The 105989-nt window shown below is 45.5% G+C and overlaps 1 protein-coding gene across 3 annotated transcripts; it reads right to left on the bottom strand.

Annotated features, from left to right (window-relative positions):
* Positions 1-9878: 9878 nt before the first annotated feature.
* Positions 9879-67811, bottom strand: map3k1 (mitogen-activated protein kinase kinase kinase 1, E3 ubiquitin protein ligase; the record flags this gene model as incomplete). Of its 3 annotated transcripts, none has more annotated exons than XM_084160526.1 (20): positions 9879-10075; positions 10435-10566; positions 11577-11719; positions 12170-12301; positions 14193-14355; positions 15925-16077; positions 16739-18152; positions 18702-18894; positions 19118-19209; positions 19818-19939; positions 22708-22962; positions 23157-23328; positions 25993-26074; positions 29075-29199; positions 29891-30042; positions 30493-30609; positions 32951-33151; positions 33381-33608; positions 35303-35453; positions 67318-67811. In XM_084160526.1, the coding sequence occupies 20 exons, from the start codon at positions 67809-67811 to the stop codon at positions 9926-9928; spliced, it is 4671 nt and encodes a 1556-aa protein (XP_084016652.1). In that variant the 3' UTR covers positions 9879-9925. The 3 variants fall into 3 exon arrangements, with proteins under 3 accessions (XP_084016652.1, XP_084016653.1, XP_084016651.1); XM_084160527.1 differs by having other exon boundaries at positions 29075-29196; XM_084160525.1 differs by lacking the exon at positions 67318-67811 and adding an exon at positions 40119-40199.
* Positions 67812-105989: the final 38178 nt, after the last annotated feature.

The raw sequence follows: 105989 nt of genomic DNA, 5'->3' as shown, positions 1-105989 counted from the left end.
TTATCAGTGGTCTTGTATGTCTTCCATTTCCTAATAATTGCTCCCACAGTTGATTTCTTCAAACCAAGCTGCTTACCTATTGCAGATTCAGTCTTCCCAGCCTGGTGCAGGTCTACAATTTTGTTTCTGGTGTCCTTTGACAGCTCTTTGGTCTTGGCCATAGTGGAGTTTGGAGTGTGACTGTTTGAGGTTGTGGACAGGTGTCTTTTTTATACTGATAACAAGTTCAAACAGGTGCCATTAATACAGGTAACGAGTGGAGGACAGAGGAGCCTCTTAAAGAAGAAGTTACAGGTCTGTGAGAGCCAGAAATCTTGCTTGTTTGTAGGTGACCAAATACTTATTTTACACCATAATTTGCAAATAAATTCATAAAAAATCCTACAATGTGATTTTCTGGATTTTTTTTTCTCAATTTGTATGTCATAGTTGACGTGTACCTATGATGAAAATTACAGGCCTCTCTCATCTTTTTAAGTGGGAGAACTTGCACAATTGGTGGCTGACTAAATACTTTTTTTCCCCACTGTAGGCCAGAGCTTGAAACACTATGCAACAGAGTGGGACTTGAAAGGGGCGCTGCTTAATATCGAGGTGGGAGAGCGAGAGACCCTGCTACAGCGGTTTAGATAGAACATTATTTTGGAAAAAGTCCTATCACAGCGACCATATTATTTTTGGTAAGCCCAATTTGATTCTGAGTTTGTGCGTATAAAGTTTTATAAGTGAAAACGATTTCTAAGTTTCATACTTAGAAATCCTGCATTCAGACACATGTGCCAGAAATGTTCCAAAAAGCAGGAATCTGCATTGATTACCATGGAGATTACCATGGAGATTGGACGTTCCTATTCCGCTTTGCCCGGCGGAGGGGGCCAGAGGCTCCTTTCAAGTCCTATTTTGAGAGCCGGCTGGGTGGAGGAGGACTATCTGTTGGATTTAGGCCTAAAGAGGTTCCCTCTCCTCTATGTGGTGCCAGTTACACTCTAACTGGAATGTCAGCTGCAGGATATCAAAACTAGGGGCTTGTGGAATGGAATGGAGCTGATCACAGGCTATGGGATCTAATACAAGTCTGCTTGATAGGGTTCTCAGTGCCAATGAGGCCAATACATTTTTTTTTTGCTAGGTTTGATGAGCAGGACTTGTCATCAGAACATGAACATGTGCATACTACTCTCTATATGATGAATGATAATGTTAATCCCAGCCCACCGAGAGCTGTCAGTGTTGAGGAAACTCACCAAGCTAGGTGCTTTAAACCAAATACAGCAGCTGGTCCTGATGGGTTTAAACCACAGCTGCTTTGTGAGGTACTTCATTACGCGTTTTCAATGTCTCTCTTTATGGCAAATATCCCAATGGGTGGAAAACGGCTTGCATAGTCATGTAAAGTGTCCGTCCGTAAAAAAGGCAAATGCAGGGCAGCACTTCATGCCCATAGCACTGACCTCACAGTCACAGATCATGAAGGGCTTTGAGAAGGTTGTTCTGGAGCAAGTCTGTGCTTTTCAGGCCCCTCTACAATATGCCTCGAGGGAAAAGATCGGGGTTGATGACGCTTTACCCTGTTTTTATTTATCTATTTTAAACTGCGTTTTTTTATTTATTTAACAACCATATTTAAGGTGTGGCCTACCTAAGGTGGGCTGGGGACCTCCATGATTGTGTAATGTTTTATATAGTTTCTTGCTCTTTATTATATGTATGCTGTATCATAGTCCCCTTGCTTTATATGCATATTATTCAATTGGTCCTTCTGAAGTTATGTATGGCACTTGCACCTGTACTTGGTACTTAAGATGGAACAGGGGTCCTCCATGATTAGCTGATGTTGTACAATCACTTTGTTTTTATGTATAGCTTTTCTATTGACTTCTATTGGATTTAGTCTATTCCAGTGAATATATTGGCTCTTATAGACTGTATAATACAGAGTATCCTATGAACATCATGAAGTTGTACTTGTTTCATCAGTCACTAGTACTCTGGTTGTTTTCTTTGCTGGTAACAAATCCCATTTCTCTTCTGGGGATTAATTCATCTCTCGTGAACAGACATTCCATTTCTACAATTGTGCAAGATTTTTACTCTGGGTTAGGGATGAATTAATGTAACAGGACTGTGTCCATGTAAATGTATACATCTCAGATGCTATCTGGTGAGTGCAAGTTGATTACCTGTTTGTTGTGAATAAAAATGGCTGACCAAATGGAAGCGTTGAACTATCCAGGGATACTTAAATAGATTAGCAATGGGAACACTTTTTTTCTATTACATGACACTTGATGTGATGTCACAGCGGACAAAACAATCTATAAAAAAACGCACCTGCTGTATGTCTATTGTTAGGTTTGTCTGAAATAAACATAATTAACAATGTAATCAAGTCTCGAGTAGTGATTTTTCTACTGAAAGAAAATGAAGGCCTATAGCTGCGGTCACGAGGTCAATGGAACGCAGACTGTGGGGGATAGAGGACGGATGCCGGATTGGCGCACACTCAACAAATCTGATCTAACAAAGTAGATATTCGTCAAATATGTCATGATTGATGTACGACATCTTTCCTCCACACATTTCCATGGCATTTCCATTGTTTTTGTCAAGTTCCATTGACCTCTTTACGGCATTTATTAAATGTGATAGTTACTTTATTACATCAAATGACTATGATGTAATAAATCATTTAATTTTGATAGATTATTACTTATGTCATAACAAATTAGGAGGTTCCGGGGATTCCACATTTTGAAGTTTTATAAATTTGTCATTTAGCGTACGCTCTTATCCAGAGCGACTTACAGTAGTGAATGCATACATTTTCATACTTTTTTTGTACTGGTCCCCGTGGGAATCGAACCCACAATCCAGGCGTTGCAAGCGCCATGCTCTACCAACCGAGCCACATGGGACATGGCATTCTTTCATTCTGTGCTCCTGAGATAATCTTTCAAGTTTTTTAGTTTTATTTATTACACTCATATCATATAGTAGTCAATACAAATTGAAATCCATGAGCATACAACATATTCATGGATAAACACAAAATAACAAAATAAAAAGAGTAAAAAAATGTAAATCAATAATGTCCTGCGTGAGTTCCTGCCTGTCACTGTGATTCGGTCAAGGGGTTGCCAGTCTCTGAATTGAGATTTTAGGAGGCTGACAAACAAAGTCAGTACAGAGTTGTGTCCGTCTTCCATGAAGCCGGGGTAGGGACAGGGTTTAAAGGGCCTCAGTATAACTGGGGTGCCCTAGGGACAGGGTTTAAAGGGCCTCAGTATAACTGGGGTGCCCTAGGGACAGGGTTTAAAGGGCCTCAGTATAACTGGGGTGCCCTAGGGACAGGGTTTAAAGGGCCTCAGTATAACTGGGGTGCCCTAGGGACAGGGTTTAAAGGGCCTCAGTATAACTGGGGTGCCCTAGGGACAGGGTTTAAAGGGCCTCAGTATAACTGGGGTGCCCTAGGGACAGGGTTTAAAGGGCCTCAGTATAACTGGGGTGCCCTAGGGACAGGGTCTGAAGGGCCTGAGTATAACTGGAGTATCCTCCTAGGATGGTGAGGCATGCGCTCTTCTGAATACGCTCCAGGTCATCAGACTGGCCCTGGGTTAGTGAGCTGTGCCAAGCAGGAGCGGCATACTCCAGGGTGGGGGGTATGTAGCCGGTGTAAATGCTCGCCAGGTCTTCCTGTGCAACATGGAACCTTTAAAGGCAGCGAAGGAGAAAACGTTTTTCTGTTGCTCTTTGTCCTTCTGTACCATTACCCCTAAAATCTTCACCATCTTTGAGATCCTGGCCCTCGATCCAGAGAGGGCATGGGACAGGTGGATTTCTTGTGAAGGTCACTAATAGGACCTTGCAGGGTTCAGTGACATTCCGCTTGCATGAACCCAAGTGTCGAAGTTGTTAATGGACTTGTGTGGTGTGCTGATGTTTCCTGTTGTACACGTGTGGACAAGATTTAGATTGTCAACATATTTCCACCTATTGTCGACATCCCTGGCTGCACTGTCTATGACTGCAAGGAAGATGAGAGGGCACAGAAGAGTTCCTTGAGCCACACCTCCCACCATTCTGAGAGGCTGTCTTGGTAGCGTACCTGTTGTTTGCGGCCGTTCACAAAACTGCAGAGCCATGCTGTGAGGGCAGGTCTGACACCCAGTTGGATAAGGCGTTCAATGGCAATGGTGTGTTCGATTTTGTTAAGACCTTGGAGAAGTCAGTGGTGATGAGGGTGGTTATGGTGGATGGGATGTCTGATTGCTTGTACAAACAGTCCAGGAGGCTAACAATGGGTAGATTATCTTTCTGGTCTGCTTCCAAACTGTCTGGGGTCTATGTTGTGGTGTCAGGGATATTAGCTGTAGCCGGTCGGGTGGCTTCTATCCACTGGGAGGTGAATTCACCTTGCTGGAATGAAGTATTGACGACGTCACAGATGGGTTGACTCAACTCACAGGCAGATTCTCGTAGGATCCGCTGTGACACACCGTCGGGCCGGGGGCTTTGTTGGTTATGATCACACACAGCTTGTCATACACCTCCCAGCGTTTGATTTCCGGGAGAGGCTGTGCACAAGGTAGGAAGGCTGGGAGGGTTGTTGTGTCCAGGGGGGTTAGTGATTGGCTGAGAAAACCGGTTGTTAATTTTATTTGCTATTCCAACTTTGTTGTTTTGATCATAGCCAGGAATATAGATTTTCAGAGGGGGCTTTTTTTATTCCAGCCATGGTTTGCACCTGTCTGTGCCACTGTTTTGGGTTTTATTTTTTAAGATGAGCAATCTTGACACAGTCTCGCTACTCCAATGTCATGAACATTCTCTTGGGGACTGACACCCCAATTTAGAAGTGGTGTCCATTCATTCTAAACAGGGGCTAATGATGATTTTGTCTACACTACGATGACATTGCTAAAGTAAGCAAATGATTAATAGGAAACCACTGTCATTATATTGTAAGATTTAAAACACCCTGTTCACAGCAGCACGACCGGACAGGGGCATCTGGCAAGTCTAAAGGAGGTTTATTTTTTCATAAATAACAGCTGCTTCCAGTGTGAAGGAATTCTCTAGCTTTTGCTCACCTTATATAGAATACCTCATGGTAAGCTGCAGACCCTTTTATCTACCAAGAGTTCTCATCTGTAATGATCACAAATGTCTACACAAGGCAACACCAATCTGGTACTCAACAAACTGGATAGGGCCATAAACAAACAAGAAACTGCTCACCCAGAATCACGCGGAGACTTAAAACCGTCCTACTTCACTTCTACCATCACGTCTCCTGCGCCACTTTTTTTCTACCAACAGAAAAGGCATACGAGGCCCTCCCTTCACTAAATCTGACCACGACTCCATTCTCCTGCTTCCTATTTACTAACAAAAGCACCAACAGGAAATACCAGTGATGCGCTCAATACGGAAGTGGTCGGATGAAGCAGACGCGAGGCTACAAGACTGTTTTGCTAGTACAGACTGGGATATGTTCCGGGATTCATCAGATGGCATTGAGGAGTTTACCACAACAGTCACAGGCTTCATTAACAAGTGCATAGATGATGTCGACTATACAAACGTATCCAAACCAAAAACCATGGATTACAGGCAATATCCGTGCTAGGCAAAAGGCTTGAGCTACCGCTTACAAGGAACGGGACACGGATATGGATGCATACAAGAAATCCCACTACAACCTCCGACAAGACATCAAACATGCAAAAGGACAATATAGAAGGAATCCTATTACACCGATTCCAACGCTCGTCGTATGTGGTATGGCTTACAGACGATAACGGATTACAAAAGGGGAAACCCAGTCTTGAGTTGCCCAGCAATGCAGATCTCCGGAAGGAGCTAAATATATGGCTTTTATGCTCGCTTTGAAGAATATAACACTGTGCCTTGCGTGAAAGCCCTTGTTTTTCCACGACTGTGCGATCTCGCTCTCCGTGGCCAATGTGAGCGAAATATTTAGACGGAATACCAGGGTACATAAAAAAAAAAAAAAAAAACAGAAATACCTTATTTACATAAGTATTCAGACCCTTTGCTATGAGACTCGAAATTGAGCTCAGGTGCATGCTGTTTCCATTGATCATCCTTGAGATGTTTCTACAATTTGATTGGAGTCCAACTGTGGTAAATTCAATTGATTGGACATGATTTGGAAAGGCACACACCTGTCTAGATAAGGTCCCACAGTTGACAGTGCATGTCAGAGCAAAAACCAAGCCGTGAGGTCAAAGGAATTGTCCGTAGAGCTCAGAGACAGGATTGTGTCGAGGCACAGATCTGGGGAAGGGTACCAAAACATTTCTGCAGCATTGAAGGTCCCCAAGAACACAGTGGCCTCCATCATTCTTAAATGGAAGAAGTTTAGAACCACCAAGACTCTTCCTAGAGCTGGCCGCCCGGCCAAACTGAGCAATCGGGGGAGAAGGGCCTTGGTCAGGGAGGTGACCAAGAACCCGATGGTCACTCTGGCAGAGCTCCAGTGTTCCTCTGTGGAGATGGGAGAACCTTCCAGAAGGAAAACCATCTCTGCAGCACTCCACCAATCAGGCTTTTGGTTTCGATAGGCCTTCACCCAAGAGTTTTGTAATGCACAAAGAAAAGGTTTTTACCCGTACTGACCAGTTAAGGAGCCATCTCAGATGACCAGATTTGATGTAACCTTTATTTTAAACAGGGAACACATAGGTTGGACTGAATAGGACCGTCATTCTGAAGTAGAGGTTGCTCTAACTCATAGGATACTCGTCTGTGTGCCCATTGATACATTGAACACAGTATTTATGCTGTTCTGAGGCTTTGACAAAGAATTGACAAAATGATAGGAGGAACAAGAAACCTTTTTCCCAATTTTTGTTTATTTACTATAAAGACAAAACACCAAAATAAGTTCCAATTTATGCTATAAAATGCTTTGAATGGGGTAAAAAATTGTAATAATTAAAATATCTTGATACATTTTAACTTACAGGATACAGCTTAAGCCAATTTTTATTTTTATTAACCCAGAGATTTCATGAGTTTATTTGCACAGTAAAGGTGCTAATATAAGTTAGCCCTTAAGCCCTGGAAATCTTTGAAGAAAAAAAAGAATAGTCCAAAAAAAAAGAATATATATTGATATATTGATATATATATATATTGAGAAAGTGAACTTTGGTAGAAGAGACTCTATAGGACACCTGAGGTAGTGGAGACTGGAATAAAACAGCAATAGACGTTCTTTACAAATAAAAAAAAGTACCACCAAGTGACACAGGAAACAGGAAACAATTTCACACAAAAACTTCAGTCCAGCTTAGATCCAAAAAAAGCACATAAGATTACATCACATCGGCATAAAATAAGACAAAATAGATAAAGACCAGCAAGCTGGCTGAGACACACGTGGATGAGGATTCAGAAGCCATTAAGAGAGATTGGTAAGAATTATCGACATGACAAATTGAAGTAATACTGATTAGCTTTTATGAATTTGACAGAAACAGATTTTTCTTCCAGTATATATTTTTATAAAAGACAAGAGTGCATAACTTTAAAGCTTTTAAAAAAGACATAAGAAAAATTACCCGAAGCAGGAACAAAAATAAAATAATTATGGAAAAGAGTGTGGTATAAAAATACAGTCAAGTACAATCATTTTAGCTACCAAACTTCACATGTATTTACATTTAACTCCTCAAGCTGGATCAGCTTGTACTCCATATAAAGAATAGGATTTGTATTAAATAGATTACATTTTCTGCTTAAAAAATTATTTTTGAAATTGTCTCAAACCCTTGCCATTAAGGGATTCCAAATTAAAGTAGCAATTAAATGCATATTCCCCATTCTAAAAAAAAAGGTTGAATTTGGAAACATTCTACATATTAATGACCATCCTTTTACTTTCTTAACTGATTACAACCAGAACAACAACACTTGGATAGCTATAGCTCATAAAGTAACACCATTTAGGAACATGTTTGAGAATTCTAATCAAAAAGAGATGGTAAAAACATTTGCAAGCAGAAAAGTCTGCCTTGAGTTCAGAAATATCCCTCCACCAAAAATAAAAATAAACATTATATTCATTATATAGGAGTATCCACAATGGAAAATAGAAGAGTCATAGAAAACCTCAGATGTACATGGATTTTATAACACAGTTTTTTTTAAATAGAGCCAAGATTTTAAAAAATAGTTGAATTGTAGTGTGACATTCTACATAGGAACAGCACCAGAAGAATGGTAGATCAATATTGAATATAGCGGTTTGAATGTATGGACACAGCATTGAAAAATCATAAAATGATTAAAAAAGACAAAAATATGTGCGATGCACATGGCTCAATCGTAACAGCGAGAGTTAAGAGACCAACAGGGTGTTTTCATTTTAACAGCGTGGCATGACATCAAAACGTTGTTCTGAAACCTTACGTCCATACCCAACAAACGTCTCAATCTCTTAAGGATAGCTTTGAATATACAACAACACCCCAAAAAAGCTAAGAAACATACATACATACATACATACATACATATATATATATACATATGTGTATACATATACGTGTGTATACATGTACACATATACAGGTATATACACACACACACACACGTGTGTGTGTGTGTGTGTGTGTGTGTGTGTGTGTGTGTGTGTGTGTGTGTGTGTGTGTGTGTGTGTGTGTGTGTGTGTATGTATGTATGTATGTATGTATATAATCATAACTTCATACATGGGATCTTTCCAAAGAACAAAAGAACATGAGACAATACCGGCATCATAAGCGTTCACATTCAGCGTTATGCTAGCCAAACTAGCAAAGTTTCTGTTAGATATATCACCGCTCCCTGAAATACTTAAGTAATCTTCATGATTATTCGACTAAGCTTTATGGCCCAACAGTAAAATGCACATCTTAAAGGCATCTTTGTAGAAATGCAGTTATGCACAAAATCAACCGATTAAACTGCTTCATTACGCCTTTCTTCTACACATAGGATACTCTAAAAACAAAAACCGAGTCTGAAACTTATGACCAGACGTTACAACATAACAGTGATAAAAAACATATTTTACTCCGTCGTCCCCAGTTTGCAGTTCTAAGGACTTATTTGTTGACTCACGGGGGTTAAAATGGAAAGAAGAACTTCTCGAAACCATTGCAAAATGGCTACCAAAGTGCTGAAGGAACCATTTCTTTACCAGAACAGAGGCTTGATAAAACAGAGCAATACAGACTACAGTATACCGACATGGCACTCTTAACTAAGTAAGCACCGTTTTTGTAGTAGAACATTTGCGACTCGCTTTTTGCATTTTGTGCTAAGGTACAGCAGTTTGAGGCCATAGTAGTGGAACGGGAGGGTATTACCCAGGTATCCCATCCATCCCAGGCCCTCCACTCATGCCTGGGGGCAGTCTGGGGTGGATGGAGGGCGGTCTGGGGTTAGGGAGGCTGGTCTGGGGTGGATGGAGGGGTGTCTGGTGTTAGGGAGGCTGGTCTGATTGGCAGCGGTGGGAGAAGGAGAGAAAAGCAGGCTGGCTGGCTGGGCCTTCAGTAGTAGACACTATGGGATAGGGAGGGTAGGGGACTGGGGGAGGGTGTTGGGGACTGGGGGAGGCTGTTGGGGACTGGGGGAGGAGGGTAGGGGACTGGGGGAGGAGGGGAGGGAACTGGGGGAGGATGTAGGGGACTGGGGGGAGGAGGGGAGGGAACTGGGGGAGGATGTAGGGGACTGGGGGAGGAGGGTAGGGAACTGGGGGAGGAGGGGAGGGAACTGGGGGAGGATGTTGGGGACTGGGGGAGGATGTTGGGGACTGGGGGAGGATGTTGGGGACTGGGGGAGGATGTTGGGGACTGGGGGAGGAGGGTTGGGGACTGGGGGAGGTTGTAGGGGACTGGGGGAGGAGGGTAGGGGACTACCAGTTGAGGCGGAAGACAGGGTGCTTGAGGAGTTCCCTGGAGGGGGGCCGGTCGGCAGGCTGCAGCTCCAGGCAGCGCAGGGTGACGTCCCTCAGGCCCGGGGTCAGTTGTGGAGGGATGGAGGGCGCCGTGGTGGCACTCGCAATCTGGGGGAGAGAGGAGGGGAGGGTGAGGTCATGCTACTGTAGAAACCCAATCAACCACAAGGTCTTTGGATGAAACAGGAAGGCCAATAGGGTGCTTTTTCAGGTATATGTATTTTACAGCTATACGTGTGTACATCAAACCTTATACAGTAACGTTGTGCCAGCTCCATTTAGTGGTGTAAAACAATGACTGTGGTTTTTAGTGGGTCACATTTAAATGATAACGCTAAAGAGCAACAATAACAATTTCTAAGTATAGGATATTTCTGGTGGTGAAGACGCATTGATCACATATCTAACTGAATGGACATGGTTTCCTTAAAATCCTAACTTTGAGGCTGTACTTGTATTGACGGTACCTTGAATATGAGAGCGAGGTGGTTGGAGTGTTTCTCAGCGTTCCAGGGGGGCTTGGCACACGACATCTCGATGATGGCACAGCCCACACTCCACACGTCACAGCTCCGGCCGTACTGCTGTCCGCGCAGCACCTACAGAGTCAACCGTACGCAAAAGGTAGCAACATAAATGGACAACTGCAAGACGTTTTATTGAATTTAAGCCTTTACTGCACGCACACACACACACACTTAACTCTACTCCATTCATAGTCTATCATTTGCATGTAGCAGCATAAAAAGGACAGAAATGGCCAGCCATTGTTTTACAGCACTTGACTCTGTGTTGTTGTTGAGGAGTGGCAGATTACTTTTTGGTGGATGGACACATAACGTCAAACCAAAGGATGTGACTCGGCCAAGGAGTGAAATGTATTACGGAGCCTCCCATAGGCGGCCATTATGTTTTGTTGGGTCTATTTAGTTTCCCTGTTTCTACATTCTTTGTCACATGACTATGGCTTCAATTCATTCCCAGGCCAAATCTTGCTTTCATACGTTTGGGGAAGGCCATTTAAAATGTTGTTGGCTTCCGACAAAGCTTTTTTTCAGCGGTGAAACCCAGCCGCCATTATGCGGGCCATTCAGAGTCACGTGTTCGCTGCGGAACTGAACTAAAGTGGATTTAGATTTCTCAGTAACTCCCAAATGAAAGAGCATTTTAATCCCTTTTGAAAGAGAGGGCCCCACAATGGAGGCCGACCCCTTAATGTCTTGTTATTGTTGTGGCTCCCAAAACCTTGTTTAATTAGGAGAGAGTTCAACTGCCCAGGCCTCCCACAGCATGATCAGGGGCCTCTTCAAAACAAACAGCCCCCACAGAAGGCTAATGCTTCGGCCTCTACTTCTTCCTCTTTCAGAGCCACAAAGAGGATACAGAGGATTGGGGGGGGTTTTGATCTTAGGGCAGTGGTTTAAGTGGCGGAATTTACTAGTTTTATGCTCGCAAGCTTTATGCCAGCCATCACTTGTACGCAGTGTGTGTGTCAGGCTGTGTCTGAAATGCACTACGGCTCCAGTCAAAAGGAGTGCACTATAAAGGCCGGAAACAGAATGCTAATTCTAACGCAGATTTACTCTCTCTCCCTTTCATCCGTGCATACCTCCGGGGCCATGAAGGCAATGGTTCCCAGGAGTTGGCCCTGGAACTCCCCTGCTCCGGTGCCCTTGGAGGCCAGTCTTGCTGCAGCCCCAAAGTCAGCTATCCTCAGCCTCTGACCTGTGCTGTCAATCAGCAGGTTGGCACCTGGGGGAGAGAGGGGGGAGAGAGGGGGAGAGAGGGTGAGTTATTGTATGCCATAACAGGAGAGGTAGGGTGAGGTGTGTTCTGACTAGTCATCCAGTAGTTAGTCTCTAGTTACCAGAGTTATTCCTGACCTGTCCAGTACAAATCGCAAGCCTTTATTATAGTTGATCATTTTAACACTACATATGACATTACATTTGACATTATATTTTAGTCATTTAGCAGACGCTCTTCTGCAGAGAGACTTATAATTAGTGCAGTAGCAGTTAGTTACCACTCATAGTCTCCAAAGTTCCGCCCCAAAGCTAAAAGTTGAAACACATGGAATGAGTCTGTGTGTGACCTGAGGGCCCACCATCCCCCATCCTCCATCTTTAGCCCTGTGACAGGCAACACAATAGCAGCAGGGATTTCCTGTGCGCTGGAGGGTGTGAATGTGTGTGCCCTCACCTTTGATGTCTCTGTGGATGATCTGGTTCTCATGGAGGTAGGCCAGGCCTCGGAGCAGCTGCTCCGTGTAGTTGATAATCACAGCCTCCTTGAAGGCCCCATACTTGTTCAGGAGATGGGACACACTGCCACCTGGACACAACAGAGAGGACTGTTCAGGAGATGGGACACACTGCCACCTGGACACAACAGAGAGGACTGTTCAGGAGATGGGACACTGCCACCTGGACACAACAGAGAGAGGACTGTTCAGGAGATGGGACACTGCCACCTGGACACAACAGAGAGGACTGTTCAGGAGATGGGACACACTGCCACCTGGACACAACAGAGAGGACTGTTCAGGAGATGGGACACACTGCCACCTGGACACAACAGAGAGGACTGTTCAGGAGATGGGACACTGCCACCTGGACACAACAGAGAGGACTGTTCAGGAGATGGGACACTGCCACCTGGACACAACAGAGAGGACTGTTCAGGAGATGGGACACACTGCCACCTGGACACAACAGAGAGGACTGTTCAGGAGATGGGACACACTGCCACCTGGACACAACAGAGAGGACTGTTCAGGAGATGGGACACTGCCACCTGGACACAACAGAGAGGACTGTTCAGGAGATGGGACACACTGCCACCTGGACAACAGAGAGAGGACTGTTCAGGAGATGGGACACACTGCCACCTGGACACAACAGAGAGGACTGTTCAGGAGATGGGACACACTGCCACCTGGACACAACAGAGAGGACTGTTCAGGAGATGGGACACACTGCCACCTGGACACAACAGAGAGGACTGTTCAGGAGATGGGACACACTGCCACCTGGACACAACAGAGAGGACTGTTCAGGAGATGGGACACACTGCCACCTGGACACAACAGAGAGGACTGTTCAGGAGATGGGACACTGCCACCTGGACACAACAGAGAGGACTGTTCAGGAGATGGGACACACTGCCACCTGGACACAACAGAGAGGACTGTTCAGGAGATGGGACACTGCCACCTGGACACAACAGAGAGGACTGTTCAGGAGATGGGACACTGCCACCAGGACACAACAGAGAGGACTGTTCAGGAGATGGGACACACTGCCACCTGGACACAACAGAGAGGACTGTTCAGGAGATGGGACACTGCCACCTGGACACAACAGAGAGGACTGTTCAGGAGATGGGACACTGCCACCTGGACACAACAGAGAGAGGACTGTTCAGGAGATGGGACACTGCCACCTGGACACAACAGAGAGGACTGTTTAGGAGATGGGACACACTGCCACCTGGACACAACAGAGAGGACTGTTCAGGAGATGGGACACACTGCCACCTGGACACAACAGAGAGAGGACTGTTCAGGAGATGGGACACACTGCCACCTGGACACAACAGAGAGGACTGTTCAGGAGATGGGACACACTGCCACCTGGACACAACAGAGAGGACTGTTCAGGAGATGGGACACTGCCACCTGGACACAACAGAGAGAGGACTGTTCAGGAGATGGGACACTGCCACCTGGACACAACAGAGAGGACTGTTCAGGAGATGGGACACTGCCACCTGGACACAACAGAGAGGATCAACCCATGAAATATAATTCATTTTTATTCTATTAATGGTAAACCCAATGCTTTATAGTAGGGATGGGGTCAAAATGTACTCTATCTACTATGAAGTTCAACTTCTGGTTAGACAGGACATTTCTTATTTACATACATGAAGTTAATACTGTTGATACATATTCATTCCATATTCATCACTCATTAAAGGTTCAATTAATACTATCTTATGCACCCAATTCTGAAAAGTTGAATAAATACAAAATAAATAATGAATAATCACGTCACGAAGACAAAAAGCAAGAAAACGAAAATGTATCAAATTTCGTTTATATTAATCAACTAAATCAAATTGGATTGATTTGAAATGAACTAATGAGGAAAGCAGGACACAAAAAAAAACTTCAAAAAGTCAATTTCAAGGGGGATGTGTCATCATCATCGGAGGTCCTTACCTGCCATCCACTCCACCATCAAGTTGTAGTTGCTCTTCTCGCAGGTGGCCCCCAGCATACGGATGATGTTGGGGTGGTTGAGATGGGCCATCATCCGGATCTCCTCCCTCAGAGCAGTCACCACCTCCTCTTGCTCCGACGACGTGTTCCTGACGTAGGTCACCTATAAGCGGGGAGGACATGCACACACACCCATGGTTATTAGGGGAAGAGAGAGCTGAACATTCTCTCCTATAAGCGGGGAGGACATGTACACACACCCATGGTTATTAGGGGAAGAGAGAGCTGAACATTCTCTTCTATAAGCGGGGAGGACATGTACACACACCCATGGTTATTAGGGGAAGAGAGAGCTGAACATTCTCTTCTATAAGCGGGGAGGACATGCACACACACCCATGGTTATTAGGGGAAGAGAGAGCTGAACATTCTCTTCTATAAGCGGGGAGGACATGCACACACACCCATGGTTATTAGGGGAAGAGAGAGCTGAACATTCTCTTCTATAAGCGGGGAGAACATGTACACACACCCATGGTTATTAGGGGAAGAGAGAGCTGAACATTCTCTCCTATAAGCGGGGAGAACATGTACACACACCCATGGTTATTAGGGGAAGAGAGAGCTGAACATTCTCTTCTATAAGCGGGGAGGACATGTACACACACCCATGGTTATTAGGGGAAGAGAGAGCTGAACATTCTCTTCTATAAGCGGGGAGGACATGTACACACACCCATGGTTATTAGGGGAAGAGAGAGCTGAACATTCTCTTCTATAAGCGGGGAGGACATGCACACACACCCATGGTTATTAGGGGAAGAGAGAGCTGAACATTCTCTTCTATAAGCGGGGAGGACATGTACACACACCCATGGTTATTAGGGGAAGAGAGAGCTGAACATTCTCTCCTATAAGCGGGGAGGACATGTACACACACCCATGGTTATTAGGGGAAGAGAGAGCTGAACATTCTCTTCTATAAGCGGGGAGGACATGCACACACACCCATGGTTATTAGGGGAAGAGAGAGCTGAACATTCTCTTCTATAAGCGGGGAGGACATGTACACACACCCATGGTTATTAGGGGAAGAGAGAGCTGAACATTCTCTTCTATAAGCGGGGAGGACATGTACACACACCCATGGTTATTAGGGGAAGAGAGAGCTGAACATTCTCTCCTATAAGCGGGGAGGACATGCACACACACCCATGGTTATTAGGGGAAGAGAGAGCTGAACATTCTCTTCTATAAGCGGGGAGGACATGCACACACACCCATGGTTATTAGGGGAAGAGAGAGCTGAACATTCTCTTCTATAAGCGGGGAGGACATGCACACACACCCATGGTTATTAGGGGAAGAGAGAGCTGAACATTCTCTTTAAGGGCAACATCTCAGTTTGATGTCACTAGCAAAAATTAAGTCACAACTCTGACATGGAATCCCCAGAGTTTCTGCACCAGGGGACACAAGCCACTTCCTGGGGGGACACAAGCGACCCATAGGCCCCACCTAGAAACAAAACCTAGCCCTTAATCCCTAGACACTCCTGTAGATCGGATAGAATTGAATAGGTAAGAGCTCCTCCTTGCCCTCTGATGGCTAGGACACATTTTTACACTGCTTATACCCATCTATTTCTCTGACGTCATAATTGTTTGGAATTCAGCATAGGGGAATCAGGGCAGACATCTGTGATTGCCATGAGTCTGTCTCCTCTTCTCACCTGTTTGACGGCCATCAGGGTGCCGGTGCCCACGTCCTGGGCCTGGTAGCAGGAGGAGAAGGCCCCCAGGCCGATCTGCTGGCCCTTCAGCCACTCCTGGCCCTCCCTGTAGGGCTGCTTGGCTTTGGTATGGCCAGGCAGAGTCTCTGGAGTCTGGGGAAGCATGGGATGATGACATCATATATCGAGCACACAGCCATGCAATCTCCACTGACAAACATTGGCAGTAGAATAGCCTTACTGAAGAGCTCAGTGACTTTCAACGTGTCACCGTCATAGGATGCCACCTTTCCAACAAGTCAGTTCGTCAAATTTCTGCCCTGCTAGAGCGGCCCCGATCAACTGTACGTGCTGTTATTGTGAAGTGGAAATGTCTAGGAGCAACAACAAAGTGGTAAGCTTCCCACAGCATGCATGTGTACAGTACCTAGTACCTGTAGTGTGTGTGTGTGTGTGTGTGTGTGTGTGTGTTAGTTATACACACACACACTAGGCCTATACACATGCATGCTGTGGGTTAGATTTAGGGCTTCAGTCAACATTGGCGGGTTGATATGAATGGAATGATTATTTCCATGTATTCTCTGACCTTGGGTGTGACAATGTTCTCTACTTACCTGTTAGTTATTCTGCCAGTTACTGGGGCTGTTTCCTGGGCACATATTAAGCCTAGTCCTGGCCTATAAAGCAAGCTCAATGGAGAATCACAAGGCTTAATCTGTGTCTGGGAAACTGCCCTTTTGTTAAGGGAACACTGAGGTGTAGTCTAAAGCCTTGTAGGGACATATGTTCCAGAAGGTGCACATTGACTCACATCTGCTTGGATGATGATGACGTCCTGGTCTTTATCCACCTGCAGCTGGGGGATGATGGGCAGCGCATCCTGCGACTCTGACATGGCCATGACTACGGCCAGCGCCGCCTCCTCCTCCGCCTCCATCTTCTCCTTGCACTTCTGGTGCTGTGTCACGTCCTCACTGTACATCCTCACCTCTCCCCCTCCTCCCGGCTCGTCCCCAGCCCGCTCCGGCGACAGCACGGCCACCTCCGACTGGAAGGTGACGGTGGTGGTGTCGCCAGATGCCGGCATAGAGGCTTCCAGGAGGTCTTCCATGGAGGAGTTGAGCTCAGCAGAGGCGTCCAGTCCGCGGAACTTCTCTTCCACAGGGGTGAAGCAGCTGTCCTCGCTGCTGATGAGGGTGGTGGCTCCCCCCATGTGGCCCCCTTTGGAGGGGACTTCACCTCCGGAGGCGCTGGTGGAGAGGCTGGTCGATTCCCCCTGGAGGTCCAGCTTCATGCCAGTCTTGGAGGCTCTTGGGGTGGGCGAGGTGCAGACGGCCTTGGCCCCCTCGGAGGGGGTGGGTCGGGAGGGCTTTGGTCTGTGGATCTGACTGGAGGGGAGGGGTCGGGCCTGGGTGAAACAGGGGGAGGGGAGCTGCTTCTCTGGGTCCTTGTTGCTGAAGGGCTTCTGCTGGGGGAACCTGCGCTGGGCGCCTGGAGAGCAGGAGGAAGCAGAGGAGGGGGCGGTTGACGCTAGCTTGCTGGGGACGAAGCTCTGGGGCCGGGGTTTGGGACTGCTGTCAGGGCCCGGGAAGGAGGGGGGAGGGTGGGAGGCAGAGGGTGAGGGGAGGCTGGGGGCTAGGCTGGAAGACGGGGAGTTCAGGCACTGGCTGAGGGGGCGGTTACGCGCCTGAACGGGGGGCTTTGGGTGCTCGGCCGGGGCCCCGCCACATGCGGAAGCGGCCATATTGGGACGCCCAGCGCTAGTGGAGATGGCCGCTAACCTCTCACTTATATCCTCAGGACTCAATCCCACATTACTGGAGCAACCTCTCCCTACCTTCCCGCTGGTCATCTGGACCGTATGCGTCGGGGTGTTGCTCTCGGTCACATTGGGTGAGTTCTGAGGTGCGGAGGGCTCCAGGAAGGCGGCGCTGGCCCGTTGGTGCGCCTCGCTGGCGCTGTGCTCCATGCTCTCCAGGCCCAGGTTGATGGCGTCCAGGATGTCCATCTCCTCGGCGATGGCGAGCAGGCGGCGGCGCATGCGGGCGTAGTGTGTGGAGCTGGTGACGCTCAGCATGTCCAGGAGCTTGACGAAGACGTGCGGCACGCGGGCCACCATGCGCGCGGCACTCAGGAACACGCGACGAGACAGCTTGCCCACCATAGAGTGGGAGTTGTCGATGGACTGCAGCGAGAAGCTCAGCAGGGGGAGCAGCTTCTGATACCTGCAGAGAGGGAAAGAGAAGGACAACTTAAAAGGCTGCGGCTCTCAAATGACTCCCTGTTCCCTATAGTACACCATGTTTTGCAATAAAATAACTGTGTGAGATAGAAATATATGATTCAAGGAAGTGTTATCCAGACCAAAATGTCATCAACATTAAAAACAGAACAAACTACTGATTAACAAGCTACAAATCAGGACACCATTTCTAATAAAGTTTGTAGTGTTTATTAATAGCAATGCCCAAAGAATCCATAATAGCACATTAGGAGCCTTACAATGAACTTAACAAGCATTCAGAGTAATGGGCCAGGCCAAGGCTATGTGTCCAAGGCTACGCACTCAGACTTTGTCTAGGTGATTGAGCCTATACCAGGACAAGGTCACCAACTCAAGGCTACGTGACTACAAGATCCAAATTACGAAGTCAGGAAATATCACTAGGCACAACACTCATCCCTCTGGCACTCCTCCACCTCTCCCAGGGAGTCAGCAGCTAGGTGAATCAGGCTATACAAGAACAACGCTATAAGACTATAAGATTGCGTACCTCTCCCCCAGGGTCTGAGACTGGTGCCAGTCCCCTCCAGAGACGATGTGGGGGTAGAACTCAGCGGGGAACTCCAGCAGGAGCCTGTCAATCAGACACAGACGGCCCAGCAGGGCCTGCCAGTTATTGGCCTCCGTCTGAGGCCCCAGGATGCAGTTCAGGACATAGTCCACCCCGCCAATACCGATGGACCCTGAGAGAGATGATAGGGAGAGACGCTTACAGTGAGTAGTCAGATGGATGTCGAGAACCTAGGCATTAATGGTCAGATGGAAATGGAGTGGCACATTTACTGTTGTTGAGAAGGAAAAAAAACAAGTCGCATACATCAATTCTGGTGAGTGTATGTGACATGGGGAGAGGACTACATTTCAGCTGAAACCCCAGAGGGGCTGCATGGGATTTGTAGTTCTTACCTGCTTTGAGGATCTCTCTGCCTACGGCCAGCTCTCCAAGCTGGCCTTTACACAGCTCCAGCAGTGTGGACACCGACAGCTGGCTGGTACGACTGGACACCACACAGAAACGACAAAAGAAAAACGACACTCAGAATGAATTCATGTCCATGCTAGACTGCTAATGGCAGTCATTCACACTGTCATACTGTTATACAGTGTGTGATCTCGTGGACAGACTACGGAAAGATATCTGACCAAATTAAGCAACATTTTAGTTCTGGGTTAACCAGTGTGCAATGTAAACCTACTAAAATGAGACAGGAGTCATGTAATCTGTTGACTAACAGTAAAGGTGCCCATATTTGAGTCAGTTCTTGGAGATATACAGTATATCAGGGAAATTCATATCTGGACCTCGAAGCCAGTTCCACTGCTGATTTACATTGTTCCCCTCTAATCAAGGACTGATTTAGACCTGAGACACCAGGTGGGTGCAATTACTTATCAGGTAGAACAGCAAACCAGCAGTACTCCGGACCTCCAGGCTCAGATTTGAATATCCCTGACAGAACTCACCACTGATCATACTGGGCGAAACCTAACAAGTGCATGTCATGTTTTGTGTTCTCCACCTGAGGGCACTAGCTACAAGCAGTTGCAGTCAGCCACTGACAGGCTCCCATATCTATCCCACTCTGTAGTTTGAGACTGAGTTTACCTGTTGGCGTCGGCACATTTGACCAGGATGGTCTCCACCACGGGCCGGAGCAGCTGCTGCAGGCGTGAGCGTTCAGACACGGAGTGGCAGGGCGTGTACACCAGCATGGCCCGCAAGGTTTTCTATAACAAGGGACGGCAAGTTGCGTAAAGAAAAATGAATGAGGAACACAAGACCTCTCGGAACCCTAATGTAACACTGGTCAGGCGGTTGGGGAAATTGCACGTTTGACCCAGTTGAGTTACGACCCCGTCTATTCCTGTGAGAATATGGCCACCTGGGTCTGACCACAAGGCCATTAGAGAGGCCTCTTTGGCCTCGGCTGAAGGTGGAGGAGACTTGGTGGTGTTCCCCCCCAGGAGAGGGGTAGAGGTGCTGGGTTACAGGCAGTGCAGCCTGACCCTTACTCCCAGAGAGAGAGAGAAGGGGTGTGGGGAGTGGTGACTGATAGAGTGTTGCATTGGAACGCTGCCCAGAGACGGATAGACTCAGAGTTCTCTCCCTCGCTCTCTCACTCCCTCCCTCTACCAGGCAGACAAGGCTACTCCTTCCTCCAACCACCTCATCCCACTCACTCACAAACACAGCACTACATACACACACACACACACACACACTCTCCCTCTACATTACTACATACTCCACAGTCTATTCTACTCTTAGGAGACAGATCGTATCAATAAACAAGCGTTTCGGCAAAACAAACAACTTCCAATGGGGAAGCCATGTCACATGCTATGAAAAGTTAAGAAAAGAGGAGCCCCAAAAACATCAGAGTTATTGAAACTGGCACTTTCACTCGTTTCAAGGTCCCAGGCACGTAGCTAACGACTTTGCCCGCGATCCGAGCACACTTTCCAAGGCAGCCTCAAACAAAGTAGAGCCTTTTTCACAACAGCGATTTAAGTCAATCTGGCCCACTCTTCCAACTCTGGTGGAGCCCATGGTATTTTTAGTCCACTCCCGCCATCACCACCATCTCCTGCTTTGTCTTGATAGAAGAATACAGCAGACGCCAAAAGTCTGTCTGCTGCTAAACACGCTGGAAAGCCCCCAGAGAGGACAGAAACCTTTTTGTTTTCCATAACCGCAGCTCTGCTGAAGCAAAGTGCCGCGGGGGGAAATGTCGAGCTCCCCAGAGGGTCTGCATTTTTTAAAACAGCCACTAAGAAATATTGTTCTCCAAAGAGACGAAGTAGAAGAAATTAGGCTAGGAGGAGTGAAAAAGAGAGACGCTCAGTCTGTCCCTGGAGAATCCCTGCTGGTTTGACTTTGGTGAGACTTGCTGGATTTAAAGTGGACTTTAGGACTAGCTTGTTGTTGAGGTGGACTTTAGGACTAGCCAGGTTAGCTTGTTGTTGAGGTGGGCTTTAGGACTAGCCAGGCTAGCTTGTTGTTGAGGTGGGCTTTAGGACTAGCCAGGCTAGCTTGTTGTTGAGGTGGGCTTTAGGACTAGCCAGGCTAGCTTGTTGTTGAGGTGGGCTTTAGGACTAGCCAGGCTAGCTTGTTGTTGAGGTGGACTTTAGGACTAGCCAGGTTAGCTTGTTGTTGAGGTGGGCTTTAGGACTAGCCAGGCTAGCTTGTTGTTGAGGTGGGCTTTAGGACTAGCCAGGCTAGCTTGTTGTTGAGGTGGGCTTTAGGACTAGCCAGGCTAGCTTGTTGTTGAGGTGGGCTTTAGGACTAGCCAGGCTAGCTTGTTGTTGAGGTGGGCTTTAGGACTAGCCAGGCTAGCTTGTTGTTGAGGTGGGCTTTAGGACTAGCCAGGCTAGCTTGTTGTTGAGGTGGGCTTTAGGACTAGCCAGACTAGCTTGTTGTTGAGGTGGGCTTTAGGACTAGCCAGGCTAGCTTGTTGTTGAGGTGGGCTTTAGGACTAGCCAGGCTAGCTTGTTGTTGAGGTGGGCTTTAGGACTAGCCAGGCTAGCTTGTTGTTGAGGTGGTCTTTAGGACTAGCCAGGCTAGCTTGTTGTTGAGATGGGCTTTAGGACTAGCCAGGCTAGCTTGTTGTTGAGGTATGCTTTAGGACTAGCCAGGCTAGCTTGTTGTTGAGGTATGCTTTAGGACTAGCCAGGCTAGCTTGTTGTTGAGGTGGGCTTTAGGACTAGCCAGGCTAGCTTGTTGTTGAGGTGGGCTTTAGGACTAGCCAGGCTAGCTTGTTGTTGAGGTGGGCTTTAGGACTAGCCAGGCTAGCTTGTTGTTGAGGTGGGCTTTAGGACTAGCCAGGCTAGCTTGTTGTTGAGGTGGGCTTTAGGACTAGCCAGACTAGCTTGTTGTTGAGATGGGCTTTAGGACAATTCAAGAGATGTGGTGGGTGGGAGAAAGGCCAAAGGGTAAAAGCGGAGATCGGGTAGCGCTAACTAATCAATTCCTGAGTACCAATAACAATACATTTCATGTGTTCAGCACTGGGTTCATGGCAATGAGCTGAAGTTACTTGACCCTCTATTTACATTTTTTAATTTTAGTCATTTAGCAGACGCTCTTATCCAGAGCGACTTACAGTTAGTGAGTGCATACATGTTTTTATTTATTTGTTTTTTATACAGTACAGTGTCTTTGAAGTGATGGTGATTCCTGGAATAGAAGGATAAACGTTTGGGAACCGCTGTGATAGGGGTTGTTTAAGGACTTCAGACTTTATGGGGCCAAAATGCTTTCCCTGACAGATGGAGTATGGTACAGTCCTATTAAAGAAAAGAAGGGAAACATCTAAATCACTCGCACTTCTCTTTTCTACTAGCACTGACTTCGCTGATAACTATTTAATTATCAGCTGTGACTGTGATGTGTGGTTGTCCCACCTAGCTATCTTAAGATGAAAGCACTAACTGTAAGTCGCTCTGGATAAGACCATCTGCTAAATGACTAAAATCTAAATGTCAAAGAGTCTCACCAGCGCAGCCACGTAGACTTTGTAGACGGGGTCGGCACACACCATGGAGAGGACGCTACAGCACGACTCCACCACCACTTCACCCGACACCTCAGCGCAGCCCACCCCGGCCCCTAGCCCCGCCCCCGGGCAGGAGCGCTCGCCATTGGCCAGGAGGAGCGCACCGCTGACGTCGTGCGACAGCCGCCGCAGGGCCATCTCCCTGATGTTCCAGTTCCTGGAGAACAGGCAACCCACCACCTCCATGCCAAACACCTTGGGAGGACACAGACAGTAAATGAGTCTGAACGGATATAGACACGAGTACACATAAACCCCTCTTGGTATGCAAAGGATTTGGAATCGTCCCCACAAAAAATGTAAGCTCAAAAGGTAAACCAAGTATTTGAAAATATTAGACAGATGTATTTGAGCCAGGGTCCACATATATATCTTCCCACCCCTCTCACCTTTATCCAGGGCTCGGCCAGTTCTTTGTAGGTCTGTGGGATCTGCTGGACCCCGTATTGGGGCAGTGTGAAGTCCCCCTCCTGGGACGATGACCCCCCTCTGGAACCCCCTTCGCTGTGGGACGATGACGCCGCCGCCGCATTCTCCATGGAGACAGATGAGGGGTCATGGCTGCCGAGAAAGACGCCAAAGTCAGTCTGAGCTTTTAGCGACTTTTGGGGGACTCAAAATGGTGGTGGTAGGTAGGTAGCTAGACTAAGTTTGAATTGTAGTTCTGAGCAATTGATATTACAATCAATAATGGTCACGAATATGCTGATTCAGGTTTGGTCAGGATACAGGAATATACTTTCGGAATATAATTAAATGGGGGGGAAGTTGTCAATGGGGGGAGGTGGGGGAGAAAAAAAGATTGAAACCGGAAAAATCTAAACTCTTTCCTTCCCGTTGGATTGGCACGAGGTTCACGTGACATGGCGGGTCATCATCATAATTGCGAGAATAAAAAAAATCAAACTGGGTACAATTTCAGAGCGAGGAGGTGGCGGAGGGGGTAACAGATCCTTTCTGACAGTATTCATGTCTTAAGGGGGGGGAAAACAACAACTAGTAGGCAGCTATCATTTCATTCCCAGGCAGACGCACAAAACAAGGGCTGGTGCCTGGCTGTCTAGCTCACATAACCGCACTGTGGAGGGGATCCAGCTCACGACAAACCTACATACACACGTACACACACACACACTAACACAGGTGCGCATACTCGCGCATACGCACACTAACATATGTGTGCATACTCACGCGCACACACACCACCCACACACGGCACTTCAAGTTCAAATTAGTTATTGAGGCTTATGGTAGGGCACGGGCTCATTCAGGGGTATGTAACATTATCCAGCAGTAGAGCATTCAGATAAACATATTGTGTAGAACATTAAAATATCTATAGTTTTTAGTTCTATAATGTTTTACAGTGGCTGGCTACATATCCCAGGAGTAGTTTTTTGTGAGCTGTGTCTTTCATCCGTTGCCTGTAAGGGTTGAGAGCTAAGGGGTCTCAAATGGTGGTGTGTGTGTGTGTGTGTGTGTGTGTGTGTGTGTATGTATGTGTGGGGGTTGCGGCGGGGCTGTTGACACTGGCATTCCCGAACTCCCAACCTGGGCTCAGTTGTTGGCTTCTATAAGGCTTTAAGTGGAATGGCTCTGGCGTTAGCGTAGCCCTGTTTGGCCTAGCATGATATAGCCTAGCGCACCACTAACATGCTAATGTGATGGCTATGGCACACTTTTAGCCATTTGTGGACTACCCTAATATACAGTGCATTCAGAAAGTATTCAGACCGCTTCCCTTTTTCTTAACTCAGCAATCAGGGGAGATGGGCCTTGGTCAGGGAGGTGACCAAGAACCCGATGGTCACTCTGACAGAGCTCCAGAGTTCCTCTGTGGAGATGGGAGAACCTTCCAGAAGGACAACCATCTCTGCAGCACTCCACCAATCAGGCCTTTATGGTAGATTGGCCAGACGGAAGCCACTCCTCAGTAAAAGACACATGACAGCACGCTTGGAGTTTGCCAAAAGGCACCTAAAGGACTCTCAGACCATGAGAAAAAAGATTATCTGGTCTGATGAAACCAAGATTGAACTCTTTGGCCTGAATGCCAAGCGTCACGTCTGGAGGAAACCTGGCACCATCCCTATCGTGAAGCATGGTGGTGGCAGCATCATGATGTGGGGATGTTTTTCAGCGGCAGGGACTGGGATACTAGTCAGGATCGAGGGAAAGATGAATGGAGCAAAGTACAGAGAGATCCTTGATGAATGAAAACCTGCTCCAGAACGCTCAGGACCTCAGACTGGGGCGAAGGTTCACCTTCCAACAGGACAACGACCCTAAGCACACAGCCAAAACAACGCAGGAGTGGCTTCGGAACAAGTCTCTGAATGTCCTTGAGTGGCCCAGCCAGAGCCCGGACATGAACCCGATCGGACATCTCTGGAGAGACCTGAAAATAGCTGTGCAGTGACGCTCCCCATCCAACCTGACAGAGCTTGTGAGGATCTGCAGAGAGGAATGGGAGAAACTCCCCAAATACAGGTGTGCCAAGCTCGTAGCGTCATACCCAAGAAGACTCAAGGATGTAATCGCTGCCAAAGGTGCTTCAATAAAGTACTGAGTAAAGGGTCTGAATACTTAAGTAAATATTATTATTATTTATTTTTTATATAAATTTGCAAACATTTCTCTAAAAACCAGTTTTTGCTTTGTCATTATGGGGTATTGTGTGTAGCTTGATGAAGGGGGAAAAAACAATTTAATCCATTTTAGAATAAGGCTGTAACGTAACAAAATGTGGAAAAAGTCAAGAGGTCTGAATACTTTCCGAATGCACTGTAGCGTAGCTCACCGCAAACACTTAAGGCTCTTTCCTGTCTCTGGGCTACTGTGTGCCACTGACGTCCTACAATGAATCCATCACAGATTCATTGTGCAGTTCCACACGATATGCTCTAGTCTAAATCCATAACACTTTATGAGCTTATAAACAGCTTATAAACCATTCAATAGTTAGCTAACTGTTAGTTAACCATAACTTGCATTCAGCTCGCATGAGATTTGTTAAGCTCCACAGCTGTTCTGTCATCTCAGACGAGGCAGGTGTTTCCTTTCCTCCCAGACACAAATATAGTGAAGCCGCTTCCCCCGTCTTTCACACAACAATACCAGATACCAGCTGGTGCGCTGTCGAATCAATCCCCCTCCCCCCCATCCCAGGAGTCTTTCCAGGAGTTGCTAGTTCCTAGCCCACACACAAACACACGTTATAATTACCTGTAAAAATCATGGGACTTCCACTTGGCTCTACAGAGGGGGCAGATGAGCGTCTCATGGTTCCGCCGGCATTCCTCAGCCCCTGCGAGACAAACAGACAAAAAGAGACAGAGACGGACAGTCCGACCAACAGAATTAGCTCTCCCCCCAGTTTAGAAAGAGGACAATGCACTGACTGGCTGTCAAGGAAGTCAATGCTCCAATAAAATGGAGCAACAATTAGACTGGTTTATAGAGAGAAGAGAAGGACCAGAGCCTCGGCACGAACGTTTCAGACTTCTATCGAGGGGGCTGTGTGTGTGTGTGTGTGTGTGTGTGTGTGTGTGTGTGTGTGTGTAGGGGTGATGGGATGGGAGTAAGCGGAGTGGTGGGTGGTGGTGCGGTCGCCAGTCAGGCTCGCTGGACTATAAAACCTTCATGGATGACTGCATGGAGTCACTAAATGTCAGACGAGTCCATGTCTGAGGCCGGGCCACAGAGACCCAGGTCTCATGCAGTCAGTCGGTCGATGTTAGGGGAGGTCGCTTTGGAAGGCAATATGGAATGCTAAAGGCTATTATCATTCCCGCTTCACAGAGTCAGCCTCTGTTTGATGAGGTGTGGTGTGATTATACATGCATTTTGAGAGTGGCTGATACGGTGAAATGACTCTAAAATACACAGAGTAGAAGCCGTGAGGAGGACCTGAAAGTCTTGTTTTCACTCAGTGCTTTTCTTCACCAGTTGAAGTAGTTTGCGTACAGTGGTAGCGCCATAATGGATATACAGTGAGGGAAAAAAGTATTTGATCCCCTGCTTATTTTGTACGTTTGCCCACTGACAAAGAAACGATCAGTCTATAATTTTAATGGTAGGTTTATTTGAACAGTGAGAGACAGAATAACAACAAAAAAATCCAGAAAAACACATGTAAAAAATTGTATAAATTGATTTGCATTTTAATGAGGGAAATAAGTATTTGACCCCCTCTCAATCAGAAAGATTTCTGGCTCCCAGGTGTCTTTTATACAGGTAACGAGCGGAGATTAGGAGCACTCTTAAAGGGAGTGCTCCTAATCTCAGCTTGTTACCTGTATAAAAGACACCTGTCCACAGAAGCAATCAATCAATCAGATTCCAAACTCTCCACCATGGCCAAGACCAAAGAGCTCTCCAAGGATGTCAGGGACAAGATTGTAGACCTACACAAGGCTGGAATGGGCTACAAGACCATCGCCAAGCAGCTTGGTGAGAAGGCAACAACAGTTGGTGCGATTATTCGCAAATGGAAGAAACACAAAATAACTGTAAATCTCCCTCAGCCTGGGGCTCCATGCAAGATCTCACCTCGTGGAGTTGCAATGATCGTGAGAATGGTGAGGAATCAGCCCAGAACTACACGGGAGGATCTTGTCAATGATCTCAAGGCAGCTGGGACCATAGTCACCAAGAAAACAATTGGTAACACACTACGTCGTGAAGTACTGAAATCCTGCAGCGCCCGCAAGGTCCCCCTGCTCAAGAAAGCACATATACAGGGCCGTCTGAAGATTGCCAATGAACATCTGAATGACTCAGAGGAGAACTGGGTGAAAGTGTTGTGGTCAGATGAGACCAAAATTGAGCTCTTTGGCATCAACTCAACTCGCCGTGTTTGGAGGAGGAGGAATGCTGCCTATGACCCCAAGAACACCATCCCCACCGTCAAACATGGAGGTGGAAACATTATGATTTGGGGGTGTTTTTCTGCTAAGGGGACAGGCCAACTTCACCGCATCAAAGGGACGATGGACGGGGCCATGTACCGTCAAATCTTGGGTGAGAACCTCCTTCCCTCAGCTAGGGCATTGAAAATGGGTCGTGGATGGTTATTCCAGCATGACAATGACCCAAAACACACGGCCAAGGCAACAAAGGAGTGGCTCAAGAAGAAGCACATTAAGGTCCTGGAGTGGCCTAGCCAGTCTCCAGATCTTAATCCCATAGAAAATCTGTGGAGGGAGCTTAAGGTTCGAGTTGCCAAACGTCAGCCTCGAAACCTTAATGACTTGGAGAAGATCTGCAAAGAGGAGTGGGACAAAATCCCTCCTGAGATGTGTGCAAACCTGGTGGCCAACTACAAGAAACGTCTGACCTCTGTGATTGCCAACAAGGGTTTTGCCACCAAGTACTAAGTCATGTTTTGCAGAGGGGTCAAATACTTATTTCCCTCATTAAAATGCAAATCAATTTATAACATTTTTGACATGTGTTTTTCTGGATTTTTTTGTTGTTATTCTGTCTCTCACTGTTCAAATAAACCTACCATTAACATTATAGACTGATCATGTCTTTGTCAGTGGGCAAAAATCAGCAGGGGATCAAATACTTTATTCCCTCACTGTACCTGTGCATAACGTTCCTAAAAGCAACTACAGCAGAATACCATAACATTCCTAAAAGCAACTACAGCAGAATACCATAACGTTCTTAAAAGCAACTACAGCAGAATACCATATGCCTCTCAAATTCAAATCTGGACCTCGATGCCAGTTTAACTGCTTTTTAAAAATGTATTCTTCCTCTCTGATCAGGGACCGATTTAGACCTGGGACACCAGGTGAGTGCAATTCATTATCTGGTAGAACAGAAAACCAGCAGTACTCAGGACCTCGTAGGGTAAGATTTGAATACACCTGCCCTACGAACTAACCCTAAGTGTTACTGGGGTAAAACAATTTTGACAATGTCACAGCTCACCTAGGCTTATATCACACTGTACATGCGTCAAAAGTTGAAATGAGTTGAACTTATGATAGCGTACTGTTGGTTGAAATGAGTTGAACTTATGATAGCGTACTGTTGGTTGAAATGAGTTGAACTTATGATAGCGTACTGTTGGTTGAAATGAGTTGAACTTATGATAGCGTACTGTTGGTTGAAATGAGTTGAACTTATGATAGCGTACTGTTGGTTGAAATGAGTTGAACTTATGATAGCGTACTGTTGGTTGAAATGAGTTGAACTTATGATAGCGTACTGTTGGTTGAAATGAGTTGAACTTATGATAGCGTACTGTTGGTTGAAATGAGTTGAACTTATGATAGCGTACTGTTGTACTCACAGATAGACATGCAGTGGTGGTGCAGCTTGTTCCTGCAGCCCTCCTCACACACAGTCAGACTCTCCTCATCCAGCATGTCCAACAGACAGATGGGACACATCTGCTCCTCTTCATCCTTAAGACTACTGACAGAGAGAGGGAAAGATGGAAAGAGATAGAGGTATGGGGGAGAGAAAGATAGAGAGAGATTGGGAGAGAGAGAGCGAGGGACAGAGAGAGAGAGAGAGAGAGAGAGAGAGAGAGAGAGAGAGAGAGAGAGAGAGAGAGAGAGAGAGCGCGAGGGACAGAGAGAGAGAGAGAGAGAGAGAGAGAGAGAGAGAGAGAGAGAGAGAGAGCGCGAGGGACAGAGAGAGAGAGAGAGAAATAAAGGAAATATATAGATATAAATATATAGATGCATAAAGACAGACAGGGCAGAAAGGGAAAGAGAGAAATGTGTGTTAAACCAAGCTGGACCAATGTGTTAAACCAAGCTGGACCAATGTGTTAAACCAAGCTGGACCAATGTGTTAAACCAAGCTGGACCAATGTGTTAAACCAAGCTGGACCAATGTGTTAAACCAAGCTGGACCAATGTGTTAAACCAAGCTGGACCAATGTGTTAAACCAAACTGGACAAATTTGTTAAACCAATGCTTGACCCTCCTTTACATAAAAATTTGACACCACCATTTTTGTTTATACAATTGGTGGTATTCAAGGGCCTTCTGGCATAATTGGTTTTACAATACAACACCTGTACTCCGTATACCTGTGTGTGTGTGTGTGTGTGTGTGTGTGTGTGTGTGTGTGTGTGTGTGTGTGCGCGCGCTCTACCTGCTGTCGTTGCTGGAGGTGCCAGAGCTGCTGGATGGACAGGACGTGTGGGGGTTGGACATGCGCGACACAAACTTCTGGATGGTATTGCGCGACGGCGCCTTGATGCGCGAGCTGCGGCGATTGTGGTACTTCTGGAACAAACTCTCCACCTGGAGACAATGCCACAGTTAGCCACTGTAGGGAGAAGTTGGCCCTAGACACTGATCTGGGGTCAGATTGGCCTTTTCTCCACTAGTGGTTAAGTATCTACGTATTCAAGTGCATATCTAAGGTGCATTCAAGATGGTGCAAGTCATTGAAAGTTATCCTAAACATAAATTAGAAATATTCTAGCTCTGAAGTTTCTTTGGAAATGGGTCTTTACAAATGGGTTTAACTAATCATGTATGCCCTTTTCAAACTATTATTTCGACCTGAAGCATACTGTGCTGGTACGGATATCCCATTTCCACATTGTCCCGTCCAGAAACGGTTTCAGCAACTATGGTGGATCCGTAAACAGGCCAGCACGGTACAGCTCAGTTTGCTCGGCTCAGTAGTGAGAAAGGGGGAATTATACAGATTGGTTAGGGCACGTCGGTTGGTTGCTGGAAGGTTACCTCAAAGTTTTTGAGGGTTTTCCTCCAGAGCAGGGGGTCTGAGGACTCCAGCTGGAAGACTCGGAGCATGACGAAGAGGACGTGGATACAGAAGGCCCCTCGGCCACAGCTACAGGTCTACAGAGACAGGAGGACAGCAGACCGGGGCTTACTCACCTGTGTGTGCATATACATACGAATATCGCACTCACAAAACACACGCGCAGGCACACACAGACGGCCATGAATGGTCACACAGACGGACACAGATCTGCTGCGACTTTTTTTCGACAAAAGACCAAATTTCATCTATAGAGATTTTGAAATCCTTACTTGCGTCCCAAATAGCACCCTATTCGCCCATATAGTGCACTATACAAGTAATAGGGTGTCATTTGGGACACAGCCCTTCAGTAAGAGGCGATGAAGTTCTACATCATTCCATCTCTACATTAGTAAATGGCTGGGTAATCATTCCATCTCTACATTAGTAAATGGCTGGGTAATCATTCCATCTCTACATTAGTAATCATTCCATCTCTACATTAGTAAATGGCTGGGTAATCATTCCATCTCTACATTAGTAAATGGCTGGGTAATCATTCCATCTCTACATTAGTAAATGGCTGGGTAATCATTCCATCTCTACATTAGTAAATGGCTGGGTAATCATTCCATCTCTACATTAGTAAATGGCTGGGTAATCATTCCATCTCTACATTAGTAAATGGCTGGGTCATCATTCCATCTCTACATTAGTAAATGGCTGGGTCATCATTCCATCTCTACATTAGTAAATGGCTGGGTAATCATTCCATCTCTACAGTAGTAAATGGCTGGGTAATCATTCCATCTCTACATTAGTAAATGGCTGGGTAATCATTCCATCTCTACATTAGTAAATGGCTGGGTAATCATTCCATCTCTACATTAGTAAATGGCTGGGTAATCATTCCATCTCTACATTAGTAAATGGCTGGGTAATCATTCCATCTCTACATTAGTAAATGGCTGGGTCATCATTCCATCTCTACATTAGTAAATGGCTGGGTCATCACTCCATCTCTACATTAGTAAATGGCTGGGTCATCACTCCATCTCTACATTAGTAAATGGCTGGGTAATCATTCCATCTCTACATTAGTAAATGGCTGGGTCATCATTCCATCTCTACATTAGTAAATGGCTGGGTCATCATTCCATCTCTACATTAGTAAATGGCTGGGTAATCATTCCATCTCTACATTAGTAAATGGCTGGGTCATCATTCCATCTCTACATTAGTAAATGGCTGGGTAATCATTCCATCTCTACATTAGTAAATGGCTGGGTCATCACTCCATCTCTACATTAGTAAATGGCTGGGTCATCACTCCATCTCTACATTAGTAAATGGCTGGGTAATCATTCCATCTCTACATTAGTAAATGGCTGGGTCATCATTCCATCTCTACATTAGTAAATGGCTGGGTCATCATTCCATCTCTACATTAGTAAATGGCTGGGTCATCATTCCATCTCTACATTAGTAAATGGCTGGGTAATCATTCCATCTCTACATTAGTAAATGGCTGGGTCATCATTCCATCTCTACACTAGTAAATGGCTGGGAAATCATTCCATCTCTACATTAGTAAATGGCTGGGTAAACAAAAAGAGCCGGCCAATGTACAAGTGAAGCAAATTGTTAAAGTAACTGTCCAGTGTTTCCAGATTACTATGAAATATGACCTATAATTACTTACAATACGAGTGAAATCGTTTTCCTTCCAAAAAATGGTAATTAAGTACTGTATGTTAAAAAGCAACAGAATAGTGTGGGCTTACACTGGTCATAAAATATTTTAATGCGAGTAGACCACTGATTGGTCAGCTCATCCTCCTGAGGAGTATGACATCATACTCTATGAGAAAATAGCAAGCATTGATATACAAGTTTGAGGTGTGGTTTTTGAAGTGTTTTTTCTTAGTACAATTACATATGGGGATATTATTTTTGACGATATATAGTATTGTATCGTTTTGACAATATCACAATTTATATTTTCCCGCTAGTCTCCTCAGAACTGTAGGGGGAGAACATTGAATCGCAATAAAATCACAGTATCGAATCGCAATACATATCGGCACCTAAGTATCATGACAATATCTTATCGTGAGGTCCCTTGCAATTCCCAGCCCTATTTTTTCTCCAATTTATGCTTTGGCCACAAATACGAGTGTAGAACGAGTCTACAACATTATTTGGGTATGAGTTAACAGAATATTAACTTTTAAAAGTGAGATTTTCAATGGACAGTTACTCTTAAGACCATTGCTGTAAACGCAATTCGGTAAAAGCTGGGGTGGAATTTCTGTCATACTGCTAACACCTATCTAACCCTTTTAATAAGTACATAGAGGGAGTCGATGTGAAAATGAGTCTTGATTCTCTTTCATCTTTCTTCATTGGTCCGAGTGGACATCCAGCACTTCCTACCTGTGGACCAATGAACACCCTGTATTTGTTGTCTGGGCTGTCTCCTCCAATCAGGAAGGAGTTGGGGCCTATCTGCTGCAGTAGGTAGAGGCGGGCCCTCATGACCTTGTTGACACGGCGACTGGTCTCTTCAGGACTGTAGGGGGAAAAGCCGTCTGGGGAGGGCGCCCGGCGAGGGGGCGTCACCCTGCCACTCTGAAACTACACAACGACATCATCAGATCAAGACAGCCTCAGACAAATAGTTACATGGGTTCATTATATTGTCACTAAATAGTCACTTAGGACTTTATATTGCTATGATACTTTTTACAGTTCTTTAAACCCCAAGTGAAGAGGTTTGATATCTAATTAATGTTATATTATCATCAAATGTCTTTATGTCGGTGTATTGTGTGTGTGCGCTACGTCTGTGTGTGTGGCTAATCACCGGCACGGGTGAGGCCCTCTTCCTGCGCACCCCGGGGGATTCAGGCTTCCCAACGGCCCTGCCAGAGGAGGAGGAGGAGGAGGAGGAGGAAGAGGGGGGTCCGGGGGAAGGGCTTCGGCGGCCTCTGCTCTGCTGGGGGGATGAGCTGGTGGGCGTGTCGGCTCCGGCCTCCGCCCCTTTGCAGCCAGCCTCGCTCCCATCCGGTCGCAGGGGGACGGGCTTCACCACCTGAGGGGGAGGGAGGGAGAGACAGAGGGGGAGGGAAGGAGGGACAGAGGGGGAGGGAGGGAGGGAGGGAAGGAGAGACAGAGGGGGAGGGAGGGAGGGACAGAGGGGGAGGGAGGGAAGGAGGGACAGGGAGGGAGGGAAGGAGGGACAGAGGGAGAGAGGGAAGGAGGGACAGAGGGGGAAGGAGGGAGAGGGAGGGAAGGAGGGACAGAGGGACAGGGAGGGAGGGAAGGAGGGGGAGGGAGGGAGGGAAGGAGAAACAGAGGGGGAGGGAGGGAGGGAAGGAGGGACAGAGGGGGAGGGAGGGAGGGGAGGAGAGACAGGGGGAGGGAAGGAGGGACAGAGGGGGAGGGAAGGAGGGACAGAGGGGGAGGGAGGGAGGGAGGGAGGGAGGGAAGGAGGGAGGGAAGGAGGGACAGAGGGGGAGGGAGGGAGGGAGGGAGGGAGGGAAGGAGGGACAGGGAGGGAGGGAAGGAGGGACAGGGAGGGAGGGAAGGAGGGACAGGGAGGGAGGGAAGGAGGGGGAGAAGGAGAGACAGAGGGGGAGGGAAGGAGGTACAGAGGGGGAGGGAGGGACAGAGGGGGAGTGAGGGTTAATATGTGGTTGGGGTTAGGCCAAATTACAGTGGAGTCCCTTTACAGTGGCTGAATGTCAAATCCACCACTAGACCCTACTCCCAAGCCACTCCTGGGGCGCGTTCAGCAGGGCACAACGTTTTGGAAAGTTCAGATAGACTTGTGTTATGTAAAACAAACATGCTTCTCCGACATGTAGAACAAGGAATCATGTCGGCTCTATCCATGGCATTTCTATCGGCAACGTTCGTCAACTGAACATGGGCCTGTAGAGCTAAGAGAATTGGAAAGGTGGAAGCATTGACATTTCCATGCAGCCAATCGGAAGGCATGATGTAGCTATATTACCATAATACATATATCTATCCAATCCTCTCAGAAGAGTGCCTAGACTAGAGGTCAGGGGCTAGAGGTCAGGGGCTAGAGGTCATGGGGCTAGAGGTCAGGGGCTAGAGGTCAGGGGCTAGAGGTCAGGGGCTAGAGGTCAGGGGCTAGAGGTCAGGGGCTAGAGGTCAGGGGGCTAGAGGTCAGGGGCTAGAGGTCAGGGGCTAGAGGTCAGGGGCTAGAGGTCATGGGGCTAGAGGTCAGGGGCTAGAGGTCAGGGGCTAGAGGTCAGGGGCTAGAGGTCAGGGGCTAGAGGTCAGGGGCTAGAGGTCAGGGGCTAGAGGTCAGGGGCTAGAGGTCATGGGGCTAGAGGTCAGGGGCTAGAGGTCAGGGGCTAGAGGTCAGGGGCTAGAGGTCCATTTAGAAGTCAGCATCTGTGTCTGCTGTGAAAGACTGGGTGCAACGCAATGGTGCAACGCAATGGTGCAATGCCCAGGGTTGGAAATGTCCAATTCCCTTCATCTGCCAGATTTCAGTCATAAAAACAAACCTTATTTCAAAGCATCAACATAGTGAATATTTAAGAGTTGCTTGGATCTATAATGTTAGGTGTGGCACAGTAAGCGAAGCACATACGTGTGGTGATCTGTGATAGTTGTGTGTGTGTGTGTGTGTGTGTGTGTGTGTGTATTTGTGAACGTACATGTTTATACAGTTCATAGCAGTGTGTGCGTTTGTCTCTCAGTGTGTGTTTGTTTCTGTGTGCATGTGTGTGTCAGGCTGCAGCAGCTCACCACCGGGCCCCTCCTGCTACGTCTCTCCAGCCACTCGTGCTTCCAGGTGGGCATGCAGGTGGCCTTGAGCTTCTCCCGGATCATCCGCTCCTCGGGCCGGTCCTCCATCTTCTGCAGACCACGCAGTGTGTCCTTACTCTCCATGTCGCGACTAAAGAGAAACCGCAGAAGCGGCAGAGTTAGACAATATGGCAACTGCTTGGCATCTGACCGCAAGGCACTACAGTGTAGTGCTTACGGCCCAGCACGTCACTGGGACCGAGCTCCCTGCCATCCAGGACCTCTATACCAGGCAGTGTCAGAGGAAGGTGTGGCACATCAAGAAGCTGATTAAACAGTATGTTCATTACACAGGTGCACCTTGTGCTGGGGACAATAAAATACCACTTTAAAATGTGCAGTTTTGTCACACCACAATGCCACAGATGTCTCAAGTTGAGGGAACTTGCAATTGACATGCTGACTGCAGGAATGTCCACCAGAGCTGTTGCCAGATAATTTAATGTTCAATTCTCTACCATAAGCTGCCTCCAACATCATTTTGGAGAATTTGGCAGTATGTCCAACCGGCCTCACAACCACAGGACCTCCACATCCGGCTTCTTCACCTGTGGGATCGTCTAGGGGGGGTGCTGAGAAGTCAATCTGTCTGTAATAAAGCCCTTTTGTGGGGAAAAACTCATTCTGATTGGCTGGGCCTGGCTCCCCAGTGGGTGGGCCTATGCCCTTCAAGGCCCACCCCTGACTGCACTCCTGCCCACTCGTGAAATCCATAGGTTAGGGCCTAATTTATTTATTTAAATTGACTGATTTCCTTATATGAACTTTAACTCAGTAAAATCTTAGAAATTGTTGCATGTTGCGTTTATATGTTTGTTCAGTATATGTACATATCTACCTCAATTATCTTGTACCCCTGCACCTCGACTTGGTACTGGTACCCCGTGTACAGGGCCTGAAAACCTTTTTGGTCCACCAGCCACTAGGTTTCCAGGTAATGTAATAACAAATGTACCAGTAATGTTTTCCCAGCAATCCCAAATTGGTTCTGTGAAAGTTCCCAGAACCTTTGTTAGGTCGCGGCGAATGTTCTCATAACACATAAACGTTCCATTCCTGGTGATTATAGAACGTTTGTTTAAAACATTTGCCTGATATTGCAAGAATGTTCCTATAATACATTTAAAGGTTCCCAGGATGTTTCATTAGGTTGTGGGAGCAGTCTGGTGAGAACCTTGTGGGGACATGATAAAAGATATGTTCCCAAAAATACAAAAACTGTCCAGTTGTGCGGATGATTCTACAACGTTTCTTTTAGGGTGCAAAAAACATTCACCTGATGTTCTAAGAACATTCCCAGAACACACTTCATCTGTTCTTTAAAAGGCTCCCAGAATGTTTCATTAGGTTATTGTAACATTGTGGGGAAATGACAAGAGATACTGTATGTTCCCAAAACACAGAAAATGTCCAGTTTTGCTGACATTCAGATAATGTTTGTATCAGGGTGCACAAAACATTCCTTTGATGTTGCAAGAATGTTGACAGAACAGCCTTTTTCTGAGTTCTTTAAAGATTCCCGGAATATGTAATTAGGTTGTGGGAACACTGAGTACATTAAGAGAGATAGGTTCCCAAAACACAATATATGCTCAGTTGTGATGACATTCAGGCAATGTCGTAAGAATTAAATACGTTTGTTTTTATGACGTTCATAGCATACAGTGGGGAAAAAAAGAATTTAGTCAGCCACCAATTGTGCAAGTTCTCCCACTTACAAAGATGAGAGAGGCCTGTAATTTTCATCATAGGTACACGTCAACTATGACAGACAAATTGAGAAAAGAATATCCTGAAAATCACATTGTAGGATTTTTAATGAATTTATTTGCAAATTATGGTGGAAAATAAGTATTTGGTCACCTACAAACAAGCAAGATTTCTGGCTCTCACAGACCTGTAACAACTTCTTTAAGAGGCTCCTCTGTCCTCCACTCGTTACCTGTATTAATGGCACCTGTTTGAACTTGTTATCAGTATAAAAGACACCTGTCCACAACCTCAAACAGTCACGCTCCAAACTCCACTATGGCCAAGACCAAAGAGCTGTCAAAGGACACCAGAAACAAAATTGTAGACCTGCACCAGGCTGGGAAGACTGAATCTGGAATAGGTAAGCAGCTTGGTTTAAAGAAATCAACTGTGGGAGCAATTATTAGGAAATGGAAGACATACAAGACCACTGATAATCTCCCTTGATCTGGGGCTCCACGCAAGATCTCACCCCGTGGGGTCAAAATGATCACAAGAACGGTGAGCAAAAATCCCAGAACCACACGGGGGGACCTAGTGAATGACCTGCAGAGAGCTGGGACCAAAGTAACAAAGCCTACCATCAGTAACACTCTACGCCGCCAGGGACTCAAATCCTGCAGTGCCAGACGTGTCCCCCTGCTTAAGCCAGTACATGTCCAGGCCCGTCTGAAGTTTGCTAGAGTGCATTTGGATGATCCAGAAGAGGATTGGGAGAATGTCATATGGTCAGATGAAACCAAAATATAACTTTTTGGTAAAAACTCAACTCGTCGTGTTTGGAGGACAAAGAATGCTGAGTTGCATCCAAAGAACACCATACCTACTGTGAAGCATGGGGGTGGAAACATCATGCTTTGGGGCTGTTTTTCTGCAAAGGGACCAGGACGACTGATCCGTGTAAAGGAAAGAATGAATGGGGCCATGTATCGTGAGATTTTGAGTGAAAACCTCCTTCCATCAGCAAGGGCATTGAAGATGAAACGTGGCTGGGTCTTTCAGCATGACAATGATCCCAAACATACCGCCCGGGCAACGAAGGAGTGGCTTCGTAAGAAGCATTTCAAGGTCCTGGAGTGGCCTAGCCAGTCTCCAGATCTCAACCCCATAGAAAATCTTTGGAGGGAGTTGAAAGTCTGTGTTGCCCAGCGACAGTCCCAAAACATCACTGCTCTAGAGGAGATCTGCATGGAGGAATGGGCCAAAATACCAGCAACAGTGTGTGAAAACCTTGTGAAGACTTACAGAAAACGTTTGACCTGTGTCATTGCCAACAAAGGGTATATAACAAAGTATTGAGAAACTTTTGTTATTGACCAAATACTTATTTTCCACCATAATTTGCAAATAATTTCATAAAAAATCCTACAATGTGATTTTCTGGATTTCTTTTTCTCATTTTGTCTGTCATAGTTGACGTGTACCTATGATGAAAATTACAGGCCTCTCTCATCTTTTTAAGTGGGAAAACTTGCACAATTGGTGGCTGACTAAATACTTTTTTCCCCCACTGTATTTGTTTTAGGTTTAACATAATATTCCATTGATGTTCACGCAATATATATTTTACCTTGTCTTGGAGGTCCTCAGAACATTTCAAGAACATTTAGACAATTTTATATTTAAGTTTGACCTAATGTTACCACATTCTCAGCATGCAAATTAAAGCAGATTGGAATACGTCACCATTATGTTTTTCTCCATATTTAATGGAAATTCACATTTGAGGACTGTATTGTAGGCGATAAAGGCACATGGCATTTTAATTTCATTCATAGGACATTTGAACAGCATTTAAAATCATACAAACACAACCATATTATTTACACTTCATATATTGACAATCTGCACATTATTTCATTCATAGGACATATGAACAGCATTTAAACATGGGTCTTGTGAACTCTGGGGCTCCACTAGTATTATGTTAACTTATGTATACCACCCATACAACCCCAGAGCAAACAAATCCTCCTCCCGCCCCTGGTCCGTCTGTGTTTAAGGCTGTCGGGTCAGAGTGCTTCAGAACAAATATTCCGCCTCACACGAGAGGATGTTATGATAAGGAGACGCAGCACTCTGAGCCTGTTAGATTTACAGTACATCATACGAATTGGAACTGACAGCCTTGTTCACTGCACTCCCAATGCTGCCTCCCCTTTCAGCTCCCAAACACTTTGCCTTTAAAAAAAATATATAATAATAATGTTTGCCTACAAACCCCTCTGGTCAGGTCAGTTCATCGCTTCACAACCTTGGAGTCTTTTTCCATTGGCTGGACTTGGAGGTGTGGGCTGGTCACCAGTCAACCGTGTGTGAAGCTTGCTCTTATCAAAGGATAGAGTTCATGAACCATTTTCACAAATCTTACAATTCAAAAAGGTATATTCTCAGTTTGATATGAGTCATAGAAAACAGGACTATAAAGTCCATAGAACTACAAAGTCCTTGAACAAACAAAAGGACTTCGGTTACCATTCAAGACCTCCAATTTGGGAAGATCTGAAGACTACAATATCAATAATCTTCAGACAAAAAAAAATACCACAACTAGCTTAAACATCAATCGAACACAACCGGGAGCTGAACTGAACTTCAAAGTCTCCCACAAAACATATCTTAAGGATCGCACACATTGCATCAGATGTGGATCTAGCATTCGTCTGCCAATCATTTAGCGCGCTGTGTTTTAGGGACCACCCATTGTAGATGTCTGACTGTCAACATTTTTCACCAGATTCTACAAAAATCGGTGCGCACTCTGTTCACAAATTACGTTCAGTTGGGCTAGGTACTCTCGGCCAGCAAATGCTATTGGGGTGTCTGAGACCTTATGGTCGTCAGTCAGAAGATTAAAGTCGGAGGGTAAAGCTCTCCTTAAAACAATTATATCAGCCTTTGCTCTGAGAGGAAAGATCCCACCACTGGATACAGTTGTTTACCAGACCTCACTGCGTCCGAAATGGCGCCCTATTCCCTATATAAGGGCCTGAAAAGAACTCACCCAGCGGGTCCAGCTTCTCCCCCACATGTCCGTTGGGAGTCACACGCAGGCCAGGACCAGCTGCGGTAACCAGCCATCTTTAATTGTGCTGTGATCAATGCTTATACCCCCCTTCAGGCCTTTTCCGTTGGTCGATCGAATAGGGGACTCGACTTGCTGCAGCTAACGAACGCTGTCGGTTCGACAATAACAAGTGGTTGGTTGGTTCGGGGAACAGGAAGAGAGGAGTCTTCCTGTTCTGAGAACTGAAGAGTCTCTGAAGCGGAAGATGTAGCAACTAGGAAGTGGACTGGGGTTTAAGTCAACATTACAGGGCTAACGTTTATGTGGGGTTGATGCTTTGTAATTGTTGGTGGAATTACTTAATGTGATTGGGAACATCGATTGGGGACATTGCCCTGTATTGTGTGCTGTCTTTCGGATGGGACGTTAAACGGGTGTCCTGACTCTCTGTGGTCACTAAAGATCCCATGGCACTTATTGTAAGAGTAGGTGTGTTAACACTGGTGTCCTGGCTAAATTCCCAATCTGGCCCTCATACCATCATTGCCACCTAATCATCCCCAGCTTACAATTGGCTCATTCATACCCCCTCATCTCCCCTGTAACTATTCCCCAGGTCGTTGCTGTAACTGAGAATGTGTTCTCAGTCAACTTACCTGGTAAAATAAGGGTAAAGTAAAAATGATAAAAAATCCTTAATGTGTCAGCTTAGCTACCATGTGTTTAGTCTTTTCCTCTGTGGATGACATGTTGGGTGCAAACAGAGGGGGGCTCTAGTGTGCTTCCTATGGGCTAGTGGGAGGGCTAGTGTGCTTCCTACGGGCTAGTGGGAGGTCTAGTGTGCTTCCTATGGGCTAGTGGGAGGTCTAGTGTGCTTCCTATGGGCTAGTGGGAGGTCTAGTGTGCTTCCTATGGGCTAGTGGGAGGTCTAGTGTGCTTCCTATGGGCTAGTGGGAGGTCTAGTGTGCTTCCTATGGGCTAGTGGGAGGTCTAGTGTGCTTCCTACGGGCTAGTGGGAGGTCTAGTGTGCTTCCTATGGGCTAGTGGGAGGTCTAGTGTGCTTCCTATGGGCTAGTGGGAGGTCTAGTGTGCTTCCTATGGGCTAGTGGGAGGTCTAGTGTGCTTCCTACGGGCTAGTGGGAGGTCTAGTGTGCTTCCTATGGGCTAGTGGGAGGTCTAGTGTGCTTCCTATGGGCTAGTGGGAGGTCTAGTGTGCTTCCTATGGGCTAGTGGGAGGTCTAGTGTGCTTCCTATGGGCTAGTGGGAGGTCTAGTGTGCTTCCTATGGGCTAGTGGGAGGTCTAGTGTGCTTCCTATGGGCTAGTGGGAGGTCTAGTGTGCTTCCTATGGGCTAGTGGGAGGTCTAGTGTGCTTCCTATGGGCTAGTGGGAGGGCTAGTGTGCTTCCTGTGGGAGGTCTAGTGTGCTTCCTATGGGCTAGTGGGAGGTCTAGTGTGCTTCCTATGGGCTAGTGGGAGGGCTAGTGTGCTTCCTACGGGCTAGTGGGAGGGCTAGTGTGCTTCCTATGGGCTAGTGGGAGGTCTAGTGTGCTTCCTACGGGCTAGTGGGAGGTCTAGTGTGCTTCCTATGGGCTAGTGGGAGGGCTAGTGTGCTTCCTACGGGCTAGTGGGAGGTCTAGTGTGCTTCCTATGGGCTAGTGGGAGGTCTAGTGTGCTTCCTATGGGCTAGTGTGCTTCCTATGGGCTAGTGTGCTTCCTATGGGCTAGTGTTCTTCCTATGGGCTAGTGGGAGGGCTAGTGTGCTTCCTATGGGCTAGTGGGAGGGCTAGTGTGCTTCCTACGGGCTAGTGGGAGGGCTAGTGTGCTTCCTATGGGCTAGTGGGAGGGCTAGTGTGCTTCCTATGGCCTAGTAGGAGGGCTAGTGTGCTTCCTATGGGCTAGTGGGAGGTCTAGTGTGCTTCCTATGGGCTAGTGGGAGGTCTAGTGTGCTTCCTATGGGCTAGTGGGAGGGCTAGTGTGCTTCCTATGGGCTAGTGGGAGGGCTAGTGTGCTTCCTATGGGCTAGTGGGAGGTCTAGTGTGCTTCCTATGGGCTAGTGGGAGGGCTAGTGTGCTTCCTATGGGCTAGTGGGAGGTCTAGTGTGCTTCCTATGGGCTAGTGGGAGGTCTAGTGTGCTTCCTATGGGCTAGTGGGAGGTCTAGTGTGCTTCCTATGGGCTAGTGTGCTTCCTATGGGCTAGTGTGCTTCCTATGGGCTAGCAGGAGGGCTAGTGTGCTTCCTATGGGCTAGTGGGAGGTCTAGTGTGCTTCCTATCGGCTAGTGTGCTTCCTATGGGCTAGCAGGAGGGCTAGTGTGCTTCCTATGGGCTAGTGGGAGGTCTAGTGTTCTTCCTATGGGCTAGTGGGATGTCTAGTGTGCTTCCTACGGGCTAGTGTGCTTCCTACGGGCTAGTGTGCTTCCTACGGGCTAGTGGGAGTGCTAGTGAGCTTCCTACAGGCTAGTGTGCTTCCTATGGGCTAGTGTGCTTCCTACGGGCTAGTGTGCTTCCTACGGGCTAGCGGGAGGTCTAGTGTGCTTCCTATGGGCTAGTGGGAGGTCTAGTGTGCTTCCTATGGGCTAGTGGGAGGTCTAGTGTGCTTCCTACGGGCTAGTGGGAGGTCTAGTGTGCTTCCTACGGGCTAGTGTGCTTCCTATGGGCTAGTGGGAGTGCTAGTGTGCTTCCTATGGGCTAGTGTGCTTCCTATGGGCTAGTGTGCTTCCTACAGGCTAGTGTGCTTCCTACGGGCTAGTGTGCTTCCTATGGGCTAGTGGGAGTGCTAGTGTGCTTCCTATGGGCTAGTGTGCTTCCTACAGGCTAGTGTGCTTCCTACGGGCTAGTGTGCTTCCTACGGGCTAGTGTGCTTCCTATGGGCTAGTGGGAGGTCTAGTGTGCTTCCTACGGGCTAGTGTGCTTCCTATGGGCTAGTGGGAGTGCTAGTGTGCTTCCTATGGGCTAGTGTGCTTCCTATGGGCTAGTGTGCTTCCTATGGGCTAGCAGGAGGGCTAGTGTGCTTCCTATGGGCTAGCAGGAGGGCTAGTGTGCTTCCTATGGGCTAGTGGGAGGTCTAGTGTGCTTCCTATGGGCTAGTGTGCTTCCTACGGGCTAGTGTGCTTCCTACAGGCTAGTGGGAGTGCTAGTGAGCTTCCTATGGGCTAGTGTGCTTCCTACGGGCTAGTGTGCTTCCTACGGGCTAGTGTGCTTCCTATGGGCTAGCGGGAGGTCTAGTGTGCTTCCTATGGGCTAGCGGGAGGGCTAGTGTGCTTCCTATGGGCTAGTGGGAGGGCTAGTGTGCTTCCTATGGGCTAGTGGGAGGGCTAGTGTGCTTCCTATGGGCTAGTGGGAGGTCTAGTGTGCTTCCTATGGGCTAGTGGGAGGGCTAGTGTGCTTCCTATGGGCTAGTGAGAGTGCTAGTGTGCTTCCTATGGGCTAGTGTGCTTCCTACAGGCTAGTGTGCTTCCTACGGGCTAGTGTGCTTCCTATGGGCTAGTGGGAGTGCTAGTGTGCTTCCTATGGGCTAGTGTGCTTCCTACAGGCTAGTGTGCTTCCTACGGGCTAGTGTGCTTCCTACAGGCTAGTGTGCTTCCTACGGGCTAGTGTGCTTCCTACGGGCTAGTGTGCTTCCTACGGGCTAGCGGGAGGTCTAGTGTGCTTCCTATGGGCTAGTGGGAGGTCTAGTGTGCTTCCTATGGGCTAGTGGGAGGTCTAGTGTGCTTCCTATGGGCTAGTGGGAGGGCTAGTGTGCTTCCTATGGGCTAGTGGGAGGGCTAGTGTGCTTCCTATGGGCTAGTGTGCTTCCTATGGGCTAGTGTGCTTCCTATGGGCTAGTGTGCTTCCTACGGGCTAGTGTGCTTCCTACGGGCTAGTGTGCTTCCTACGGGCTAGTGTGCTTCCTATGGGCTAGTGGGAGGGCTAGTGTGCTTCCTATGGGCTAGTGTGCTTCCTATGGGCTAGTGTGCTTCCTATGGGCTAGTGTGCTTCCTATGGGCTAGTGGGAGGGCTAGTGTGCTTCCTATGGGCTAGTGTGCTTCCTATGGGCTAGTGGGAGGTCTAGTGTGCTTCCTACGGGCTAGTGGGAGGTCTAGTGTGCTTCCTATGGGCTAGTGGGAGGGCTAGTGTGCTTCCTATGGGCTAGTGTGCTTCCTATGGGCTAGTGTGCTTCCTATGGGCTAGTGTGCTTTCTACGGGCTAGTTGGAGGGCTAGTTGTTCATTAGGACTACTCTCAAAACAAGTTATCTTCTGAGAATTAACTTTAAAATGTTGTTACATACACCTGCTCAAACCTTTTCAGTAGATTTTCCTTAAAGTTTACACTGTCTGTGAACAACTCTGATAGCAATGCTGTTCTGCGGCATGCTCTTTGAAAATGATCGCAGTGCATGTCTCCAAAATGTCCTTGTACTGTATAAGTGATCGTTAAGCATAGCGTAAGTGCCTTCAGCTTCACTAAGGAGAAGAAACATACGAATTTGGGCACCATAGTTCCTAGATACACGCCATTTTGTGTCAAGCCAGCAAATGAAAAGAGAAGTCAAATTAGCTCAACTCCTTCATTTTCACAGATCTCAAGCCTTCCAAAATAGCCTTGTGTGCAAAAGCGCATAGTGTGGAAATCAGTTAAGAACAACTGGAGGGGCTGTCTATTCAGTCCCCACTAGCAGAGACCGGGGCTGTCTATTCAGTCCCCACTAGCAGAGACCGGGGCTGTCTATTCAGTCCCCACTAGCAGAGACCGGGGCTGTCTATTCAGTCCCCACTAGCAGAGACCGGGGTTGTCTATTCAGTCCCCACTAGCAGAGACCAGGGTTGTCTATTCAGTCCCCACTAGCAGAGACCGGGGCTGTCTATTCAGTCCCCACTAGCAGAGACCGGGGCTGTCTATTCAGTCCCCACTAGCAGAGACCAGGGTTGTCTATTCAGTCCCCACTAGCAGAGACCGGGGTTGTCTAGTCAGTCCCCACTAGCAGAGACCGGGGTTGTCTAGTCAGTCCCCACTAGCAGAGACCGGGGCTGTCTATTCAGTCCCCACTAGCAGAGACCGGGGTTGTCTATTCAGTCCCCACTAGCAGAGACCGGGGTTGTCTAGTCAGTCCCCACTAGCAGAGACCGGGGTTGTCTATTCAGTCCCCACTAGCAGAGACCGGGGTTGTCTAGTCAGTCCCCACTAGCAGAGACCGGGGTTGTCTAGTCAGTCCCCACTAGCAGAGACCGGGGTTGTCTAGTCAGTCCCCACTAGCAGAGACCGGGGCTGTCTATTCAGTCCCCACTAGCAGAGACCGGGGTTGTCTATTCAGTCCCCACTAGCAGAGACCGGGGTTGTCTATTCAGTCCCCACTAGCAGAGACCGGGGCTGTCTATTCAGTCCCCACTAGCAGAGACCGGGGCTGTCTATTCAGTCCCCACTAGCAGAGACCGGGGCTGTCTAGTCAGTCCCCACTAGCAGAGACCGGGGTTGTCTAGTCAGTCCCCACTAGCAGAGACCGGGGCTGTCTAGTCAGTCCCCACTAGCAGAGACCGGGGTTGTCTATTCAGTCCCCACTATCAGAGACCGGGGTTGTCTATTCAGTCCCCACTATCAGAGACCGGGGCTGTCTAGTCAGTCCCCACTAGCAGAGACCGGGGTTGTCTATTCAGTCCCCACTAGCAGAGACCGGGGTTGTCTATTCAGTCCCCACTAGCAGAGACCGGGGCTGTCTATTCAGTCCCCACTAGCAGAGACCGGGGTTGTCTATTCAGTCCCCACTAGCAGAGACCGGGGCTGTCTATTCAGTCCCCACTAGCAGAGACCGGGGTTGTCTATTCAGTCCCAACTAGCAGAGACCGGGGCTGTCTATTCAGTCCCCACTAGCAGAGACCGGGGTTGTCTAGTCAGTCCCCACTAGCAGAGACCGGGGTTGTCTAGTCAGTCCCCACTAGCAGAGACCGGGGTTGTCTATTCAGTCCCCACTAGCAGAGACCGGGGTTGTCTAGTCAGTCCCCACTAGCAGAGACCGGGGTTGTCTATTCAGTCCCCACTAGCAGAGACCGGGGTTGTCTATTCAGTCCCCACTAGCAGAGACCGGGGTTGTCTATTCAGTCCCAACTAGCAGAGACCGGGGTTGTCTATTCAGTCCCCACTAGCAGAGCCCGGGGTTGTCTAGTCAGTCCCCACTAGCAGAGACCGGGGCTGTCTATTCAGTCCCCACTAGCAGAGACCGGGGATGTCTATTCAGTCCCCACTGACAATGAAACCAGATAACAGGAGTTTTACCATCTTTCCTCTGAATAAAAGAGTCGGTGTTGTTGCTGTCCCCTCTTAAATAACAGCTATCCCACAAGGCCGTGGGCAGGGAACAAAAGGGCATTGTGGGGCTGTGCAGGTGGGACTTGGAAGGGCCAGCAGGCTGGGAGTCCATTTCAAACCTCCACGTAAGCAGAGCCTGCGTCAAACACACACAGGGCCAAGCTCGCTGGGCACACACACCCTTTCTCATGGGCCTCAACGCTCCCAAAAACTCAGGTTACCGGTTCACACAATCCCTGCCTCTGCAGAGGAGCCACGGCTGCCCAACAGTGGATAATGACAGATGGAGCCTGGTGTTTCTGGTCAAAACAAGGCTGAGCAGACTCAACAACAACCGTAAACAACTTCAAAACCTTTCAGGCAAAACAAAAAGGCAGCAATTGAATTTCGCCTGACAAAATAAACAGTTACACTTAAAAAAGGGAAAGAAACATATCCACATTGACTAACCAACGCAACAAAAAGGTCAACTGCTCTGACTAACATATGGAAAGGGAGGCCGACAAAGATCAGATTCTGCGTAACCATAAATGAATCAATGACACAATGAGATTCAGCACCTCTAAATATTGAGTGGAATCTAATGCTGACATTAATAACCATAACTAATGCTGTGAGGACCATATCTATGTACTAAGCATGCCTCTGTAACTCTATGGCCCAGCCCCCCAGTGACTTTAGTAGAGGGGAAGAGGGGAGCTTAACTGCAGCCTTATTACAGCTGACTTGCATCATGACCATGAGGTGGGGGATCTAACTCCACAGACCCACTGAGAGACCCCTTGCATCATGACCATGAGGTGGGGGATCTAACTCCACAGACCCACTGAGAGACCCCTTGCATCATGACCATGAGGGGGGGGATCTAACTCCACAGACCCACTGAGAGACCCCTTGCATCATGACCATGAGGTGGGGGATCTAACTCCACAGACCCACTGAGAGACCCCTTGCATCATGACCATGAGGTGGGGGATCTAACTCCACAGACCCACTGAGAGACCCCTTGCATCATGACCATGAGGGGGGGGATCTAACTCCACAGACCCACTGAGAGACCCCTTGCATCATGACCATGAGGGGGGGGATCTAACTCCACAGACCCACTGAGAGACCCCTTGCATCATGACCATGAGGGGGGGGATCTAACTCCACAGACCCACTGAGAGACCCCTTGCATCATGACCATGAGGTGGGGGATCTAACTCCACAGACCCACTGAGAGACCCCTTGCATCATGACCATGAGGTGGGGGATCTAACTCCACAGACCCACTGAGAGACCCCTTGCATCATGACCATGAGGTGGGGGATCTAACTCCACAGACCCACTGAGAGACCCCTTGCATCATGACCATGAGGTGGGGGATCTAACTCCACAGACCCACTGAGAGACCCCTTGCATCATGACCATGAGGTGGGGGATCTAACTCCACAGACCCACTGAGAGACCCCTTGCATCATGACCATGAGGTGGGGGATCTAACTCCACAGACCCACTGAGAGACCCCTTGCATCATGACCATGAGGTGGGGGATCTAACTCCACAGACCCACTGAGAGACCCCTTGCATTATGACCATGAGGTGGGGGATCTAACTCCACAGACCCACTGAGAGACCCCTTGCATCATGACCATGAGGTGGGGGATCTAACTCCACAGACCCACTGAGAGACCCCTTGCATCATGACCATGAGGTGGGGGATCTAACTCCACAGACCCACTGAGAGACCCCTTGCATCATGACCATGAGGTGGGGGATCTAACTCCACAGACCCACTGAGAGACCCCTTGCATCATGACCATGAGGTGGGGGATCTAACTCCACAGACCCACTGAGAGACCCCTTGCATCATGACCATGAGGTGGGGGATCTAACTCCACAGACCCACTGAGAGACCCCTTAGAGAGCAACCAATGGTCAACTGATCCTGGGAGAAATCTCCTGGAGAGACCAATAAATGTTGACAATATTTCTACTATTAGGAACCAACAGAAGTGAACTGGTTAGATGGCAGAAACAGAACTGAAAAGGGCAATCCCCACAACAACTTGCCAAGTCATGAGACTAAGCAACCTGACAGAGGCGTTTTAAGTGGAAATAAAATGGAATTCTGCTGACTGAATTAGTGCTGTGACAATACTAGTATCGCAATATTATTTCCATGGCAAAAATGAAAACATGAAGCAGACTCAACTCTTTGGTCCTTTAAAAACCTGCTGAACGTAAAATATTGCGTGCTATAGATTGGAAAATAAATAATGTGAATCTGGATGCAAACATAATGATGTTCTTTTCCAACATTAGGGATGTTTTTCTAAAAGAAGTTGAATCCCCTTCATGTTTTGTTCCCTTGCCACGATACTAACGAGTATGGCAATACTGGTATCATCCCGGCCCTACACTGAATGTTAGCTTCAGCATCAGGTAGCCTGCCCAGTGCCGACAGATATTCCCCTCCATCTAGAGCTGCCTGGGACTGTGTGGGGGGGAAGGGGGGTATCCATCACAAGCCCCTTTCTCTAGGGAAACAAGAGGGCCAGGGAACAACCTCGTTGACATATTGATTGAAAAGAAAATGGAGGGAAAAATTAAGCCCTATCAATCTTATTCATTCCAACAAGCAAAACGGCCCGTCTGACCTAGACGAACATGAGAAGGGACACTTGGTGAGCTGAAGGGACACTTCAAAAGTTGTGTTGAAGGTCTGCGTCTTCGGCGTTAACTTCCTCTCAGGCAAGCAAACAAACCAGCAGCTTAGGTCAGAGAGGAGAAATGAGAGTCCGAGGAGATATCCTGCCACGTGTGTCGGACAGACCGAAACTGGTCCACCAAGAGAAGTTCCCCACTTCGGTTTCAGATCCTGTGGGCAGGCGAGGGGAAAAAAACAACAGCATGACCTGGGACGTTTCGCAAGATTTAGAAAATATGCATTTCGCAAGTTGACTGTTTGAAACCATCCACCGCCACCGCTGTCAATTCAGATAACGGGTTGGTAAGAAAGGAAGAGGAAATATGATTGAGGGCCTCAATAGGAGCCCAACGCAAAGACAGGAAATCAGGTTTCTCTGCCTGTGAGCTTTTTTTTTTTTTTTTTTCACAGACAGTGGTGGTGTCATTGGGTAGAGATACTATTGTTGATTTTTCTTTTCTAAAGACGTAACAAACAGCCACCACTTATGAAGACCCAAACCATAGAGAGGTTGGAGCAGAGAGTCTGTTGGACATTACAGTTTACATTTGAGTAATTTAGCAGATGCTCTTATCAAGAGCGACTTACATTAGTGAGTGCATACATTTTCGTACTGGTCCCCCGTGAGAATCGAACCCACAACCCTGGCGTTGCAAGCGCCATGCTCTACCAACTGAGCTACACCGGACCTGTGTGGCAGGACATCTGCACAGACTCTCACCTTGTCCCTCTTCAACCTGCTGTTTGGTTCTGAAGAGGTTCAGGTCCAAATCCCTGATTGGGAGGCTAACTGAGTCACAGTGTAAGAGGTAAAAGCAGAGTTCATGACGAATGTGATGCAACACTGGGAGGTGTGCCCCTTTCTGTCCAATAAGGTCATTTCTGGGAGGTGTGCCCCTTTCTGTCCAATAAGGTCATTTCTGGGCAATAGTTTAGGGCTATAGAGCACCCCTAGAGGGAAAACTTCAGTGTCGCCTCATTGGACAACAAAACATGTTCAATTCACAGTTGAGAGTTTATGCCCAATTACGTTTGAGCAATGGCAAAGTTAAATCTAGAATCGGCTTCCTATTTCGCAACAAAGCCTCCTTCACTCATGCTGCCAAACATGCCCTCGTAAAACTGACTATCCTCCCGATCCTTGACTTCGGCGATGTCATTTACAAAACAGCCTCCAACACTCTACTCAGCAAATTGGATGTAGTCTATCACAGTGCCATCCGTTTTGTCTCCAAAGCCCCATACACTACCCACCACTGTGACCTGTACGCTCTTGTTGGCTGGTCCTCACTACATGTTCGTCGTCAAACCCACTGGCTCCAGGCCATCTATAAATCACTGCTAGGCAAATCCCCGCCTTATCTTAGCTCATTGGTCACCATAGCAGCACCCACCCGTAGTCTGCGCTCCAGCAGGTATATCTCACTGGTCATTCCCAAAGCCAACACCTCCTTTGGCCGCCATTCCTTCCAGTTCTCTGCTGCCAATGACTGGAACGAATTGCAAAAATCTCTGAAGCTGGAGACTCTTATCTCCCTCACTAACTTTAAGCATCAGTTGTCAGAGCACCTTACCGATCACTGCACCTGTACACAGCCCATCTGAAATTAGCCCACCCAACTACCTCATCCCTATATTGTTATTTATTTTGCTCTTTTGCACCCCAGTATCTCTATTTGCACATAATCTCTTGCACATCTAGCATTCCAGTGTTAATACTAATTGTAATTATTTTGCACTATAGCCTATTTATTGCCTTACCTCCATAACTTGCTACATTTGCACACACTGTATATATATTTTATGTTGTATTTTATGACCTTATGTTTTTTTTTACCCCATATGTAACTCTGTGTTGTTGTTTTTAATCGCACTGCTTTGCTTTATCTTGGCCAGGTCGCAGTTGTAAATGAGAACTTGTTCTCAACTGGCTTACCTGGTTAAATAAAGGTTAAATAAAAAATTTTTTAAAAAAGGTCTACGCATTTAATAGCAATTTAGTTTGTTTACCAACATTTTGGTAGCGGAGTTCAAACGTTGGACTAAAGCTGAAATGGCTTGACTTTGAAATCTAGTTCATAATAATAATAATGTCTAATGATCACATACGATGTAGGCTGCTGACTGACTTAATGCATCAGGGATTCACATTCTCCACTTTGTCATTTTGGCCTATGGAGGAAGACAGGTTTAAAACACGTTCAAACCAGTCTTCCTCAATTACCATCAAATGTTATTGATCTCTAATGGCATCCTACTTGAGTCTTCTCATTCAAATGAATCTTAACAGATCCCTTCCAAAACAGGACATGTAGTCTGAATATAGATTGTTGTTTTTTTTGCAGGTAATCTGAAGCCTTCATTTTAGTGCAGCCAACTTCTGAATTTAGGCCTAGTGCTGAATTTAGCCCTAGTGCTAGTAGAGGCAACATGACATGGTCTCGCCTGCTATATGTCTAGTCCCGTGTAGCTCAGTTGGTAGAGCATGGCGCTTGCAACGCCAGGGTTGTGGGTTCGTTTCCCACGGGGGGGCCAGTATGAAAATGTATGCACTCACTAACTGTAAGTCGCTCTGGATAAGAGCGTCTGCTAAATTACTAAAATGTAAATGTAATGTCTGATCAACTTAAACAATTTAATATAAAAAAAGCATCTACACAATCAGTTTGTTTGTGTCATACCACTATAGTGGTTGATGAAGGCAGGTGGGAGGGTTGTGTGCCCGCGTTGTTTAGTTCAGTGCCCACTACTTGGCTATGGAATGTAGCTGGAATGCAGAGAAATTCCTCCCACCCAGAGTTATTCAGAGCGCTCGGCCCCCACTGTGGTGGGGGTGTATGGGGGAGGTCAGGACCCCACCATCTCCCCACCTTCCCTCTCTGAGCGGGGGAAGCCCCACTAACCTCTCCCGGAGCCCTCAACACTTATCAACCCACAAAACCAGGCCAATAGGACTGCTGGTGCCTCCCATTCTTACACCAGATCCTCATCACAAACCAGACTACTTTCAGGGGAAAAAAACAAACAAAAAAACATTTCCAAATCCAACAACTTTATTTTCCAGAGAAAAAAAAATGCTTCACTTCTGCAGCATAAATCAACACTGAGCTGAAAAGGCTTGGTTGGTTGGTGAGAGTTGAGGTGTTCCTATCCTTGCACACATCCTCTCACCCCCCCCCACCAGGGCTCTCTTCCCCCCCAGTGTGTCAGTGCGACTGTGCACAGTGCCCCAACGAGCAAATACTCCATTAATGTCCCACTAGCCAACGCGCTGGAAGTGGAGCAAGGCCTCCAGGGAGGAGGAGGAAGGGGGAAGAAAGGGGGGGAGGATGAGGAAGAATGAATACTGCTTTTAGGAGAGGAGGGGTGGGCTTAATCTCGCTCTCCCTTTTTGAACCGAGGCTTGACCAATCCCAATGCATGTGTCAAAGGCAGGTATAGGACACAATTGAAGACATCCCTACGGCAGCTGCAAAGAGAGGAACTATGGAAAATTAGCCATTCCCTAGCTGGAAAAGCATTCAACGCGGCTCCTGATGACATAGAACACACATAAACCCAAGCCACTGAGAACTATTAGCCATGACATCATCAGTTCTTTCAACTGATGTTACTTCTCCAATGCTAAAAGACGCCAATCTCAAGGTCTCTGGAACATTCTAGACATATGTAAACACAACCACCAAAGAAACCTGTGCTGGATGCACTTTTGAGGGCCAAACATGGTCTAAAGTGGTCAAAAACAATGTATTTCTAATAACACTCCATGGTTTCATTGTTCAATGTTACACAGTGTAGTCCCACTTTCGTGTCCATTTCACAAACAAAACATGCCTTTAAATATACTTTGGGTTTATGAGAAGTATTATAGCTTCCTCTGCCGTGCGTATTAGTCCTAGAGGAGTTAAAGTACACAGCTGATCTTATCAATCTGTCCTGCAAACAAGGCAGGTGTTACATATTCACTCTGCTGCCTCAGAACAGAGTAGAGTGGAAACTTAGCAGACACAGGTGATTTCCCCAAGTTAATAAATACTTTCACCAGACACATAAGTGGAACAAAGTTCGTAAAAACACATGCCGTGTTCTGCGAATATCAAAGGCTTTTGGTTTTATTGCCGTTTTCTTATTGGACCGACATCGACCTTAACTCTTCAACCCTCTGGCCAGCTGTTGGACAGACAGACTGGAAATGTTCTTTTTCAAACTGTGTAAACCTGATATAACTCAAAATGAGTTATAAGACAGTCCATTCATCCACCGTTTACAATCTTGACATCCAAGTATGGTAGTGTCACAGTCTCACCATGCTAAACTAAAGGTGGTGCCATTTCCAGCCCCGGCATTTCTCCCTAGGACACTGTTCCTGGGATATTACAGTGAGAGCACTCTTAGGCTAGAGCTGGACAACTGTTTGTACAGCAGTGTAGCTAGCATGGGAGTCTGTAGATGTAGTTCATGAACTGTCCATGACTTTGCCTCATTCATATTGGATGAGATACTGGCTGCTGCAGTCATGAGCTGGCCTCTCTCAGAGATGATGTTTGGAGCCGCTGTCTTCGTGCACATCAGGATCCTCGCTGGTGATGCAAGCTGACAGGGGGGAAAACAATGGTGTTGGCCCATGGCCCATAGGGAGTACATGATGAACCACAGGGCCCATAGGGGGTACATGGTGAACCACAGGGCCCATAGGGGGTAGATGATGAACCACAGGGCCCATAGGGGGTACATGGTGAACCACAGGGCCCATAGGGGGTACATGGTGAACCACAGGGCCCATAGGGGGTACATGGTGAACCACAGGGCCCATAGGGGGTACATGGTGAACCACAGGGCCCATAGGGGGTACATGGTGAACCACAGGGCCCATAGGGGGTACATGGTGAACCACAGGGCCCATAGGGGGTACATGGTGAACCACAGGGCCCATAGGGGGTACATGGTGAACCACAGGGCCCATAGGGGGTACATGGTGAACCACAGGGCCCATAGGGGGTACATGATGAAAGCACCTCTTCCTCTACAATGTCTAAACACAAAAAGCAAGAACCCCCCTACCCTCTAACTATCACTCTTTCTTACGTTCTCTTGCTCCACTCATCCGTCCCCACTGTGAGCAGAGGCAACAGCGCATTTCACAGGGTTTCAGCGGGCCCTCCCCAGTCACATGTGAGAGCGACTCAAGTCATGAGAAAATCTGGGCCAAATCTGCCCAGAGAATCACATGCATGGCCTCTCCCCCAGCACTACTAAAGAGAGAGTGAGAGAAAGAGAGAGAGCGAGAGAGGGAGGGAGAAAGAGAGGGAGAAAGAGGGAGAAAGAGAGAGAAAGAGAAATAGGGAGAGAGAGTGAAGGAGAAAGAGAGAGAAAAAAGCGAGAGCGGTAGAAAGAAAGAGAGGGAGAAAGCGAGAGAAATAGGGAGAGAGAGAAAGAGGAAGAGAGGGAGGGAGAAAGAGAGAAGAAAGAGAGCGAGCGAAAGAGCGAGAGAGAAAGAGAGCAAGAGAGAAAGAAGAGAAAGAGAGAAAAAAAAGTGAGAGCGGTAGAAAGAAAAAGAGGGAGAAAAAGAGAGAGATAAATAGAAAGAGAGCGAGAGAGAAAGAGAAAGAGGGTGAAAGAGGGAGAAAGAAAGAGTGATAAATAGAAAGAGTGAGAGAAAGAGAGAGAACGAGAGAAAGAGAGAGCGAGAAAGAGAGAGCGAGAAAGAGAGAGAGCGAGAAAGAGAAATAGGGAGAGAGAAGGAGAAAGAGAGCGAGAGAAAGAGAGGAGAGAGAAAGAGAGCGAGAAAGAGCGAGAGAAAGAGAGCGAGAGAGAAAGAGAGCGAGAGAGAAAGAGAGGGAGGGAGGGAGAGGGAGGGAGAGAGAAAGAGGGAGAAAGAGAGCAGAGAGAAAGAAAGAGAAGAGAGGGAGAGAGAAAGAGAGGGAGGGAGAGAGAAAGAGGGAGAAAGAGAGAAAGAGGGAGAAAGAGAGAAAGAGAAAGAGTGAGAGAAAGAGAGAGAGAAATAGGGAGAGAAAGAAAGAGCGAGAGAAAGAGAGAAGAGAGGGAGAAAGAAAGAGGGAGGGAGAGAGAAAGAGAGGGAGAGAGAGAAGAGAGGGAGAAAGAAAGAGGGAGGGAGAGAGAAAGAGAGGGAGGGAGAGAGAAAGAGGGAGAAAGAGAGCGAGAAAGACAGAGCGAGAGAAAGAAAGAAAGAGAGCGAGAGAAAGAGGAGAGAGAAAGAGAAATAGGGAGAGAGAGAGAGAAAGATCGAGAGCGAGAGAAAGAGCGAGAGAAAGAGAGCAGGAGAGAGAATGACAGAGAAAGAGAGAAATAGGGAGAGAGAAAGAGAAAGAGAGGGAGAAAGAGAGGGAGAAAGAGAGGGAGAGGGAGAAAGAAATAGAGGGAGGGAGAGAGAAAGAGAGGGAGGGAGAAAGAAATAGAGGGAGGGAGAGAGAAAGAGAGAGAGGGAAAGAGGGGGAGAGAGAGAGAGAGAAAGAGAGCGAGAGAAAGAGAGAAAGAGCAAGAGGAAGAGAGCGAGAGCGAGCGAAAGAGAGAGAAAGAGAGATAGAAAGAGAGAGAAAAGCAAGAGCGGTAGAAAGACAGAAAGAGAGAAAGAGAGAAATAGGGAGAGAAAGAGGGAGAAAGAAGAGAGAGAGAGAAAGAGAAAAAAGCGAGAGTGGTAGAAAGAGAGAGAGAGACAGAAAGAGAGAGAGAAAGAGGGAGAAAGAGAAAGCGAGAGCGGGAGAAAGAGAGAGAGAGAAAGACCGAGAGAGAGAAAGACCGAGAGAGAGAGAATGACAAAGAGAGAGAAAGACAGAGACAGAGAAAGACAGAGAGAGAGAAAGCGAGAGCGGGAGAAAGAGAAAGAGAGAAAGAAAGAGAGCGAGAGAAAGAGAGGAGAGAGAAAGAGAGGAGAGAGAAAGAGAGAAAGCGCGAGAAAGAGAAATAGGGAGAGAGAGAGAAAGAGAAGAGAGGAATAAAGAGAGAGGGAGAGAGAAAGAGGGAGAAAGAGAGAAGGAGAGAGAAAGACAGAGAGAAAGAGAGAAATAGGGAGAGAGAAAGAGGAAGAGAGAAGAGAGGGAGAAAGAAATAGAGGGAGGGAGAGAGAAAGAGAGGGCGAGAGAGGGAGAAAGAAATAGAGGGAGAGAGAGGGAGAAAGAGAAAGAGCGAGAAAGAGGAAGAGAGAAGAGAGGGAGAAAGAGCGAGCGAGACGGAGAGAGAAAGAGAGAGAGAAAGAGGGAGAAAGAAGAGAGAGAAAGAGAGGTAGAAAGAGAAAGTGAGAGCAGGAGAAAGAAAGAGAGAAAGACAGAGAGAGCGAGGGAGAAAGAGAGCGAGAGAAAGAGAGAAAGAGAGCGAGAGAAAGGGGAGAGAGAAAGAGGGAGAAAGAGAGAGGAAGAAAGAGAGAGGGAGAGAGAAAGAGGGAGAAAGAGAGAGAAAGAGCGAGTGAGAGAGAGCGAGAGAAAGAGGAAGAGAGAAGAGAGGGAGAGAGAGGGAGAAAGAAAGAGAGGGAGAGAGAGAAAGAGAGGGAGCGAGAGAAAGAGGGAGAGAGAGAAAGAGAGCGAGAGAAAGAGAGCGAGAGAAAGAGAGCGAGAGAAAGAGAGAGGGAGGGAGAAAGGAGAGAGAGATAGACAGAGAAAGAGCGAGAGAAAGAAGAGAGAGGTAGAAAGAGAAAGCGAGAGCGAGAGAGAGAAAGACAGAGAGAAAGACAGAGAGCGAGAGGGAGAAAGAGAGAGAGAAATAGGGAGAGAGAAAGGAGAGAAAGAGAGAAAGAAAGAGAAAAAAGCGAGAGTGGTAGAAAGAGAGAGGGAGGGAGAAAGAAAGAGAGAGAGGGAGAAAGAGTGAGAGAAAGAGTGAGAGAAGAAAGAGAGAAAGAAAGAAAGAGCGAGAGCAAGAAAGAGAGAGGGAGAAAGAAAGAGAGCAATATGCAAAGTTGGCACTGTAGTAGAACTGCCTAGTTCTCTCCCCATCCAAAATGTTTTTGTTGGCTACGGCTAGGACATTAGAAAGTGCATCTGGCTATTCCTGCCTCGGATATTTTCATACAATCACATTTAGCTCATATTTTTATAGGTACATGGCGCTGAAGTATTTTTATTCAGTGATCAAATAGCCCTTCAGCCTAACTAAGAACATCATTGCAAAATATCAGTTGGACGTCGCTTTCGGTGTCGGCATTTTGACAGCTAGCAACAAGAGTTCCAGAAAAGGTGCGCTTTGGCGCTGCCACAACATTAAGTGTGAGACACTAGACATCAAAACAGAGCAAACAAACCACATTAGTGAAGTCAGAGCAGCATGTTGAGCCAAAGCTGTGGAGCTGACAGTCAGAGGGTTAGGGTTAGAGAGGTTGTGTTTGACTAGACTACCAGGCAAGAGCTCCATCAGGAGACAAGCTAGCATCTCGCTAACAAGAGCCTCCGACAACACACGTAATCCACAGGAGGTTAGTCCCGTGTAGCTCAGTTGGTAGAGCATGGCGCTTGCAACGCCAGGATTGTGGGTTCGTTTCCCACGGGGGGCCAGTATGAAAATGTATGCACTTACTAACTGTAAGTCGCTCTGGATAAGAGCGTCTGCTAAATTACTAAAATGTAAAAATGTTTAAATGTTGGTGGCACCTTAATTGGGGAGAACAGGCTTGTGGTTATGGCTGGAGCTGAATCAGTGGAATGGTATCAAATAAGCCATGGTTTCCATGGTTTCCATGTGTTTGATGCCATTCCATTGGCTCAGTTCCAGCCATTATTAAGAGCCGTCCTCCCCTCAGCAGCCTCCACTGATGTAATCTCTTCCGAGACTCATGGATAGTTGAATAAAAGTGCTACCCTCGCTGTCGTCAAAGGCAGGGATACTCAGATGAGGGCAAAAAAGATTAATAGGGCTACATTCAGCCAGGCACAAGCCAGCGTTTTCAGCTGCTTGGGGAAACATTGCTTGAAACAAAACAACTTGACCTGAAAAAAGCACAAAGAAAGAGTAAAGGAAAACAAGTGTGGAACAGTGACCCTGTGGGAGTGTGTGGAGGCCAAGGCAGCTGCCAGGATGAACGTACTGTGGAAGAAAGGCGTGGCTAAGTAAACATTTCTAAGCCCTTCCAAAAACAGCTTCGGCTATAGCAAATGGGAGCGCTGAACATGCCAGCTAGGGGCCGTCATTTTAACACAGCAAATTCAAAGCGAGGTCCTCATACAATGCATAAATCATACGATGCATAAATGGTCATTTGAAGTTATTTGGCGCTAAACTGCTTTGGGAGGAACAGAGATGGCACAACTTGTTTGTTTTCTCTGCCACCATACATTAGCACATTTCCAGAAGAAAAGAGTGGAGCAATACATGAACACAAGGCTGTTAGGCGCTTGGCAGCTAACCGTCAGAGGCACTGGTCAATATTTAGGTGTCCTTGACCCGATCTTCTCAAAATATTCAACCGAAACTACAAGCCATGCATTCTTTTATCAGCATTCAAGATAGCCCTTCTCACCCCATAAGTCTCTAGAACACTCCAATAATATCCTGAACAAAAATATCAAACGCAACATGCTACAATTTGAACGACTTTACTGAGTTACAGTTCACATAAGGCAAATCAGTCAATTGAAATGAATTCATTAGGCCCTAATCTATGGATTTCACATGACTGGGCAGGGGCATGTGTGTGTGTGTGTGTGTGTGTGTGTGTGTGTGTGTGTGTGTGTGTGTGTGTGTGTGTGTGTGTGTGTGTACACGTCAATGTCTGTGTGTATGTTGGCTATGTGTTGAATGCGTATACGGAGGGCCTGCATGAGACCCGTTGTTTTAACTGGTAATCTTGCCCTGATTAGGCAGGGACCCATGCGTTTACTTTTCACATGTAATCTCCAGCTTGCCTCGTCCTGCTGCTAACTAAACAGAATCTGGGAGGGGGACCCGTAGGCCTGCTCACATGCCTAATGGGGATGGAAATATCCGGGCCTTTTGTTGGCGGCCTCCAGCTCTGAGTGTTAAGCTAACCCCGGGCTTTAAAACAGCCAGTTCTGGTGACCGTGGAGAGGCCCAGGCAAGCTGGTTAGACAAAACAGTCAAACCCAGCCTCCAACCCTCAGGAGCCCAGGGCTGACACACAACCCACTGGGGCAGGACCACAGGAACAACAACACATTACCACTGGAAACCCAAAGGCTATCAGATAAGGTCTCGGTTAAAGATAACCATTAAAACTAAGAAATGTGCCCCCCCAAATCCATTTAAAAGATTATACATTAACACCACTTCTGTTACAAACCACAGTCAAACATTATCCATCCAATCATCGTTCATGCTGATGATGCTGTAGCGCTGCACAGAGAGTTTGAGACATGTATGTGTTTTCTGTGAACACAATGGTATGGGCTCCCCCTCTTAAATCATATACCAATTATCACAAATAGCATTAGGGTTTTTCAGAAGGAGTTGGAGAGTGGAGAAGGACAAAAGCTGGCTTCTGACCCGCATGTGAAGAATACAATTTGAGAGCATTCCAGCCCCGGTCTGCCGAGCAACAGTGCATTTTAGATACTTCAAGACTGGAGCAGCCCGAAGCAACTGCTCATTATAAACATTGCCATGTTACCTTTATGAAAGCTTTGCTTTTACCCAGGCAAGTCTTAAACCGTGGCCAGGAGTTTTATGGAATGGATATCAGTGAGACAAGTGTCTGAAGCAATGTTATGTTGTTTCCGTGATAAAAATGTCACCTCCATCACTATAAAATGTAGAGGTTAGAACAGCTCTGCGTCAAACACTGTTGCAAAACATTGACGCGTTTCCCTCTAGATTCTACAAGAACTATAAACTAGGCCATATATTGAATGTGAACTTCAGTCAAAGAAATAGTAGTAAAACCAATAGTCTCTCTGCAAAAAAAATCTCAGAATGGAAAATCCCAATCCTTGGATTAAAATGAATCACTGAAAACTAAAATGTTGAAAGCGACGCTGAGTCACTGAAAACCAATCTGCCTGCGGCCATCTCCGCCACAAAACATAAACATTGCGCCTTTTAACATATCTTGATGGTGGAGTTGGCAGTGGAAATAGGGGTGCAGTCAAACCAGTTCTGGATGAAAAGATCAAAGCATCAAAGCACTCGGCGCTCTCCCAGTGAGGGCGCTAGTCATGTGAATTCGGTGGGAGGAGATCGGTGGCTCCCCTTGACTCCAAAGGCTCCGTTCCATCCCCGGGAAGCAAAGTGTCGCATTTTACACTCAAACGCCACTTTGCCCACCCTGCATTGAACACTGGCCAGTGAGCGCGTACAGAGGAGATCCTCTGGTCTAGTTCACAAAAATCCCCTCTCCCCTCACTGTCAAAGGAGCTGACGTGAACAACATGGGATGATACATAAGACCCTGTAATAACAGGGTCTCCGTTTTTGTTGTAATGCGTCAGCAGAACTGATCCATAGGTCCTTTCTTCACAACATTTCATGACTTTGGAAGATCCAGAACTAGCGCAGGGATGATACCAGTATTGCCATACTTGTTAGTATCGTGGCAAGGAAACAAAACACGAAGCAGATTTAACTTCTTTAGGAAAACATCCTTAATGTTGGAAACAAACATCATTATGTTGTCATCCAGTCAAATGTATTTTCCAAGCTATAGCACACAATATTTTACATTCAGCAGGTTTTTAAAAAGGAACAAAGAGTTTGGTCTGCTTCGTGTTTAAATTTTTGACATAGAAAACATTTTGCAATACTGGTACCGGGCCCGGCCCTATCTAGAACTTTGGTTGATGATCATTGACCTTACCCGTGGTCCTGGACTTTCTGGTTAACAGTCTGAAGTGAGCATTTGCAGCTCTTTATATAAATCACACGCATGCTGGTGTCATTTTATTGTATGACTATACTGACATCCGCAGCTAGTCTTTGAGATGATGTGAGGTCATACTCTTTGAAGGGACATGGGGTTTGTACTACGTAGGCTTTCCCCCTACTTCACCCATGGAGTCATTGGGCATCCAGATGTTAGCCAGCTACTAATTTGACTCCAAAACAGCCGCTCCCCCCAGCTGTTCAGTGACCATCCCAGTGTTGGAGCCACGATGACTCATTCATCACGATGACAGGATAACAAGAAGTTAATGACATAATGCCCCCCAGGCTGAAAAATGACTGAAGACAAATATGACTTAAGCCCAAATATTGCTTCAAATCTTCAACATCGCCACCTCAACAGAATTGAGTAAAGCTGTGTTTGAAACCTAAGCCTGGAGCAGCGTCAGCTAAATAAAATGTGAGATGAAATCACTTCAGGAAACTCTCAATTATGGATCCTAAGCGAAGTGCATGGAGAGGGGATTTTGCAACTCTTATTTTTGAACCAGAAATGTCTAGTTTGTGATTGCTGGGAGGGGTGCAGTCCAAAAGGAAGTGTGCTTCACAAATGACCTCTGATCTGATGAGACTGCCGATAATAGCAAGGAGTTTCGTGCAGTTAAGAATACTAGCTAACAGCCAAAGATATGAGGAGTTTAAACAAGGTGTACAAACACTACTCAAAACCACAACTACAGTACAATATATAGGCTACTATATAAGCATGTCTATCACAAACAGAAAGGTCCCCCCAACAGAATAAAAATGACGAAGCCTAATAAATGCAATTCAGAAACGTGACATTAAAATTCAGAAAGTGGAGAATGTCAAAGGCTAAAGCCCATGATGGTATGGCCATGACATTCTTTTCCAGGGGGGCATATCTTATCCTGCATCAGACTGTCGGTCTACTGTAAACCAGAACGTCAGAACTCCTGCCACATCCGCTGGAAATGCAAACAAATTAATTGCGAACCCCGTGGGTAGGGAACACCCATTGGTCACATACCAGCTTCTTCTTTTCCAAAGGAAACTTCTGTCCTTCAAAAACAAAAAGCACAATAGTCAGGTTCCACTATCATCAGCCTTTCATGTGCCAACTGGTCAGTTGAGGTTAAGGCCCTGGTGAATTGTGTCCAGTTTCATTGTAAACATACCACAGAGCCAAGAAAGAGCACCAATAACTTTAAAAAATGACTAAGCTGAGAGAAAATATGGACGAAAAGCCAATTGAGGTGCAGCTTTTCTTGTTTGAGTGACCTGCTTAGGATGTGGTTGGGGGATGTTCTGGCCCTAGGCAGTGATAGCTTCCCTCCTCCATTTGACTTCAACCTCACAATGTAGACAGGATCCGTAGGGCACCAACTGGATAAATAATACAACATACACACGGTGAAGCCATGTAACTCCTCAAAAAGGTAGGCCACATCCACAATACTGTACCTACCATTATATCATCTCCCTCAGATACTAACTTTGATTAGGCCTCTATAAATTAAAGCTGTAATATGTAACTTTTTGGGCGACCTGACCAAATTCATAGAAATGTGAGTTATAGATCTGTCATTCTCATTGAAAACAATTCTAAGAAGCAGTAGATCTGTTCTATGTGCACTATTTCTATGCTTCCTGTTCATAAGTTTAGTTTTTGCATCTTTTACTTTCGGTTTTGTACACCAGCTTCAAACAGCTGGAAAATACAATATTTTTGGTTATTGAAAATATATTTCACAGCGGTTTAGATGGTACAATGATTCTCTACATTAAATATTGCTTGTTTTGTCACAAACTGAAATGAAGCGAACTATTAGAATTTCAGCAACCAGGAAATGGCGGAGCGATTTCTGCATAGTTCATCTTTAAGTAAGGGCCTTGCGAGACATGAGACATTCAGTGTTGAGTCGAGTCTTCCCTGTAGTTAGTCTGAAGCATAGAAATAGAGTTCAAAGAAACTTCTGACCTTAATGTGTAACCATCACTGCGGATAGCAAGGGAAGTCTTCAGAAGAGAGGCAATCCAGGCATTTGAATGATTTAACCCCTAAAGAAACCGTGTCAACCAGAGGAGAAAGAGACGTTTGACTAAACCCTCGTTTGATCGCTCGTCAGGAAGACAACTGTAGCATAACAGACAAGGTTCTGTGGAGTGAAACACTACAGCGCTTCACACACCTGCTTTTCGAAACGTCGGCAACACCTGTCGGATGGCTCATGACAGCGTCTACCTGCAAGGGTTGTTTAGGGAGGAAAAAACAGCTGTGAATAATTCCACAAAAACCAGTGACGCTCTTTGATATTCCTTAGGCAACATGTCAGTGAGTGATTCAGTGTGCTGACGCAAACTGAGGCGTTTCGCTTTATCTGACTCAAAAACACCATGTAGCTTCTACAATACGTGAGTGTTGGGGGGGGGAGTACAACACACCAGCCTTCCTTGAAAGCATGCAACATGTCCAGCTGGAGCATTTAAATAGGATGTGGACCCCTAAAGGCATTAGCCTGAGCATTAGCTTACTTATGGCTAATATTGAAACTACACTATATCTACAGAAAGGTATGTGGACACCCCTTCAAATTAGTGGATTCAGCTATTTCAGCCACGGCCATTACTGACAGGTGTATAAAAATCGAGCACACAGCCACGCAATCTCCATAGACAAACATCTGCAGTAGAATGGCCCGTACTGAAGAGCTCAGTGACTTTCAAAGTGGCACCGTCATAGGATGCCACCTTTCCAGCAAATCAGTTTGTCAAATGTCTGCCGTGCTAGAGCTGCCCCGGTCAACTGTAAGTGCTGTTATTGTGAAGTGGAAATGTCTAGGAGCAACAACAGCTCAGCCGCGAAGTGGTAGGAAAAATCGTCTGTGCTCGGTTGCAACACTCACTACCGAGTTCCAAACTGCCTCTGGAAGCAACGTCAGCACAAGAACTGTTCGTCAGGAGCATACAAGCCTAAGATCACCATGCGCAATGCCAAGCGTTGGCTGCAGTGGTGTAAAGCTCGCTGCCATTGGACTCTGTAGCAGTGGAAATGCGTTCTCTGGAGTGATGAATCACGCTTCACCATCTGGCAGTCCGACAGACGAATCTGGCTGCCAAGAGAACGCTACCTGCCGCAATGCATAGTGCCAACTGTAAAGTTTGGTGGAGGAGGAATAATGGTCTGGAGCTGTTTTTCATGGTTCTGGCTAGGCCCCTTTGTTCCAGTGAAGGGAAATCTTAATGCTACAGCATACAATGACATTCTAGACGATTCTGTGCTTCCAACTTTGTGGCAACAGTTTGGGGAAGGCCCTTTCCTGTTTCAGCATGACAATGCCCCCGTGCACAAAGCGAGGTCCATACAGAAATGCTTTGTCGAGATCAGTGTGGAAGAACTTGACTGGCCTGCACAGAGCATTGACCTCAACCCCATCTAACACCTTTGGGATGAATTGGAACGCCGACTGCGAGCCAGGCCTAATCGCCCAACATCAGTGCCCGACCTCACTAATGCTTGCGGCTGAATAAAAGCAAGTCCAGGCAGCAATGTTCCAACACCTAGTGGAAAGCCTTCCCAGAGGAGTGGAGGCTGTTATAGCAGCAAAGGGGGGACCAACTCCATATTAATGCCCATGATTTTGGAATGAGATGTTCGATGAGCAGGTGTCCACATACTTTGGTCATGTAGTGTATGTATGTAAACTCTGACAAACCCATGACTAGGATATTTGACTCAACTTCTTCAGCATTCATCAGTTTTTAAGTGTAATAAAATATCTGATATGGATTGTGTTTACTTGTATGCTTTCTGTAATGCAAGTCCCTGCAAGCCATTGACAAAATGATGATGCCTCACTGAAAAATAATATGCTAATTATGGGTTTGGCTTGTGATGTCTTGCTCCACTAAATGTAAAAGGTCATAATAAATACTTAACATTCATAATTGTCTCTATATTTCATTGTGTTGGCCTAAGGATCAGTGGAGAGAGGACTAAAGTTTAACCGGGAAACTATATTTTTTGGGGTATTTTACCCCCTTTTCGTGGTATCCAATTGGTAGTTACAGTCCTTGTCCCATCGCTGCAACTCCCGTACGGACACGGGAGAGGCAAAGGTCGAGAGCCGTGCGTCCTCCGAAACACAACCCAACCGATCCGCACTGCTTCTTGCCACAATGCACGCTTAACCCGGAAGCCAGCCGTACCAACGTGTCGGAGGAAACGCGATGGGACAAGAACATCCCTGCCGGCCAAACCCTCCCCTAACCTGGACGACGCTGGGCCAATTGTGCGCCGTTCCATGGGTCTCCCGGTCGCGGCTGGCTGCGACAGAGCCTGGACTCGAACCAGGATCTCTAGTGGCACAGCTACTGTGCCACTCGGGAGGCCCAGGTAAACTATTGTGTACAGAAAGGGGCTTGGGCCTCTGAGGTCCAACAGTGGGTCTTCTGTAAATGGTGTTCAGTTGTTTGTTGGAATTCTACCTTTGTGCGGTGAGGGGATACTGATGGTTTGCCTTAGCCCATTATCCCGGACAAGAAACGCCACAAAGGAATCCAGCTCTCTTTCAATCCATTTCTTTAGCTTTCAACATCCTATTCATCTTTCATTATCTGTACAGTTCCAAAAGCCAACGTCTCACGTTGCAACAAATTCTCATCTCACAATCTTTCTTTTCTAAAAAGCTGTCATTCATCCCGGGCGACTTCTGAATTTCTCACGTGATTATGTTCACTGATCTTTGCACTATATGGCTGTGTTTAGACAGGCAGACCACGTCTGATCTTTTTTCCACTAATAGGTCTTTTGACCAATCAGATCAGCTCTGAAAAAGAGCAGATGTGAAAAGATCTGATGTGATTGGTCAAAAGACCAATTAGTGGAAAAAATATCAGAATTGGGCTGCCTGTCAATACACAGCCTGTGTCACTCATTAATCCTTAAGAGTCTATTGATGCACCCATGCGTCAATCTAATTAACATAATACAAAGATCCCCATCAAAATCTGTCAGTTTTAACAGCGCTGTTTGTCAGACCAGGAGACATCACGAAAATCGTTCTTCACACGAAAATGTCTCTAACATCTGAATGGTTTGGCCTACTCACTATGACCACCACGATGGTGTTCTCCGTTTTGGTCAACGACCCCCACGGGACTCGTCCGAAATCGGTACCGCCGATGTGTCAACTTCTGTCTGTAGCGTCCGAACCGTTTGGGCTACACACTAATATGACCCCATTATGGAAAGGGGAGACTCTCACGATGGTGGTTAAATATGTGTCCAAAAAACTAAAATATTTCCTGAGTTTTCTTATATCTTCTAGACATAGGACAGATACTTCAAAACCTTATGATTTCATTTTTTGACTGTCTGTTTTGCCATTTATGAATGTGTTATTCAATGCGTTTCTATGGGCTATAGTAGTAAAGGCAAGATTAAATATTTGATCAAATGCATTTTAAATATTTTGTTTGATACCTACAGGGGTCCTAAAATTCTAAATCAAATAGCTAAATGATTCATGGTATGACCATTTAAAACAATTCCACGTTAGTTTAGTAGAACCCCCTCCCCTTGAACCATAATGGACACTAAGATGTTGATTGTTAAACACTACTGACAAAAGGAAATACATAGAAGTTTGCTGATTTTTAATAGCAACCATTACAAAACTGTGTGTGTGTTCACAGTACACAGGACAACAAATTCATTTGAATGGTAGAACATTGCATAGCAAAGGATGTTCTATAAATGGAAAAACAGCCGAATTTGGGATACCTGCTTGAAGCACTTGACCTACTGTAAATCTGAGGTTGTCACACAGCATTTTTTTTTCACCGTGACAAGTTTTATATTAAAACAATTCCGTTAAAAATATTGGCTGCTTTTCACATATGTTTTTATCTGTGTAATGTGATGACATTTAAATCTCTTACTCTCAGAAAACATATTGGTAGTGCAACCTAGTGCTGCTGACTGTGGCACATCTGTAAATAGATACTTTTGACTCTACTTCCAAATTACACATCGCCTATACAAAAGGTCCTTCTACATGATACGAGTTGGAGAATTTCCGACCTTGAATTCTCTGGACTTTTTTTTTTTTGAAAACGCCTACATAAAGAACCATAACAATGATTAATTAATGATTTATAAACCAATAAAGAGGTTTTACTGTCATAAACAAATCATGCTTCACAGTAAACACGCACTTGCATTTCATAAATCGCTATATTGCAAGTTTCAAAAACTGATAGAAACGTGCGCCAAGATGAGGAAATCTCACAAATGAATATGAAAGTGTGCAACAAAGTAACTAGCTATATGTCTGCAACTGACAGAATCCAACCAACAAGATGAAAAGTATCCATGATCATCAAAAAATCCATGCACTGAGAGCCAATCTTGTATGTAAATCTTACCTATTTTGTGAAGCGCTAACTTCTATTGAAGTTACGGTTGCACCATTATCGGGACTGAGATGGTCGCTGCTGTTTTTGAAAGAAGTGTTCAACAATTCCTGAGCGGCTGTAGACAAACTATTAGTCGTTTTATCCGAGAGAGGGTGGTCAGTTAGTGAGTTGCTCTGCTGAATGTGGGGAGTTTTCTGTAGTAAAGTAGCCTGGACCGCACCAGGCGAGGAAATGGACAAGAAGTGCAGCTGCGCTGATATCGGAGCAGTCCCAGTCTCCGGAGATAGGAGCAGCGACTCAGGTTTATCCAGATCCACACTTCGGACTTTGCGTAGATCTTTACGTCTCCATTGTGAGTTTTCCCCGGTACTACTCTTCGCCTTACCGGGACTGCTTGGAAGACTAGGGGTGCTTGAGTTTCCCTGAGGACCGCTTTCAACGTTTGTGCTGTTATTCGACTCATATATTCCCGACGACGAGGTCCGGCTCCCCGCCGTCGCCATTTTCTGTCCCGGAGTTTATCACTTATTAGGTTCTATGAAGAGGGAGTGGAGGGAATTGGGGGAGGGTCGGGAGGGAGGAGCGAGAGAACCGTGGTGTTTACATTCGACCGTAAAAGGCGCATAAATTGCCGTATTTTGCGCAATTTTACGCAAGGTCCAAAGAAGATTGACAAGGAATGATACGTGACTCCTGTTACAGGCAGCATGTGAAACCACATCAAACGCTTAAAACAATTACTGCGAATAAAGTTGTTCGTTTTATTTTAGATTTATTTAAAAACTGCAGAGAAAGTTAAACCATACATAACTACAAACCATTGGTAGCTGAAAACACACCCAGGGAACACTCCGGTTAAAATACATAAACCAGAACACAGAACTGGCACAAGAATGCTGCATTTATACAGCCAACTCAATTCGGAGCTTTTTTGCACTAATTGGTCTTTTGACCGATCAGATCTTTTGCCAATAATTAGGCAAAATATCAGAATTAGGCTGCCCGTGTAAACACAGCTCTAAATGAGCTATTTAGCTCAGTAAAAACACCCACCTGACAATTAGCCACCAATAATCTCAACCAATAGAAAACAAGAAACGCTTAACAATGAACACGTGATTGTAAAGGTTGTGAACTGATGGAAAATTAGGCCTACTAACTGGAAGTTTCTTAGATGACTGAGTAAAACAAACATAGGCCTACATTGAATACATAAATACTTTGAATAAATATGGTTAGGATACTTATTGTTGTTATATGGTTTAGCTTTAGGCCTACATACATGAACAGAACTTAACTAGTAATATAATTATAGCTCTTTTGAACAGTATTCTGTTCTGATAATTACTTATCAGTATAAACTGCAGAGATTGTCCCAAAGCACCAGGGAGGTCTCTGGCCATGACCAACCAGTTCAGCGTGTTCCTATTTTTCTAGGGCAACCGTTGGTCTGGGCAGAGTGTCAGCTTTGTGAACCTGCAAATGTCCCCCTGAATGTATCTTTTGTTATTCAAGTTATGTAATGGCACAATTGAGTTTAAGATTCAAACAGCAAATAAATATTGGGCTTGCAGGCTTTTCCCCTTCACTTTATTCATGTCATGTACATTGTTGAAAATATCAGCCCTCAAATGAAACCGTTGATATGGTTTTCCTCTTGATATATAGTGATTGTTCTTCTTGATTCAGAGTACATTACATGCAGGCTACACCAAATGCTTTTATGTATGAATAGTATGTGCTATTGTAACCTATAGTACATGATATTCAGGGTGGTGTCAAATACATCACATAGAGGAGTACTCCTTATTCAGTGTTCTGTTTACTTTATCATAGAGGAGTACTCCTTATTCAGTGTTCTGTTTACTGTATCATAGAGGAGTACTCCTTATTCAGTGTACTGTTTACTTTATCATAGAGGAGTACTCCTTATTCAGTGTACTGTTTACTTTATCATAGAGGAGTACTCCTTATTCAGTGTTCTGTTTACTTTATCATAGAGGAGTACTCCTTATTCAGTGTACTGTTTACTGTATAAAATTCCCAAAGAAAACATTACCTCCACAAATATGAAAGTCAATGCATTGCTATCTTGATATAACAATCAGAAACTCTAGAACATGGACGGTTTCAGATTGTGACTTTGAGCGTGCAAACTCAGCAAAAAAGTTTGTTTTCCCAGAAACCGGTAGTTGAGCAAGCAGGGTATTTTTTTAAACCTTTATTTAACTAGGCAAGTGAGTTAAGAACACATTCTTATTTACAATGACGGCCTACACCGGCCAAACCAGGACGATGGGCAAATTGTGCGCCGCCCTACAGGACTCCCAATCACGGCCGGTTGTGATACAGCCTGGAATCGAACCAGGGGGTCTGTAGTGACGCCCCAAGCACTGAGATGCAGTGCCTTAGACCGCTGCGCCACTCAGGAGGGTATTTTCTTTACCTAGTGTAGTAAAAAAACTGGGTGTAGAGGGGATCTTTGAGCCCTGGGGAGAAACCAATTTCCTGTCAATGTGGATTCAATCCATCACCAAGTGCTATTCATAGCCACTCAGTCTTCCTGTAGCTTCTACATGTCCTGCTCACGTGGGACTGAACACATGACACATGCCCACACACCTCCTCAAGCATGGTCATTTATACCAGGGTGGATTTGGTCACTGAGGCTTACAAGGGTGTCATCGTTTGATAATTGACAGGGTAGAATCTAATTAAACGTTATTTGTCACATGCTTTGTAAACAACAGTGAAATGCTGACTGACGGGTCCTTTTCCAACAACGCAGAGTTAAATATAAAAAAATAGAAATAGTGACATGAGGAATAAATATACACAAATAATAATAACGATGTAAAAAATAACATGGCTATATACAGGAAGTACCAGGTAATAACATGGCTATATACAGGGAGTACCAGGTAATAACATGGCTATATACAGGGAGTACCAGGTAATAACATGGCTATATACAGGAAGTACCAGGTAATAACATGGCTATATACAGGGAGTACCAGGTAATAACATGGCTATATGCAGGGAGTACCAGGTAATAACATGGCTATATACAGGGAGTACCAGGTAATAACATTGCTATATACAGGCAGTACCAGGTAATAACATGGCTATATACAGGCAGTACCAGGTAATAACATGGCTATATACAGGGAGTACCAGGTAATAACATGGCTATATGCAGGGAGTCCAAGTATCAAGTCGATGTGCAGGGATACGAGGTAATTGAGGTAGCTAGGTACATATAGGTAGGGGTAAAGTGACTAGGCAACAGGATAGATAATAGACAGTAGCAGCAGTATACTGTAGGTAGGGGTAAAGTGACTAGACAACAGGATAGATAATAGACAGTAGCAGCAGTATACTGTAGGTAGGGGTAAAGTGACTAGACAACAGGATAGATAATAGACAGTAGCAGCAGTATACTGTAGGTAGGGGTAAAGTGACTAGACAACAGGATAGATAATAGACAGTAGCAGCAGTATACTGTAGGTAGGGGTAAAGTGACTAGACAACAGGATAGATAATAGACAGTAGCAGCAGTATACTGTAGGTAGGGGTAAAGTGACTAGACAACAGGATAGATAATAGACAGTAGCAGCAGTATACTGTAGGTAGGGGTAAAGTGACTAGACAACAGGATAGATAATAGACAGTAGCAGCAGTATACTGTAGGTAGGGGTAAAGTGACTAGACAACAGGATAGATAATAGACAGTAGCAGCAGTATACTGTAGGTAGGGGTAAAGTGACTAGACAACAGGATAGATAATAGACAGTAGCAGCAGCATACTGTAGGTAGGGGTAAAGTGACTAGACAACAGGATAGATAATAGACAGTATACTGTAGGTAGGGGTAAAGTGACTAGACAACAGGATAGATAATAGACAGTAGCAGCAGTATACTGTAGGTAGGGGTAAAGTGACTAGACAACAGGATAGATAATAGACAGTAGCAGCAGTATACTGTAGGTAGGGGTAAAGTGACTAGACAACAGGATAGATAATAGACAGTAGCAGCAGTATACTGTAGGTAGGGGTAAAGTGACTAGACAACAGGATAGATAATAGACAGTAGCAGCAGTATACTGTAGGTAGGGGTAAAGTGACTAGAAAACAGGATAGATAATAGACTGAGCTGTAGCAGCAGCATATGTGGTGAGTGTGAAAGTGTGTGTGTTTGTTTGTGTGTGTGTGTGTGTGTGTGTGGCGTCAGTATGAATGTGTGCAGATGTTATGTGTATGGGCGTATGTAGTGTGTGTGAGTGTGTGGCTAGAGTCCGGTGTGTGTGCATAGAGTCAGTGCAAGAGAGTTAGGAGAAAAAAAAGGGTAATTGAAGGTAATCCGGGTAGCCATTTGATGAGCTATTTAGCAGTCTTGTTTAGCAGTCTGATGGCTTGGGGGTAGAAGCTTTTCAGGGTCCTGTTGGTCCCAGACTTGGTGCACTGGTACCGCTTGCAGTGTGGTAGCAGAAAGAACAGTCTAGGCGCTGTCGTGCCCTCTTCACAACCTTGTTGGTGTGTGTAGGACCATGTTAATTCCTTAGTGATGTGGACACAGAGGAACTTGAAGCTCTCAACCCGCTCCAGTACAGCCCCGGCATTGTGGATGGTCCTTTGTCCTGCTCACGTTGAGGGAGAGGTTGTTGCCCTGGCACCACACTGCCAGGTCTCTGACCTCCTCCCTATAGGTTGCCTCATCGTCGTCGGTAATCAGTCCTGCCACCGTCATGTCGTCAGCAAACTTGATGATGGTGTTGGAGCCGTTGGCGGCCACGCAGTTGTGGATGAACAGGGAGTACAGGAGGGGACTAAGCACGCACTCGTGAGGAGCCTCGGTGTTGATGGTCAGCGTGGCGGATGTGTTGTTGCCTACCCTCACTACCTGGGGGTGGCCCGTCAGGAAGACCAGGATCTGGTTGCAGAGGGAGGTGTTCAGTCCCAGGGAGCTTGGAGGGGTCTACGGTGTTGAATGCTATACTGTAGTTAATGAACAGCATTCTTACATAGGTATTCCCTTTGTCCAGGTGGGTGACAGCATTCTTACATAGGTATTCCTTTTGTCCAGGTGGGTGAGGGCAATTTGGAGTGCAATAGAGATTGCTTCATCTGTGGATCCGTTGGGGCAGTATGCGAATTGGAGTGGGTCCAGGGGTCTGGGATGATGGTGTTGATGTGAGCCATGACCAGCCTTTCAAGTATTTCATGGCTATAGATGTGAGTGCTATGGGGTGATAGCTTGATACCTGGATGCATTTGTGTTCATTTACCTTTATTTTCATTTATTCAACAGGTGCTTCAACTGACAACTTCTTAAGAACTTTATACTGTAAGCACACTAAATTAACATGACAATTTAACCTATATGTTTATGAGAATCATAATCATGAATTTCGTAATATTGACGTTTAGGTCACTTTAATTATATCTATGGCCACCACGAGTCCTGCGCGTAATGGTCATATGGGCAGGTATTACAACAGTTTCCAATGTAATATTTGTTACTGTTACCAAGGTTTTTAACTCGGACAGATTTGTATGTATATAATCCTTTATGACCGAATGTACCGCTGTGATTAATTATCATTGACTATGGGCCAAAGTTAATTGAATTGTTTCCACACCCACCATGCGTCATGTGAGGTGAAATGTGTATATTTTGGGATGTGAGCGCCGTCTGTTTGACCTGACGGATCGAAACATTGTCAATAAAGCAGTGAATTGGGAGCATAAACAGTGTGCAGGCCTTTTAAGTCCTTTACAGGTATTCTTTATTAGCCCAGAGCCTAAGTGTTTAAGGATGTGCTTATGACCACAAACTTTTCTATAGATGCAATATTGATGTCTACAATTATTATGTTAGCTGCGATTTTTTTTTTAAATAGAGAAAGGTAATTGTGAGACATTTCACAGGTTTTGCAGCAGCTTAAGGCTAAATTAATCGTTAGAACCATAAGATTATTTTAGCCTTAAGATACTTTTGGGAAACCGGGCCCAGGAATGTAACAACTCACTCAACACAGAGCAGAAAGCAGAAATCTGTGTTTTGTCTTATTGGACAAGTTGATGTAGCATCCCGTTTCAGAACGCTTTCACCCTACTGGATAAGGACCAAGCTACAGGTACAGTACAATGTTGGTTCAGTTAGGGTAGAACCAGATTAAACACTGACTTGGCATCCTCCAGCGACAAACGACTTGTATTAAAAAAAGACTCGGCCACAGCGACCGTGGTCACCCTCACTGTCATTCTTCATAAGCCAGTGGTTCACAAAAGGTGCAACAGGTTTCACAAAAGGTGTAAATGCTAAGGTTTCTCTATTAGTTTGCCTCACCATATAACCAAGCACACATTACTATATCCTCTTTCAGTCCCACGGTTGCTGCTTCAATCTGGGACCAAAGACTTTGGGGTGTAGTCAAACCAAAGGTTTCCAAGAGCAAACAAGAAGGTCAGTTCATTAGGGCAAGCAACGGAAAACGTTTAAAAATGTTTTACAATGGAAAACAAACATTAGCGTTTCTTATTGGACAAATCCAGGTAGTCCCTCCCTGTTTCAGTCCACTTTCTTCCATTTGGTGCCTAATGAACGTGACCACATTGTCCTGAGGTGGGGCAAAACCCCACTACTACCACATAGCTGGCATACAGTTGGCAGGCATGTGGGACTGTTTTAGATCCTGCACACTCTAGATTCCTTTGTCAGGTTTGTTTCCTGTGACAAATATACCATCAGGCACTAAAGTTTAGGAACGAGTTCATAATAGGGGAATTGCACAACTGTCAAGTGACATTTGTGTTTACAGTACACACAGTATGACTGAATTAATTTAGACCAATCAAGATTCAATGCAGATAAGAATTTATTTAAAGGGACAGTTCACACAAATTACAAAATCATTTTTTGTTAGCTTGAAAGCAGTCCATGGAAAAATAGAGATTGCAATCCACACTTTGATTTTATTTATCTAGCACGTCACCAACTCTAAATATTGGTATTTTCTAGCCAAAAACCAATGAAAATCTATGTAGGTCTACTCCCAGCCTGAAATTTCAAGAGTGCTGCAGCTACTTTGGGGTACATTGAATTCCCTTGGTTTTTGGTAGGAAAATGCTAATATTAGTGGAGTGTCTAGGGGAAAAGAAACAGCGTGGATTGTAATCTCTTCATAGACTGCTGTTTGTTTGTGAGAATATACATTTTGCAGACCAAGTGTCGCACATTGTACATCATCTGAAAATTCTTTATCGTTTTAAGATACATTTTTCCTACTTTCTTTGGTGACAAGCCTCACACTGAGGTTTATTTTGGGTTCAGAAAGTAATTGAAGTTCTATACTGTGCAACAGGCGACACCCCGTCGTCGCCCTTCTCTGAGAAACACCAAACCCATGCCAATGTCCCAAAAATGTTTCACCATTTTCATTGTGTTTAGCAACGGCTTTTCCGTAAAGACATGCCACTCATTCCATGTGATTTGGCATTGATTTCACACCAGTGCGCTGGCCTGACAACCACACAAATGCCTTTAACCTCTATGTGTCAAATGCACTCAATTTGCGTGATGGCCTCTTGATGAATGCTTTATGGTCATGTTCAACTATGCACTGATTCCCCATAAAATCCAAATCCCAATTATTCTGTCCCAAGGAACAACTCACGCTGGGCGTATTAAGCCCTTGCATGAGGATGCGGAATCTGTCCTACCGGGTTTGGGACCCCGGCCCAGAATCTGTCAGATTTAGTTGGGGTGGGGAGTCGGGGAAAAGCTTTTGTTCGTGGGACCCTAGCCCCCAAAATCCCCCACCCCTTTTGGAGCCTAGTAGGTGCATACGTTCTTCAACAGAGGCATTCTGAAGCTCAAGGTTTCATGTCCTCAAGAATGTGTCATTTCCACCCCTACACTATACTATTCCACTGCTGTGCAGCTTGATATGAAACTCTTTGGAAAGCTCCAGAATGACTGTTCACACAGTGGCACTGGTTAGCTGTGTCGATCCTCCAGGGGGAAGCACATCAACTAGTCTATGTGTCGGTGTCAGTGACAAACCAAACAAACATTCATCACAACTTCATGTGTGTATAATTGCTAAATGTCATCCGCAATCAAAGGTTCACTTTTGTGAAAAGGCTCCCCTGTTGTGTGGCAAGAGCTTCGGATCTCTGTCCCTGCCTCTCTCTCTGCCGAGCCCCCCCCTCAGCCACTTCGGCTCTCTGTCCCTGCCTCTCTCGCTGCCGAGCCCCCCTCAGCCACTTCGGCTCTCTGTCCCTGCCTCTCTCTCTGCCGAGCCCCCCTCGGCCATGCTCCTTTACAAGGCTAGCACTAAGCCCTATGGGGACAGGGCACTCTCTGCATGTTAACGGGATCAGATTATCATATTTCATTGGCTATTTTTTGTTGTCCCCGTAATATGAAATCCCATGCCAAGCCTGGAGTATTAGGATCTGGTAATCGAGTTCATGGTGCTAGGAGCGCTCTGATCGTTGTCTGGTGTTGGATTCGAGGGCAGGGGCCCGTTTCTTCCATGAAGTCTGGCTGTGTCCAAAATCCCTGTGACCCACCCATCAAGTCGCTGCAGGAGCCCGCCAGACCTGGGCTCAAATTGTTTTCGAAGTCTTCTAAATACTTAGCTGTGCATAGTCACATGATCGCCACAATATGACAATACAAACACCCATGGCTGTATTTCACTTTGAGGTGTCTGTGTGTCTTTGCGTGTCTTTGAGGCATCTTTGCGTGTCTTTGAGGTGTCTTTGTGTGTCTTTGCGTGTCTTTGAGGCATCTTTGCGTGTCTTTGAGGCGTCTTTGTGTGTCTTTGCGTGTCTTTGAGGCGTCTTTGAGCCGTCTTTGCGTGTCTTTGCGTGTCTTTGAGGCATCTTTGCGTGTCTTTGAGGCGTCTTTGTGTGTCTTTGCGTGTCTTTGAGGCATCTTTGCGTGTCTTTGAGCCATCTTTGTGTGTCTTTGCATGTCTTTGAGGCATCTTTACGTGTCTTTGCGTGTCTTTGAGGCATCTTTGCGTGTCTTTGAGCCGTCTTTGTGTGTCTTTGCGTGTCTTTGTGTGTCTTTGAGGCGTCTTTGCGTGTCTTTGAGGCATCTTTGCGTGTCTTTGCGTGTCTTTGAGGCATCTTTGCGTGTCTTTGCGTGTTTTTGAGGCATCTTTGCGTGTCTTTGAGCCGTCTTTGCGTGTCTTTGCGTGTCTTTGCGTGTCTTTGAGGCATCTTTGCGTGTCTTTGAGGTGTCTTTGCGTGTCTTTGCGTGTCTTTGCGTGTCTTTGCGTGTCTTTGAGGAGTCTTTGTGTGTCTTTGCGTGTCTTTGAGGCATCTTTGTGTGTCTTTGCGTGTCTTTGAGGCATCTTTGCGTGTCTTTGAGACGTCTTTGTGTGTCTTTGCGTGTCTTTGAAGCATCTTTGCGTGTCTTTGCGTGTCTTTGAGGCATCTTTGCGTGTCTTTGAGACGTCTTTGTGTGTCTTTGCGTGTCTTTGAAGCATATTTGCGTGTCTTTGTGTGTCTTTGCGGCGTCTTTGCGTGTCTTTGAGGCATCTTTGCGTGTCTTTGAGCCGTCTTTGTGTGTCTTTGCGTGTCTTTGAAGCATCTTTGTGTGTCTTTGCATGTCTTTGCATCTTTGTGTGTCTTTGTGTGTCTTTGCGTGTCTTTGAGCCGTCTTTGCGTGTCTTTGAGGCGTCTTTGCGTGTCTTTGCGGCGTCTTTGCGTGTCTTTGCGGCATCTTTGCGTGTCTTTGAGGCGTCTTTGCGTGTCTTTGAGGTGTCTTTGTGTGTCTTTGAGGCGTCTTTGCGTGTCTTTGTGTGTCTTTGCGTGTCTTTGAGGCATCTATGCGTGTCTTTGAGCCGTCTTTGTGTGTCTTTGTGTGTCTTTGCGTGTCTTTGAGGCATCTTTGCGTGTCTTTGAGCCGTCTTTGTGTGTCTTTGCGTGTCTTTGAGGCGTCTTTGCGTGTCTTTGAGGCATCTTTGCGTGTCTTTGCGTGTCTTTGCGTGTCTTTGCGTGTCTTTGCGTGTCTTTGCGGCGTCTTTGCGTGTCTTTGCGTGTCTTTGAGGCGTCTTTGCGTGTCTTTGCGTGTCTTTGAGGCGTCTTTGCGTGTCGTTGCGTGTCTTTGCGGCGTCTTTGCGTGTCTTTGAGGCATCTTTGAGGCATCTTTGCGTGTCTTTGCGTGTCTTTGCGTGTCTTTGCGGCGTCTTTGCGTGTCTTTGCGTGTCTTTGAGGCGTCTTTGCATGTCTTTGCGTGTCTTTGAGGCATCTTTGCGTGTCTTTGCGTGTCTTTGCGGCGTCTTTGCGTGTCTTTGCGGCGTCTTTGCGTGTCTTTGCGGCGTCTTTGCGTGTCTTTGAGGCATCTTTGCGTGTCTTTGCGTGTCTTTGCGTGTCTTTGCATATTTCCAAACGTGAACCCCTGTTGGGAAGACTCAGATATCACATTACTCTCCCTGGCACTTTCACTTCCAGGAAGACTCATCTGTAGGTCATTGGACATAACCTTTTTTACCCTCTCCAAGCCCGACGCATTTCATCTCACGTGTTAAATGGCTCTGCCTGTCATTGGTTAAGAAATGACAGCGGGAGTTGAGATGAAAACACTAAATCACACTCAGTATGTGTTTAAATTAATTGACATGCAATTGTATATGAAAATGTAAAGTGCAGTTGAGCTTTAAATATATTTCTGCTTTGCAGTTTTAAGAAAGAATACCCAAAAAAATCACACAAAAATACAATATTAAATAATACTAAATAAAAGTAACAAATAATTAAAGAGCAGCAGTAAAAATAACAATAGCGAGGCTATATACAGGGAGTACCGGTACCGAGTCAATCTGCGGGGGCACCGGTTAGTCGAGGTAATTGAGGTAATATGTACATGTAGGTAGAGTTATTAAAGTGACTATGCATAGATAATAAACAGAGACTATTTACATTTTTGATATTCTTTCTTAAAACTGCATTGTTGGTTAAGGTAAGTAAGCATTTCACTGTGAGGTCTACACCTATTGTATTCGGCGCATGTGACAAATAACATTTGATTTGATTTGACACATTCTCCCCCTCAAATAGAGCCCCTAAAATAATATTATATTTTAATCAGGACTACATATTCGTTTCTGAACACTCTCTTTTTTTTTCTTTTTTTCTTGCCAGTAGTAAACAAATACAGTGTGATAGTGAAACATATACACGTCTTCCCAGTATGTAGAGTTGAAAGGTCCAGTCTTTCCCACCAAAAGCATTTAAAATCCACCATTGTATCTTTGTTTGTGTTTGAGACAGAGGGAAATGGGAACAGAAGGAGAGAAAGCGAGAGACAGAAAAGGAGGTCAAATTTACAGCGTATGGACTTGCTTTCTTAACCCAGGGGTTGATTTACTATCTATCAAGTAGGCTAGAAAGGCATTATACGTCTTAAGTGCAGAGCTGAGAATACGGAATTATGAACAGTAAAGTCAAAGAAACTTGCTATTGCAATACATAAACAGAGAACTTAGAAGAAAAATCTAGATAAAAGGACTGTGGTTTGTTTGTTCATTTTTTCTCCACAATCATGTGACATTCCTCCAAAAAAGTAAACACTGGTTCTTCATCTATAAAGTGGCTTAAATAGCCGCCATCTGCGATAATAACACATCTACAAAGTACGCACCACTCCACAGGAAACTCTGAAGGGTTCGAGATAATTCATGTGTCTGAGTCTGCAAAGACAGTGTTTGAATCCTGGGGTTGCGTCCCAAATGGCACCCTATTCCCTATATAGTGCACAACAGTAGAGTACTACATACAGTGAGGGGAAAAAGTATTTGATCCCCTGCTGATTTTGTACGTTTGCCCACTGACAAAGACATGATCAGTCTACAATTTTAATGGTAGGTTTATTTGAACAGTGAGAGACAGAATAACAACAAAAAAATCCAGTAAAACGTATGTCAAAAATGTTATAAATTGATTTGCATTTTAATTAGGGAAATAAGTATTTGACCCCTCTGAAAAACATGACTTAGTACTTGGTGGCAAAACCCTTGTTGGCAATCACAGAGGTCAGATGTTTCTTATAGTTGGCCACCAGGTTTGCACACATCTCAGGAGGGATTTTGTCCCACTCCTCTTTGCAGATCTTCTCCAAGTCATTAAGGTTTCGAGGCTGACGTTTGGCAACTCGAACCTTCAGCTCCCTCCACAGATTTTCTGTGGGATTAAGGTCTGGAGACTGGCTAGGCCACTCCAGGACCTTAATGTGCTTCTTCTTGAGCCACTCCTTATTTGCCTTGGCCGTGTGTTTTGGGTCATTGTCATGCTGGAATACCCATCCACGACCCATTTTCAATGCCTTGGCTGAGGGAAGGAGGTTCTCACCCAAGATTTGACGGTACATGGCCCCGTCCATCGTCCCTTTGATGCAGTGAAATTGTCCTGTCCCCATAGCAGAAAAACACCCACAAAGCATAATGTTTCCACCTCCATGTTTGACGGTGGGGATGGTGTTCTTGGGGTCATAGGCAGCATTCCTCCTCCTCCAAACACGGCGAGTTGAGTTAATGCTTAAGAGCTCGATTTTGGTCTCATCTGACCACAACACTTTCACCCAGTTCTCCTCTGAATCATTCAGATGTTCATTGGCAAACTTCAGACGGGCCTGTATATGTGCTTTCTTGAGCAGGGGGACCTTGTGGGCGCTGCAGGATTTCAGTCCTTCACGGCATAGTGTGTTACCAATTGTTTTCTTGGTGACTATGGTCCCAGCTGCCTTGAGATCATTGATAAGATCCTCCCGTGTAGTTCTGGGCTGATTCCTCACCGTTCTCATGATCATTGCAACTCCACGAGGTGAGATCTTGCATGGAGCCCCAGGCCGAGGGAGATTGACAGTTATTTTGTGTTTCTTCCATTTGCGAATAATCGCACCAACTGTTGTCACCTTCTCACCAAGCTGCTTGCCGATGGTCTTGTAGCCCATTCCAGCCTTGTATAGGTCTACAATCTTGTCCCTGACATCCTTGGAGAGCTCTTTGGTCTTGGCCATGGTGGAGAGTTTGGAATCTGATTGATTGATTGCTTCTGTGGACAGGTGTCTTTTATACAGGTAACAAACTGAGATTAGGAGCACTCCCTTTAAGAGTGTGCTCCTAATCTCAGCTCGTTACCTGTATAAAAGACACCTGGGAGCCAGAAATCTTTCTGATTGAGAGGGGGTCAAATACTTATTTCCCTCATTAAAATGCAAATCAATTTATAAAAATGTTGACATGCGTTTTTCTGGATTTTTTGGTTGTTATTCTGTCTCTCACTGTTCAAATAAACCTACCAGTAAAATTATAGACTGATCATTTCTTTGTCAGTGGGCAAACGTACAAAATCAGCAGGGGATCAAATACTTTTTTCCCTCACTGTATATGCATCAAGTTTGGACAGCCATTTTGGACAGAAACCAGTGTATAAATCCTGACTTCAGAGAAAAGCACAGCTCCAAACAATAGCAATAACCTCTTTATCCAGTCACCTGATAAGGTGCTCACCTGATAAGAGCCGGATGAGCTACGACGGTGATTCTACACTTTGATTTACAACAGAGCTACATTATCAAAACAAACTAGTTTATCTGTCTCTCTGAAAGCGGGGGTTGTTCCAATAGACTGTTTATGCGTCCCTAAATGCACCTTGTTCCCTACATGGGGCGCTACTTTTGACCAGGACTCTGGTCAATAGGGAATCGGGTGCCATTTGGGACGGAACCTGTATAAAGTTGTTCCACTTCTCATGGCTCACCACTGCTCTGTGTGTGTGTGTGTGTGTGTGTGTGTGTGTGTGTGCTACTACTGATGAGGACAATTCAGAACCCCATCTCCCAAATACACCTAAAAACACACAAATACACACAGAGAAACTGACACAAATGCAGACACACACACACACGTGTGAAATAACCCCACAAGGGAGAATTTGACTTGTTTTACTATCCTTGTGGAGAGTTTGGGGTATTTTAGAGCTCCACAAGGATAGAATATCCCCCCCCCCCCCCCCCCCCCCCCCACACCCGCCCCCCCACACACACACAAATGATATACCTATCAGTCTCATGCACTATATTATATAGTCATCACAGCACAGTACCTTCAATTCCATTGAACCCTTAGTCTCTCCACTTGCAATGGGACACTAAAAGGGAACCCATCCAGGAATACACCTCTCCTGCAGCCCTGCATGAGCACAATGAGAGATTAAATCACAGTTCTCCTCTTCAGACTTTTCCTTTCATTGATGTGGAACAATGAAATCTCTCCACCAAGCTGTTTCCTGCCCTTACCTAAACATGGAAGCTGGCCTCCTCTCCTTCTCGCATCAGCATGAAAAAAGGGGGGAAAATTTATTTATTCATTTGGTTTCCATGTGTGGGCTCTTCCTCAGGCTTGTTTATCTATCGGTGAGGGACAGGGACTGCGGCCACGGGCGGCGGAGGGATGGAATTTCCAACATGGAAAGGAAGCAGTGGAAAGCGGCCATGTTTTTTTTGGCGAAACAACCAATTGTTTTTACTTCAAGAGACAATCTACTAAAAAGGTTTCCTTAAAAAAAAAAATCTGCCACCAAATTACACATTCAAAAAGACGTTTGGGGCATTAAATTCACACTTTCTTTGAGTGAAGCTCTCTTGACAGTGATTTCACTAACAGCAGCAGAAGCTGTATATGGATAGCTATTTAGATAACTACATAACATAGCTAGCTACTCATATAGCCACAGTACATGGAAACTCATGATCTGATAATGGTGTGTTTTATCAACTGTAGAGAGCGAGACTGAGAGCCACAGAGCCATTCTCATTCGAGTCCACTCCACAAGTCAGCTTCCATTCTGATGCTGTTAAGAGCTGCCCGGACAGTTGCTTCCTGTTTTAGCTTTCCCAAGGTCAGAGGTCAGACTGATGGCCTACAAAGCCCCGGAGCCTATGTCTGTCTGCACACAATATCCTCTTTATTCAGGCCACACTGCTTTCACTCACACAGTAGCGCAGCCTAAATACAGCCACATCAGCACAACAGAAGAACATTTATTTGAGGTATGTTGGTGCTGTATTTGAGATTGAGGCCGAAGACAAATTTCCATGTCTCACAATTTTTTTTTTACTGTATCATGATGGTTGCAGGTTGTTGCTGGTTTGCTGCTAGGTAACTGACTTGTTAAAACATTATGGGCTTGTTGTTCAGTGTTTATATTTGAGATGATAAAGGGGTAACAGGCGTGTGTTAAAACCTCTTAACTCATAACATTATTGTCTGAGAGGTGAACTCAAAGTTGAAGGTCATGAATTTGTTTTAGTGGAGATGCAATGCCATGCATTTGCAATATGTGTGCAACAACCTGCAACAATCGTGATATTGTCAATTTCTGTGAGACTTGGAAATGTGTCTATAACTGCATCAATCTCAAATACAGCACCAATTTACCCCAAATAAATTAAAATGTTCTTCTGTTGTGCTGATGTGGCTGTATTTAAGCTTTGCTGCTGTTTGAGTGAAAGCAGTGTGGCCTGGATGAAGAGGATATTCTTAACATCCCATATCATCTATCTGCAGAGTCTCATTGGTGTATTTCTTCTCATACAAAATGTTTTCTTACAGATGAAGACATGGGCCTATATAGATGGCAAAGACAGATGGTAAAAAAAAGTATGCTTCTAATTGCTAGCCTAAGCCAAGGTCTCTTAAATCAACTTACAACCATTTGGATTTTCCCACTCTTCCCACAATTCATTTTATCCACTCTCCCACTCTGTTCACCTGCTATAAGTGTTTTACAATGTCCAAAATAACTTTACGTTACATGAGATAAGCCGGGGTCTTGAATGAATTACACTTATTAGTACAGGTTGTCACGACAACATTAAAATCAGCAAAACTGCTGAGCTGTTGATTTTGGAAGAGGATTTTGTCAAGACATTCCAATGTCTTTACAAGGAAGAGCATAACCGATGCATGTCATTGATATCTTAAACATTGTACTTGTCAGGGATATGTGTGTTTGGTTCCTCAATATAAGCCTCTCACGGTTCCTGACTGCCAGTAAGGGCAGATACAATGCCACTAATTTCAGCTTCTTTGCAGTCTTTGTGTGACCCACACAAGCTTTGGCTTGTCTGCCATTTTTTCAACACACCTAAACGTCAAATGGAGGTTCCAATGGCATGCATTTCAAAACAAAGGTGAGTCATGGTGCGATCAAGATGGCACACAAGATTAATATTCATCTTCCCTCTTAAGATACAAGTCCTTCTCACTTAACACAAAGAATTTGTGCTGTCGCACCCTTTGTGAGGTGAGAATTGTTAACACATTTGTGAGCATGTTAACACTTTGTGTTAAAGTCTCTGTGCAGTGCAACCACAAGCTTTCCCCTTTAACATTTAACTCTTCAACTGCTGAGCTTGTGTGGTCCACTACTCCATCAAGCACCATGCATTAGGCCTATAGCCACGAAACTGAGGGGGTAAACACCCTGGACCACCAACAAACATCATCATCCCCAAATGTAAACACTAAAAGCCTGAACACAGAGCCGGCTGTCACCACGGATGGCACCGTTGTGTACTCTAACTCCCCAAAGACAAATCCCAGTGCTTTTAATTTCATGGTGAGTAGTGGGTATATCGTTGGGGCTCTGTGGGCTTTTGAACCAAGCCCATGATGAAAGATTAGAGAAGGAGGGCTGGGAGAGAGAGAGAGTTACTGTACACTCCCCTCCCCACCTGGACAGGAGGGCTATGGGCAGGGGGGTTGGGTGGGTACAGCTGCTCTCCTTTATCAGGATAAGTGAACGGGGGTGCCAAAAGAAAGATGAAAAACGATCCGCCTCTTTGATTTCTGGCCAAGAATAATGCTTGGAGGAGAACCCTGTCCAATTAGCGGTGTAGTCATCAGGTTAATAATCAGGTTAGTGCATTTTGTTTTTTATCTTATGTTTGTTGTGTAGTAAATATTTGAGCTTTTATTTTCATTGTTTTTTATTAGTATTTTCCTGTGAAGCACATGTCTGAAATGTGCTGTATAAATAAAGCTTGATTTGATTTAGATTTGATTAAGGTTGGATACAATCGTTACAGACTTAAAACCTGTTTATGTGGCGTATTACTGGGTATTATATTAATAATGTAATGATTCTGTTTTGTATCAGTGGTAGCCTACACTACCTCATTTCTGTTCCTCAGAGGTTACACACCGCACTGGGCCTAGGAAACTTGGATAGGTTTGAGAAGTTTTCCATAATGCTTTATTTTACAACCCTATTTCAGATGCTATTTACCTGGTATTTAACAAAACAAATAAGCTTTTTCGATTTAACAACCCATAAAGTCTATTATACCTTTTAGATTATGACATTTTCCAGTTTTATTTTTGTATGTAGTTAAAGTACTTTGAGCTGCATGCATGATAGGTGCAATAACATGATCATTATACATTTCTAGTAATGTTTTAAATTTACAGTCTTAATTCAGCCACTTATTGGGACATTGAGATATACTAGAGCATTATTCTAATGTACTCTAAGTGGTAAACAGGGAGTATTATTGTAATGTACTCTATGTGGTAAACAGGGAGTATTATTGTAATGTACTCTAAGTGGTAAACAGGGAGTATTATTGTAATGTACTCTATGTGGTAAACAGAGAGTATTATTGTAATGCACTCTATGTGGTAAACAGGGAGTATTATTGTAATGCACTCTATGTGGTAAACAGGGAGTATTATTCTAATGTACTCTATGTGGTAAACAGAAAGTATTATTGTAATGCACTCTATGTGGTAAACAGAAAGTATTCTTGTAATGCACTCTATGTGGTAAACAGGGAGTATTATTCTAATGTACTCTATGTGGTAAACAGAAAGTATTATTGTAATGCACTCTATGTGGTAAACAGAAAGTATTCTTGTAATGCACTCTATGTGGTAAACAGGGAGTATTATTCTAATGTACTCTATGTGGTAAACAGGGAGTGTTGTTCCCAGAGAAGGGAAGGAGCAGCCTGGTCTCATAGACTAGACGTAACATAGTAAAAGTAAATCTGTCCCACTCAAATTAGTATGATATGTTACGTTTGGTATGGTTACATAAAACAGCAGGTTAATTAAGGGAAAAACAAAAGTAGGGTGGTTGGTCAGGTTGGATGGGTGTGCGTATAACGAGAATGTCTAGCAACCCAATCTACCAATCACGGACAACTTTAGCTTTTTAGCTAATTAACAACATTGCAACTACTTACTACTTTTTAGCTACTTTGCAGCTACTTAGCATAATAGCTAACCCTTCCCCTAACCCTAACCTTTTAACCTAACTCCTAACCCTAACCTTAACCCCTAACCCCTAGCCTAGCTAATGTTAGCCACCTAGCTAATATTAGCGGTAGCCACCTAGCCACCTAGCTAACGTTAGCGACAACAAATTGGATTTCGTAACATTTCATACGTTATGCAAATTCATAACATATTGTACGAATTGCAATTCGTAACATATCATACGAATTGTAATTCATAACATATCATACGTAATGGATTATGGACATCCACAAATGAATACATACCATACGAAATGTAACATATCATACTAAATGGAGTGATCTGGTTTTACATTTACTATGTTACGTCTACCCCTGAGTCCAGGTTGGAAGGAGGGTGGAAAGAGGAAAGTGCTGAGTTGCTAAGAGGGAGAGGCCGGCTGCATCCTGCAGGGGAGGGGAGGTGAGGGGAGGCTAATGTCAGAGGGACTGGCTTGTGTCTCCTCCCACCTGGGGTTTTTGGTGCAGTCCGGTGCCTAGTACAGCATGGTCCCTTCACTCCTCAAAGCAATGACTAATCTAGCCTACCGCCCCCCGGGACACTCCGACCCACCGACACAGGTAGACAAATTGGGAAAAACAACTAGGGTGGGTCTCTCTTTGTATCTGCCTTTCAATGACTTTCTGGGTTGATATCTGAACTGAGTTGGTTGATTGAGGTGTAGAATGAACTGTTTACATGCATGGCAGTTTCTGTCAGGCTTTCAGTCATACAAAGCTGCATTTCAGTATTCAAAATTTCATTTCTTGCAGCCTCACAGATACAGAAACAGGACTGTATTGTATGCCTTCTTAAACATGTACAGTGCATTCGGAAAGTATTCAGACCCCTTGACTTTTTCCACATTTTGTTACGTTACAGCCTTATTCTAAAATTGATTAAATAAAACATTTTCCTCATCAATCGACACACAGTACCCCATAATGACAAAGCGAAAACAGGTATTTAGAAATGTTTTGCACATTTATAAAATAAAAATAAAAATAAATACCTTATTTACATAAGTATTCAGACCCTTTGCTATGAGACTCGAAATTGAGCTCAGGTGCAACCTGTTTCCATTGATCATCCTTGAGATTTTTCTTCAACTTGATTGGAGTCCACCTGTGGTAAATTCAATTGATTTGACATGTTTTGGAAAGGCACACACCTGTCTATATAAGGTCCCACAGTTGACAGTGCATGTCAGAGCAAAAACATTTACATTACATTTACATTACATTTACGTCATTTAGCAGACGCTCTTATCCAGAGCGACTTACAAATTGGTGCATTCACCTTGAGTGGCCCAGCCAGAGCCCGGACTTGAACCCGATCGAACATCTCTGGAGAGACCTGAAAATAGCTGTGCAGCGACGCTCCCCATCCAACCTGACAGAGCTTGAGAGGATCTGCAGAGAAGAATGGGAGAAACTCCCCAAATACAGGTGTGCCAAGCTCGTAGCGTCTTACCCAAGAAGACTCGAGGCTGTAATTGCTGCCAAAGGTGCTTCAACAAATTACTGAGTAAAGGGTCTGAATATTTACGCAAATGTGATATTACAGCTTTTTATTTGTAATACATTTGCAAACATTTTTTTAAACCTGTTTTTGCTTTGTCATTATGGGGTATTGTGTGTAGATTGATGAGGGGAAAAAAACAATTTAATCAATTTTAGAATAAGGCTGTAACGTAACAAAATGTGGAAAAAGTGAAGGGGTCCGAATACTTTCCGAATGCACTGTAAGTGTTTGCGGTAACACATTAATCGAAGGGTACCTACATAAAGACTTCCTAACTCATGCATTACCCATACCCATACATACCCATACATATATACTATATGGGTAAATGCAACAGAAAGACTAAAATAGTAATAACACTTTATGTGAAGGGGCTAAACATAACACATTCATAACATCTGACATAAAGACTTCATAACACCTTCATAAATGTTGTGTCAGCCTTAACGTATTTACCAGGCAGACGTCTATGGAAGATAGCATACAGATAGAAACAGACGTTTCTACGGTCTCTGGCTAAATCTAACAGGAAATTGCCTCTGTTTTAGAGCTTGCTCGTGATCATCTGTTTTAAAGCTTTAGGGGGACTTTATCTTGAGAGAAAATTATGAATAATCTGACACACTGTTCCACATTTATGTCATATATGTCATCCCCATGTTGTACTCCTGAGTGGCGCAGTGGTCTAAGGCACTGCATCGCAGTGCTAACTGTTACACTAGAGATCCTGGTTCGAATCCAGGCTCTGTCGCAGCCGGCCGCGACCGGGAGACTCATGGGCGGTGCACAATTGGCCCAGCGTCGTCCAGGGTAGGGGAGGGAATGGCCGGCAGGGATGTACCTCAGTTGATAGAGCATGGCGTTTGCAACGCCAGGGTTGTGGGTTCGATTCCCACGGGGGGCCAGTATAAAAAAAAATATATATGTGTTCACTAACTGTAAGAGCGTCTGCTAAATGACTAAAATGTAAATGTAAATATATGACATGGATGTTACATACATATGTTATAAAGGCTGACACAACATTTGTGAAGGTGTTATGAAGTCTTTATGTCATGCGTTATGAATGTGTTATGTATACCCCCTTCATATAAAGTGTTACCAAAATAACTTGTGATCATTGATATAAATTGTACTACTGATTATGAATATAGAACCTATGGGTTATTAATGTCCTGTGAAGTCCTACTTCAAATAAAGTTTAAATAAAGTACCTTCAAGTAAAGTGTTACAGAATGTATAACACAGCTCTCTATTAAAACAAATTAAATAAATATTCAGAATCCTGTCTAAAAGGTGACTAAACCTCGAGCCGCCATGCACAGATGGAAATACAACTACTGGCATAGTAACAGACTAATTACTGGATTAGGTTGTGCTTATTCTGCAAAAAGCTGTTTCTCAACCACATGACTATGTGAGTTTTCTCAGTCATGGGCTAAACTAATGCCCTTATTCCCAGCAGAACAATTAATAGGATTTAAACCCAGCAGTCAGTCAAGTCCTGCCCCATCCTCAGGATGCGTCCCAAATGGCACCCTATTCCCTACATAATGCACTACTTTTGACCACTAATTAGGGAATAGCGCAATAATTAGGGAATAGGGTGCCATTTGGGACGCAGCTTCAGACTCCATCCCCTCAGACAGACATCATGTTGTTTTGGCTCTGAGGGCCCTGCATGGCGATTAGTCTGACAAACTAATCTTCAGCTGAACCAGAATGCTTTGCTATGTTTTCTCCCCAACAACAGTTTAAGGTTGCATCCCAAATGGCACCCTATTCCCCATGCAGTGCATTACTTTTTACCAAGGCCCGTGCCCTATGTAGGCAATAGGGTGCCATTGGGGATGCAAAATAAGGCTTTTTCCAGAGGTATAATAAGGTCTAGTTGGCATTTTTTGTATGACATCATCACTTGTTTGCACTGTGGTGGAGTTTGTACTAGTGCAACTAATGCCACTAAAGATTTGCATTTGCCTTGAGTTCTGTAATCCACAGAATTCTGTAATCCACAGAGTTCAGTAACCCACAGAGTTCTGTAATCCACAGAGTTCTGTAACCCACAGAGTTCTGTAAACCACATAGTTCTGTAACCCACAGAGTTCTGTAAACCACAGAGTTCTGTAATCCACAGAGTTCTGTAACCCACAGATTTCTGTAATCCACAGAGTTCTGTAACCCACAGAGTTCTGTAATCCACAGCGAGGATCACCATAAAATGTAGCAGTAAATGCCTCCCTTAATCCTCCAACAATAGCCACATTAGAGATACTGGTCGTAAAACTATATTATTACTGTGGATTGTTACCGTTGAATTACATCACATTATGCTAGCCATAAAGCATAACAACACTATCCACAGAGGGTTCAACATGGAACCCAAAAGGGTTCTACATGGAACCCAAAAGGCTTCTACCTGGAACCAAAAGAGGGTTCTACCTGGAACCAAAAAGGGTTATCCTATGGGGACAGCGGTAGAACCCTTATTTGCAGACTCTTTTTCACAGGCTCTTTGACTCACTGACTGGACTCTACCCATAGACTCACACATACTAAACTGACACTCCAACACACATACATACACACTACATACGCTCACACACACAAACCACACACACACATGCATATTGACGCCACACACACACACTCCCACAGACACACTTTCACACTCTTTCGCGCTCTTCACATACACTGCTGCTACTCTGTTTATTATCTATCCTGATTGTCTAGTCACTTTTACACCTACCTACATGTACATATTACCTAAATTACCTCAAACTACCTCGTACCCCTGCACATTCACTTGTATTTAGCCTCGTTATTGTTATTTTATTGTGTTACTATTTCCTATTTTATTTTTCTTACCTATAAACTCTGCATTGTTGGGAAAGGGCTCGTAAGTAAGCATTTCAAGGTAAAGTCTACACCTGTTGTATTTGGCGCATGTGACAATTTTTTTTTATTTGAACCCTTTTTTCTAAGAGTGTATGGGGTATGGGGTAGTTTACATCATTTATCTCACAACCACCCATGGACTTGGACCATTGATACTGTATAAGACCAGTAACATGAAAAACATCTGAAATATGGTATAAAAATAATGTTGTGTGACAATAAGTTGCATGGTCACAGTAGGTTGCATGGTCACAGTAGGCTGCATGGTGACAGTAGGCTGCATGGTCACAGTAGGCTGCATGGTCACAGTAGGCTGCATGGTCACAGTAGGCTGTATGGTCACAGTAGGTTGCATGGTCACAGTAGGCTGCATGGTGACAGTAGGCTGCATGGTCACAGTAGGTTGCATGGTCACAGTAGGCTGCATGGTCACAGTAGGTTGCATGGTCACAGTAGGCTGCATGGTCACAGTAGGTTGCATGGTCACAGTAGGTTGCATGGTCACAGTAGGCTGCATGGTCACAGTAGGTTGCATGGTCACAGTAGGCTGCATGGTCACAGTAGGCTGCATGGTCACAGTAGGTTGCATGGTCACAGTAGGCTGCATGGTCACAGTAGGTTGCATGGTCACAGTAGGCTGCATGGTCACAGTAGGTTGCATGGTCACAGTAGGCTGCATGGTCACAGTAGGTTGCATGGTCACAGTAGGCTGCATGGTCACAGTAGGTTGCATGGTCACAGTAGGCTGTATGGTCACAGTAGGCTGCATGGTCACAGTAGGTTGCATGGTCACAGTAGGTTGCATGGTCACAGTAGGTTGCGGTACTCGTTAAACAAGCAGCGTGACTTCCATTACAGTTGCAAGGTCATAGTTACCCTATCCAAGCATCATAGGATGAAGGTTGTTAAACTACAGGTGAGTCCAATCACATATTGCAACTGAGCTGCAGCCAGCTCTTGCAACAGGACACTTTTCAGCCTCAGAAAAACAGATGTTGAGCTGTTCAGTGTGCCATTGAGGTTAAAAGAAGCAGTTCATTCTATGTCTATCTAACGGTTTGCCAAGATTATTCCTCCCAATAAGAATGGCTTCAAAACATTGTTTACTTCATAGACCGAAACACACATTTCCTCACGTAGCAGAAACTACCCATCCTGCAATATTTCCTGTCATTTACCCAATGAAGGAAGGAACATTTCTGTCTTTCCCTGGACTAAGTAGGAAAGTTGGCGTTTGAGAATGTTCACAGCACCAAAGTCCTGGGAATCCAGGAAGTCATTCTAGTCCAAAAAGAAAGATAACGGATAGGCAGATATTTGGGATGCATCCCAAATGGCATCCTATTCCCTATATAGTGCACTACTTTTGATCAGAGGGCCCCAGTCAAAAGCAGTGCACTATATAGGGAATAGGGTGCCATTTGGGATGCATCCTTGCTCTCATGTTCCCTTAGTAGTGGCTATATTAAAAAAAGGCTAGTGTTTTTCCTCGCTAGACTTTAAGACTAACAGAGTGTGCCACTCTACTTGGCCTATTCCGTGGAATCTCAACATTTCCAAAGAAAACTAAGAATCCAGTGTCTAGCCACAGCAACATGTTGGAGCTTACATCACAAGCATGCCTTCATGCAACTCTGGTACATATAAGGAAGGAACTTTGCTCTCTGTCTCTCTCTTTCTCTCTCTCTGTCTGTCTGTCTGTCTGTCTGTCTGTCTGTCTCTCTCTCTCTCTCTCTCTCTCTCTCTCTCTCTCTCTCTCTCTCTCTCTCTCTCTCTCTCTCTCTCTCTCTCTCTCTCTCTCTCTCTGTTGTCTCTCTCTCGCTCCTAGCTTTTTCCCTATTTTTTTACAATCTGTTAGTTCCCAGGGGATCCAAGCTTTATGAGACCATCTATCAAGCCCATCTATTCTTCAGAGGTTCAAAAGAGGCACCCTCCCACTCCACTGTGCCACATGAGCGGCTGAGGTGCAAACATCCAACCCTGGGGTCCGGGTTGGATGTTGTCGGGGGTCATCTCAAAGACACATACAGTGGAAAAAGACATACTGTACAATGTCCGTAAACACGCCTTAGTGATGGGCTGTTTTGGAATAAATGTATTTTCCTTTGAAGAAATCGAAATGTGTTTAAAAACTTCTTAAAATGTTATCATTATGCAATAAGGCCCGAGGGGGTGTGGTATATGGCCAATATACCATGGCTAAGGGCTGTTCTTAGCACGACGCTACGCGGAGTGCCTGGATACAGCCCTTAGCCGTGGTATATTGGCCATATACCACAAACCCCCGAGGTGCCTTATTGCTATTATAAACTGGTTACCAACGTAATTAGAGCAGTACAAATAAATGTTTTGTCAAACCTGTGGTATATGGTCTGATATACCACGGCTGTCAGCCAATCAGCATTCAGGGCTCGAACCACCCAGTTTATAATATTATTTGTACTGTTACAGGCTTTGGTTTTTCCATTTATATTTCGAGGTTGGACGTTAGCACGTTAGCACATGGGGTGCACCGATTGGTGTCACCTAGTTAGTCAGTGTGTGTTACACCTGTGCTGGTTGCCATCTTGTTAGTGGGAAGGTGTTTCACCTGTGCTGGCCCAGGTGCTATTTAAGAGTGGCTGGCTCAGTGCTCCAGTGGTCTTGAGAGATGTGGAGGGTCAATACCTTTAGTTGGCTCTCCCTACTTGATTGCTAGAAAAACATTCCTTTGTCTGATCTTCCCTGTTTTCATTTTGCTCCACCGTTTTTGGTTTCCTTCTTGTCTTTCAGTTTAAATTTTGTTTATTTTGTTTGCCTCTTCTTGGGCAAATTTAGTGGGCGCTCATGGTGGGTGTCTTTTAGGTCCCAGCTGTTGTTGCTAGTCAACTTTCATGTTTGTCACTGATATCCACCCCGAGGGGTTATAAGATTAGTGGAATCATTTTGAAAGTTGCATAAACACAGGCTTATAAAATTAAAAAAAAGCCATGGATTTTAAGTTGGAAGCATTTGTGGAAAACCCTTCATGGGAAATGCTAGATAAATGTACAAAGGCAAATCTGCTCATCATTGCAAAGCACTTTGACATCAAAGTTGCATCTTGTGATCCAAAAGCAGTAGTCAAAGAGCTGATTGGTACTGTTTTGGTGGAGGAGGAAATCCTTCGGGAGAGAGAGGCTGATGAAATGGGTCCTACCCCATAGATATGCTACTGAGGGAGTTAGAACTAAAGGCAAAGTTGGAGCAACAAAAATTTGAGCTTGAGCAACAGAATTTGGAGCTGGAGCACAAGGAAAGAGAATGTGAGGAGAGATTGGAGCAACATAAATTAGAGTTGGAGCACTGGGAAAAAGAACTAGAGGAGAGATTGGAGCAACATAAATTAGAGTTGGAGCACTGGGAAAGAGAACTAGAGGAGAGATTGGAGCAACATAAATTAGAGTTGGAGCACTGGGAAAGAGAATGTGAGGAGAGATTGGAGCAACATAAATTAGAGTTGGAGCACTGGGAAAGAGAACTAGAGGAGAGATTGGAGCAACATAAATTAGAGTTGGAGCACTGGGAAAGAGAACTAGAGGAGAGATTGGAGAGATCCCTACTTGATTTCTAGAAAAACATTCCTTTGTCTGATCTTCCCTGTTTTCATTTTGCTCCACAGTTTTTGGTTTCCTTCCTGTCTTTAAGTTTGGTGTGGATTATTATTTTGTTTGCCTCTTCTTTGGCAAGTTTAGTGGGCACTCACGGTGGGTGTCTTTCAGGTTCCAGTTGTTGTTGCTAGTCAACTTTCAGTGGACACCCCCATGAGTGTCTTTCAGAACCCCTCCTAAAACCCCACCTGTTTCATTTTGGTTGTTGTCAGTGACTCTTTGTTAGTTCCCCCTTCTGTTCTTGCTGGGGAACGTAACAGTACCCTTATGCCCAGTGTGTATTTAACTTGTCTAAAGTATGGTATCTTTATAGTTTTGTCTCTATTTTTGTCTCTATTTTTTTATTATTTATATTGTTAGTGGTTAAGAGCGGCAGGTAGCTTAGTGGTTAAGAGCGTTATGCCAGTAACCGAAAGGTCGCTGGTTCTAATCCCCGAGCCGACTAGGTGAAAAATCTGTTGATGTGCCCTTGAGCAAGGCACTTAACCCTAATTGCTCCTGTAAGTCGCTCTGGATAAGAGTGTCTGCTAAATGACAAAAAAAATTAAATAAAAAAATAATAAAAATTGTGTTGTGTAATTTGTGTGTAAAACTGAATAAACAGAGTAAAAAATATATTTATTAGCTCTGAAGTCTTTTTCCTTGAAGCTAAGAAATAATATTAATATCAAAAAACATTATCATTACGGAGGAAATGTCTGAGGGGAGAATGGTAAGCAATGTGGCTGAAGAAGTGATGGTGTTATCTGCCCGGGCATGCTTTGGGCAGGGTTTCTGAATGTCTACTCATGCATGATTAGCCTGATCCCAGATATGTTTGTCATATCATGTCAACTCCTTATCACGCTAAACAGTCATGATAGCACAAACAGATCTGGGACCAGGCTAATGCATGATGGGATGATCAGAGTTTTTGCCCAACATCAGGAAAGTGGTTTCCAGATCCAGGCAATACAAAAGACGGTGCATTCCTCACTAGATATGTTGACTTGATGTATGCAAAGCTCTTCATCTTGTCTACCACGATCTAGGGGAATTTGATCCGACTTTAAAGAGACCTTTCAGGGGATGAATGGTTGAATGGGTTCATGCTCAGTTTTAAAGATTAAATACATATATTCTCTCAAATAGGCCTTTATCATAAGTGTTTTCGTCAGAATTTCTTCTGAATGTACACAAAAAAAAGTATCTCATTTCGGCAAAGTGGCAATAGAGCACAGCCCTCAGCATAAAAGTGCTGACAAAGCGATGTCTGATGCAAGTCTTGACCAGGGCAGCTTGGCTTGACTCCACTCTGAGAAACCTGGTCCAATTTCTATCAGCTAGCCTAGCATTCCAACCATCATTCCACCAGTCAAGTAAACTCCCTAAATAAACACACTGTACATTGTTTTGTAACACGATTAATGTAAAGATAACCAGGAAGTGAGTGGTAGTGCACGTTGCGATTGGTGTGATTGTGTCGTAGATGTCCTTTTCCGTAGGAGAGGAGAAAGGTCTTCACAAGTGAGGATGTTTGAAACCGGGTGCTGTCTGAACTTACCATGTGGCCTTCCCAGATGTCCGGTAGAAGCCACAACGCTAATGAGACCTCAAGGCTTCATCTGGGTGGGGGGAGGAAATAAGTGACGCACTCACTCTTTTGGTTTCTTCCTGGACACAGGAAAAAGGGGGCAGACAGAAGCGCTGCACGTTTCCTCTCTATTAGGAAATCCTGCACCAAATAGAATGTCTATCAGTTAGTTATTTAATGATGAAATCCCAGCAGGCAAAACTGGTTGCAATTACGTCATTATGACATATTTTATGATCAGCTCAGGTTGTGCATCATTTTATGTTTTTTTAAAGACCTCTTCAACTGGTTGTAATCTGGTTGTTCGGACCAGATAATAACCTAAATACGTCTTTCCCTGATATCATGATGGTTGCAATCTCGTTACCTGACGTCTTAACTTCCAGAAAACCATTTTATAACCAGAATATAACACTGGCCTGCCGCTTTATTTTGACAATGTAGGACTAGTAAAACACATTTATAGGTGCAGTATCTACACATTTAGCTCCAAACGGATCTTCACAACATTGTCACAAACCAACAATGGCATGTGTTGGAGCATTTGAGTGTGACTATTCTATTACAGAATCATAACATTGAGTGCAGGAGAAGGTTGGAAGATTCACGACTTTGGTGAATGTTGATTTGGGACTTCATGTTCCCTTGAGACCGCAGAAGCTTCCACAGTTGTCGTTTTGTGTGGCAGCCAAGTATCTGTGTGTGTTCTGCCTTGGCAGCTCGTGTGGTGGTGAGTGGCTGTGAGTTGTGACTCTCTCGCTCTCTGCCTCCATCTTCCCCTCTCCCTCTCCCCCTCTCTCTCCCCCTCTCTCTCCCCCCTCTCTCTCTCTCCCCCCCCCTCTCTCCCTCTCACCCTCTCTCCCCCTCTCCCCCCCTCTCTCCCTCTCCCCCTCTCTCCCCCCCTCTCTCTCTCTCTCTCTCCCCCTCTCCCCCCCTCTCCCTCTCCCCCTCTCTCCCCCTCTCCCCCCCTCTCTTCCTCTCCCCCTCTCTCCCCCTCCCCCCCTCTCTCCCTCTCCCCCTCTCTCCTCCTCTCTCCCCCTCTCTCCCCCCCTCTCTCCCCCTCCCCCCCCTCTCTCTCTCTCAGTCTCAGTCTAGTAATTATGAAGGTCATGGAGGAACAGCAGCACTTTTTTTTTTTTTTCTCCTGTCCCCCAGCTCCCTGCCTTGAACTAGCTCCCTGCCTTGAACTAGCTCCCTGCCTTGAACCAGCTCCCTGCCTTGAACCAGCTCCCTGCCTACAACCAGCTCCCTGCCTTGAACCAGCCCCCTGCCTTGAACCAGCACCCTGCCTTGAACTAGCTCCCTGCCTTGAACCAGCTCCCTGCCTACAACCAGCTCCCTGCCTTGAACCAGCACCCTGCCTTGAACCAGCTCCCTGCCTTGAACCAGCACCCTGTCTTGAACCAGCTCCCTGACTTGAACCACCTCCCTGCCTTGAACCAGCTCCCTGCCTTGAACCAGTTCCCTGCCTTGAACCAGCACCCTGTCTTGAACCAGCTCCCTGCCTTGAACCAGCTCCCTGCCTTGAACCAGCACCCTGCCTTGAACTAGCTCCCTGCCTTGAACCAGCTCCCTGCCTTGAACCAGCTCCCTGCCTTGAACCAGCTCCCTGCCTTGAACCAGCTCATTGCCTTGAACCAGCACCCTGCCTTGAACCAGCACCCTGCCTTGAACCAGCACCCTGCCTTGAACCAGCTCCCTGCCTTGAACCAGCACCCTGCCTTGAACTATCTCCCTGTCTTGAACCACCTCCCTGCCTTGAACCAGCTCCCTGCCTTGAACCAGCTCCCTGCCTTGAACCAGCACCCTGTCTTGAACCAGCTCCCTGACTTGAACCAGCTCCCTGCTTTGAACCAGCTCCCTGCCTTGAACCAGCACCCTGCCTTGAACTAGATCCCTGCCTTGAACCAGCTCCCTGCCTACAACCAGCTCCATGCCTTGAACCAGCCCCCTGCCTTGAACCAGCACCCTGCCGTGAACCAGCTCCCTGCCTTGAACCAGCTCCCTGCCTTGAACCAGCACCCTGTCTTGAACCAGCACCCTGCCTTGAACCAGCTCCCTGCCTTGAACCAGCTCCCTGCCTACAACCAGCTCCCTGTCTTGAATCAGCTCCCTGCCTTGAACCAGCTCCCTGCCTTGAACCAGCATCTTGCCTTGAACCAGCTCCCTGCCTTGAACCAGCTCCCTGCCTTGAACCAGCTCATTGCCTTGAACCAGCACCCTGCCTTGAACCAGCACCCTGCCTTGAACCAGCTCCATGCCTTGAACCAGCACCCTGCCTTGAACTATCTCCCTGTCTTGAGCCAGCTCCCTGCCTTGAACCAGCTCCCTGCCTTGAACCAGCTACCTGCCTTGAACCAGCACCCTGCCTTGAACCAGCTCCCTGCCTTGAACCAGCACCCTGCCTTGAACCAGCTCATTGCCTTGAACCAGCACCCTGTCTTGAACCAGCACCCTGTCTTGAACCAGCTCCCTGCCTTGAACCAGCTCCCTGCCTTGAACCAGCTACCTGCCTTGAACCAGCACCCTGCCTTGAACCAGCTCATTGCCTTGAACCAGCACCCTGTCTTGAACCAGCACCCTGTCTTGAACCAGCACCCTGTCTTGAACCGCCTTCTTAGGCACAAAGTGGACGAAAACGGTTCAGAATAGAGTGAAATGGGGAGGTACTACCATCTGAACTTCCAATAAGAAACATGTTTTTGTTTTACATGGTGTGCCTTAATGAACACTTGTCTTGTTTCCTGTTTGGCTCTAATATGTGTTCATACGTTTATAGTATTTCATTAATTAGTACTTGTTTTTTACACCCAAGATGCATAACTAACAGTATAATTATGGCACCAGTGCATTCAGAAAGTATTCAGACCCCTTGACTTTTTCAAAATGTTCTTAAGTTACAGCCTTATTCTAAAATGGATTAAATTGTGTTTTTTCCTCATCAATCTCCACACAATACCCCATAATGACAAAGCAAAAACAGGCTTTTAGACATTTTGCCAAATGTATATATATATATTTTTAAAAAATATATATCAAATTTACAGTATTCAGACCCTTTACGCAGTACTTTATTGAAGCACCTTTGGCAGCGATTACAGCCTTGGGTCTTCTTGGGTATGACGCTACAAGCTTGGCACACCTGTATTTGGCGAGTTTCTCCCATTCTTCTCTGCAGATCCTCACAAGCTCTGTCACGTTGGATGGAGAGTGTCGCTTCTGACTGGGCCGCTCAAGGACATTCAGAGAATTGTCCCGAAGCCACTCCTGCGTTGTCTTGGCTGTGTGCTTAGGGTCGTTGTCCTGTTGGAAGGTGAACCTTCGCCCCAGTCTGAGGTCCTGAGCGCTCTGGAGCAGGTTTTCATCAAGGATCTCTCTGTACTTTGCTCGGTTCATCTTTGCCTCGATCCTGACTAGTCTCCCAGTCCTTGCCGCTGAAAAACACCCACACAGCATGATGCTTGGTTTTTGCTCTGACATGCACTGTCAACTGTGGGACCTTCTATAGACAGGTGTGTGCCTTTCCAAATCATGTCCAATCAATTTAATTTACCACAGGTGGACTCCAATCAAGTTGTAGAAACATCTCAAGGATGATCAATGGAAACAGGATGCACTTGAGCTCAATTTCGAGTCTCATAGCAATGGGTCTGAATACTTATGTAAATAAGGTATTTTTTTTTATTTTTTTTTATAAATGTGCAAAAATGTCTAAAAAACTGTTTTCGCTTTGTCATTATGGGGTATTGTGTGTAGATTGATGAGGATTTTTATTTATTTAATCAAGTTTAGAATAAGGCTGTAACATAACAAAATGTGGAAAAAGTCAAGGGATCTGTATACTTTCCGAATGCACTGTAACACTGAGACAAAAAACCCAGACAATTCAAGGATTGCACATGACTTACTTACCTTAGGTATGTTCAAACCTAAACGGGATGTGTGTAATCAAATCAAATCAAGCTTTATTTATACAGCACATTTCAGACATGTGCTTCACAGGAAAAAAACAAATAAAAAACAATGAAAATAAAAGCTGAAATATTTACTACACAACAAACATAAGATTAAAAACAAAAGAATAACACAAACTGAACAACTAAAAGGAAAAGCAAAAAGATGCGTTTTAAGATCTCTTTTAAATATGTCCACAGTTTCAGCCCCCTTCAGATTCTCTAGCAGGCTTTTCTAAAGGCTGGGGGCATAGTAACTAAAGGCTGCCTCTCCATGCCTCTTGGTCCTAGGCTTTGGGATAATTAAAAGGCCTGTGCCAGAGGACCTGAGGGACCTACTGGGTACATAACTTAAAATCATGTCTGACATGTATTGGGGTGCACAATCATGGATTGATTTAAAAACCAATAGAAGAATCTTACAGTAAACCCAAAAGGCTACCAACGACCAAAATGTCACATTCCGACATTACACCAAGTAGCTTAGTCTTAGAAATTCCACCATTACACCTAGTTCAAGTGGCTGTCATGGTAACGTGAGTCCCATCCATAACCTGTAGTTGCTTTGGCCTAAAAAAAAAGGGGTTTCCATGGTAACATATTATTTATGAAAAAGGATACACAAATCCTTTGATCCTTAACTCTTTCACATAGAATACTAAGGATGGCATGTTTTGTTATCCTCCTCCTTACCCTTCGGCATAAACAACATACAGTGAGGGGAAAAAAGTATTTGATCCCCTGCTGATTTTGTCCGTTTGCCCACTGACAAAGAAATGATCAGTCTATAATTTTAAAGGTAGGTTTATTTGAACAGTGAGAGACAGAATAACAACAACAAAAATCCAGAAAAACGCATGTCAAAAATGTTATAAATTGATTTGCATTTTAATGAGGGAAATAAGTATTTGACCCCCTCTCAATCAGAAAGATTTCTGGCTCCCAGGTGTCTTTTATACAGGTAACGAGCTGAGATTAGGAGCACACTCTTAAAGGGAGTGCTCCTAATCTCAGCTTGTTACCTGTATAAAAGACACCTGTCCACAGAAGCAATCAATCAATCAGATTCCAAACTCTCCACCATGGCCAACAACAAAGAGCTCTCCAAGGATGTCAGCGACAAGATTGTAGACCTACACAAGGCTGGAATGGGCTACAAGACCATCGCCAAGCAGCTTGGTGAGAAGGTGACAACAGTTGGTGCGATTATTCGCAAATGGAAGAAACACAAAAGAACTGTCAATCTCCCTCGGCCTGGGGCTCCATGCAAGATCTCACCTCGTGGAGTTGCAATGATCATGACAACGGTGAGGAATCAGCCCAGAATTACACGGGAGGATCTTGTCAATGATCTCAAGGCAGCTGGGACCATAGTCACCAAGAAAACAATTGGTAACACACTACGCCGTGAAGGACTGAAATCCTGCAGCACCCACAAGGTCCCCCTGCTCAAGAAAGCACATATACAGGGCCGTCTGAAGTTTGCCAATGAACATCTGAATGATTCAGAGGAGAACTGGGTGAAAGTGTTGTGGTCAGATGAGACCAAAATCGAGCTCTTTGCCATCAACTCAACTCGCCATGTTTGGAGGAGGAGGAATGCTGCCTATGACCCCAAGAACACCATCCCCACCATCAAACACGGAGGTGGAAACATTATGCTTTGGGGGTGTTTTTCTTCTAAGGGGACAGGACAACTTCACCGCATCAAAGGGACGATGGACGTGGCCATGTACCGTCAAATCTTGGGTGAGAACCTCCTTCCCTCAGCCAGGGCATTGAAAATGGGTCGTGGATGGGTATTCCAGCATGACAATGACCCAAAACACACGGCCAAGGCAACAAAGGAGTCACTCAAGAAGAAGCACATTAAGGTCCTGGAGTGGCCTAGCCAGTCTCCAGACCTTAATCCCATAGAAAATCTGTGGAGGGAGCTGAAGGTTAGAGTTGCCAAACGTCAGCCTCGAAACCTTAATGACTTGGAGAAGATCTGCAAAGAAGAGTGGAACAAAATCCCTCCTGAGATGTGTGCAAACCTGGTGGCCAACTACAAGAAACGTCTGACCTCTGTGATTGCCAACAAGGGTTTTGCCACCAAGTACTGAGTCATGTTTTGCAGAGGGGTCAAATACTTATTTCCCTCATTAAAATGCAAATTAATTTCTAACATTTTTGACATGCGTTTTTCTGGATTTTTTTGTTGTTATTCTGTCTCTCACTGTTCAAATAAACATACCATTAATATTATAGACTGATCATGTCTTTGTCAGTGGGCAAACATACAAAATTAGCAGGGGATCAAATACTTTTTTCCCTCACTGTACCATTGTTGTCTCTATGGTGGTCTTACCAACGTGATATAGCACATTCTTTCTACCCCAACACCTGTAAACAACAATTCAAATGGTACTTTGAAGAGCCATGTCCAACGTGAGGCATCACTCAACACAGGTATTTTGCACAACATGACACCCCTCTCTCTGGGTATCCAGATACACCAAGACAACAGGCTTACATACACACTGCTTTGGAGCTAATAATGCCACAGACCGGGGTTCAAATAGTATTTTGAAATCTTCCATATACTTAAGCTGCTTGATTGAGCTTGCCTGGTGCAAATGGAAGCAATGGAATAGTCCCCAAAGTACAAACCCACCCAACAGGTCCTCCAGGGAGGCTCAAGTCAACCCTTAAAGTATCTGAAAGATTTTCACTATTTGACTGTTTCAATATTTCAACCCCATGTCTGTTATGGGATGAGAAGAAGCCTTTTCCATAGTGACGGCAATAGTTATTTTCCAGTCAGTGTGCTCCAGCAACGGGTTAAGAGAGATATTTGTGCTTCTTTGCCCTGTTGTTGTGCCATCTGGCCCTCAGTATGTGCCCCGGGTAGACGTCTGGAAAGATTGGCCAATCAGAGCCAGCCTGCTGCCTAGTGCCCCAGTCCCACAGGAAATGACCTGACACCACTTTCCAGGAGGGCTGCAACCTCCCCGCCCCCAGCGATACTCAGGATGTCTCAAGATATCAAGCTGTTGTTATGCTTGAAAGTGAAGTCAGTGATATCTAAATTTAGTAGTTATACGTTTGCTGCTCTATATTTGAGCTTGAATTTGTATGGTATGTAACATTTTAGATAGAAGGGCAAACACCTTTCCGTGTAGAGCAGAAATATTAGTCTTGTCACATGTTTGTGTGTCCACCAAAATCACGTGGACTGACAGTGTTGTGATTCCTACTGTGCTCAGGGTCAGTGTCTCGTTCCCAAGGTCTCTGATATCTCCGACCCGCCAGACAGGAATGATTCTTTGTACCAAGTACACTAGTACAGTAGTATGCTATTATTTTTCTCCTTGAAACTAGGCTCTTTGGTACATTCCCCAGCCCGTTTACTCTACTAGCCTACTACAGCAAATAGAGACTTTACCTCCTTTTTCATTAAACCTATGAACAGTGACCGCTACTGTATGTCCAAGTGACTCTTAAAAAGCTGTTATCACCTCCTCATTCAGTCTCCGTTTTCATAGAGCCAGATGCCCGACCATAATAAGTTGTGGGATGCATCCCAAATGGCACCCTATTCCCTCTATAGTGCACTACTTTAGACCAGAGCTCACTATGGGCCCTGTTCAAAAGTAGTGCACTATATATGGAATAGGGTGCCATTTGGGACACAGACGTGGTATTGCTTTTGTGAGATTGACGTTTGCTCCCACTCTGCTTTTACAGGAAAATTAAAACCCTGTCGTTGCCCCTCGGCCTGAAACACAACACCTGCCCTGGTTTTATGGGATGTTGATGAATAACTGAGAAAGCCGGGTTCCCACCGAACACAAAAAGCGCTTTTATTTGTCCAGCTGTGAAGCAAGCCACGACTGTATACTAAGAAGAGAAAAACAAGAAAATTTAAGTTTCATATTTTTGGGATCTGGCCAGAGTGAAAGGTCAGGAGAGGCCAGAGTGAAAGGTCAGGAGAGGCCAGAATGAAAGGTCAGGAGAGGCCAGAATGAAAGGTCGGGAGAGGCCAGAATGAAAGGTCAGGAGAGGCCAGATTGAAAGGTCAGGAGAGGCCAGAGTGAAAGGTCAGGAGAGGCCAGAATGAAAGGTCGGGAGAGGCCAGAATGAAAAGTCAGGAGATGCCAGAGTGAAAGGTCAGGAGAGGCCAGAATGAAAGGTCAGGAGATGCCAGAGTGAAAGGTCAGGAGAGGCCAGAATGAAAGGTCAGGAGAGGCCAGAGTGAAAGGTCAGGAAAGGCCAGAGTGAAAGGTCAGGAGAGGCCGGAGTGAAAGGTCAGGAGAGGCCAGATTGAAAGGTCAGGAGAGGCCAGATTGAAAGGTCAGGAGAGGCCAGAGTGAAAGGTCAGGAGAGGCCAGAGTGAAAGGTCAGGAGAGGCCAGAGTGAAAGGGCAGGAGAGGCCAGAGTGAAAGGTCAGGAGAGGCCAGAACGTATCACCTTTAAGTAGTGCATTGGTTCAAATCCCGTTTAGTGCACAACAAACTGCTGTACCATACAAGACCACCAGGTGGGACAATCATTGAAGCGATACAAATGTTTATCTTGAACCACTACAGTATTTGTCAGCACGCCGTAAAGTATTTAAAGTGGAAAACCCAATACTCAAATACAATAATATTAGAAATTGAGGCAAACATAAAGCACAGCAATAGGAACAAACACTTTTACCAAATCCATACTGTGTTCACATTCATTCCAATATATACTTTAGGCTTTACCCAAGTCTCTTTAAATTGGCATCTCAAGTCCAGGCAAAAGACAATCAGAAGTTGTTATTGCCTTGGCGAGTCTTCATCAGACACCATTTGTGTATTTTTCTACGTTGTCTTTGGACGTAGGTCTCCACGGTGGCTCGGGCGGTTTGTCCCTGTCTTTCTACCAGATCAGACTGTTTGCTTGCATACTGGTTTGACTGTTTACACTGGCTCTTCTCCATAAGACTGGAGTGTTTGGGGATGCGTGCTACAGCATAATAGACAAGCGGGTGTGCATCCCAAAAGGCACCCTAATTCCTACTGGTCAAAAGTAGTGCACTATATAGGGAATAGGGTGCCATTTGGGATTCAACCAGGCACTGATGAAGCCAGTCATGTTCTGTTCACTAAGGTCACCTTAGGACTGACTGGCAAGGCAATAGGGAACTAATCGAATGCCAGACGATTATATTATTATGGCAAATAAATGGTGAAACATCCATTAAAAAGTCTCAATGGACTTTTTTGTGTCATCTTTGATTGTTTTGAATTTACTCCACTGATGTTGTGTCTGTAGGCCTGTAGTGTTTTACAATAAATTGATCAGGTCGTAATTGTAAATAAATATTTGTTCCTAACTGACTCACCTGGTTAAATAAAGGTTAAATAAAATAAATAAATAAAAACAACCAATAAAATATTACTCAAAGAAGGTACCCTGCCCTCCAGCTACGACCTTCCTCCTGCCTGGCCTGGTCACTCTGCATTTAGATACCCTTTAGTGTTGGCCTGAGCTCTCGCTCTCTCTCTCTCTCTCTCTCTCTCTCTCTCTCTCTCTCTCTCTCTCTCTCTCTCTCTCTCTCTCTCTCTCTCTCTCTCTCTCTCTCTCTCTCTCTCTCTCTCTCTCTCTCTCTCTCTCTCTCTCTCTCTCTCTCTCTCTCTCTCTCTCTCTCTCTCTCTCTCTCTCTCTCTCTCTCTCTCTCTCTCTCTCTCTCTCTCTCTCTCTCTCTCTCTCTCTCTCTCTCTCGCTCTACTCTGTTCTCCACTATGCTGCCTTTGTCCAACCATCTGATGACTGTAAATCATCTCGTGGCCGGCAAAGTTTACTGCAGGGGGAAAAGGGCCCCCTTTCAAAGCCCCTCCCCCTTTTGTATTTTCCTTTCTTTCTCCTCCATGCCCTGTTCACACTCCCTCCCCCTCTTTCTCCTCCATGCCCTGTCCACACTCCCTCCCCCTCTTTCTCCTCCATGCCCTGTTCACACTCCCTCCCCCTCTTTCTCCTCCATGCCCTGTCCACACTCCCTCCCCCTCTTTCTCCTCCATGCCCTGTCCACACTCCCTCCCCCTCTTTCTCCTCCATGCCCTGTCCACACTCCCTCCCCCTCTTTCTCCTCCATGCCCTGTCCACACTCCCTCCCCCTCTTTCTCCTCCATGCCCTGTCCACACTCCCTCCCCCTCTTTCTCCTCCATGCCCTGTTCACACTCCCTCCCCCTCTTTCTCCTCCATGCCCTGTCCACACTCCCTCCCCCTCTTTTTTTCTCTCTGGCTTCACAAATCACAACAATGGCAGCTTTGGGTCAGGTCATGTAAAACGAGCATACATCAGTTTCTTCTTCGTCTTGGTGAGGAAGGGCTATTAGAATACAGAAGGGCTATTAGAATACAGAAGGGCAATTAGAATACAGAAGGGCAATTAGAATACAGAAGGGCAATTAGAATACAGAAGGGCTATTAGAATACAGAAGGGCTATTAGAATACAGAAGGGCTATTAGAATACAGAAGGGCTATTAGAATACAGAAGGGCTATTAGAATACAGAAGGGCTATTAGAATACAGAAGGGCTATTAGAATACAGAAGGGCTATTAGAATACAGAAGGGCTATTAGAATACAGAAGGGCTATTAGAATACAGAAGGGCTATTAGAATACAGAAGGGCTATTAGAATACAGAAGGGCTATTAGAATACAGAAGGGCTATTAGAATACAGAAGGGCTATTAGAATACAGAAGGGCTATTAGAATACAGAAGGGCTATTAGAATACAGAAGGGCTATTAGAATACAGAAGGGCTATTAG

Source organism: Coregonus lavaretus (genome assembly GCF_964263955.1).
Source record: "Coregonus lavaretus genome assembly, chromosome: 4".
NCBI lineage: Eukaryota > Metazoa > Chordata > Actinopteri > Salmoniformes > Salmonidae > Coregonus > Coregonus lavaretus.
Note: the sequence above shows the minus strand (reverse complement) of the source record. Positions and strands in the feature narration are given on the sequence as shown.